Source organism: Apodemus sylvaticus, chromosome 13 (genome assembly GCF_947179515.1).
Source record: "Apodemus sylvaticus chromosome 13, mApoSyl1.1, whole genome shotgun sequence".
Lineage (NCBI taxonomy): Eukaryota > Metazoa > Chordata > Mammalia > Rodentia > Muridae > Apodemus > Apodemus sylvaticus.
In genome coordinates, this window is record NC_067484.1 from 63,410,162 (window position 1) to 63,554,340 (window position 144,179).

The window sequence follows — 144,179 nt, forward strand, 5'->3', positions numbered from 1 at the left end:
CCTGTAATCACTCAGTAGAATAAGCTAGCCTCAAACTCAGAGAAACACCTGCCTCTGCCTCTGCCTCTGTCTCTGCCTCTGTCTCCCGAGTGCTTAGGAAACATCCAGCTTGTTTTTGTTGTTGTTGTTTTGCCTAATTTTTATTTTTTTTAATTTATTGTATTTATATGAGTACACTGTAGCTGTTTCCAGATAACCAGAAGAGGGCACTAGATCCCTTTACAGATGATTGTGAGCCACTGTGTGGTTTCTGGGAATTGAACTCAGGACCTTTGGAAGAGCAGTCAGTGCTCTTAACCGTGGAGCCATCTTGCAGGCTCTTTGCTTAATTTTTAAAACCTCTGTGCATCCATAGCATTCACTCGTACAGTGCCCTCAGAAGCAGAGGCAGTGGCCATCCCTGCAATGGGAGCTGCCGTCCTGGTGGCTCTGAGTCACCTCCCTTGGGTGTTAAATGACCCCCACCCCTGGAATTGTTCTAGGGCAGCACACACCTTTCAACACTGAGCTTCTTTCTCTCCAGCCCTTTGGGTTCCTTTCAAATGAACCAACACCTCCAGCTTTGGCTTCCAATCTAATATTAGGAGATGTGACCTAGGCCAAGTGTAGGGGTGGAGGCAGAGGCTCCCAGCTACACAAGTAGCTACACAAGTTCAAGCTGACACGAGATCCTGCCTCAGGAAATAAGAAAACCAAAAGCCTTCATTTCTCACAAGAGCCCAGACACGGCACCAGCCTAGATACCCCACAGATGACTGGATAAAGCAATTGTGGTATCACACACAATGGGCCTCTCCTCAGCCAGAGGAAGAATAAAATAATGTCCCCTTTAGACAAGTGGCTGGAGCCAAATTTCAATGTCAGGTGAGGTCAGCCCAGTAGAATAGCCGGAAAGACAAATATGTCCTCCCACACGAGGAACCTAGATTTAAACATATGCCCCTATCTAGATTTAAGTTAATAAACATAAGGCATGGATGAAGAAGGGATCAAGGGTGTGTGGGGGAAGAACCTGAGAACATGGGAGGAACAGGAAAGCGAATCTGAAGAGGGAAGACAGGCAAAATATTGCAAGTTCCTCTCAAATACAAAATCTAAATTTCACCATATTAATACGTGCACGCATAAGTTTGTATGTGAAGTGAAAGCAGTGGGGGAGGGAGGGGACCTGTGAAGACAGAGAAAAGGGACTAGAGAGCGGAAGAAAATGTAAGTTAAGCACAATGATATGCACTATGAATATTATCATCTATTATTTTGTATGCTAACTGAAAGATAAAACTATCGGGAGGGACATTGGTTAAATCAAGCCCTAATTAAAATACCAAATTAAGAAGGTAAAAATGCTTCAGGCATTGTCGAGGATGTAACAATTCCCCTTTAAACCTTGAAGACAATGATGGAGTGGTTGTCTGCCAATAAATCCGGACGCTAACACTCATCGCTCACAGTTATGAAAATGGAGGCGCACGGGTTACCCAGTTTCTCACAACTGGTAGTAGGGATGAGCCCGACCCAATACTGAGTCTAGAATCCATGGGGCGAGCTCTGCTGCTGTGCTGCACCTCACATGTGAGTGCCTGAGCTGATCAAATTTGGGTTTTAAACTCGGGAGATCTGTGCGGGATCTGTCTCACAAGCTGCCTCGCTAGGCTGCTCCTCGCCCTCGAACCACAGGTGAAGATTGTACACCTCTCCTCATTGATGCTGTAATTTTTTTAAACATGTGAAAGGCATGGAAGGGATGTGGGTTTGAGGATTTTTCGGGCGATGGTGGGGCTGTGGGAATGTGGCGGTGTGAGCCACACTTCAGTCTCAGATGACTGAAGAAGCCAGCGGAGAGCTTTTGGAAGGTGATTCTTTTCCTCCGCCATGTGGGCCCCGTTTTTCAGCCCATGTGTTCATTCTCATGTTTATAAATATTCAAATATTCTCAGGCTGATTAAAAGTTATTGAATAGCTCCATTCACGTCCCATTCAGTAGTCCCTTGTGTTCTCCGGACCCCCTGCTTCTGAGCTATTCACCACACTTCAAGCTGCCTTCTTTCCCAGCTCGGCAGTAATATTTTAAATTGTCACAAGGGGGCGCCGCTCACCAATCTCAGGCTCCACTGCAGCGCTCTCTGGGATGCCGGTCGATTGCGTAATTACTTGAACACAGTAACAGTGAGTGGCAGCTGGAAAAATAAAAAGGAAAATGCTACGTGAGTCTTGCCAAGAATCTCGCCCTACTGTTTCGCCACTGCCTTTTTTTCCTCCATCTTTAGAAATGGCAGAATCATTGAGATCGTGACAAGGGGGAAAGAAAAGCTATAGCAAGCTTTTGACGCCAGGGCACTGACGTCTTAACATCATTTGCTGTTTTGGGACCAATATGGCGCTTTCTAAGAAACAATTGCTGTTTCTGCACAAGCAATATACCCAACGCTGCTGTGGATGGTTTGGCTTATATCAGGAACATGAGATGCTTAAAGAAAATACTCGTCTTCCCTGCCCACCTCTTCCTGTCCTTCAGATTTAGGAAAGAGAACACTGGTCCTTTAAAAATGTGTGTCAATATGGACAGTATAAAAAGTTACTTATACTGAGTGTGGTGCACACCTGTTGTCCCAGTGCTTGGGAGGCGATAGGAGAGTGAAGAGTTCGTTCAGGTAATCCTCAGCTATGTAGTGAGTTTTGAGGTGATGAACCACCACAGAAAGCAACTTGGAGAGGAAACAGGTTAAGCTGGCTTGCAGATCCGTGCTCACAGACCTCAGAAGGAAGCCAGGAAGGAACTCAAACTGGGCGGGAGCCTTGGAGGCAGGAGCTGATGCAGAGGCTGTGGGGGAGGGGGGGTGCTGCTCACCGGCTTACTCAGACTTTCTTATAGAATCCAGGACCACTTTCTTATAGAATCCAGGACCACCAGCCCAGGGAGGCCCTGCCCACAGTGGGCTGGGCTTTCCCCCATTAATCATTCATTTTAAGAAACTGCCGGCCTTCCAGCACTTGGAAGGCAGAGACAAGTGGATGTCAGCTGGGAAGTCAGCCTGGTCTACAGAGTGAATTCCAGGACGGCCAGGGCTACACAGGGAAACCCTGTCTGAGGATGAAGATAGATAGGTAGATAGGTAGGTAGGTAGGTAGGTAGGTAGGTAGGTAGGTAGGTAGGTAGATAGGTAGACAGATAGATAGATAGATAGATAGATAGATAGATAGATAGATAGACAGACGGACGGGCCGGCGGGCAGACGGACGGACACACAGACAGACAGACAAAGGAAAGGAAAAGAAAGAAAAGACTCCTCCAAGCCTGCCTACAGCCCAGTCTCTGGAAGCATTTTCTCAATTGGGGAACCCTTCTCAAAGATGACTCTAGCTTGTGTCAAATTGACATAAAACTAGCCAGCACAACTAACCCCCTGTCAAGTCAACCTAACATACAAACACATCATTGTGAAGTCACAACCTGCCCTCTGTTGTTCATCTTCATCATCACGTATCAATAAAGACATCATAATATAGAAATTTTACAAACGTTGTCCCAACTGGACAAAGTCAAACAGTTTAAACGTTGTCTCTTTAAAAGATACCCAGTTTCTTTTAAAATCCGGTCTCCATAAAACTCCCAAATCTCTTTTTTAAAGTTTAAAGTGTCGGAACTGTGTACTCCCGTCAAATCAAGAATACTTTCTTACTTCAAGAAAGAAGAACTAGAGCAGAGTCAAAATCCAAGCAATCCGCAGACTCATTCCCAATCTTCTGGGCTCCTGCAAGGGCTTGAATCGCTTCTCTGGCTCCAGCCCCTGCCCCACAGAGCTCGTCTTTCAGACTGTGGCAGGCTCCACTCTACCACTGCTACTGCTCTTGGTAGTTATCCCGTGGTCCTGGCATCTCCAAAATTCCTAGGGCCTTGCCGGCATCAAGCCTCAACTTTTCTCTACAGCTCCTTGAATCCTGGGCCTTCAACTTCTACTGAGGCTGCACCTTCTCCAATGGCCTCCCTCCCTGGCCTCTCCCAGTGCCAAGCCTTAGCTGCTTTCAAAATAGAAACCAACTGGGTGACTCTTACACTAGCAAGGCCATGCCAGTGCAAGGTATAGCCTTGCCCAGGTATGGAACACAGCTGTATGCCAACTCTGAGAAAATTTCCCAGACTGCACCTCAATGATGCTGGTTTCTTCTTAATTATCATTAATGCCTTAGCTCTGGCTGAGCAGCATCAATTGTCCTAGTAAAATAAAGGCTTCCCGTGAGTGTTTTTGGCCTCTTGTTAACCACAGCAGATTCATCAGCCCCAGCTAACCAGAGCCACTCACTGATTCTCAACTCAAAGTAGATAAGAGTCTTTTGTGACTCTCAAACTTCTCTCTGGAACTTCACCAGCAAGGTATTGTCCGCACTGCTCTCAGCATTCAACATTTTCCAGGTTCCCACGGGAAAGTGCACCAAACTTTAAACACTCAATGGCAATTCAAGCCCAAAGTTCCAAAGCACTTCCACAAATCTTCCCCAAACCCACATGGTCAGGTATGTCACAGCAATATCCATTATCCTGGCTCCAGTTTCGACCCTATCTCTATGCTGTGGTCTATGATGAAATACTTTGACTAAAGGCAACTCAGAGGGGGAAGGGTTTATTTGACTCACAGGGTCCATTGAGGGAAAACGAAAGAGCAGGCAGCTGGAGACAGGAGCTGACACAGAGGCCATGGAAGACTGCTGCTTACCTGCTGGCACCTCATGGCTTGCTCCGCCTGCTTACTTATACAACCCAGGACCACTGGCCCTAGGGATGGCACCACCCACAGTGGCCTGTGCCCTCCCACATTAATCACTAATTAAGAAAAATGCCTTCCAGCCTTGCTTCCAGCTGAATCTTATGGAAGCCTTTTCTCAGTTGAGGCTCCCTGGTCTCAGATGATCTTAGCTTGTGTCAAATTGACAGGAAATTAGCCATCACCAGGCCTGAATGTAAATGGCTGTGGGCAGGGCCTTGTCTCAGGTAGTTTTTCTATTTCTGCATTAAAGCATCATGACCAAAATCAAGTTTGGGAGGAAAGAGTTTAATTCATCATATAACCTGGGGTCACACTCCATCACTAAAAGAAGTCAGGACAGGAACCTGGAGGCAGGCGCTAAAGCAGAGGCCACAGAGGAGTGCGGCTTACGAGTTTGCTCCCCACAGTTTTCTCAGCCTGCTTTCTTACGCCATCAGGACCACCTGCCCAGGGGCGGCATCACCACATGGGAGAGGCCCTCCCATATCAATCATCAGTGAGTAAAGTGTACCACTAGTCTGCCCGAAAGCCAATTTAGTAGGAGCATTTTCTCCACCAAGGCTCCCTCTTCCAAAATAACACTATCCTGTGTCATGTTAGCATAAAACTAGCCAGCACAGGGCTCCCTCCTCTCCCAGCCCACAAGCGATAAGGTGACTGTTGACGGTATAGCCACCAAACGTCCCGGCTCCCTCTGATCTACAGTCTTACTTTACCGATTACGTTCATGTCTGTTGGCCTTCAGGGAGTGACATGTGACCTATTTTAGTTTCCTTAGCAACCTTCTGAAGACAACTTCAAACTCTCCAAAATGGTCTCTGTGGCCCTTGTAAAGACAGTGAGGTGCCTCTGTGAGAAGCCCACAGCCATACTCTCAGCTATGTCTTCCTTTCTCCCCCGGAGTCGCCATTTCCTGAAACCCTGGGCTTCAAAGCTCTATTTCAAAGTGTCTTTTAATAACCTTCAGATCTACTTCCTACTGGCTTGACCTGAAATTTCCTTCTGCATGGAAGCTGTGGATCTGGTTTTACCTGAGTCGGGGTCCCTGATTCAAGGAGCTCTTCCTGCTTGTGGGTGACCACCAAGCTGTGTCTGTCCTATCGCTTCCAGCAGTACATCAGAGGATCCCTTCAAAATCATATTCAAGGGTAAAATGTATTTGAAAATATGCAAATGGAGAGATCTGGAAGGCGTCATATCTGACCTTTCCCACAGAGCCTCGTCTAATAGACCCAGGTACTCTCCTGTCTCTAATAATTTAAAATTGGATTTCTTTGTATTTTATCTTTAAAACATTTCTGAGACAGGTCTTATCTAGCTCAGGCTAGAACTTCTGCCTCAGGCTTCTAAGTGCTGAGAGTCTAGGCTTGTACCACCAGACCCAGCTACTTTTCCAGAGTCTGATTCATTCAGCCCATTAGCATTTCACAGAGGGACTTCAGGGCTGCAACAATAGATGAGTGGAACTTTAAAAACGGGGACAATGGTTCCACTCACACCTGCTTCTTGTTGGCTAGAAACACACACACACACACATCTGCTTCATACTGTCTAGACCGCCCCCCACATACACCTGCTTCATGTTGTCTAGACACACACACATCTGAAAATTTTATCTGGGCAAGAAAAAAAATGTCCTCAGTTCAGCAACTAAGCAGTTTTGTAACTATAAGCAGGTCATCAGGTCTGAGGTACCTCAGCTTCCTCCTCCTTCTCTTCTTAATGCCTATTACCACCTCCTCTAATTGAAAAGTTACAAACTAAAAATTAGAGCTATTTCTATTTCTCCTGGGGGCGGGGGGGGGGGATAGAATTCTGCACACAGTAGAAGGGTGCTAGTGAAACTGACAGACTTTTGTCTGTTCCAGTGCACACCTGTATAGACAAGGCAAGGTATTTCCAAGCCTGCTTTGTTTCACTGTACTCAGCAGAAAGAATGAGTAACTCTTTGTTCCCAGGTGGAAACATTTAGCAGGAGTTTCTTCAGTTTTCCTTCTCCATCAGAGTAGCTGTTCTCTGATTTATTGCGCCCCCCCCCCAGTACATTTTATTATTGGCAGCAAGCGTTGAAAAATAATGTTACCTATGCAAACGAATACCAATTAATAAAAATAGTTCTGAAAAAATTATTGATGAGGTGGCCACGAGCAGAGACGGCAGAACCCTCCTTGAGTGTAGGGTTTAGGGCTATTTTGAGGCCCTGCAAAATCTCATCAATTGATATCCATAGTTTGCACAACACCAATGGTCTCTACACGTCATAAATGGGATGCCCACTAGAGCTTCCCTTCCTTGTCACCAAGAAACCAAGGCAGTGAACACTCAACACTTTCAGCTAGTTACGTCTAGGGATGCTGGAAATGTGTGTCAAGAAGCCATGTGCCCCACAGGGTTTTGTAACCATGGAAACGGCTCCAGTTTGTCTAAGAGATCATCACACAGGCTGGCCACTCTAGCTAGGAAGAATAGGAAAATGTAACATCTCTAAATCTGGAATTATACAATGACTGAACTCTATAACATGCAAACTATAATGCAAATGTGGCATTATATATATAATGCAAAGGAAAATGTGGCAAGTTATTATCCAACAGTCATATCAATGGGCTTTTGTGATTTCTGTGTGTGTGTGTGTGTGTGTGTGTGTGTGTGTGCATGTGTGTGTTTGAGACAAGATCTTGCTATCAGGGCTGGCAAGATGGCTCAGTACCTAAAGAAGCTACGGCCCAAGCCATAGGACTCAGTACACACCACCACGCTAAGAGTAAACACTAAAATACATTGTGAAATTTAACTTAAAAATACAAATAAAAATATTTTAAAGGGGATGGTGATAAGTCTCAGCAAGTGAAGTGCTCACAGCACAAGCCTGAAAACTTGAGTTTAATCCATAGAAGCCCCATTAATGTGAAGCGAGAGAACTCCACCAAGTTACCCTCTGAACTTCACACTTGTGCTGAGGCATGCTCAGATATCACACACACACACACACACACACACACACACACAGAGGCAATCATACACACACAATACACATCATACAACATACACATCTCACACACATACATCACACACACATATACACACACATCATACACATATCACACAACACACATCACACATGTACATGTATATCATAGAAACACATGATACACATATACATACATGCATATCATGCACACACAAAGTGAAATCCTCAGTAACAACAGAAATGGCAGGTGTGCACACGGAATGAGATCTGCATAGAGGCCTGTTGAAAGGAGCACAGGAGAGGAGCTTACCTCCCCACACCTATCCCAGACATATATAGATCTGTTATTCTTGTCCCTTTGATGATGTAACTCCTTTCAGTTACTATTTTAGCCTTAAAAGAAAAGAAAGAGTTCAGCTTTGAAAGGAGATGGTATGAGTGGGGGAAGCCAACAAAAGGACAATGTACTATGAGAAAAATATGGTTTTTATTTTAATAAATGTTGTTTAATTTTAAATTCAATGTCAGAAATAACAAGATTTCACTATCTAGCCCAAGCTAACCTTGAACTTGCAATCCTCCTGTTTCAGCCTTCAGAGTGCTAGAATTACGGATGTGTGGTACCACATTGCCCTGGAAGGGGATTCTTTTTAACAATTAGATTGATCTTCAAATGACAGAATGTGTATAAGAATACAAACACAAAAACAGGACACCTGTGTCCATGGATAAGTTTATTAGGTATAAATCAGGACCATAGAAAGATCTTGGCATTCTACTTCCTGAGAGGGTCCTATTCTCCTAGGACAAGCCCACAAGACAGACCCACCTCTTCAGTGTGGATTAACCATCTCCAAAACAGGAAGTGTTGCCAAGAGCACAGGTTTTTCATTATTTTACCACCAGTTTGTAATTTTCAAGGGTGCCTCTCAGCAACACTGAGGTAGGCCATGAGGTAGGCCACGGGTCACACAGCACCCAGCTGAGAGAATCTGGAGGTAGCATCCACAAGCTAGGACCTGAGCATGAAGTAGACATAGACAAGGCCTATTGTTAAGCCAGGCACCCTGTCTACCAACTCCCTGCCTTCCAGGTCTGTCTTCCTGCTCCTACCTCACACTGCTTCAGAATAAAAAGCACCTCCAGCCTGGGGCTGCTCAGCCATCTAAGAGCATGGAAATGTGACTTTTACCTTATCTCCACCACAATAACTGCTTTCTTAAAAATAAAAATTAAACAAGCTGGCTGTGGTGGCATACCACTTTAATCCCAGAGGCAGGCGCATCTCTGGGAGTTTCTAAACCAGCCTGGTCTACAGAGAGTTCCAGGACAGTCAAGGCTAAACAGTTTCAACAACAAGCAAAGAAACAAACAAAACAAAAAAGGAAAACAAAAGCCAAGGTATTATTCACATTTACATGTGAATAGATAAGCAAAGGCAAATTGTTACATCTAAATGCTCAGAAATCCCCACAATTTTAGAATATTTTCATTTCCGAAAGAGGGCCATTTTCCCTTACAGCTCCAAGGGTCTTTCCATCCCTAGTCCTTAGGACAAGGGCCACATCCCATCTCTAAGGGCAAGGAAGCAGAAATCAAGGCCTGGCACCGTGGCTAGCTCTCCAGACAGTTAGTGTTGAATTATCAACTCAGGTTTGGTTTATTTCCTTTTTCTTTTCTTTTTTTTTTTTAATTTATTGATTATATTTTACATTTGTGAGTGTTTACCTGCATGCTTGACTGTGACTTCCAGAGTTTTTAATGTGCCCTCCTTTTCCTTCCCTGGGAAAAACTGCGGAGTTGGTACAAGGGCCTAGAGGTGAGCCTCACCGCCCGGCCATTCTGATGGCCACACCGGAAGCATCTCATCAGTCACATTCCGGCTCCCACCTGCCGCTGACTGCCCTTTAGGCCTGGGACATTCTAGGTAAGCCACTCTCAGGATGAATAGCACCCTCTGCTGGTTATTCAAGTCTCAGTCATACTGGCTCTTCTAATCCCCTCCTGTGTCCACGCTGCCTGAGACATTTCATCTGTTTCGCCGTGTGTGTGTGTGTGTGTGTGTGTGTGTGTGTGTGTGTGTGTGTGTGTGCGTGCGCGCGTGCGCGCGCGCAGAGACATGTGTGTCACAGGACCTCTAGGGAGTCAATCTCAAGTCATCAGGGCTTGCAAAGCAACAACTTTTTATCAGCTGTGACACTTGCTGGTCTTTCAACTTCAGAGTGGTATTTTCTTTCAATTCTTAAATGTCTTCAACATAAAAATTCTGGAAAGCCTAATCTATCATTTGGCTTCATCACCACCATTCATTGAAGTCTTCTTAGTATATAAACCAGCTCAGAGTCCCAAAAGTACCTCGAGAAAATTTATAATAAACTTGAGTCATCCATATTTGGATTTAAAAATACTCTTCACTATCCAGCTTTTCTCTACCCAGCTGTCCTTGATGTCAGCCAGTTGTGGGATGTGAGAGTGAGGGTTGGGAAGAGGAATACTACTGTCTGCAGAGAGAGCACTGGGTCTTAAAAGTGTGCTCTCCCAGTAGCAGCACCCCATGAGAACTTGGAGAACACTCTTGGACCGTCTACACAGTCTGCGTTAAGCTGTGCGGAGACCCTGATGCATGTAAAAATTCAAAGGATTTGAATTAGTAGTCTACTGAATCAAACCGGTCTGTACTTAGAAATCCAGTCAAGATTTTAGAAATAACTGAAAATGATCGTCCCCTCCCTGCGGGGCGAACATCCCTGCTGACTTGTTTCTCCTCATTTATCATTTATGGGAATGTGTTATCACTTTATAGGGCTGGTACTAAGCATTTCACTTGCTAATGAGTCACATCAACACACCCCCGCCACCAGTCATTCTGTGCACTTACAGGTATGGGGGCAGGGGGGTCCAGCAAAGCAGCTCTGCAGCCAACTCCCCTGTCGGCCAATCAGCAAAGGGAGGGTCCAAAGCTGTCTTCTGTGTGGATGACGACAGAGGACTTTTTTTATGCAAAAGAGCCAGAGAGAGAGAGAGAGAGAGAGAGAGAGAGAGAGAGAGAGCAACCTAAACAAGAAGCTAACATCTGCAGGGAGGAGCTGGATGGGAAAGGCCCCGCTGGAAGCTGTGTTTGCAGACTCCAGCGACATGAATGAGTCGTTTGCTCACCTACACTTTGCAGGAGGCTACCTGCCATCTGACTCCAAGGACTGGAGGACCATCATTCCGTCTCTCTTGATGGCTGTGTGCCTGGTGGGCCTCCTGGGAAACCTGTGTGTGATTGGCATTCTCCTTCATGGTGTCTGGAAAAGAAAGCCATCCACAATCCACTCCCTGATTCTGAACCTCAGCCTGGCTGACATCTCTCTCCTGCTCTTTTCGGCCCCTGTCCGAGCTACAGCATACGCCAGAGGTGTCTGGGATCTAGGCTGGTTCGTCTGCAAGTCCTCCGACTGGTTCCTCCACGCGTGCATGGCAGCCAAGAGTTTGACCTTTGCTGTGGTAGCCAGAGCATGCTTCATGTATGCAAGGGACCCAGCCAAGCAAGTGAGTATCCGCAGCTGCACCATCTGGTCAGTGCCGGTGGCCATCTGGGTTGTAGCCAGCCTACTTCCCCTGCCGGAATGTTTTTTCAGTACCACCAGACGTCACGCAGGTGTGGAAATGTGCCTCATGGATGTGCCAGCTGTGGCAGAAGAATTCATGTCAATGTTTGGTAAGCTCTACCCTCTGCTGGTGTTTTGCCTTCCTTTACTTCTGACTGGCTTTTATTTCTGGCGAGCTTATGGCCAATGTAGGAAACGATATACGAAAACCCAAAATCTGAGACACCAGATGCGTTCAAAGCAACTCACAGTGATGCTGCTAAGTGCTGCAGTCACCTCTGCTCTCCTGGGGCTCCCGGAATGGGTGGCCTGGCTGTGGCTGTGGCATCTGAAAGCCGGCGGGCCAACACCACCACAGGGTTTCATAGCCCTGTCTCAAGTCCTCATGTTTTCCATCTCCACAGCAAACCCTCTCATTTTTCTAGTGATGTCTGAAGAGTTTAAGGCAGGCTTGAAAGGCCTATGGAAATGGATGATAACCAGAAAGCCTGCGGTTACCTCAGAGGCTCAGGAGGTACCAGCTGGAAACACAGACCCCCTTCCTGGTAGAGCTCCATCTCCAGAGACCCAAACATGCATTCCAGACACAGGCAGATGTGGCTCTGCGGACTCCAGCAAAGAGAAAACTGGTAAGGTGGTGGTTCCCACCCTCCCCGACGTGGAACAGTTTTGGCACGAGAGGGATGCTGTCCCTTTAGCACAAGACAACGACCCTGTGCCCTGGGAACATGAAGGCCAAGAGACAGAGGGCTGCAACGAACAGACTTAAGTGTCAAAGAATAGCAAATTGTGTCACTACTGTATTTACTTGTACCGCTGCTCAGCAATATCGGTGAAGTAAACCGCCATTAGAAATTGCAAAGATTTGTTTTCAAAACTATAGAATCTGGTGAGTAGAATGGCATGTAGTAAGTATGCTTCAGAATTCATCTCTGTGTAAAGAAAGCAACTCAAGTGTTATATAAAGAAAACTATTTCAAAGTGACTACAGAGCTCACAGTGACTTCCCTCCTTCCCCCGTGTATCCTTAAATCTAGTCCTGTACTGCACTGGCTGGAGTTTATCAGACTGAGCCCACATACTGTTTCCTCCTGAAACTGCTATTCTCAATGTACCAGCAAGTTATATTTCACCTAAGCATAGCTCAAAATCTACATCTCCTTTGGCTTTTTACAACTGTAAATTTCACTTGTAAATTCTTTTCACTTGCTTAATAAATGTTAATTTACTTGACAAAAAGTTCATATTATTTTCCTGAGTAAAATTTACAAAACAATGAATACTTTCTTCTAGCCTTCACTAACTTCAAAGCATAGCTATATGGGGCCCAAGGTTGAGTAAAGTCAAGTCTTACCTAACAGTATAAAAGCTGTTTGACTCTTTAAGAATCCACCTGGATGGGTTTTTTATTCACCACCTGAGAATATTAATAACCTAACATGACATTCTATATTGTAGCGGAGAACTGTCAAACTTCCCTTGTATTCCAAAATAAGAGTATTTTTCTATAAGCCAAAATGTATTCTCCTTAATCTCTGTTCTCTCAGACAGACTGTTAGTGGAAGCCAACGATACAGGAATGAACTATTGATTAAAGGCTAGCATAAAGGAGAGTGCTGGGGGCTTTTCTTGTTTCATCAAACTTGAACCCTCAACTTTAAAATACTACTGGTGTAACACAATCAAGCATAATAAAATGTGGAAAAGCACACACACAACCAAGGGAAAACCCAGCAGACAGCTAACAAAAGGTTTAGAGAAGAACAGAATAATCACAGGGACAATGCACAGCAAACAGCAATAAATAAAAGCATTTTGAGTTCCTAGATGTGGAAAATTTGATAGCAGAATGCAGCACATCCAATAAAATGTGACCACACATTTCTCTCCCCTCTGAACAAAACAAGCATTATACACACTAATGATTCTTAACTGCCTCATTAATGGTATTCTGGGAATTTCCACTGCTCAGCTAAGAAAAATGCCTGTAACAAACAGAGATTGCAGGATATTCTGTACAGTACAAAGGATTGCCACTTATAATATTCAGTCTTAGAATTATTTTACTATTAAAGATTGTGGCTTTCTATTTTTTTTAAAGCTGCCTTCTTTTTTCACTTGGTTTGCTAGAAATCACATTTAAAGATCTCACATTCAAATAAATAGTTTAGCCCGAGAATACAAAATAACTGCTTTGTTGAATCCAGTTACATGAGGGGTTCCACTGAGACTGAAAACGAGGAGGCAAGCTTTTGTTTTACACACACATTCACATACAGCAGGTACAGTGTAGGCTTCAAGTAGATGACATCTTGTAAAGAAATAAAAGCAATGCTTTACTTCTGATTAGAGACTTAATGCTGCTGTGTCTGGAATTATCTCAAAACCATCGCTCAGAACAAGAGGGCCTCATGAGGTGGCCTGAGGACAATGCCCAGACTGCGGGGTAAGCTGCAGATACTGAACAACATATTATAACGAATCGTTCAGGAAAAACATCAGAGTCCTGATCTCATTGATCTCCTTAAAAATCTGCAAGGGAAAAGTTGACTCACTCCTAAGAACAATCCCACACAGACAACTGATGTTAAAGTAGGAAAGAAATCTCAAATTTCTGCATTCTTTTCTACTATGACAGGATACAGAAAGCATGCAGACACTACCATGTGGAACTCAGAATAATAAAAGGCTTTAGGGAGGTCAGAAAGCTTCCAATTTGACTCCTAGATAAAAGTACATTTCTAAGTGGGGGTGGGAGGATAACAGAGGTTTACAACTTTCATCCTAGTCTGCTCCATTAATACCATAATACCAGTCCTTTTTTTGTTTTGTTTTGTTTTTTTGTTTTTGTTTTTTTTCAAGACAGGGTTTCTCTGTGTAGCCCTGGCTGTCCTGGAATTCACTTGGTAGACCAAGCTGGTCTCGAACTCAGAAATCCGCCTGCCTCTGCCTCCCAAGTGCTAGGATTAAAGGCGCGTGCCAACACTGCCTGGCCATTAATACCAGGCTTGCACATGTCATGTAATTTCTATTGACAGTTAATAGATTTATCTTAGTAAGTAGTATGGATATGAATGCTATACTTAACAAATACAGGTCAGTTGGTATTCCTCTTTCTAGGCTCTGTTGTCATCATAAAGGGTGGGAGACCGTGGGGAAGATCACTAACACTGGGATCTTCTCACATGCCTTATTTAGGTGGCACTTTGCTAAAGACAACCTGTGAGAACAATATAGGATTTATGCACACTCACACTCCACTCACTGGGGAGGGGTGTAAAGCCAGAAAAACTTAACTGAGCATCAGTACACCGCCTAACATATGACAGGCAGAAAGGATGTCCAAAAGGCACAAACCGTTGATATGTTAGAAAGACAGAAATAAAAAAACAAGAATTACAATATTCTTGCTAGTAGGTAACAGGTAGCATTAAAAGACTGACTATACACACAGATAAACATACACACACATACAGGATCACAAAAGAAAGGGAGAATAGGCTTTCTAAAAAATTCCTTGTCTTTTATATTAGAAATACAGTATTCTAGTCAAGCCTTTAAAAACTACATTCTAAGATTTAGTTGTCTCAAATATTACATGTTTTTTTTTAAAAAACAAAGCAAAACAAAAAGCCAATGAACCAAGCAAGCAAAGAAACAAACCAAAAAAACAAAAAAACAAAAACGGGTCTAAGAGTTTTTAAAAAATATATTGTGTAACAATAATCATTTACAATCCACATATATAAAAGGCTTGGTTTATTGTAGTTCAAATACATAAATTCAACATTCAAACATCTTAAAATTAAACTTTTTAGAAACAAAAGTTCAAACATTCAAACAGGAGTAGTTTACAGGAACACCCAGAAGGGAGTTTTGTGGTCTAATTGAGAATATTGGTAGAGATCATTCAGTGGAGAATAAAGAATGTTTAAGCCAGGGTTCCATTCTGGCCATATGTTAGTTATGAATGTGGTTCATACCTGAGAAGAAATTACTAAATACATCTTCTCCTGGGTAAACAAGACTTGGCCTATAACTCCAATGGGGAGAATCAAAGCACGTACTGAACAAACACAACTAAACTGTTCTTTAGAGACAAGGGTAAAAGTATGTCCGTTATAATATTCATAGTCTCTGGAAGAATTTAATTCAGTGTTTTCTCTTTTACCCGCTTAAAAAACAAAATCAAAAACAAACTCCAACTTCAGTTTTCCTGGAGTCTGTGGTATTTCCAAGCTCCTACCACAAATTCTCCTGTCTTGCTGAGTAACACTGCTAGTAAAAACATCACCAAGTACCTGGCTTCCACACCTTAAGGATGATTTGTAGCTTCAAGATTTTAAATTTACTAGAGACAGTCTACATTTGAGTATGTATGTCAGTCATGCCACACAAAGAAAAGCATTAAATATTTTCAAAGTGTTCTGCTCAGAGACTGCCCACAATCCTCCTTCTGTTCATCAGGTGGTTTTGCAATAGGTTGACTAATGTACATATATGTAAAAACCTGAAAATTTGGCTCATGCAAGCATTTTCAATTAACAGCGAGCCCATGGAAGGTTATTTAGAATTATTTTGTTGATCGTCTAGTGGGCTCTGATGCTGTGGGAGGTGGAGGTGGACCTCGGCGATCCAGGTCATCGACATACGCCACGATTAGTTTCCTCCTCTCCTCTGGTACACAGTCCAGTACTAGATACCGTTTGTCATTTTGCAAAATTTTTTCTACATCTTTCAGGTGCTGATCAGATTCTTGGATTAGCTTTTTGGATCTGAAATAAGAAAAAAAGCACAAGAATTACTGACTGCTGTTCGCTGGTCTTTCAGAAATGAGCTGGAAATGTCCATCTAGTTCCTAATTGTGTTTCCACTTTTTTAAAGAAAAATTTCACTGCAGCAGTCACCTTTGTAAGTCGCCTCAGCAAAGACTCCAGGGAGTGAAAGGGCCTCAGAACTGAATTACCCTCCCACCCCTACTGGCGGTCCAGTCCCTCCAGATCAGGGCTGAGGGTGGGTAGGTAAATCTTGCCCGTGCTGTACCTGTTCTGTGGATGAACAGAGGACTTCAGTCTGCGGGGCTGCCAATCCCAGCATCTTTCACAAGCTTTCACTTTCACATCTTTCACTAAATTAACTATAAAAATGTAGAAAGAAGTCTTACTTCACATCTAATTTAAAAGCCCAAGCTGATGCAAAACATTAAGGATCCTGACCAAAAAAATCCAAATGACAAAACACCTACGAAGCACACCCTCAGCACTATCTATCCTCCCGTGCACACCCTTCCTTCCTTCCTCAAAGTTGTCTTTTAAAGGAGGAAATGCTGGTGCATGAAGCCTAACTGATCTCCTGCACCAGACTGTAGGCCATGCCAAACTGGTTTCCTGATGAAGGGTTACTAGTGGTGATGGACTACTGGGTGTGCTACACCAAAACCTTCATTTAAGGGCTCTGATTTTTTAATCTTTTTAAAAAATAAGTGTATCCAGCAACTCCTTTCCTGATGGAGGAAAATTATTTTTCTGCCTTAAGAAGATGAATTTAGGCATTCATGGTCTTCAGAGGAGGCAAAGATAAGTCATAGTAAAGAATTAAAGTCTCTTTGTGAATTACAATTGAGTTGAGGGTCCTCAAAAAAGAAAAAAAAAGCAGTGAAGTAAAAATAAAAGTGTATTTTAAGAACTGGATGTACATAACACAAAATGAGAATTGACATCTGGGCCCTTTCTTTAAAAATATAAAAATAAAATAAAGTACTGTGGAATGGCCTGTATCTGCCCTTGAGGAAAGCTGGAATCTTCTGACTCCTAAAATTAACACTGTCAACATGTGTGTGAGTGAAAAGTATGCTCTGGCCATTAGAGTACAGGCTAGGAGACAACAGCTGCAGGTGGGACACCGGACTGCACCTACCTGTATGTAATGAATTTGGTCTCTTTCAGCAGTGTCCTGAAGTCAGCTTTGGCAGTGATGTATTTGTCTCTGATGTATTCTTCAAACTCCCTTTGTTTTTTCTGCAGGGATGGGAAAAAAATAAGATTAAAAGGGAAGCCCACAACCTCTAAAACAACTTCTTTATTAACGCTGCAAACCGTGAGTCCTGTAATAAAATTCAAAACAGAAAAAGACAAAGCAAGGATATGTCCTTTCTGTAAAACTTACTGTAATGTATAACAAGCAAAGGACATCTTTAAGGAAAGAGGAAGAATGAATGTGAACTGTTCTAGCTGAACATGAAAGCCTGCTCTGTGCACTCCACGCTCAGTGGGCCACAGGGTCATCTCCTTCAGGCTCCACCACGGCAAACATAAAGACAGCAGTGAGACATGAAGTATGGCCATACAAAGCAAGAGCGTACCTACTGTGGATTTAGCCTTCTGGTAAGGAGATGGCAATGACTGTGAGGTATTACCTAGACAGACAGAACTTGCTCTCAGTTCCCTAGATGCAGTCGGGTGACTCAGAAGCTGATGTGGGCCTCAGCTATCAGTCTATCACTCTTCCCCAGTCATACAGATTTTGTAGTCCACACATTAAAAACTCAACTAAGTGGAGCTAAATGAGGTCTGAGAAAGGTAGTTTTATGGGCTTTTCAATGTATATGTCCATCAGAGACAAAATAACAAGTAAAATCCAAAGGGATAGAACAGATTATAGTAAGCTATTTTTTGGTATTATTCTCCATATCAGATATTAAATAAATTTGTTTCCTACAAAGAAGTCAGAGGGTAAGAACTGGACTCTGCTTTTAATATCTCATGCGTTAAGAGTCTGCTACTCTAAAGTCTCCTCAGAGAACTTAGGACCTCTTACTGTTTTGCCAGCATGGCTTAATAGGAAGGTGCTTTGATAGCTTAGGACCAATGGCTAGTTGAAACTGACTATAATTTCATTTAACTGGTAAATTCCTTAGACACAAACCCAACCCTTAAAATTCTAAGCTTTAGATCACTACTTCCTTATTACTACAAGGAGCACAATTTTTAAAAATACATTCTTAAAAGACAGACATGGTGATGCATGCCTTTAATCACTAGAAAAGCAGAGGTAGGTAGATATCTGTACAAATCAAGTTCTAGGAAAGCCAGAGCATTTACAGAGAAACCCTATCTTGAAAAACAAAGCAAACAAATAAAATGTACTTAAAATCCTGGTTTACATTTCATATACTTTAATGTAATTCATTTAAAATGACCAGTTTCTTGGTTGGTCAAGCTACTGGTGATGATATTCTATGAATATTCATAAACTCTAAAGCACAGTAGTACACATATGTATGTACTTAGCCCTCTGTAGGCTAAGGCAGGAGGTTTGTTAGGACAGCCAAGACTACACAGTTTCATGTCTGCCTAAGCTACATAGGAAATAGGACAAATACTCTTACCCTGTCACTGGAGGAGAACTTAATGCACCGAGGATCTTCCTTAATTATTTTTTTCACTTCTTTCCATGTGGATGTTAAGGTAATCTTTGAAAAAACAAGTGAAGAAAAATCATAAATACAATTCCCTTTTATGCAGGGAGTCAAACTGCAGCACATATGGTACATAGTATTACACACTGACCTGCAATCTCTTGTAATGCCCAAGCGTAACTGGACTAGTTAGGGGCAGGGAGCAGCTTTAATGCAATTTCTTTTTGCTGGCTTGCCACAAGTTATTTTCATGGCCATACTTTCAAGGTGGCCTAAGACAATCACCTGCAAACCCTGTATTTACATGGGCAAACATCATAACTTCTGAAGAAACCATCACCAAAAAGAGGAACAAAATGAAGAGGAACAAAAGCTGGATAACAAAGCGTAGAGTGCCAGATAAGGGGCTACAGCAGCACCCTGTGAACGGGGGGCACAAACGGGGGGACAGAGGAGAGCCCACGGGCAGCACCCCACAACGGGGGACGGAGGAGAGAGAGCCCACGGGAACGCACAACCGAGGGCACTCACCAGAGAAGCAGCTGCAAAAAGCACTAAGTCCTGACTAGGGAGAACACCATGACAGGGTTAAACAGTGCGGGGAAAAAAATCAGAAGACAATGTCATAAAACCTAAGAATTCAAATAACAGGTCTCAACAAGACACTAAAAATCACGTCAGCATTTTACACCAAACTATAAATGAAGATTCTAAGAGGATGAAAGACAGGGACAACAAGAGACTCTCACCGCAGAAGTTTCATCCAGAAGTTGCCTAAAGTGCTCCCTTTTCTTTTTGGTAAGTGCTTCAATATGTTCATTAAAAAGTTTCTCTTTCTCCTCTCTTTCCAATAAGGACCCAGATTCCCAGCGGTGGTCTTTCCTGAGGGTCCTCCTAGTATCAGACCAGGACACATCTGAAGAACGTACCTAAAAAAAAAAAAAAAGGAACCAAGTGGATTTTGCATATCCCACAATAAGAAGCTAAACACTGTAGTCAGAACATAGTAACATTTAGAAACTAAAAAATATGTCCTGAAAAAAAAAAAAAGAACCCTTCGACTAGACTCCATCATAAATAAATCCTATGTTAAAAGACAAGACCACTTTAAGTATAGTTTTCAGTAAGTGAGTTTCTTCAGGACACAAGCTCACCATCAAGTTAACCAACAACTAAGCAATGTTCATTTCCAGTATCTTAAGTGAAAGGCTGTGGTAATGCCATTTTAGTTCAGAAGTTTCCTACAATCTACTTTAGAACAGAAATCTTAACTCACTTACTTGATCAGTTACTTGATGAAATAACTACTGAGGCTTGGGGAAGCTGACAAAGATGAGCAGCAGATTGATTATCTTCCATCAGTCACAACCCATAAGAGGTTTAAACTGTATTTTATATCTCTAAATACTGTGTCGTTTAAAAGTAATGTCAAGTTTGTCTTCTTCCAGCACTAAGTATCTCCTCCCCCAAACACAGCACAACAAACCTTGTTTTGCAAGATCATTCAATAAGTAAAAGGCACTTCCAGCCAGGCTCAATGACCTGATTACAGACGCAGGATCCCACATGGTAAAAGGAGAGAACGGACTCCTTAAAGTTGTCCTCTGAGGCCTACACATACTGCAAAGCCCAAGGGCAAACACGCATCCTTACACAAATAAATGGGTGAATCAAAGAAAGTAATTTTTATAAATGCAAAAGACTGGGAACGTAATTCAGTGCAGTAAAGACCAGCCATGATGAGTTAGTTCCAAAAGTGAGAAGTTGAACATTTTCTTCTATGACATGAGGTATTATGATATCCACCCTCAGTCCTCTTTCTCATCTAAACAGGGGACGGGAAGTTTAAAATGTCTCTAGTTGCTGATGGTTTGATCTTATATATAAAAAAACCCTGGACTCCACCTAAACACTATTAGAAACAATTAGTAAAGTTAAAAAGGGTATAAAAATCACCATACAAACATTAGTAAGATTTCACAAGCAGTCAAAATGTAAAGTATAAAAACAATCTTGCTAGTCAGTAATAGTATCAACACCCCCACATCAAAAGATAGTAAGAGTACATTTAAGCAAGGAGTTAATTACTTGTATGCTAAAAACTATTAAACACTGATAAAAACTGAATAAAGTACCAACAATGTGAATGATGATATTCTGTGCACACTGATTAGAGAAAGTTCTTAAATTCCTATGGAGCCACAAGATCCTAAGAGCCAAAGCAATCTAGAGCACAAAGAACAAAGACAGAAACATCACATTCTCTGATTTCAAAATAATACTAACTTTGAAAAGTAGAGCAGATCTGGGTGGCTCACTAACACCACTGATGGCAACTAAAAGTATTACAAGTTGGCACACTACAGACAATGACAGGAAATGGGAGAGAATGAAAGGACAGAGAGAAGACAGCATACAGAATTTCTTTAACATTTAGCCAACATGTAAATATGTGTTTGTCGTTTGAGCTACAAGTATTTCTTTCAGAGAGCATACTAGCAGTTTCCACAGGGCAATGTAGTAAGTGCTACAGCGCTGCAGACTGAACACCCAGGTGTGGCTGCAGTGGGAGGGGAGTTGCCACACACAGGAGTGCTCCATGTTCAACAAAACTGGACACCAAGGACAGAAGACAGCAAGGGTGGCAGAGAAACTGCACACATGGGCTGAATGGTCTTTCCTTTCTCCCAGGCGCTGAACTAGATATGATGGTGCACTCAAGGCAAGAGAATCAGCACCCGAGGCCAGCACAGTCAAAGGAAAACCACATCTCAGAGCAAACGAACAAAGGAAGTGACTTTTAATAAAATAAAAGCAGCAAAAGAGTTGAATTTGGCTAGCACACAACTGCTGGGTATATGGAAAACCTTCACCTCGTTCAAGTAAACAGGAGAGACAAAATGAGGCTTGCTATTCCCAAAAACCACTGCAACTATAATTAAAACAAAAGACTTAGGGGGAATGTCAGGAAAGAGATTTCAAATTACTGAAAATGTCCAGGATGCAGAGCCTGCCAACCCCCAAAGCAGCAGAAAGAAGTGAAAAAACATAAGAAAACCTCAAGAGTCATCTCTTGAGTACCCTCCAGTCCTGTGTCTCACGCCACCTACAGTGTAACAACTGATCATAACAATGATGACCCCAAAGCAGCTGTTTTCAACCTGTGGGTGAGAATCCACCAATATCAAGAATTCAAGTTTTAAATGCTTTAGAAATAACACGTTATGTGATAATTAATTTACAGGACTCCCGCAGCCCCAGCTTCAGAGGAAGACCGTACCATGTCAGACAGCAGAGCCTTGAAATTCTGGATAGCCTCCTCCCGCTTGTGCTGCTCCCTCTCTCGATCAATTTCTTTAGTCTGCTCAGAACGTGCCTTTTGAACCTCTCTTTCACGTTCTCGAAGGCTTGCCTCAATGCGGGCTTGCCTTTCCAGTTCTTTTTCTTTTTCTGAGTCTAAATTCTGTGAAAATAAAATTACATTATCCTCTTTACCAACTTTATTAAGGTTTCTCCCCAAGTGGCATACACCTTTAAATCCAGCACTTGGAGGTAGAGAAAACCGAGCTCAAGGCCAGCCTGACTGACAGAGTGAGTTCCAGAATAGCCAGGGCTACACAGAGAAAACCCTGGCTTGAAGACCAAAAGAAAACAATAAATTTTTATTCCATAAAATATCTTGTCAAAAGCATTCAAGTATAATTTTCCCCAGAACGATTCAAAATATGCCTTCCCAATCAACTATGAGACTCATAATTTCATCTTCTTAATCAACTGTGAGAAAATTCCAGCCCCAGCATCAAAGCACCATACACTCTTCAACAATATTAAGCACGGTAACATAGGGTGTAACAGCAGTAAGCGTAACCATTACCTTGGCTATCTTTTCTATGTACTGTTTGAACAGGTCTTCTCTCATGGATGAGCTGTCCACCGCTTTGTATCGTGGGTCGCTTTCTACTTTGTCTTTCACTTTGCTCCATCGAGATTGACTATCCAAGTGATGATTAGATAATAGTTCAAAGAAATCTGATTTAATCTAAAACAAGTGAGAACAGGATGATGCACTATGAGAAATTCTCCATGTTTTAAGTAATTAACAATCCAATAACCAACCAGGCAGTGGTGGTGCACGCTTTTAATCCCAGCATTTGGAAGGCAGAGGCAAGCGGGATTTCTGTGTTCAAGGCCAGCCTGGTCTAGAGTGAGTTCTAGGACAGCCAGGGCTATACAGAGAAACCCTCTCTCAACCCCCCCACGCCCCTCCCAAAAAGAGAGAAGAAAACCAATCCAATAACCTACTACCCTACAGCAATAACCTACTACCCTATAACAGACAATACTACTATCATAAGCATTTAGGCTGATGATAGCCACTGGGTTCATTCAAACTAAGCTACACACAGTGTCAGCAAGAGCCAGGCTTAGGAGATAACAATAAAATACTCTAATATGAAGATGTATCAATGGCTTATTTTATAAAAACTAGATGAATAATTTTTGTTCATAAAAATTAAGAGAAAATTTCAGAAATCATTGAACACATATAGCAAGTCTTTATGACTTGATGTCAAATGTCTAAAATAAAAGGATAAAAAACTTGTTTTAGCACAGTGCAGTGATCACTCACACTTTTAGCCCCAGCACTCAGGAGGCAGAGGCATGAAGATCTTTTGTGAGTTCCAGGGTAGCCTAGTTCAGAGTAAGTTCCAGGCCAGACAGAGCTACACAGAGAAACCCTATTTCAGAAACCACCCCCCCCCAAACAAAACAAAAACCAACTTACATGTGCTTTTAAAAACAATATTTATACCTACCTTCATAAGAAAACTAATAATTCTGTAATTATAGCCATTAGTGTAAAAAAGCATTTCAGTGTCTGTGATTTTTAACTAGTGAAGTATACATGCCTCCATTTATTCTGCTATAAATTCTGGGAACACATCTGTCAAGTCCTGAGTAATACTAAAGGAGACCTAGAGGCCAGGAGCAGTCTGCTCAACAGAGAGGAGATGGAGGAGCCCTTGTTCCGGGACTCTGCACTGAGCTTTCTGTTCATCATCTGAATCACTGTTACTGCTACACCAGAAGACGCCCAAAGTCAGTTCAACAAAACATGTTGGCCAAGCACCCCTTTACCACCGGGATTAAATACTTTTCCTTGCTGCCTGACCAAGGAATGAGGAGTTAGAAATAAAAGTACAATTTAAGCCGGACAGTGGTGGCGCACGCCTTTAATCCCAGCACTTGGGAGGCAGAGGCAGATGGATTTCTGAGTTCAAGGCCAGCCTGGTCTACAGAGTGAGTTCTAGGACAGCCAGGGATACACAGAGAAACCCTGTCTCAAAAAAACAAAAAAAAAGAAAGAAAAAAGAAAAAAAGAAAAAGTAGAATTTAAGATGTGTGGCCCAAGACTTGTGCTCCCTGCCTGTTTCCATTATCACTTTCTCTCAGAACTGAACTTTGCCCTCTCAGACAATCAGGGAGATTAAGTTCTTTTTGAAAATCATTTGTGAAGTGCTGAGACAAAGAATTTCAGGAACATTTTTAAAAATCAGAGAAGTTAATCAGCTACAGATTTTTCTATTATTAAACTTGAACCTTTACTTAATTTGGATTAATAAAAAATGCTCAGAAACCTAGTTTTTCGAATATTAAATTATTTGATGTAATAGGATAATTATTCTATTTACCTTGCCAACTTTGTACCTAATAAATACCAATCCTAGGTGTGTCTGATAACTGGTAGGCAAAATTTACACTAACATATGTACTCTGTGTCAAAAAGACTTGTTCTAGGCCATGACAATTTATATTAACATGAAAGTCTCTAAACATGTGAACTGCAGTCTTTCCTGTGTATGATAAACAGGCACTTGAGATACCCTCTCCCATCATGACACATGTGCTAGAGCTGCTAAGCACGAGAAGTAGTATGTGTACTATGTGAATGGTAAGTGAATAAGTGGCAAAGAAATGAAACTTACTGTGAGCTTAATTCACAGCCCTTCTGTTTTCTATCCTCACCACAGCAAAAACAATTACACTGCTTGGCATAAAATTTAAAAAGGAAAAAAAAACATGCCAATTTTCTAACAGGGTTAATTCCATTGCCCACAGCGTCAAACATGTGGTATGAAGAATGAAGTGTTCCCAGAAGAGTAAATGGCAGTAAACTAAAGTTTCAATATTGCCTTTTGCAAACAAAATGCATATAAGCCGAGTAAAAGCAAACCAGCTCTAGGGAGATGGTTTCTCACAAACTGGAAAGCTGCCCAGAAGCGAACCTTACTATTTACACAGTCCATGACCTCCTACTGCTGCCAGTCTCACCAGTAACAAGGTCACAATTATCGTTTAATTTTTTTTTAAGTCTAAGATTAGCAGAAACAATACATAGAGAATGATAACATTCTTATTAACCACATACTTCACAAAATGTGAACAAGAGATCTATTATACTTAACCCTGATAAATTCTTGTCTAATAATCAATTTTATATTCTTTAAATTAGCTCAATCTCCTGTCTTTTATAAGCCAGAGGATAAAGACATTAGTGAGAAAAGTAAGACTAGTAAGTTCTAGAACTGCAGGACGCTAAAGCAATAGCACAAGGAGGAAATTCCCTAGCACCAATGTGCACCAGTGATGAGCAGCTCTTGAAACTAAATTAGAAAAGTGCACAGACTAACCACTTATTATAAAAATAAAATCCATAAGCCAGACTGTGGTGGCGCACGCCTGTAATACCAGCACTCTGGGAGGCAGAGGCAGGTGGATTTCTGAGTTCGAGGCCAGCCTGGTCTACAGATTGAGTTCCAGGACAGCCAGGGTTATACAGAGAAACCCTGTGGGGGAGGGGGGAATAAATAAATATTCAGAAAAATAAATAAATAAAATCCGTAAGTTCACTCAAACACGGTTAGAAAGTTATGCCACATGCATAATCCATTTTGTGTAAGTGTAATGATACACTATCAAATGATCATTTACATGGTTTTCTTTAATCAAATATGAGAGGGAAAGATGGTTTAGCAGTTAAGAGCACTGGTTTCTCTTCCAAAGGACCAGCAATCAGTTCCCAGTACTCACATGCCAGCTCACATTAGTTCCAGGGCTTCTGACACTCTCACATAGACTTACATGCAGGCAAAACACCAATGCACATAAAACGAACACTAAATTATATATTAAAAAAGTTTAAGTTAAAAGCAGCTATTTATGTGATTTTTAAATGAACATATGAAATGTGACTTTTTTGTTTACATGATTTTTCTGTATGTTTAAGAAGCATAATCATTTTAAGTCATCTTAAAATAATTCTATAAAAATTTACTTTGAAGCTATCAGATAATCAGAGTTCTGCTTTTACTGTCAAAAGCTGTTTCATCTAATAATCTCATTATCTTAATTGAAAGAGGCTTCTTAACAATGAGACTTAGGATTACTTCCCTAACAAGGTTTCTTAATAGAATTCGTAACATTTTAGCTCCCCACAGTAAGCAGCAATTCTGAATGTCAGGAATGATTAGGCTCCAGAAACATTCCCCTATTACAAAGCACTCAGGAGAGCGACTGTTTTGATGGCTCACACACCACTGGTGCCATCTCCCTACTGTTCTCCCTCCACAGTGAGCGCTCAGTTCCTGACATTGCTATCAAATGACATTTCAGATTCATTAATCTTTAATAACTGACCTTTAATTCTGATAAGCAATGATTCATATAAGATACGTTTACTAAAAGAATAGAAACTTACTAAAATCATATTTTTAGACAATACAAAGATTAAGAAGTTCTTTGAAATTCAAATGTTAACATCTAAAAAGACTTCTGAAATCTTAACACACCTTAGTTATCTCAGAGCATGCAGTTATAAAACCAAGTTCCAGGTTTACAAAGCACCATATTTATCAGAATTTAGAGCAATTATAGTTTACTTACCTTCCTAAAATAATCATTATAAAAAGAAAGTGATTATAAGTGATAATAAATGTTCATCAACAATTGTACAAGTTAAAGGAAAACACACATCCAACTGCTCACTCCTACAAACAAGGCTAGGATACACTGCACTGGATCAGTCAGAACTAGCACTAAGCCACCTCACCTTCTCGCCTCGTGTCTTTGAATCTTCTTTTTCTTTCTTCCTTGCAGCTGCCACAAATTCATTAAACAATGCTTCCCTATCTTTCATCTTTTCAATTGCTTTGAATCTTGAATCTTTAGCATGTTTGGCAGCAAATTCACTAAAAGTAGCTCTGTAAGAAAATGGTCAGCATTCAAAAATTGACTATTTGTTTCTAAAAACAAGCATAAAGGAATATATACCACTTTCCTAGCCACAAGCATAAAGGAATATATACCACTTTCCTAGCCACAAGCATAAAGGAATATATACCACTTTCCTAGCCACAGACATATGGGTCCCAAATTCAAGCAGTGACCCACAGGAAGAAGTAGAAAGAGTGACTGAGAATGTGGTCGGTGACTGCATGCTATCAGCCCAGATTAGGGGATATAATAAATCACTTTTTAATAAAGGCACACCATGAATGAAGAATGTGTTGTGCATCTAGAGACTTAATAACTCATCTACTACTCAAGGGTGTAGCCAAAGCTTGCTTTGAGCACAGTGGGAAATCTTATGAGACTACTCTTCATGACTACAGGTGAAATGACAGTGAGGTACCTGAAGAAGAGAACTCCTAAGGTACACTCTACTGGAATTCACATACAATACCATGGCTACAAATTTCAAGAGTTTGGGCAGTAAAAGAGCAGAGAAAGATGTCCCCAGGGAAGCTCTGACTGAAGGATAATTCCCAATGAGGCCTCAAAGGCGACCTAACTGTTGAAAAGCATGGCATAACCATTTCTTCTGTCACCAGGTTTAGAGTAAGACCAGGGCTGAAGAAATGGCTCATCAATTAAAAGCATGAACTTACTACTTTTACCCTTCTTGCAGATGACCTCAGGTCGGTCCCCAGCACCTACCTCAGATGGCTCACAACCACCTATAAGTCCGCTTCCAGAGAAGCAAACACTTTTTACGGTCTTTGCAAATGGAACATGAGGCTTATTTAATCTCTTTTAAAATAATTTTAATTAGAAAAACTAAAATGCATTATCTCCTGTGTTAAAAATAAACAAAGGCTGTATTATTTTAAACAGAATTGAGAACCTTGCCTGAACAATGTGTGCAACCATAATAAAGTTACTGAGATATGTATCCCAGAAAAAAAAAAAATCAACCATATACAGTCAACTAAATGTTATTTTGTTCATGATACATCAAGTATTTTGTTCTATAATTTAAAACTAAAAAAATAATGTTTTAAGAATATTTTTAGTTTAAAATAAAAATTTTAAAGAATTTGAGATATTTATGACACATAAAATATCTAGTATCTTTTACTCTAATAGACTACAACAAACTTTTTTAAGCATTAGATTCCTATCAAGTTTTTGGGGTAGTGGTTTTGTTTTGTGCATAATTTATTTCTCAATTTTCAAAGGCACTATTTTAAAACAGTAGATGGGGAAAAATACTCTGGGGGAAATAGGTGGATAAATGGCAGAGAAAAGTATATTTTGGCCATAGAAAATACATTTAAAATTGTCATTATAGGAATGAAGCTTTCATTAGTTTACATACATAGATGTATTATTTATGTTTTCATTCTTTCCTACTTGGAACAACCTACAGTATTCTAGTACTGTAGAGTTTTGTTTTGTTTTTCTTATATTGGTCTTCTCTAAAATAGTTCAATAGGTAATACTCTCTTACAGTTAAGTTATTCTTGTTTTCTTCTATTTACTTGATGAAAGTGTTATAAATACCAGAGTTACATGAAGTCAATGAAGCAACACAGCGCACACACCTCAGACATCTTACCTTTCCCCCACAAAATAATCTGCAGTTTACAGAAACAAGCACTTTGACAATTCTATGTGTCCAGAATGCACACTGGAGAGACCCAAATACAGCGAGCATCTTTACCTTGTGAGCCACCTCAGCAACCACCACCAAGTTTTAGTATCATTTTACCAATCATGATACTAAATGATTTTACTGAAATATTTGAAAATATACTACAGACATAAGCTTTAACCTATGAACATGTCAGCATACAGTTCCTTAGGGTAAAGCCTGTTCTTCTGTAGTCACAACATTCCAGAGAATACTAATCTAATCTATACACATTCAAATCATCTCATGTACCCCAAAATGTCTCTTGTAAGCCAATCTAAACTATGACCTATACTATGCTCTATGAAAAAGCCTAAGCCTGTTTGTAGTATGAAATTCTAACCCCCAAATGTTATACTCTTCAGAGCTACAGATACTCATTAGTTTTCTTTTCTTCTCTTTTCTTTTTCTTTCTTTCTTTTCTTTTTTTTTTGGTTTGGTTTATTTTTAGAGACAGGGTTTCTCTGTGTAGCCCTGGCTGTCCTGCTCATTAGTTTTCTGTACTTGGTACTAGTAAACATTTCTTTTTACAATATGGACTTTAAAAAATTACATTAAATAGATTCTAATCACTCTTCCATAGAGCCGTTTGAACAACAACAAAAACAAAAAAAAAGTGCTTAACTAAAATAACCTCTACTGTAAGTGCCATTTAATCCAGAAACCCATGATCTTCTCCTCTCAGCGTGACTCCCCATGGAGCTGGAGTTTAGCTCAGGGGTGTGACGCAAGCCTGATGGGAAACTCCCCATTCTAGTCTTTTTTTTTTTTTTTAAAATGTCTGTATGCCCTTTTTTTTCCATATAATATATTCTGATAATGGTTTCCACTCTCCACTGAGTTCCAATTTTATTACCTTAAAAATTAAACAGATAAACACTTCCACAGCCAGGCATGCAGTCCAAGCCTGTGGACACAGTACTTGGGAGGCCCAGCAGTCTGAAACCATCTTAGGGAAAATAGAGACACTGTCTCAGAAACAAAAAAAGAAAATAAAAACAAACAAAAACCCCCAGGTACTGTCATTCAGAGTCACAAGCAAAACATGAGCCATGATCCTTCCTGTCTATACAATTCTGAGCAATAACAGAACGAGGAAGGCTCTTGCCACAACTACCTCATTTGCTTATGTTACTTTATCTATAAAACAGGTATAACCTGATTACCTAAATCACTCTGTCTCCTCGAGTTCAGGGAGAAATCCACACTGAGATCTGATTGCAGTAAACACATACCTTGGATTAAACTTTGCTTCTTCCATCATTTTTTTGAAATCTTCCTTGGCTTGCATTATTTTGTTTTTCTTTTCCCTGCGTTCTTCCTCTGCTCTGGTCTTGACATACTGATCAAATACCTATTTTTAAAAAAAAAAAAAAAAAAAAAAGGCAATTTGATAACTCCATCTTTTTAATAGAAAATTTCAAAATGACATCTCCATGTGTAAACTGTAATAGGACCGGTATACTCAGTAACTAGCAGTAGTAGACTATCTCAGCAAGCCTCACTGGAAAGCCTCAGCACAGTACCCAAGCACACAGCTCTCTGCTTAGCCTTCCAGGACAAAACAGAAAAGAAAAACATGGAAAAAGCCCGGGAGTTTGTGATTTTTCTCCAATTAATATAACAAAGATTTCAAATTTAGAAACAAAAGAGCTAAGCCACAGTCCTCTTGAATTCATTTCAGAAAAGTCAGTAACACAGAACCTGTAATTTAATTCTCCTTTGATATTTAAATCTATGCTACATTATGTTCCTCTACTCAGTACTGTACAGCTAAGATGATGAGTTAACTGAAATGTAAATGTCTGGTCTATAAAATCTCTGTAAAGTTTTATTTGAACAGTCATACCCATTGTCTGACTTACTGTCTATAGAGCATCTACACTAAAATAGCGATCCAGATGCAACTGACAGCATGTGGACACAAAACCCCACATATCATCTGACCCGTAAGAAGTTTTCTGATCCCTGTTAAAAGGGGCAAAACAAATACCTCATATACCATGATTTGAAGCAGTTCTAGGACTCAGTAATCTCAATTAGGCTACTCTAATCAATCCCTCACAAGGACTCCCAGAGGCTTATCTTCCTGGGTGACTGTGCATCTCTGCATAGGTCTCCAATCATGATAGCCTACACAGTGTCAAGCCGCTTTCTGGTGCTTTGCCTCTTGAGTTTCAGGATTACACACACACACACACACACACACACACACACACACACACACACACCAGAGACCAGTTTCTATCACATTTTTCTTTCAAGGTACTAGAAAGAATTAAACATGTCTTTCTTTGAGGTAGTTCAGAGCAATGCTATGAATTACTGATATGATTACTGAATTTCCGTTAATGAGAAATCTCTCCTTACTCCTGTCACACTCTCCAATATACTTGGCTAAATGTTTCCTATTTTAAGCAACCACTTTCTTTCAATTTCAATTCATGAATGCAAAAGCTACAGTAAGAGTAGATGAATTTTAAAAGCAACTCCTAGTTAAGTTCCTTTTATACACATAAGAAAAAATACATTTAGGGACTATTACCACGTAGGCCTACCTAGGTTCTGCGAGGCTAGCAATATTTCTTAAACTTGGTAACTTACATGTATACACATTCATCTTATAGTCACTCATCATTTTGCTTTTTTATATGTATCCTTTTCTTCATAAGGTTAAGTTTCTGGGGCTGAAGAGTTGGCTCCATCAATAAACTAGTACCTAAGTTCAGATTCCCAGCAACCACAGAAAAGCCAGGCACAATGGTGGGCATCTGTACCTCAGCAGTGGGGGAGGAACAGGGAGACCAAGGAATCCACAAACCCTGCTGCTCAGCCAGTCAGCCAAATCAGTCAACTCCAGCGTCAATGACAGACTCTGTCCAAAACTAAGGTGGACAGTGAGGAAGACACCCAGTGCCAGCCTCTTATGTCCACCTGCACACACACTTTACATACAAAACAGACGTGTTTACTGAAACATGAGACTAAGTGTCAAATCAACATGGTCTAAATGCATAATCTTAAACATTCATGCTGGTGCTGTGACAGTAACACTGTCTATCTTCTAAAGCTCCAAATAACACATTAAAATAAGAGACAACCCATTAAAATATCAGTAATTGTCTGGACCAGAGCCAAAAATCCTACACACAAACTGTTTGGTGAAAATACTATTTTACAACATATTTCTATTTATAACACTACTGTCATGACATATAATAAAAATTTTGTCCCTTTAGGCTACCTTTTATCCAAAACAATATTAAAGGAGACAAGTTATAAGCTAAAGCATTTGGTTAGAAACAAAGGATGTAATTTTAGGTTAAGACATTAAACAAATTGGTTTTTTAGTAATCAGTGGTTAAGAGCACCGTCTGCTCTTCCAGAGGTCCTGAGTTCAATTCCCAGCAACCACATGGTGGCTCACAACCATCTGTAATGAGATCTGATGCCCTTTTCTGGCGTGCCTGAAGATAGCTACAGTGTATAAATAAGTCTTTAAAAAAAAACTGAGATAGGAAATTATATGTGCAAATGTTTAATAATCATCTATTTGCTTTCTTAACTTCTAAATAAAAATAAAATAAAACCAAGTCCTAAAGATGTATATTTATACTTGAATGTCAAATACCAATTTCTCTTTCCTCTCAGAACGTACACTAGTTTGTTTTAATTTTAAAGGTTGATTTATTTTTATGTGCATTGATGTTTTTTGCCTGCATGCATCTCTCTGTGAGGGTGCCAAATTCCCTGGAACTGATGTTACAAACAGATGTTGAGCTGCTATGTGGGTACTGGGAATTGAACCCAGGTCTTCTGGAAGAGCTCCCGGTGCTCTTATCTGCTGAGCCATCTCTCCAGCCCCAACACTAGAGTTTAAAGATAATTTCTTTAGAAGATATAATCTCTACACAGGGGCTCTTTCTGAAACAGTATTCTCTCTGTTGTGCTGCAACTCTAAGAAGCTCAATTTCTAGCAACTGGCAATGTTCTGGAAGTTGAAGAGTTCAAAGTACAGTTCTTAGGTTTCACTCAGAAATTTCTAACAACATAAGAATGCATCGTAAAATGTTAAGCTAAAATGTTAAGTCTTCCAGAACTTTTATAATAGGGAATGATCCGGACACCACAGAACAAAACTGCTGCAGGAAAGGTAAATAACATGATAAACACTATCATTTTATTTATACTTATTTTGTGTGTGTGTGTGTGTGTGTATGTATGTTTCTGTATTTAAAGAATGTGTGTGTGCATATATGACACAGTACATGCATGGACTGCAGGGACTGGTTTTCTTCTTCTTCCATCATGTGTCTTGAGAAAAAAACCTCAAGTCAGGTATGCCGACCCACCTTGCCAGCCCCAAACTATTCATTTCAGATGAGACCTATCAGTGCTATTCAAAACCCATACCGAAAAGCAAAGAAAGTAAACACTGGCCAGGTGAAGGAAATAACAAGCACCAAATGTGCCTTTATAATAATATAATAAGTCACTTATTTAAAGGCTATTGGTGTAGCTAAAGAGAACTTTAAGAGGGATATAGAAATGACTATGTGTAAAACATTCAATGTCAAGAATCTGTTTTCTCTTAATTGAAATGGGATATACTAGACAAGTTTAAGAACAGCAACTTAATCTGATTTCTCTTAACTGGAAGTTGGAACATCCAGTTCATGGCCAGTTCATGTTTTAGACTCTAACAAATCAAACAAAACCAAGGCTGATTCACAGACTTTGACTGGGCCATTATATGACAAAATGAGATAATCACATTTGAACAATTTAAAGAAAGTATTCAATTCAAAACAAAACAGCTACAAAGCTTAAAATGAACAGGCGAATGTATTTGGAAAGCCATGTTGTTCTACTATAAGTATCAAAGCACAGACACTGCAAATATTTTCTCTCCATTAAGTTCATAAGTAGGTCTGCATGCAAAATGATAGGGTTGCTGAGAATTACTCCAATTGTTACACTATAAATAATCAAAATGAATAGCACTGCTACCAAAAGAAACTTCACAGTTCAAGTGTACTATGATGGCATGACTCGAATACTCACCATTTTACAGAAGCCACTGTGCATATGGTTCAGAGAATTTAATTATTACCTAAACTACAAGTCTACAATGCTTTAGAGCAAGAAGCAATTGCCATGAGGTGACACTATGCCAAATATCAAGGGAATGACAGCTAGCAACAAGGTGACTACTTCATGCAACTCTAGTTCAGCAGAAACCTTGAAGAGACCCCATTTCTCTATAATTATGGAACAAGGATTTTAACAAACAGTTAGTTGTTGGCATGCATGAGATACAATGCCAAGTACTACACCTCACAGTATTTATACACTTACATGCAGACAAGATAGCACACTGGTTTAAAAGCCAATAAACAGTGGTTGCTTTTCGTTTTTATAAAAACTGTATTTTGGCCCGGCAGTGGTGGTGCACGCCTCTAATCCCAGCACTCTGGGAGGCAGAGGCAGGCAGATTTCTGAGTTTGAGGCCAGCCTGGTCTACAGAGTGAGTTCCAGGAAAGCTAGGGCTATATAGAGAAACCCTGTCTCAAAACAAAACAAAACAAAAGAAAACAAAAAAAAACTGGATTTTGCTATTTTCTACTGTAAATTTTCACCATTAGCACAAATTGATAAATTCATTAGAAATAACTTTTAAATCCACCACAGAACTTCATTAACTATGAAGCACGAGGACATGTTCTTATAAAAATAACAAAAATAATCTGGTTTCTGAAGTGGGAAAGCTTCACACTGAACCACTAACTAAGCACTAAAATGCGAAAGTATGTTGTGTAAGTATTGTTATGAAATAAAGTGGAAGCAGGAAGGGGTTGATTGGGGAACAGGGTGAGGGAAGAGGGCTTATGGGACTTTCAGGGAGGGGGAGGATCCAGGAAAGGGGAAATCATTTGAAATGTAAATAAATATATCGAATAAAAAAAAAAGAAAAGAAAAGAAAGTATCAGTTCTTCTAGAAGACCTGAGTTCAATTCCAGTTATCAATACCCACATGGCAGCTCCATGTCTAACTCCAGTTCTAGAGGATCTGATATCCTCACACCAAAGTACAGTAAAAGCAAAACAAAACAAACAACCCAATAGTGGCTGAGTGTGGAGAGTGTGCGAAGAGTACAGAAGGACCGACAGGTTAGCAGCCTGGGAGTTTCTGTCTCAATATTTAAACACTATATTTCAAAATGGTAAATTTTCACTGTTATAGCGTTTACCTGTTTTCTTTCTTTAGGATTGAGAAGCAAGTACCGAGGGTCAAATACTATCTTGTGCAACTCCTTCTCCCATGTGGAAAAAGCAGACACCTTTAAAATAAAAAGAAAGCATTGCCTCATCATTAAGATACTCGACTAAAGAAAGGTCATAATTTTGCTTGAAATCTACAGGGCATCTGTTTGTAAAGGAGACATTAAAACCATAGTGAAGTTTCCATCACTAATAAATTAAAAGCAGTGGGAGGCTAGCAACAGCAAATTTCCACATTAATTGGCTCTGACCATTTCTTTGTTATAAAGAAATAACACACACTTCGTTGCTCATTAAAAATAACCACTACTGTGTGACATTTTAAACTTAGTACATCAGAAAAAGCCTTGAAGATTTGCATTTTGATTTCACATACTAACTGCAATCTTATGAGCAATATTGTGATTTTAAAATGCAACAGTTTACTTATTCAAATACATTTGTGAATACAACCAAAAAGTTTCTTTCTCAGTTAAGCTTCTAATATCGTAAGTATCAGTTATTTCACCAAAAGTTGTTCTGAAGATATTGGAAGAATCATATATACCTTACCTATCCGAAGTAGTCCGCAATTCTGTAATGTTAATACTTATATGTGTTACCAAAATTATATGACCCAACAAATGTTAAATGCTAGTTATACTTTAAAAGACAGTAAAATGTCACTTAGTTAAATGTGATATGATAAGCCAAATAAAAGGCTACTTCAAAAAGTGTACAGTAATTTAACAGGTTCCCTTATCCTTCCCACCCCATTTAATGAGCACTAACCTTAGATTTGACCTTTTAGCAAGACATATTTATATTACTTATATAAAACAGAAATATCTCCCCCAAAGATTGTTTTCTGACCCCTCTCTCTAGCAGCATGTCCTTGAACTGCTTCATTCGAGCCTCCAGAGGGACAATGGCCCTTTCGCGGGCAGCTTTGATTTCAGCTTCCATCGCAGCTTCTTTCTCTGAATCAATGTCTTTATTATCATCTCTCCTATAAAAAATAAACCATAAGGCAATATTAGTAAGCAAATACAAAACTTACCAAGTTCTTAAAATCAGTGGAATTTTCAAGGAACTAGAAGCAGCATATTTTTGACATAACAAACCATCCTGAGGATTTCAAATAAATTATACAGTACAACTTTCATTCTAATAATAATTACAATGCATTTCTAATGTTACAATGGCTACATTAGTTAAGAAAATTATATATATCATTAATGTGCACTCTCTGTCTGTCTGTCTGTCTGTCTGTCTGTCTCTCTCTCTCTCTCTCTCTCTCTCACACACACACACACACACACACACACACACACACACTCCAGTTGCTAAAGAAACTTTTAGCAGAAAAGAAAAAGCTTTTCTGGCTTGTTTACAAAACTGTTAGAATCAAATAGAACAGAATATATTTTCAGTTCTTGAAATAATATTTAAAAAATTAGCATTTCCAAAAATATTTTATCAATTCGGAAAATGTTTTAAGATACATTAAAAATTATGAAAAGGTCTTAGTGATTTCAAATATTTATTTTAAGAATAAATTAAATAACTTGAAAAAAGCATTGTGGCCAAGTATATATATATAGCATGTGAGATAAACACCTTACCTACGGGACATTCTTGCTCACTTTCTGGTGACCAGCTGATTTAAGTTGGTGGGCGGGTCTTAGAGACCATGGGCACGAGAGTGGCTAGGAGGGAGTACTAGGAACTAGGATGGCTAGTGATGACTTAGTCGTCTTCTTTATCCAAAACTACACTTCAGGGCTAAGGGCAAACCTACTGCTTGTGTGTGCACAAGGAGATGTACACAGGAAATCTTGCTATCTCTCAAAACATAGATACTATTAAAAGAAGGCCTATATTTGTATAACTAAGCCAAGAAATATACCCAATGTACTCAAATGTATTTGAACAAATCTTCCTTCTTAAGCATGATCAACAGCATAAAACTAATAAAATTGGTTTATATTCCCAACAGAAGTTACTGGAAGGTCAAAACCATGCTATATAGGTAACCCAGGAGCTACAAATGGAGCGCAGCCTAATTAAGAACGAGCAGTAACTAGCAACTGGGGAAGGCTCAAAAGAAATAGAATACACAACCCATGACCTGCAAGAACTTAGTAAGATGGTCTGTGACCTAAGACATGCACAAAATAAACAGGTAAAGCAATTTTCCAAGCAGTATACTCTCTTTCTTTACAGAAGTACCTAAATAGTTGGAGGAGAGCAAAGGCAGCTATGAAATATAATAAACAACCTTTATAGAATCATACTAAATGTCACAATACAAACTATCACTATCTATCTCAATAAAATAAATAAAAGAAAAACTTAAGCCAGGAAAACCAGGCTTGTAGCTTTGTACCTAAATAGAGAAGCTCGGGCAATCCACATAAAGGACTTCTTTGACATTCTCCTGATAAAAGCAGTTAAAAACCTTACAGAGATGTCTATAAGAACAAACAATTAAAAACAACCTAAACGTTTAACATCACAAATAGCTAAAATTATGGTACATAAACAGAATGAATACAGTCATTTACAATTAATCATTAAGACAAATGTCTTAGTCTACAATTTTTAAAAACAAAAAAGTAAATAACCACAAGTAGGGAAAATACATTTGATTAAGGAATAAAAATGTCAACTATGCAAATGAGAGCAGCTGCCTCAGTTGCGGGATGATGGTAACTCTCTTTAATAAGATCTTAATTTAACATTGTTGCCAATAAACAAACAGGTATTTAAAAGAAATCTCTCTTTACTAGAGTTGTTCTACTCATCTTCTTAGCACCATCAGGCTACAGTCTGTCCTCTTTCAATCAGGACGATTATCAACCAGTCCCTAATAATCCTCTTAAACTTTCTTACTTGCTAGAAAACGATAATCCCATTCACATACTCCCTTGACGCCAACCTTACTCCACCCTATAAAAGTGACATCACATCTTGCCCACACTGATGCTCCTAACCTCTTCCAGTGTCTCTCAGTATTTTCTAACTAGTGAGCTCAGTCCTCACCAGAGAGTAATGACCTGTCTCTAGGAACAAGCAAGTCATAAGATAAACACATATATGGAAAAGGTGCCCATTTTAATGACATCCCTTGAACGGAGTTTTTGTAGGTTGATATAAGAAAAATTTTATTTTTTAATAACCTCTAGACCTATTAAAGTCTATAGAAAATTTATCAATTAATACCTAAATTTCAAGTAGTTTCATAATATCTGTATGACCAAGTATTCCAAACTTTAATAACAAAAAGAACACCATCTCTACATTATAAAACAAAGCTAATTAATATCAGGTCCAAGAAAGCAATTATGACTGTTTCTTAATCAGACAGATACTACACATTAACTTCCAATCACAAACTGATAACTTCATCAACTCTATACTATAAATCTACCTGGAAATGCACAAACTATGTATTACTTACTTCCGCTTTTTTGCTTTAATAGGCTCATCTTCGTTCATTTCTTCCATTAATTCTTGTTCTTCTTTAACTGTAAGATAAAAATTCATTAAAACACTGAATAGAACATATGCAGGCATAGTGGATTCCCAGCCACTGATTCTTTGGCTAACCACTGCTGGGGCATTCACATCAACGCACGAAAGGCTGCCATTGACAGTCATGTCACTCACTTGCACTCATCGAGAACTGCCACTTTTGGATGGACAGCATTGTTGGAGCCGGGTGCCCTAGCAAAGACAATTCAAACACTGTTATCAACAGCAAATGCACATATTCACAAGCTTTTTAAAAAATGTAGTTTAAACAAAATATCTACCAGTTACTCTTTAATCAAACACTAAGTATGACAATTCAATATTTTTATTTATCATCCATTCAAAATGTAGTATCAATTTGGTTTCATGTTTCCTGCCCAGATCTTATCTATAAAATGGAAAACTTCCTAGTTTTAATTTTACAAATAAGAAACTCCCAATTCATAACTCATAGAACACTTTTTAGAATGAATGCTTATGTAACAAATTTTTCTCAAATATAAAGAAAATGTTCAAAAAAAGGCCAAAAGCAAATCTCATGCTTTCTTGGCACTGTTTACTCTGATATCATCTGTATCATCATCATCATCATTCATATATAGCAAATATTACTGAAGTTGGGAAAAAAAACGATGCCAGAGCACCAAACAGGCTGCAAAGTATCCTGATCTACAAAGCACTCAAAAGCACAAACGCTTTTGTGCTTTTTAGTCACTTTAAAGACTATATTAAGATTTGTTACATTAGAAATGTTATATGAGCCGGGCGGTGGTGGTGCACACCTGTTAATCCCAGCACTCTGGGAGGCAAAGGCAGGCAGATTTCTGAATTCCAGGACAGCCTGGTCTACAGAGTGAGTTCCAGGACAGCCAGCACTACACAGAGAAACCCTGTCTTGAGAAAAAAACCAACCAACCAAACAAACAAACAAAAACCAAATCCAAAAAAAAAAGATTTATTTACCATATTTTTGTATTATATGAGTTCCATTTTAAAAACTAAATAAAAAAACTGAATAAACATAATAAAAACTGAGTAAAATTGCCATCAAAAATTATACAACAAAAAAGTATACGCAAGTGTTTGTACCCCAATATTCTGAAATATTATCAGAAAAAGCAGTAGATTTTAAAATGTCTTAGAGGTTAAGGATTTCTATATTCAAGAAGAAAGTTATTATCTAGTTCAATGGATTTTTGTTTTTCTGGTTGACAAGGGTCTTACTATGTATATATAGCCTTGCTGGTCTAGAACTCATTATGAAGACCAGACTAGACTGGATTCAGAGATCAACCTTCCTCTATCTCCCAAGTGCTGAGATTACAAGTGTTTGCTACCACAGCCTACAGAATTAACTTTTTATAGTTTTATAAAATTTTGCATTTTATAGACTTTGAAACTTTAGAAAATATAAAAATATTCTGTATAGTTTGATTATTGCAAACTGTATCACTAGTACAAAGGAAGGCTGAAGGCTTGCTAAGGGATTCAGTAGCATTGATAAGCATTCTGCCAACAGCAACAGCTCCAGCATCTCAGACTAACTGAAAATAGTAGCAACAAAGTTAAAAATGTTTTACAAAATAAACCATTATCCAAATTCTTTACATTTTTATTGTATCCAAACTAGAATAGCAGTCTATTTAATTTTTTAAGATTAAATATTTCAAATGTCCTTTATACTATCAATCATTTAGTGAAAGAGGATTAAATCCAGAGGATGAATTCCTAATTTGAAACTTACTTAGCTTCTTCATGTCTTCCAATCCTTTTTTATGAGGGGGCTCTTGAATAATTTTGTCAACATCTGCCCTTCCAATCAGATCATCAGGTCGGTCCCACATAGAAAGGCGAGTGGTGGGATTGTAAAAGAAGACCCTCTCATCGCCAGTCCAAACAACACACCTAAAAATAATATAAAATACCATTTTCCTGTGTTACAAAAAACTTTGATAGCTAAGTCTTTAATGTTAAGTCTAAAAGGGCAAAAGGATAGGCAAACAGTAAGAAAATAATAGGTCCTAATTAATAATGGTTTTCATAACAGCTTTCAGAACAAAAGAGAAGCATGACTACAGATAGGCATATTCATCACTTGTAGATGGAGTTTAAAATGCCTAGGAACTGAATTCCGTACAACCAATCTGATACAGCACTAAATTTTAAGCTATTTCAAAGGCAACAAAAACACTATTAATAACTCTGTAATTTAAAAAGCAAACCGTAGTACCTACTTTGTTCTTGCTAGTTCTTAATTACATATCAAATGCAAACCTGATCTAATTATAGAATATGTAAAATATAAAGGACTACACTAGAACTCCATAAACTGAGGCAGCCCACTAGTCCTACTTTTAAAATTAGAAAACTAAAGGTATAACAAAAAAACAAGTATATTAAACTTTTAAGTTTAATGTTAAATATATAAAAGTACAGCAGACAAAGTCCAAGGAAAGCAGGTCTCTATGTCCAGACAATTAGAAATTAATCAACACTGTCAAGCTCAAAGTAACCTAGATAATGAAATGAGCAAAGGATCCTATGTTTAAATAATCAAATCCAAACCAAAAACTAAGTTTCATGAGATACCACCTCTCTCTCCTCTGTCTCTCCCCTCTCCACCCACACACACACACACACACACACACACACCTGAAAGTACTCAAAGGATAGCAGTTTCCAGAATAGAAATAGAAACAACCTAAACTTCACAAACTTAGATGGCTCTACAATTAAGAACATGGAGTGCTGCAGAGGTGCCTGGTTCAATGCCCAGTACCCACACGACAGCTCAAAGCTCTAACTGCTTTGTCAGCTAATCCAATGCTTTCTTCTTGCCTCCCTGAGCATATGGTACATAGACATACAGATAGGTAAACACTCATACCTATAAAATAAATACTTCCAAAGGCATAATAGGAAGATATATTTCTCAGTTTGCTGAGCATAGCCCAGTAAACCCCATAAAAAATAACTCCAAGAAAACCAGGCCTAGACACAAAAAGAGCAACCATGAATAAAACATAATGGGTAAAATATCCTAACAGCAACTAGGGATTAGGGAGGGGAATGGCAAAACTTATATGAGGCAACTTTATTCCTTAGTAAGAACCCCACAGGGTAAAACACAGAGAAACATCTTTAAAGTTCTGGAAAAAAAGAATTGCCAATCAGAACCTGAACTTCACATCCTGCAGAACCAAAAGGGGAGAAAGTATTTTTAGATGAAGAGAAGCTAAGAGGTTCCAATCCAGAAGACAAGTCTAGGAAGAATGTTCTCCATGCTGAAATAACTCAATAAAACCCGCATCTTTAACAATAAATAAAACACGACAAACAGTAAATATAAAAGAATTTTTCTTCTTAGGTTCTTTGAAATTCCACCTGTCTATTGGCATGTTAATGCATGTAGCACTGATGTGTAAGATAACTGTAAGATAAGTCAGTGTGCACAGCACAGGCTTAAAGGGGCCTGCCCAGCAGCAGCTCTATACATACAATAATACATTCATTCATATAAAACAAAATGGAGATTGGGTATGGATATGATCATTCCAGAAGTAACAACTGATGATAAGAGATGTCCTCAAAAAAGCCAATAAATTAAGCAGAATGTTAAAGAAATTAAATAAACCGAAATTATGATAGAATAGAGGAAAAGGCTAGCAAAGACAAAAAGTAATTATATTCCAAATCCAACATTATTAAAACTTACATTAACTATTAATAGGCTGAAACTATTAAGGTTGAAGAACATACCAATAAAACCAAAAACTGACAGAGTAAATAAAAACATTACACTATAAGCTGCTTCTAAGAAACACTTTGAATAGTAAACATAAAAATAGAGTTGGATGTGCTAGTACACACATTTAATCCCAGCACTCAGGATGTTAAATCTCAAACCCTGGGACAAATGGAGAAGGTGCAACATATCAAAGCAGACCTGGCCACCAGGTTCTCCCTGGAGCTGGGGTGCTCACTTTTCCAGCTTTGCCAACTACCTGTAACCCTCCTGGCCTCTTGCTTTGGCTCGCCTCTCTTCTCCCTTCTCCTCCTCCTAGCTCAGGGTCCTGTCCACTCTGGGATCTCCCTGATGCCCCTGCCTCAGGCTAGGCTCCCCCTTTCATGTACAGGGAAGGGAAGGGGAAGGGAGAGGAGGGAAAAGAGTGTTGATGTACACCTTTAATCCCAGTGCTAAGGAGCAGGACAGCAGAGCTCTTGTGAGTTTGAGGCCATGCTGATGTTCAGGAGTTTCTAGGACAGCCAGACCCTATCTATTTCAAAAAAAGGACTGAGAACTGGTACAGGAACAAGGCAAGGTCGCCCTATGAGAGAATCAATAACAGAGGAAACTTAATGAAACACAGAAGAAAAGCAGTTTTATTTGTAGATGACAGTTTCAAGGAATCCTAGAGGACCCTGGGAGACTTCCAAATGCATGCTATGGCACATGTGCAGGAGTAAACAGTATCATAACATCTAGGAGTATGTCCAGCAAATCATGTCCAACTCTACAGTGAACACTGTTCTGATATTAAAGGCCTAAATTGGCAATCTTTTCATAAATCATCCTCATGAATCAGGAAAGATGATAATGTTATTCTCTCCAGATTTCTTTCTATGTAGCTCAGGCTGTTCTCAAACTCGGGAACTCCTGCTTCAGCCTCTAATGTACTAAGATTATATGCAAGTAACATCACACAAAGCTTCTCTTATGCTCTTCTCTAGGGTCAAGACAGGAACCACACATATTCACCACACATATTCACAGAGAAGCTGTCAGAGAACCTCAGAATTAACCAAAAAAAACACAAGAAATTCTTCTATAGTCCTAAGAAATGATAATCAAACCGGGTGGTGGTAGCGCACACCTTTAGTCCCAGTACTTGGGAGGCAGAGGCAGGTGGATTTCTGAATTCGAGGCCAGCCTGGTCTACAGAGTGAGTTCCAGGACAGCCAGGGCTACACAGAGAAACCCTGTCTCGAAAAACAAACAAACAAACAAAAAACCAAAAAACAAACAAACAAAAAACAAAGAGTGAGGTGTACTGTAACTTCCCAAGTTTAAATAAAGATCAGTGGGCTTACAGACAGCGGGTTAAAGCAAACATGGTGACGTAAGAACTAGAGATCCTCGGGGGACACATACTCCATGTCCTCAGCAGAGAACTAGACACTCTCAGGGGTCACTTGCACACATATACTCAATGTAAAACTATAGACTCTTGATGGTCACTAAGCACATGTTGTATAAAATCAACACAGAACTACATAAACTCAATGGTCATTATGCACACACTGTATAAATTCAATATTGAAGAATTCTTGACATATTTGCAAAATTAAAACTTGTCATAACAAAGTACTGAGAATAAAAAAAAATAGAAACAAAAAGAAAACAGAAAGGCTCTATGCAACTTTTGGTAAATTTAAAAAAAAAGAAATTCAAAAAGCTTTTCTATTACATTTCTGTTTAAATGTATTTGGGGGGGGGGGGTGTTTTACATGTAAGGTCAAAGAACACCTTCTGGGAGTCAGCTCTCTCCTTCTACCATGTAGATTCCAGGGATCCAACCCAAGTCATCAAGTCTGGTAAAGATGCTTTTCCTTTATCTACAAAGTCTTTATAAGTTAAACCCACAGGAGCAGGAGTAAGGGTGGAATACTTGGGAAGTGGAAGATCAGGAAGGAACTTAAGTCTTGCTCAGCTATATAACAAGTTCAAGGTCAGCCAGACTTGAAAAAACAAAACGCCATAGACTAATACTAATAAATCATGGAAAACAAAGGCAGTCATCTTCGCCCACAATAGGATAGGACTATTAAAATAAGCTAAATTCTAATAATAAATGGAAAAGTTACAGTAAGTCTGTGACCTTAAAAATGAGCATGAGAATTTCCAAAACTCAGAACCAAAAGCTCGATGGTTCCTAGAGATTAAGAATACAGGGCTTCTAACTTGACCTTACTAGAAATAAAAAAGATAAATTAACTTGACTTCATCAAAATATTAATTCTGGGGCTGGAGGTCAGCTGTTAAAACTGTTCTTCTAGGTGACCCAAGTTCAATTTCCAGCAACCACATAGTGAAATCACAATTGTCTGTAACTCTAAATCCAAGAGATCAGAATGCGCTCTTCTGGCCTCCAGACACTAGGCAGGCACATGGTGCAGTCATACATGCAGGCAAAACACCCACTTTAAAATCAAATCAAATAAACAAAATATTAGTTCTATGGTGCTAGGGATATGACCCAGATCCTCACATACTGCTCAGCAAGAAGTCTACCACTAGATACTCCACTAATCCTAAGTATAGAATTTATACAAGATACCAGAATAAAACAGATTTAGATAAACTGGACAGATGTAAAAGAAAAAGGGTTAAATAAAATAAACAAAAAATACATTACTTTTTAAAACCAAGCACCCACCCCCAAAATTAGCAAACACTGTATAAAGGAATATAGCTAGTAAATATGAGAGCAGTTCAACTTCATCAGCACTCTGAGAAGAGTACAGTATCCCAGATAGCCGCAGTGACAGTGGCTACAATCCTAGCTCCCAAGACACTAAGACAGAAAGAACTTGAGGCTGAGGCCAACCTGAGCTACACAGGAGGGTGCCTTGTCTAAAAAACAAAAGTAAAAGTAAATACATAAACATTCCATTGTCAAATTATTAAACAGCTCATGAGCTCCGAGAAAACTGGCAGAATCCTTAAAGTCCTCCAAACTCTAGTTACCAAAATTTTAAATAGCTATTACCATTTGACTCAAGCTTTTTCACATCTAGGAATAAACACAACAAAAACAGTTGAGTATGTTCACAATCAAACCAAATAGTAACTTTTATATGCCAGGGACAAATGGGAAAAAAAAAAAAAAAAAAAAAAGGAACAAAACACAAACTGTCAAACACACAGAGAAGGAAAGGAAGGAGAGGGACGGAGGGAAGGAAAGAAAGAAAAAAGCAACCTAACCAATCCCCCTGTAGAAAAATTATGCATTGTAATACAATAAGTACTCTATGACAAAAGACTTAGATATTCTAAAACTGATTGTATCTGAGACAAATTAAGTTAAAAAACATAGAAATATATATTTTTAAATATATTAAATAATATTATTCCTCGCACACTCAGAAGATACACCAAATCCAAGAGAGTAGAAGGTCTAGGAAAGTCTGTTATATGTTCTAAACAGGTTTGCTATAGGTCAAATTCTGTAATTTTAAACTTCTTACACACTTTATTATATATGCTCTTTTTAAATGAATTGTTTTCTAATAACTTTCTGGACTGCTTGTTACATATAGTCATGAAACATGGCAGCCTTGCCCCCCCCCCCACTCTCAATTTCAAACCAAGAAGCAGAAGTGCCCCTCTGACCTACTTCAACTTTGGGTACCACACCAGCACAGGGAACATAGCAGAGCAGGGCAGTCAGCTTGAGAAATGTTGGCCTCAAGCTAAGGTAATGCTGACTATTTATAGGAGTATTGGATCCTGCTTGTAAAATAGAGTTCGATGGATACACCAAAGCTTAAAACAGGCACTCTGGCAGCAAACTAGAGCCTGCTACCATCCAGGCTTAGAGCCAGAAGAGTGTAAGAGCCAAGTGGGTAAATATCAGCCTATCTATGTTAAAGGGAACCTCAAAACAAAGGTATGGGACCAGGCAGAATAACTAAAACATATACCAAATTTTAAAAGAACAGTTGAGAGGTGTAACCTAAATAAATTAAACAATAAAAGCCCTTTAAAGGATCAAAGTGTAAAACCATAGACAGTTCATACAGTTTCATCATAAGACTTTCTAAGCTGATATTCGGGATGAAATTAATATGTTCATTAATGATACTTTAGCAACAGGGAGGCCAGAAAGGTGGTATGTAAGATATATGTTTTGAGTGGCCCAAAAAGCTGGGACTGGGAGTAAGTAGGTGAGATAGACAGACATTAGTGGCCTGTAGTGACAATCCACTTAAGGCAGAGATTCCAAGACTTCCTAATGCTGTGACCCTTTAATACAGTTCCTTACGTTAAGGTGACCTCTAACCATAACATTATTTTTGTTACTATTTCATATCTGTAATTTTGCTACTGTTATGAATCATAATGTAAATTTCTGATACACAGGATATCTGATATGCAACCCCAAGTGGTCATAGCCCACAGGCTGAGAACCACTGATTTAAGGGAGACTCTGAACAAACTGTGATGGTGGTGGGAAGCCACAGGCCCAGAGGCTTATACTTCTCGCTCGTTGCTTTGTTTTTTATTGCCCTGCTTAGGATATCAGATTGGGAAGACATCTTTAGCCCTCCTCCACTTTCAACCCATACCCCCTCCTTAAGAAAAAAAAAAATTCACTATATAACTTAAAAGACCAATGATGAAGAAAAACCTAAAGATAAAGGTCATTAAGAAGGCTCAGAGGTTAAGAGCACTGACTGTCCTTCCAGAGGTCCTGACTTCAATTCCCAGCAATCACATGGAGACTCACAATCATCTGTAATGGGATCCAATACTCTCTTCTAGTGTGTCTAAAAACAGCTACAGTGTAGACATACATTAAATGAATAAATAAAATCTTTAAAAAAATTCATAAGAAATACAATTAAGGGCTTAGAGGGAAGATTAGATCCAAATGTCTAGACATACAAATTACAACTGGTCCAGAACAGGAAAAAGAAAAAAGCAATAATTACACACACACAGTCTAAAGGAACATGAAGCTACTCTGGACAGGTCCATATGTGAAACATGAAACCCCGAACAGAATAAGGGGTGAAGCTGCTTAACAGGTTTTCATGACCACAGAGAAATCAAACTTAGGAGGAGCCTGTGTATTATTAAATACAGACTATTTCAGACACGTTTTACATAATCAATTTAATTTAAAAAAGTTTATCAAATCAGTGAAATACATTCACAGAAAACTATACCTAGGGTCTTTAAAACACATTTTTTATTACAACCCTTAGTGATATTCCCTACACATAAAAATAACTAGAGAACAGTTTAAACAGCCTTAGAATTGTATTAAAGGTAGTGTTAGTGCTGACACTGGGACCTGTGTAAGAAATGCAAATAATAATCACTGAGGAACAGTCATTTTCACAGAAAAAGCAGAAATTCAAAGATGTGAGACGATGTAGTTCAAAAGAATGGCAGTGTAAGCCTCATGGCACAAAGTAGCACGAAGTTTTACTGTCCCTATAAATGTGGTCTTCCATCTAAATCCACTATAGTCTTTTAAACTAGTAAGAATTCAATAGCAGCACTACCCCTATATTTAACATTGTGACCTATAAATGCAACTTCTCATAAAAAGGAACTACATCTCCTTGGAAAACCAACTGAGTCTCAAACTGGAAATGCACAAGACAAGCCTCACCATCTTGTCACAACAGAAAAAAACAAAAGCATGAATCATAACAAGATCAGGAATGAATCATTTGAGAGCCAGAAACAGGACAACGGGTATCAGTGAAGATAATCCCTCTTCCAGACAGAAACATAAAAACATTTAAGCCAACTATTCTGGAACTGTAAATCCTTCCTAATACAATCTGTCCCTTTAAGATGAGGATCTCTCTCCAGATATTTCAATTAATAAAGTAAAAATAGTTAATACAAAGACACAGCACTGTCAATCCTTAATAATTTATAGGATCTAGTCTAGGGATTTACAACCTTGCACTAAAAACATGTTGGGAATATAACTTCTATACTTAAGGAGATGTGCATGGTAAGGTATTGAACACAACTGCCATTTATCTATTACTACAAGCTATTAACAATTTTCAAGGGTTTTTTTTAAAAATATTTATTTATGTATATGAGTACACTGTCGCTCTCTTAGACACACCAGAAAAGGGCATTGGATCCCATTACAGGTGGATCCCATTACATGTGGTTGCTAGGAACTGAACTCAGGACCTCTGGAAAAGAAGTCAGTGCTCTTAACCACTGAGCTATCTCTCCAGCCCCCACAATCTGCAAGCTTTAACAACCAAAAATGTCTCCAACATTTTGCAGTTATCTCCACTGAGGAATAAAATTACTGCTGATTGAAAATCACTGATCTAGATATCAATAATTGATCTGACCAGCATTATCAGCTACTAACATCACTCATGTACACAAGCAAGGAAAGTCAAAAGATCAAAGTTTTACCTGATCACACCCAAGATCTGCTTGCTATTTTGTGGAAAATTCAGAAACAAAGGTACCTATTCAACATTATCTCACAAACGTGGTTTTTAAACACAGATGCAGGGCCACTACTGGAAAAAATGGGGCCTGGGGAGAGCAAAGAGGGACAAGAACAAAAGTAGCAAAACAAGGACAAAACTTCAGGAACTAACAAGTCAGTGTATGTAAGGGTTAAATAAGCAAGAGAAGTAATAGAAGAGACACTAATGTGGCAGAGGAAGAACAGAAAAACCAAGCCCAAGAAGAAATGATAAGTAGATTACTCCATAATTGAAGAAAACGTCATAGAGTTCTGTAATAATTCCAGTGAGAGGCTACATATGCATGTATATACTTGCATATAAATAAATTTACAACATCAAACAGCAAGAAACAGGTTGAAGATCTCACAGGAGTTCAAACAATTATCAAATTAATACCCAAGAGGAGCAGTACAGGACCATGAAGGGAAGAAGATTTTTGTGTGATAATTATAGAAAACACTTATGGCAACTGAATTCTAGGTCTAAACACTCCAACAAGAATCAAAATATCCAACAGTTTAAAACAATGTATCTGATCTATACTTTTAAAATATTTTTTCTTCCTACAGAAATGTCATTTAAACAATCAAGTATAAATAAAAAAATAAAATTGATCAGTTAAGTACATACCACGGAGTACCGGGAATAGGAGTAGTAGCTACTGGCTTTGCCTTCTGGGCAGCCTTTTCTTCTTCAGTCATCTCTTCTTCTTTGGGCTCCTAAGGGTAGTAATATTGTATCAAATTATTAACACAAGACAAACTATCATTAAAAATACCTCAAATGAAAACCAACCCAAGATCTCTTGTAAGAACTCCAAGAGGGGGGACTGGAGAGATGGCTCAGCAGGTAAGAGCACTGACTGCTCTTCTGAAGGTCATGAGTTTGAATCCCAGCACCCACATGGTGGCTCACAACCATCCGTAAAAAGATCTGACGCCCTCTTCTGGTGTGCTACAGTGTGCTTACATATAATAAATAAATCTTTAAAAAAAAAAAAAAAAAAGAACTCCAAGGGGAGACTTAGTCAGAATTTCTCAAAAGTCCTACATCCTTGCCCTATATTAAGAGCTGAATCACAGCTGGGCAGTGGTGGTGCACACCTGTAATCCCAGCACTCTGGGAGGCAGAGGCAGGAGGATTTCTGAGTTCAAGGCCAGACTGGTCTACAGAGTAAGTTCCAGGACAGCCAGGGCTATACAGAGAAACCCTGTCTCAAAAAAACAAATCCAAAAAAAAAAAAAAAAGAGCTAATTTACACATCAGCAGAAACAAGCAGCAACAACTGGCCCTATCTTAGACATACCAGCTATGCACTTACAACCGAAATAACAGCCAGGCAGTGGTGGCGTATGCCTTTAATCCCAGCGCTTTGGAGGCAGAGACAGGCGGATTTCTGAGTTCAAGGCCAACCTGGTCTACAGAGTGAGTTCCAAGACAGCCAGCGCTACACAGAGAAACCCTGTCTGGGGGGGGGGGGGGGGAGCAAAACAACCAAAATAACTACAGTAGAGATAATTAGAAGACCTCTTCCTTTAACGTCTTTCTTCTGCTAACTTCTGTAGTACTGAAACATAATTATCATTGTCATCTTAAGAGAATAAAAGCACCTCCCAAAAATCAGAATCAAGTGTTACAAAAGGACCATTCCATACAGAGACAGTGGAGAGGGCAGATGAAATACACTCAACTAGTAAGTTGTACTTCTAACTTAAACTCAAACTAGTCTGCACATCAAGAGTTTGAAGATTAGGTCCAACCTCTAGTCCAAGACCCTTTCTTTCAATGGACTTTGACTAAGTATAAAAAGGAAAGGGCTAAAGAGATGACTCAGCTGTAAGAGGTGTGTACTGCTCCTTTGGTGCCTGAGTTCAGTTCTTAGCTCCCATAAAAAGCAATTTATAACTACCTGTAACTAAAGCCCCAGTGGATCTGGTACTCTATTCTGGCCTCGAGGGGTACCCACGAATACTACAAATGCAATAAAAATACGCACGCACTTTAAAGTAAAAAAAATAAAATAAAAAATACACAAAAGAATTAATGAAATTTTCAAAGAAAAGTACTAAAAACAAAAACTACCTTTAAAAAATTAATGAAACTTTCACAGGAAAAACTATTAGAACTTCACACTTTCAGAGGTCAAATTGACAACTATTTTACTATAGGGCAAATACAGTTCAGTTCTATGTACACACTGCCCAGCACTCAGGCCGACCCTGCAATTTAGCAAGCCTTGGGCCTTTACCTCCTTAATCTCCTTTATAGGTTCCTCCTTAGGATCTTCCTCCTCTGTCTCCATTGGCAATGGCTCTTCAGATGCCTCCTTAATTGGTTCTTTAATCTTCTCATCTAATTTTTCTGTTAAAAAACTAAGATGATGTCATTCAAAAGTTTTTCTGTAATTTTTAAAATAATTTCTATGAAATAAGCAGTTGAGATATTCCATATGCTAACCATAAATATAAAATGCCCTTCTTGGTACTATCACTAATATTACTGAAATTCTTTAACCTGCTGACTTCAAGAGAACATATTCTCAAGTCACCTGTATCATGTGCAGCAACCATCCATAAAATACTGAACTATGTTGAAAAGCAGGGACTCACAACATAGAGCATTAAGAGTCTGCCACATACTAGGCTCCAAAGACCTAAATTTTGTTGATCGGTATCATAAACCTCCATAATGACAATATAATTATGCAGCACCTAATAACTGAAAAATGTGTTAATATACATGAATATTTTAAAACTATATTTTAGCTTATAAAGTAGGAATTTCAAATAGCATTCTACTTATTACAGTTCATACTATACATACTATGTCCTGAGTCACAAAACAACTATACCTTTTTCCTTCAGTTCTTGGGGCTTTTCCCATGTTGATTCTAGTGTTCTATTATTGTAATAGTACGTCTTCCCATCTGCTGTTTTATATTCAGTCCACTCAGAAACTGCCGTTGCTCCAGCTAAGGTAGCAGGTGAAGCTGCAATAGCAACCTGGGGGTGTATCATGGGTACTATAGGAGGGGCCATTCCTGGTAATACACCTAAAAAAATTAATAAAAAGTTAGATCTAAGTAGTAAAACATAATGTAAAATAAAACCACAAGTGAAATCTTCCTGGTAAATATTAAATAGTTGGAACAAGAATAGTATATAAAAGGTGATATAAGTATTGACTCTACTTCCCTGGGCTTTTGATTCTAAATTCAAATAGATACAAAATTGGATCCAAGAAATATCTCAAGAAGAGTCAAAAGTTTAGGTGTTCTCTATGACAATGTTTAACTACCATGATATACTAAAAACAGAAATACACTTTTAAGTTTTAAAATTCTAAAGAAATGATAACAGTCACTGAGTGTAATTCCTAACCCAAAATTAGTCCCTACTTCTAAAATAGTTAAAGGGATCAGAAAAAAAAATTCTTAGTTTTAAAGTAAAACAACTATTACCAATGCCAAATGATAAATATGTAGACTATCAAATTACCCTTTTCCTTAAAAAGGCAGATCTATTTTTAAAAGACAAGCCACAATTTTTGTTTTTTATAATGCTAAATAAATACTGTTAATCTAAGGATGGATACAAGAATCCAAACAGAAAACAAAATCCTAGAATCTAGATTCCAGGAGTTTTACTTTGGTAACTTTAAAATGCAAATGTATGCTATATACAAATATCACACACACATAGTCACTTGCATGCAAGTGTAATCACATCATTTTACACATGGAAATGACATTTTATATTTAACTTAAAAACATACATCAAAAATAAAATTAAATGTTATGAATATGAGAATGAAGTTGTTTACACTTATTACATAAATTAAGATATATAAAGTGATCTGACCTCATTTACTTTTGTGAACCAAAGACACTAATGCTACAGGAAATTGGGAAATTAAGTGTTGGCCAAATATGACAACTGCATTTAAACTGCTCATTAAAAAGAAAAATATTTTTTAAGCTCCACTCACTAGGGCAAAAATAAATAAATAAAAGGATAAACAACAACATTCACTACCATGCCAACTTACAGACAAAACAAACTAAGATGGTTTTAAAATTACCGGTCTTGGTGGTAGCGACTGTCTTTACATACGGGCAGCTGACTATTTGCATCATTGCTACACCTGTAAAATGGATAAGCAAGCATTGGTTGGAGAGCTGCCACTGTATGTCGGCTACCACTGGGATTCAGGGAAATAATGGACCACTACAAGTTACAATCTATTTCCAATGAGAATGACCAAGAATGGAATAAAATAGCTCTTTGACACTTTGTGGGAAGTAGTGCCAAAACAAGTGTTGCTATTTCTAGCTACAACACCAGTTACCTACCAGCTCTCATGTTTGAAGGAGCCTCAATTGTTTAAATTCAACAAAGGAAACCCCCTTTGTTACACACTAATAAATTCTTATGTGGGACCTTTTCCCACCAGACATCAAACCCAGCTGTGGATGCTTACACGCCAGTACGAGGCACTGCACACAGCACTGTCTGACAAGATACTTTTGCTATGCTGATGCTCATTTGAAACCAAATGCTAGGGCTGAATGGTAAGGTACAACTATGCAAAAATAAAAAGGAAAAGACGGGGCAGAGGGAATAAGAAAAAATTTAGGCATAAAATGAATTCAAATATTCCACTGCAGTAACAATTAAAAAGAAAGCACAGATGGAGAGAGCGGCTAGCATTAACTAGTGTCAAAATATCTGTTTAGTGCCTGCCACGTGGAATGGCGCCAACATGGAACACCGCAGAGGCAAGGCAATGCAACACTACACTGGTCCCCTCTGAGGCTCTCAGGCACTGTCTGTTGTCACTTAGGCTGGCTGAAGGAGCACGTGTCTGTTCTTACAGTTCTTACGTACAGTTTGAGGAGGAGGAAGACTCATCATGATGTATTAGAATGATGATAAAAGGTGAAAAGAAAAGCTGGAAAACTGAGGAAATTCAAAATTGATTGTGAATTTTAAAATGTTTCAAAAAAAAATCTGAAGAATCAAAGGAAAATAATTTTTACTGTTTTGTACCTGGAAAAAAACTCAACTTAGTTTGGTACTGCAAATTTAAAATATGTAAAATACTGTATTAAAAGTAAAACTTTCCCACTGAAGGGTGGGAAAAGAAGTCTCTCCTAGTTAAGAAAGTAAAATAAAAATTAAAACTGTGTTTTCAAATAATTTAAATGATGTTCTCACACACACACATGCGCACGCACACACACACACACACACACATCCAAAAGCACCAAATTTTGAAGTACCTTAATTTCATTACCATTTCACATAAAGACTAACACTAAACTTCCTACTAACTTTAAACCAAAATAAAATTCCCAAGTTATAAAAGCATGCTGAGTGAAGAAAGCTGTATGTATTGTTTTATTTCCCTAATGTTGAAACAAAGTAAAAGAAAAAAAAATCACTTCATAAAAGAAGTTTTCAGGCTGTAAGTTTCGTTAATATAAATCCTACCATCTACAGGATCACCAAACCTAGTAAGCAGCCGTAGGATAAAACTTTCCTCCAAAGTCTAGTTTCTTAAACTAATCTCCAAAACATTTTCATTATACAACTCTAAGTGAATCAAATATCTTCATATTCAGACATAACTGCCAATGATAAAAACCAACTGAGCCAACTTAAGTTTCTCTACATAACTATTAGCATATGTTTCTTCTCAACCTAAACAGATAAATCTAAGGCTTTCCCTGAAAATATTACAAGCATATAATGAATACTCACAAAATAACCACATACCTAAAATACTAACCTTTTTTAAAAGGGGAAGTTTTTGTCCAATTTTGCTACCAATTATGCTGTCCTCAAAATATGCTCTATTAGGAAATTAGAAAATTCCACTTAGCATTTTGGATTCTGATATCAATGACAGTAAATTTCTTAAAATTACAAGTAAGATTTCAGTTTTAGAAGGAAACACCTCTAATCCTAATCTATTCCCACCTTTTAGTTCATCTAAATCTTCTACTACTTCCCTTCATCTTAGTCATCCTTATTACAACCAGACAATGCTATTACAAATACAATTTCAAGCTGCAAAATAAATAACACAAATAAATCCTTCCAATTCACCTTAACACAGAGCTGACAGAAAGGTAGGATCTAACTATAATGACAGACAAAAATTTGGGGGGGTAAAAAATAAGTGTTTTTGCCTTTCACTAAAACACCTTGTAGAACTTAGAGAAAAGGTTAATGGAAAGAAAAAAAAAAAAAAAAACAAGTATCAAATCAGAAAGGCCTCAGTACCAACAAATATTACTCTTGCTTTCTATAAGACACCTGTCAAAGAATCCTGGTAGCTTGGACAACCCAACTGCTACCCAGTTGGAGAATTCTTGAGTTTGGAGTACAGCTCAGGAGTATTAACACTTGCCTTCCCTATACAAGTCCCTGAGTTCAAGCCCCAGAAACACACACAGGCAAGCAAGCAAGCAAACACACGCTCGCGCGCGCGCGTGCACAGACACAGACACACAGACACAGACACACACACACACACACACAGGAGGGGGGATCAGTTTTCTTCCAGTTAACCTACAAAATATCATTAGTGGCTGCCATTTTTTAAGTGTCTTTTACTGCCAAGTTTCACAAGTATCATTTTCATTTTGTGGTCACTACCATCTATTCGAAATTTTTAGAAAGTATGAAATGAGGAATTTGACAAACTTCCACTTTCCATAAATCTTTGCTAATAACACGTACCCTCTGCCTTTTTTCTCTGCTCTAGTAAAAGCATATAGAACACAGTGAACATCCTTTCAAAGGCAATGCCTTCTCTCAGTCTGTTCTCTACAAGTTAAGAGCTTGGCATCTTCACACTCTAAACCTAGAACCAGCCTTGACCCTGTCCTAACTATACAACAGAGTACCACACAAGGCTTGAAGACTAGGCAAGGGAGTTCTAGGTTAGACTGGACCACATAGCAAGACACTAAATAATAATAATAATAATAATAGTTTTTAAAAAGAAAAAGGGTTTAACATTTGTCAAACCATTCCGCACTTGTTACTTTCCTACAAAAATAAGATGCAGAATTAAGTACTCAGAATGCCTTAAATATAACTCAAGAAAAAAATCGTTAGCAGCAAACAACTTGTTTTTCTTATTTTTAAATGACTAGCAATTCTAACCTTCACATATAAGGCATTTTTTCTCTAGCACTTATCTACTATATCATTCTAGCACTATATTAATAATGTATAAAAGATTTTTTAATCCAATAAACGCCAGTTCCTTAATTTTTGGTTCTTGGAAATCTTTAACATTTAAATATATTCACTCAGACCTCTCCTTTTACACAGAACCCTGTATACTAAATGCAATAGCCTTAGGAAGTGTGAGACAGAAGCCAGGGTCCTCTTCATCCTTACCACAAGCTAGCCTTGTAAAACTTGTCTACGGTAACAGTATTTTCAGCTACAACACATAAGAAACGAATCATGGATCAAGGATTAAATACATTCATTTAACAACAAATGCACTCAAATAAGGATGCCCAACAAAACCTTTATGAGTTCCCTAATGGAAAACTTCTCCACAAATCTTTTAACTCGTTCTCTACTCTTCGTAATTCCCTGTACAATAACACACACAAATCCGCCCTAAGAAACTTTTAAATAATATAGGTTATACTCTACTTCATAAATTTTGTAAAGAAACCTTCTGATTTCTGTCTTATATCAATCTGTCCACAATTAACCGACTCACATTCTTCCTAGTACAACATGATTATTAAGAGTTTGATACCTGGATCTGGAGGACAGCAGATCAAATCCTAACACTGTCATTTAACTAAGTGACACTGGACAAAAAAATTAATTAAACCTGTCTGCAAATCTACCTGAGATGTTTACAAAACTTAAGACTGAATGCATATGATGTGTTAGAATGATATACGGTGTACATTATTTAACCTGTGCTAGATGTTATAACTTATAATTTATCAACTTCATAGATTCAATCTCTTTTTTTAAAAAAAAATCACATTTAGAACATATTTACAAACAAAAAAAATTTAATTTATTGAGGCTATTATCCAAAATAAGTGTATTTTTAAATGTGACTAATTTTAAGACATGTAAACAACAACAAAAAAGGACATTTACCAAAACTTAAGAAAAAATATTGCAGTTAGCCATGAATCCTTCAAAACCATCTCAAACAGGTGAGATTCAAGGCAATTTCAAATGCAACAGACACATGAGAACAAACTGACAATGAGAAACAGCTAGAAGATCAAGTGTGGTCTGCGTTTACCTGGAAGTGGGATCGGCATGCCAGGAAGGGGCACGCGGAACGGAGGCACCATTACTGGTGGGAAAGCAGGTATTGCGGCTGCCGGCTGAGGTACTGAGTGAGGAACTGCAGGAGGTAACGTCTGTGGGTGTGGCTGGGGTACAGTCTGCACAGGTGTGGCTGTAGGAGCAGGAGCTGAAACACTAACTGTAGGCGTGGCAACTGAGACAGCAGAACTTGGGGTCTGGTCTTGTGTTGTGGGTGCTGATGAAAGAGAAAGCAACATGCATCATTCCTCAAGACCCTTCTGGCTGTACTCTTCCCTCACTCACTCACTCACTCACTCACTCACTCACTCAGTATCTGAAGGCCCATCATCTCTTGCACTGAATGAAACTGTGTCACAAAACATTTTCAAGAAGCTTTAAAATAGTTAAACAAAAGCAAAACAGTAGGGCACAAAATGGAACCAATACCTAATCTGTTCAGATACAGGGAGGACAGAGAAATCCTTATATTGAGGTATTAAACTCATTTTTCTTATTTCATTATTATGAGAAGCATGAGTAGAGGAAAGGGTAGAGAGCAGCTGTGTTCACAAATCTAAAGTTCACACTCAAGTCTAAGACATGAAGCACACGGACAAGCCTGGAGTCAGGGTCAGCAAGTCTCCCTCTGCTGAGCAGGGAAAGGGCAATGCTTTCGCAGAGAAAACAGGGTAGGAAACTACATGTTAGTGCATATTACAGTGTGTTCTCACATTATTGGCAAGATTTTATAAATGTAAATGAAGGATGCATGTGATGAGTCAAATAGGAAAATGCACAGGAAGAGAGATCCATTGCATTTCTGGAACTGTCTAAGCTAGAAAGAACAGAGTGAGAAAAGATATGCACACAACTAACTGGATGGGAATGAACGGAACAGAAAATACCTCAATTATCTCACATCCTAAAAAAACATTACACCGGGCGTGGTGGCGCACGCCTGTAATGCCAGCACTCTGGGAGGCAGAGGCAGGCGGGTTTCTGAGTTCGAGGCCATCCTGGTCTACAGAGTGAGTTCCAGGAGAGTCAGGGCTACACAGAGAAACCCTGTCTCAAAAAAATAATAATAAATCAATAAATAAATAAAAATAAAATAAAATCTATACGTCACATTTTTAAAGGTTTTAACTCTAATAAAACATGTAATTTATAACTCACCTAGTTTCAAATAAAATCCACTATAATTTACTAGCTTTTCAGGTTTTTTTTTGTTAAACATAAAACTGTACCTGTATCAGACGAAGAGTAAAGTTGCCAAATTAGTAACATTAATCTCAATCTTTAAGCAAACTTCAATTTTTAATAAAAGCACGGGGCTGAACACAAACCTAAGTGTACTGTCCACATGCAAACAAAACTCTGTCCACCGCCATCTTCTAGCTTCTAAATGAAAACCTCACTTAGGCTGGGAGGAGGTGAGTGATTTACTTGTTAATGAGGAACTCACCTTGGCTACATAGACAGTAGGGCCAAACAAGTATCTTCAAGGCCCAGGAATGAACTGTTGGTCTAGCATAGACCCGGCTTTAGGGTACAGTATCATATTAATATAATTTATAACAGTGTGAAAAAGACAAAGTACATGCAACGTTTTGCTCAGCCCCATACATACACCATTCAGCATTTGCAGACCACTAAACTGGCTAAAGATACATTTGTTCTTCCTGATTTCCCCGAGAAGTTGACTTCATGATCAGTTCCCATAAACTTGCAAAACAAAACAAACAAAAAACAAAAAAGCTTATGCTCAACTTCAAGTAAAATAAATGGTCTGAATGTTTATTCCCATATAACCACATATCTATACTGTCATTCACAGAACTAAATTTTAAAATATTAATTGTGTTCAGATTACTAAAACTATGGTCCAAAGGACCAATGCCAGGAAAATGAGTTTATAGGAACATAAAATTTCTATTGGAAAAGATTACAACCTAGGAGATGGCAAAAAATATTCACTCAACTCACTCTTACTCTCCAAAACATGGTATTCTGCCCTTGCTTAAAGGGTAATGAATCTAAGGAGAAGGATAAAGGCAATGAAAAGACATTGGGGGTGGGGGGGAGGATATGCCAAGATAATGAGTAAGTTCCTACGAGTCCCATGTGTTCAAATGACTGCTAGAGCACGACACCACTATCCACGCTATTTAACCTAGTGTGGATTCCAAAAAGAGACCAGTGGCTATGTACAAGTGAAAAAATAGTAAAGCCAGAACCACAATACCAGAATATTCAGGCATGCAGTATAAAAACTGGTACAAAAGCAATGAAGAAAGCATGACTTTATTAAACAGCAGGAAAGAGAGGAGCACTCACTGATGAGGGTTTTAGACACAGAAATGGAGCACACAGTGCAAATGAAACAGCTACATAACCATGTATGTCCCTTAAAGTAGCACCCTACCCAAGAGAGACCTTAAGCAACAAGAGCCTGCACATGGTGCTATACTGCCTTTAAGACCCTGCTTCCATCACCACCACCACATACTCCATCAATCACTGGAAGGTTTCTGCCTTGACACTCAAGCATAAAAAACCATAAGCCCAAGACCATGATCCAGGGAGGCAGCCCAATTTTCCTTCCATTTATATCTTACACTTGCAAAACATCTAGTACTAAATATCTTAAAACTGTCTCCAGCTGGGTTCAGAGTGCTTGCCTGAAATGCATAAGACCCTGGGTTCAATCACCAGTACTGGGGTAGGAGGGAGACATACACATCTATCAGTGCACATTCATTACATATACTTTATTCAGTTGGATCTTCTATCAATAAGGTAAATTTGAATATGAATCTGTTATGACTATATTTCTTCAGTATGTATTTCTTACGCTACTGATTCCCAAATTTCTGAAGTTACCAATCATTAAAGTATAAGGAAATTCAGACAGTGCAATACATTAACAATGATCACATCAAAATAATTTCAAGATCATCAGTCAAAGTTTGCAGAGTAATACCACTGTCTTAGAGTTTGCTGTGATGGGAACACATGACCAAGGCAACTCTTTAAAGGAAAACACTTAATTGGAGCTGGCTTATAGTTCCAGAGGTTCAGTCCATCATCATGGCAAGAAGCATGTTAGCATTCAGGCCTGCACAGTACTGGAGAAGCTGAGAGTTCTACATCTTGATCAGAAGGCAGAAGGGGACTGTCTTTCACACTCAGCCAGGAAAACTGATTTCACACTGGGTCTAACTTGAACTTATATATGAGACCTCAAAGCCCACCTCTCCACAATGACACACTTCCTCCAACAAGGCCACACTTCCTAGCTGTGCCACTCCTTATTGGCCATTCTTACACATGAATCTACAGGGCCATCCCTATTCTAACCACCACATTACACTCCCTGGCCCCCATAGGCTTGTAGCCTTAACATAAGGCGAAATACATTTAGTGCAACTTCAAAATCCCCGGTCTATCACAGTCATCAAAAGGCAGATCCAATTTATCATGATATAGGACATACGTCTCCATGTCTGATATACAACTCCTTTCAGCTTTGCTGACTGCAATACAATTCTTTCTCTTGGGTTGATTGCACTCCCTGTTTGTAAATTTCCTCAGCAGGTATCCCTCAGCATCTCTAACATCTTAAGATGTTGCCAACTTCACAGCTTCTTGAGTCAATGTCTGGGATCCATACATGATCTTCTGGGCTCCTCCAAAGAACTTGGGTCACTTCAGTCCTACCTTCTGTAGCACCCTAGGCTCTGGCTGACTCCACTCCACTGCTGTTGCTGTTCTTGGCGGTCATCCAATGGTACTGGCATCTCCAATATGCTGGGGTCTTCAGCAACTAGACTTCTCCAATAGCCTCTCACAGGCTCTCTGCAAGGTGCCAAGCCTCTGCTTCTTCTCCTGGCCCTCTTCAGTCCTGGGCCTTCAATTGCCACTGAAACTGTACCTTCACCAATGGCCTTTCCTGGTCTCTTACAATGCCAAGCCTCAGAGATTCTTCATAACCCCTTCATACTTTAAAAACCAGTACCATCTAGGTGATTTCTTACACATTACCAGGCCTGGCTGCAAGTACAAGGTCTCTCTCTGGAACACAGCTTATTTGTACTCTTAGAAAACATTTCCCAGAGTTCTCCTCAGTGACACTGGCCTTTTCTTTTATTCTTTTTGGGTTTTTGGATTTGATTTTCTTTTTTCTTTCTTTTTTTTTTCTTTTTTTCTTTTCTTTTTTTTTTTTTTGAGACAGGGTTTCTCTGTGTAGCCCTGGCTGTCCTGGAACTCACTCTGTAGACCAAGCAGGCCTCGAACTCAGAAATCCGCCTGCCTCTACCTCCTAGAGTGCTGGGATTACAGGCCTGCGCCACCACCTCCCGGCCTGGCCTTTTCTTAATCACCATTAATTTCTTAGCTACAGCTAACCAGCATCAACTGGGCCAGTAACCCTTCTATTCTTGATTCTCAAGCCAGAGTTGGCAAGTTCTGCTTGCCAGGGCAAGAATGTAGCCCCCTTGAGCTATTACATCTTCACCAGCTTTCAATTTTCAATGATTTCTTTCACTGACTAAGCTTGGCTGTCCTAGAACTTGCTCTATAGACTGACTTTGAACTCAGAGATCTGACTGCCTGTCTCCTGAGTGCTGGAATTAAAGGCATGTACCACCATGCCTGGACCTGAGCTTTTCTTTAATTCCTTTTCACAAGATCTTTCTAGGTATGGCCACTATGGTATACCCTCCATTTCTGGATAGTAACTCATTTCAATTATCACAGAGCTGACAACCAAGAATAGCCATCACAATCCATCCTTTGTCAGTCTGACACACAATCATTTCTCTTTATGTCCAAATGAAAACAATAACCAAGTCAAAGTAACACATAACACGTTTTAACTATCCTTCATACAACTGCAAACTCAAACAATAAGCTTAGCTTGGTGGGATCTTGCCCCAAGGTCACCACTTCTTTAATTCCATTTAGCATCTCTGAACACATGATTTAGCTCCATTCCACTTACTGGTGTCCCTCTAACCTTTGAACCAGACATTTTATATTTTTCCTTTCTCAGTTTGCTACATCTGATCAAAAGACTCTTCATAACAGGATAGAGTCTATGCTAGATTGTTTTGAGATTTCCTTCACCAATGTAATTAATATAAATCTCTTCATCTTAGCCTCAGGCAGACTCTTCAAATGAGGGCAAATAGCAGCCACATTCTTCATCAAGATATAACAAGAATAATCTTTAGGCAACATACTAAAATTCTTCTCCTCTGAAACCTCTAGAGTCAGGCCCCAAAATTCCAATTCACCCTCAGTACAACAGTCTTCCATGTTTCTATTAGTATGGCCCATTTAGCCCAAAGTCCCCATATACACATTCCTCCAAACATAATCACAGGCCTATACCCCAGTCCCTGGTACCAACTTCTGTCTTAGTTAGGGTTTCATTGCTGCAAAGGGACAAGATCAAGGCAGCTTTTATAAAGGAAAACATTTAACTGGGGCTGGCATACATTTTCAGAGATTCAGGCCATTATCATAGGCAGACACGGTGTTGGAGGAGCTCAAAGTTCTACCATCTTGATCCAAAGGTAGCAGAAGAGGAGACTATCTTCCAGAGGCAAGCCAGGAGGAAGCTGATTCCACACTGGATTTAATTTGAGCTAAAATATATATGATCTTAAAGCCCACCTCCACAGTGACACTTCTTCCTCCAAGGCCATACCTACTCTACCAAGGCCATACCTCCTAGTAGCGCCTCTCTCTATGGACCGTGCATTCAAACACACGGATAGGAATCATCCCTATTCTAACCACCAATATACAGAAGAGATGTTTAAAAAGCAAAAACCTACTTCTCTTCAGTCCTTACATCTGGTATTTATATACTCTCACTTTTATTTTTTAAAATTCTAAGTCTTGGAACTGTGATTAGATGCTTGAAAATTCTTTCCTAGTATTTCTAATACAATACATACAGAATTTATGTATAACTTATTCTGTGTCCCACTTTCTCTAAAAGAGGTTGACAGAAAAATACAGTCTTCTGACTTCAATATACCCAGAATTATCATCTGAAGAACATTCCAAAACATCTGCCTGATTTTTAAAGCTATCCATCTCCTGGCTTGCTCTTACTCAGTCTATTGAGCAATATAAATTGTCCTGCCTCAGAACTTCCCTAACAATCCCATAAACTACATCAGTTCCCATTATTTTTGTTCAACCCTCAATTAGAAAACTCTATAAAATAGGGCCTGGCACACTGAATTTTGTAATTGCCATAGCAGTTGTCACTAGTGTTGGTCAATTAAAGTAACTGTGCTTCTACAGCTTAACTTTACAACTATCACCGGGCAGTGATGGCACATGCCTGTAATCCCAGCACTTGGGAGGCAAAGGCAGGTGGATTTCTGAGTTCGAGCCAGCCTGGTCTACATAGTGAGTTCCAGGACTGCCAGGGCTACACAGAGAAACCCTGTCTCAAAAAAAAAAAAAAAAGAAAAAAAAAAAACTTTACAACTATCTTGGGAAAATAATTTACTCATACAAATGTTTCATTTTCTCTAACTCAGAAATTTTAATGTCAAAACATTTTAAGTAACATCAAGGGTACTGCCAGATGTATCAGTCATTTTTAGAATACTGTTATTTATTTTGTTTTCACACCCCTAAATACAAACACACTAGGCCAGTACTTACTTGATACAGTCTGTGCAACTGAAGTTGCAGTTGTGGTGGTAGCTGTGGTGGAGGATGGGGTAGATGTCGGTGTTGACGTGGACACTGCAGGTGCTGGGCTACTGGTGGTAGGGGTGGGAGTGCCTACTGCTTGTGCTTGGACTTGGGCCTGAGCCTGGGCCTGAGCCTGGGCTTGGGCCTGGGCTTGTGCTTGAGCTTGGGCCTGGGCCTGGGCCTGAGCCTGAGCCTGAGCCTGGGCTTGTGCCTGAGCCTGGGCCTGGGCCTGGGCCTGAGCCTGGGCTTGAGCCTGGGCTTGAGCCTGGGCTTGTGCCTGGGCTTGGGCTTGTGCCTGGGCCTGGGCCTGGGCCTGAACCTGTGCTTGGGCTGCAAGCATAGGTGTTAGTTCTGATTGCTGAATAACCTTAACTCCATCTGGCTTGGTCCATGCAGATTCACGAGTCCGAGCATTATAATAATAAACCTGCAGAGGAAGAAAAAAATAATAATCACAAAATCTAGTATTAAAAATGTTAGTATATTTTGTCTTAAAATGTTTTAAAGAAGCCTTAGAAAAGGTTAAAAAATATAAATTATAAGCCTGTTTCTATAAACAGAAGAGAAAAATCAATGTCATATTTTGTGCAGGAAGTTAACAAAGAAGGCCTGATACTACTACCTTTATGAGAAACTCTTGCTGGCAAAATTGGCCTTTGACTAACATGTAAGAACTATACCTGAGAAGATTACCACCACCCTCTTCCAAGTTAGAATGCATACTATGCCTAAATCATGTAGACAAACAATGCCCCTTATGTTTACAGTCTGTTTTCTTTCTGGGAGTATGGAATTTTAGAATATGTTAAACAGTACTATATGACCAATCTCTAGTGAAAATCCCAGCAACATCTAGGTTCATGCTGAGTTTATTGGTAGAAAATACTTACCATGTATGGTTACCATTTCTCTCTGAAGAAATTAACCATGCAGTCTCACTCCTCCCGGGGACTCTGGGAAGCTTCAGTCTCTTTCCTTCATATTTGACTTCATGCACCTTCTCCTATGTTTTGTATCCTTCCACTATAATTTCAGCTATGAGCTCAACTATATGTTGATCCCTGCTAATGTTTCCCAAGCTTAGAGATGGTCTTGAGAATTTGTGACATCATTTAAAAGACAGACCTTCACGTGACCTTGTACCTGCAGCAGAATCTACTACAGGTCTTCCCAGAGTCATATCGCCGGCACTGCTTGAGGCACCACAATCTCAAGCTACCAAAGCTTCACTACCTTGCCACCATAAAAACAAGCTGAGTGTGTTCTGTAACTTACCTTCCCATCTGGAGTTTTATTTTCTACCCATATCTCCTCTGTGGGAGGCAGTGCTGGAGCACCAGGAGCAGTCCCCGGAGGCATTCCCGGTGGGAACATCATACCCGGAGGAGGAGGCATAGCTCCCATGGGTGGAGGCATGAAAGGTGGTCTCTGTGAAGTCAAAAAAATTATTGTCAATCATAAACTACTTTATTTCCTTCAGGTTACATTAAACTATACCTCTACACAAAAGTAAAGAACTATAAAAGCAAACAGTTATATGTTCAAATACATTGAACTACTACATAAGAAAATGATTATCTGTAATAAAAATGATTAATAGCCAGAATGTTAAAATACTGACAGGAGCTAATTTTAGGTTATACCATCATGGACAAACTTTATGTTCTTCATATTTCGTTGCATTTTTCATGCACTAGACTACTTTAAAAGAAAATTGATGTTTTTATTTTTGTAGTGATCAGGATCAAATCAGGGCCTTATACATGCCAGGCAAGGACTCTATTCCTGACCTATATCCCAACCCCTTATGCTTTAATACTAAGTGTATCTGTCAATGACTTACAACTCATCTACAGTAGGTATTAATGATAAAACAATATTCTACAAAAATCACAAGAACCCTTCACTGTTTTTCACTTCAAGCAAAAATATAGTTAAAAAGGTATTTCCCATTGTATTTTTCATGCAGTAATAATAAAGATCATCATTTTAAGTGTCAGTAAACTTCACAAATACAGAAAACAATTATCTACTACTTCTTCAGGTTTCATTTGTTCTGCTCTCATCTTAGTACTGGGGACTGAACTCAGCCCTTGCACAAGCCTGTGAGTGGAAAGCTCAGAAATCAACCAAACACAGGACACCACTCTTGTGAGTCAACAGAACCTGAAAATTCCTCCACTGTCATTCTTCAGTAACTACTAACAAGATCCCATGCCAAGCTACATATGAAGCCAGAAAAGCTGCTGCTGCTGCTGCTGTCTATGCCCGATAACGTTAAGCATAAAAAAAGACTCTTCGAGAATAAAAGAATAAGTTTAAGTAGCCATGTGTGGTGATGCACACCTTTAACCCCAGCAGGGGCATTGTGCATCTTTGTGAGTTTGTGAGTTTGAGGCCAGTCTGGTCTACAGAGTGAGTTCCAGGACAGTCAGGGCTATACAGAGAAATCCTGTCTTGAAAAAAAGAATATACTTCAGAAGTAATGAGTATTGGGACTGTCGTTTTGAACAAAGATTAATAAGATATTTTCTATAATTTGTATGTAATATAAAAATTCAATTACCCAAAAGCACCTTAAACTGGACTCCCACTTTCCTCTACGTTCTCCCTGCACTGCTCTACCCCTGCTTTGTAGAACTTGTCTCTGTCACTTCTGCAGGCTCCTATCTTTTCAGCACTCACTAACACAAACTCCATTTATAAAAGATCTACCCTAAATGTGTATGTAGTAAACTTCTTGTTACTAGCTAAAAAACTGGATCTTTCCAATCTTCAAGTAAATATAGTCATATCCCTCACAGATAAGCTTCCTCTTAAAATACAAGTTTAGTGGAGTCTAGTGGAGCATGTCAACAATCCCAGCACTGGAGGCTAAAGCAGATCTACTGCATGTTCAAGGCCACTCTGAACAGTGGACTCAAGTCCAGCCTCTGCTAAACAGCAATCCCCATCAAATTAAAGGAAAAGAAGAAAGGATGAAAGAGAAACACCTCTTTGTACATACTAAGTTTTTACTTAGAAAAATATCATAATAAATCAAATAAAATATTTGGGGGAAGAAAGAAAAGAACTATCTTCCAAACCTATTTTCAATCTCCAATTTCTACCCTAGACATCTTTTCCAGAAAGAATAATTACTGAAGAATATGTATTATATATCTGTACCTATTAAATACTTTCTAGCAATATAAACAATGAAAGATAAATATCCTCCACTTAGCACATTAAAATCTGAACGTCTTTTCCCCCCACACAGAAGACAAGTTTCAGAAGATAATTCACAAATTAAGGATAAATACAAACTAGTATATCAAAGACAGGTTTTCTGAGTACTTTTCTGTCACCTTTTAAGTTCCTGATCTGATTCCCATATTAATAACTTGGGGAACAGAACTATATGCACAAATCTCCTTAGTAAATCCAAAGTAATTAAAACTTGAATTTCTGCTGAAGTATCTCACACCTATAATCTCAGCATTTAAGAGCTAAGGCAGGAGGATCACAGTAAAGTCAAGGCCAGCCAGAACTACAGACTGAGAACTTATCTCAAAAAATTAAAAAACAGGAACTGAGTCAGTGGTTAAGGACGTTTGCTCCTCTTCTAGGGGACCCAAGTGTGGTTCCCAGTGACCATGTCCAGTGATTCAAAACTGCTTGTTAACTCCAGCAGAGGGGAGTTAAGACCCTTTCTGGCCTCTGTACGCACGCACGCAAGCACAACTTTAAAACATAAAACATTTAAAAACTGAAATAGACCTTTGCTTACCATCATCTATGCTGGGGGGGGGGGGGGTGTGTGTGCATGCCTTTAATCCCAGCACTTGGGAGGCAGAGGCGGAAGGATTTTTGAGTTGGAGGCCAGCCTGGTCTACAGAGTGAGTTCCAGGACAGCCAGGGCTACACAGAGAAACCCTGTCTCAAAAAAACAAAACAACAACAACAAAAAAAAAACAACCACCTTTAACTCCAGATCAGGGTATCAGGTGCTCTCTTCTGGCCTCAATGGATATCTGGCACACCTGCTATACAATTACGTACATGGAGGCAAAACTCATACACATAAAAACAGTGAAGAAAAATCTTTAAACACAAATAAAGAGAATCAAGATTTTTAAGGCAAAACCTGTGTATAAAATTGATGCTAATACCAACCAAGAAGTGGCAACCTCTGTAATTCTTTACCTGGAGGTGTGGTGGGCCCATGGGTGGAGGTATTCCTCCTGGAGGAGGCATTGGTGGCATATTAGGATCAAAAGGAGGCCGTCCAAAGGGGGGCCTGGGTGGTGGAGGAGGGCCTCTCATCATGCCAAAAGGAGGAGGTGGTCTCATGAGAGGTGGCGGGCCTCGCATCACGGCATTTGGTGGGGGAGCTGGGCCTCGGAACCTCAAGGCCTGCTGTTGAGCCATCCTATATGAAAAAACAGTAAATAGTCTCAAAATCACAAAAGTAGTTAATATTGAATTATAGAAATTTCCAAAGGGCCCAAATGAAAGCAAGAGTTGGAAAGCCTTATTTTGTAACCACTTGGTAAAAATGAGGTGAGAATGGAGATGAGAGAGAGAATATTTAGATGATTTTAAAATACCTTCCCACAATAGTACCTCAAGACAGAATTACAAAAAGCCACACAAATCAGAAAATGAAGCAATACCAGATTATCATAATTAATGTTGTCTACCTAAGGATAATGATTAAGTATGACTGAGAGGGACACTCCACACAGTCCAACCAAAACTATACAACCTCTAATAATGAATACAGAATGCTCCTGGAACAGTCAGGAGACTCAACAGGTAAAGGCACTTACCACCAAGCCTAGTGACCAAAGTTTTGATCCCCCAGATCCATAAGGTAAAAGGAGAACCAAGTCACCCAAGTTACCCTCTGACCTTCCTATCTGTGTGGTGGTTTATACATATATATGTACACATACACACACACACACACACACACACACACACACACTTTTAAAAGATGAATGTTCTGGAGGGGTGTTACTCAGAAATATATGTGTCATAAAGAAAAAGTTAAAAGATGACTAAAGAACCACAACCCAACGCTATCTCTGGTTTATACAAACAGAGGCAGTACTATATAAATGATAGCAGATCTACCCTTCAGTGAAGAATCAACTCTCTAAGTTGATACCCAGGCTACTTCTGTAGCCACAGAAAACAGACAGAAATATATTTAGGAGGAAATGCTCCAAATTTTTGTTTGTTTTGAAATAAGATTTCTTTGTGTAGCCTTGGCTGGCCTAGAACTAGCTCTATAAAAAAAACCAGGCTGGCCTCAAACTCAAGAGAGGTCAGCCTGACTCTGCTTCTCCTGCTGGGATAAAAGGCATGAACCACCACTGCCAAGCTCTCCCAAGGACCTTAGCCATAGCATTTCAGAATTAAAGAGATCATCCATCATGCAAATAAAGCAAGTCTCCAATTTTATAAAATTTTAAAGTCTGAAATATCTTTTTTTGTTTGTTTTTATTTTTTTAACAGGGAGTCTCTACACAGCCCTGGCTGTCCTAAAACTCACTATGTATATAGACTAGAATGGCCCTGCACTCAGATATCTCCTTGCCTCCACCTCCTCTCCACTCCCTGAGCACTGGAATTAAAAGCATGAACTGCTTTAGAAGAGGAAGAGGGCTCATTAAATTACTCAGCGGTAAAGATGCTTGCTGCCCCGACTGATCCCTGGGATCCACACAACAGAAGAACTCCTGAACATTATCCTGACTTTCGCATATGCACTAGGACACACAAAAAATATTATGTAAAAATAGAGATGTAGTCATTTCAAATATATGTCTGAAGGAGAAAGCCTTCCTTCACTGCTCTGGCCAAACATCTTACTGTATTCTCTCCATGGCATTTGACAAATAATTGTCATTAACAGTATTATATACCTTTGCCCTAAGTGATTAAAAGAATCATCCTTAAAAGTATGTGAGTGTGCCAGGGAGACTACTATGCTCTTTTCAAATACTGCTACTTAGTAACAGGTCTGAGGTGAGCACTAGTGTTAATCCCTTTACAGGAAGGAACTAGGTAGACAGAAGGAAGTGCTCTGTCCAAACGCTCAGAGCTACTTTAGTGGTAAAGCAAAAATTAAAATGTTGGTGTCCTGTAAGCCTCTTCAGAGAGGAATTTTGCTCACTCATAAATCTCCAGTACATTGTAAAGTCTAGGGCCCATGAAATAATCATAAAAGGTGTTAGAGAGGTGGCTCAGTGGTTAAGAGCAGTGACTGCTCTTAAAGAGTTCACTTTCAGGCGGGCGGTGGTGGCACACGTCTTTAATCCCAGCACTTGGGAGGCAGAGGCAGGCAGATTTCTGAGTTCGAGGCCAGCCTGGTCTACAGAGTGAGTTCCAGGACAGCCAGGGCTGCACAGAGAAACCCTGTCTCAAAAAAACCAAAAAAAAAAAAAAAAGAGCTCACTTTCCAGCACTCCATGGCAGCTCACCACTGTCTGCAACACCAGGTCTAGCAGATCTGACACCCTTGGACGCACAAGCAGGCAACACATCAACACACATAAAATAAAAATAAATATTCTTGGCCAGGCACAGCAGTGCACTCAGGAGACAAAAGCAGGCAGATATCTGTAAGTTCAAGGCCAGCCTGGTCTACATAGTGAGTGAGTTCCAGGATACCCAGAGTTACACAGAGAAACCATACCTTGAAAACAAAACAAAAATTTGTATACACTACATACTTTGGTGATGCTGCCTGTACCAAGCAAACCTACCACACAAGGACGACACAGAACCCTTCTATTATAGCTAAGCATGGTGAGTAATGGTGATGCTAGGTATTCAAAGATAAGAGGAGGCGGGGCATGGTGGAGGCAGAGGCAGGAGAATCTGTGAGTTTGAGGCCAGCCAGATCAACATAACAGCCAAACTAAACAGTAACACCAAGCAATGGTAGCACAAGCCTTTAATCCTAGCACTCAGAAGGCAGAGGTAGGAGGATCTGAGTTCAAGACCAGCCTGGTCTACAAGCAAGTTCCAGGACAGCCAGGGCTACACAGAGAAACCCTGTCTCAAACCTGAAAGAGCTACATAGCAAGACCCTGTTTGGGTGAGGGGGGGGGGGGACAGAATGATGACAGAGGCAGGAGGATCTTAAGTTTGAAGTCACTCTAGGCAACCCAAGATCCTCATCTCTAAATAAAAAAAAAAAAAAAATTTTTAAAAAGAAAATATACTTATTAAACTTCAACTTGCCAAAGTCAATTAGAGCACCTATCTAGATCTGGGAAGCTAAAATCTGCACATTACACACACAAATCACATGTCCATATTCAAAAAACTAGATTAACAATAATATTCTTATGCATATCTGAAAATAATCAGGGACTGGAGGGATGATTCGACCATTAAAGTATTTACACTTGAGTTTGTTCCCAACATGCTTATAAAAATGTCAAGCACGGTGGTGTACTTTGTGCTTCAAAGGCAAAGGAAGATTCCTAGCACTTGCTGGGCACCAATCTACTCTAAGCAGTGAGTTTGAGGCCAGTGTGTGAATCTATCTCAAAGGAGGTAGGTTGTCTTCCTGTAGATGACATGTAAGGTTATCTTCTGGCCTCCACATCAAGACAACAGGCAGACACATACACGCAAATGCCATCTCTCCCCCTCTCCCTCCCCCCCCCCTCTCTCTCACACACACACACACACACACACACACACACACACACACACACACACACACACAAATATTACAAGCTTTATTCATCATTCTGAATCTTGTGCGACTTTCCTACATTTTCCAACTCTGCTTACAATTACCCTTTATGCTCTGAAATATTTCACATCACAGTTCAACTCTGTTACCATCAAAAGAATTCCAAATTAACTAAGTAAAGTGCCTGTCAGGAGAACAAAGGACTAAAAAACTACCATACCAAGTATAGTTAACCACCAACCCTATGCTGGAAAGGTCCGAGTAGGAGTCAAAAGCAACAGCTAACTATAAGTGGGAAGATGGGTCTTCTGCCAGCCAGTATTACTTAAGGAATATCTCCTGGGGGTAGGCAAATAAGGGAGGTATTGTCAGACATATTATCGTGGAATACCTTTAAGGCAAACTTAACCAGGAAAAACATTGTTTCAGGCTTAGTTTAAAAGGTGCCTTAGCCTAGTGGTGGTGCACAGCTTTAATGCCAGCACTCAGGAGGCAGTAGCAGGCGGATCACTGAATTCCAGGCCACCTGGTCTACAGAGCAAGTTCCAGAACAGTCAAGGCTACATACAGAGAAACCTGCCTTGATGGATGGATGGATGGATGGATGGAAGGAAGGAAGGAAGGAAGGAAGGAAGGAAGGAAGGAAGGAAGGAGTACCTTAATCTTAGATATCATTTTGTTCAGTCTTCCCTTCTTCAAAAACAAAATCTATATTAGGTATTTCTTTAAAATTTCATACTTCTTGCTTCCAACTCAAAATTAAGCGTTTGGCCAGCATCTGGCCTCTAGAACCATTAAGCCAAACCAGCTCTGTTCTTATCAGGCTAGTTACATAATTTCCACATCTGAATTTCCTACCATGTAAATGAATGAAGATTTCAAATAAAAGCTACCTCAGAGTTCTGCTCAATGAGATAATCCATGTCAATTTAAGGTAATAGCCAATACACAGTAAATCATGCTATTATTTTCAATTACTCCTAATGCTTCATAGTGCTTTATCTATATAAAGCATTTAGTTAATTTTCCAGATTTCTTTTTAAAATCTGCCATTAATATCCTGCCTGCTGCCATAGCCTAACATTACTACTTTCTGATGTCAATTATATGTAGAACAAATCCTGAGGTCACACACTGCTTCCGACATTTCCTCACCAAAGTCTGCAGATAAGGCACCTGGAAGAGCAACTGGCAGAACTACTTTGTAAAGCTGTTATTACCCAGCTGTATCAGGCCTCATTTTACCTGGACGCTGCTGTGGACATTCCAGATGTCAGAATGCCTGGTCATCAACTACATCAACTGTTATGTGGTAGCCCCTGCTCGTAGCTCCCTCTGATTGGCAAGTTCTTCCCACATCTTTATATGACGGTCTACTGTTCATTATTCAGACTCAGCCCAAATGTCATCTCAACCTGTTCCTATAGCGTCTGTCTCACAGGCCCTCTGGGTCATTGCCCATTCTGAGTTTCCAAGTACACCAAATGCTCGAAACCCTCCATCACCTGCCTTCACTCATCAGTGTACAGTTCCTTTTAGTTCAGTGATACTGTACAATATTGTTTAATAATGATCATGAACCCTGGGCACTTCCTAGTTACCAGGATAGTTACACAGGCATTTTCTGTACACTTAATTCTTACAGCAACCCAAAATGAGTTTAATGTCATTTGTTTACAAAGGAAAAACAACTTATTAAGGCAGCTAATCTCTGGGATTTGTTCTGTTTTGTTTTGTTTGTTTGTTTTCTCCAGACAGGGTTTCTCAGTGTAGCCCTGGCTGTCCAGGAACTCACTCTGTAGACCAGGCTGGCCTCGAACTCAGAAATCTGCCTGCCTCTGCCTCCCAAGAGCTGCTATTAAAGGCGTGCACCACCACGGCCTGGCATGGCAGCTAATCTCTATTAATGCCAGAGTATTCTCATTCCTGTTTTCAGCAGTGCAGAAACCCAGGTCTGAAGTACCTGGCCATAGTATCAGCAGTAAACAAAAGCCATAGGAAGTAACTCCAAAAGATACTTCCTTGGCCCTCAACCTGAATTTCAAAGCACTTGACTGGAGGTCCTACATCTTACCACTTCCAACACTTCTGAGGACAAGAAGCCTTCTGAGGACAAGTCTATTTGCATGAAGAGAACTTGCCTTTTTTCCCCCCAAAAAGAAAGACCAGGAAATACAAATATATTTTCTAGAAGTAATCTATCCAGATAAGCAAACTACTTAGAGAAAAGCCTTTAGTTGAATGGACAAGAAACTAAAGATGCTACCTACATACACCCAAGAGGCAAACAATGAATCATCATGGGGGCCTAGGTTTTAGTCCAAACCCAACCAACGATCTCCACAGCTGATTTCCTCATTTGATGAGGTCGGTATAGTTTCAAATTTGGACCAATCTCAATTAAACGGGAAAGTCTTTAGGAACAAAGGACTTTCCCTTTACAACCAGGACCTACCCAGTAACTGTCACAGGCTGCATAATGAGCAGTAAGACAACAGTGACCCTGTCTCACTATTTACCACTAAACATGCTATTTTTCAGACTCTATGACAGACCCCACTGTGAAACATGGAAGGGATGCAAACGGCAAACAAAGCTCAGCTTCTGCCCCCAGAACAGCTACATACATAGCCCGTTTATCATAAACTCTCTACAATGTGCTCAGCAAGGCGCAGAGACAGAGTCACATGTAACCCATGGCCTGAAATTTACCTCCCTCCTGCCTCAGCTTTCTGAAAGCTGTGATGAGCAAATCCCACCATACAGAAGCAGCTCCTTGAGCAGCTCCTAAGCCCAGAAGCTAAGGTACAAAATACCCGCAGCAGGCCATCTAATAACTAAAGCCTTACTGGAATCACTTCTGCAATAATGTCTATAGAGTCCAGACTACCTAAGTCTACAAGAGTAGACTTGAGATCAAAACCAAAAATAAACTTTCTACTGCTAATACTGGGCGACCCTGAAAAGGTACTCCAGCCATTCACTGCACTGTGTATGGGAATGAAAACATTCAAGACTCGTCTCGGAAACAGGACAAAACCTTGGTCCTGCCAAAGAAGTAAGTTTCTGTGTGTGACTTTCTGAAGCTGAAAGCCATATTACTTTCTTCTAAGCAAGATTAATCTCCATTTCCTTAGAAAATGTCACCCCGAACTCTAGAAAACACGGAGTCCTCAAAATCAATACTGCTGTCTTCCTTTTAAACGCTGAGGAAGGGTCACAATTCAGAATGGGAACCGAATAGTATCTGAAATGGCATTTTCCCTTACAGGGAAAAAACAAAACTGCACATACATAAAATAAGTGACCTCTTTTTCTCCTCAAAAAAATAAAAAAATAATAAAAAACCACAACAACAAAGAGAGGGCATTTCCCGACCACTGTGATCCGACTTTAATCACGAACGGCAAAGGCACTGAGTGAGGAGGTTAAGGAAGAAAGGTCAGTGCCTCAGTGGGGCTGGGGCGTGGGTAGAACGGGACGAGGCTGCAGGCTGGGGACCCGGACAGATCGAGCCACTTCCTGGATCCACAACTCCAACCTTGGCTCGTTCTACGGCCTCAGCCCCTCCGAGAAGTCCCCTCGACTACTGGGTGGACGAGCGAACGGCCTGGCACCGCCTCTGGCCTGCGAAGAGCGCCTGCAACTCCTCCAAACCCGCGTTGCGAGGATCCGGGGAGGGGAGCCTTAAGAGAAAGCGGCTTCGTGGCCCTGCAAACGGTCAGAGCTTGCGAATCTTGACAAAAGAAAAACGAATCGGAAACGAGGGCCGGAGGAAAGCAGCCGGTCTGGGGAAGGTGGCGCGGGAGGCCAGGCGGCGCGAGGCCGCGGAGGGCGTGGAGGAGGCCGCGGCGGGTCGGGCAAGGCCGGGTGGCCGGGCGGGCGGCGGAGGGGAGCGGCCAGCGGGGCCCGGCCCGGCAAGGCGGGCCGCGGCCTGGAGCTGAGGCGCGCCGACCAGGGCTGCGGGCCCCGCAAGGGACGCGAATGCGCCCCACCACGCGCAGGAGGCCGCAGCCCAGCCCAGCCCCGGCCAGGCCCGGCCCGGCTCTCATTCAAGCCGCCTTCCCTTCCCCCTTTCGCCAGCCCCACGCGGTCCGGCCCCGGGCCACCGCGACTCCTGTTCCCTCCGTCCTTTGGGTTTTCGAAGCCAGCCCCAGACCATGGGGCGCCAGCACGCTTAGACGTGAGGGAAGGTGGCACCCTTTACCTCAGCTCCCCCGGGTTGAACCGCTCGCCTTCCCCTCCGTCCCCGCCACGCTCCGCCATTACAGACAGCCGAGTTCATCCACCCGCCGACCCGGCGTTCCCAATTGGTCGGAGGAATCGTCAATCCCACTCACATAAGGTGGGACTAACCGAGATCTATATGATAATTGGTGAAGCTCGACGTCAATCTTGACGTTGGGGCGGTATTTGCTTTACTATTGGGCAAAGGGCCCGCCGACTTTGAAAGCGGTATTGAGACTGGCAGTTGATTGGCCGCTTGGAGGCTTTATGGGAAATGAGACTTTGGCAAGGAGGAACAAGTGGCGCCCTCTTGCGGAAAGAAAAGCTAGGTCCTCCCAAGTTCCGCCCAGCCTAACGTAGCCACGTGTCCGCGCGCCTTCCAGGAGCCTGATGTGGAGCCATATTAGCCACTAATAGCTCAGACGGAGACCTTGTGCATTATATGAGCCAATCGAAATCGAACTGGGTCACGCCTAAACCAATTACCCGGTAGCAAGGGAAAGCGGTATTTCTCATCCTTGCATTTAACAAGAGGCTTAAATCACTATGCTATACATACTTGTTCTGAAATAATTACAAGCATACCTTCCAGCTCACCTAATGAACTGCTGGCTAAGTGTTATGTAATTTAATACATTAAAATAAGTAAATTGGAGAAGGGAAGCCTATGTAATTTACAGCTTTTCTCCTTCGGTTAGCATTTCTCCTTCAACCTCAAAATAAAGCTGTCTAAATTAACACATCCTGATACCAGAAGTGATTATAAACATACTATATTTTTAACTTAAAAAAAAAAAACCAGGCCCAGGGATTTCAATGGCATAGTGAAAATGACCACTGATATTACTGAACTCAAAATAATGATTTTACCAGACTTTATATATATATATGCTACGCCGTATTCTAAACATGGACTATGTATTCTTGTTTCTTTTATACTTTGAAACCCACTAACAAGCAAGTAATACAGATAGCCACAATTGGTGAGTGGAATTAAGAAACATGTTACATTACTTGCTCAATATATGAAGCTAGTAAATGCTTTAAACCCACGGCAGTGTGTCACCAAAGTCCCACTGTGGTCCAAAGTAATTCTACCAAGTCAAAAACTTGTACTCGAATAGCAATAAGTACCATTATTCATAATGCTAAAAAAAGGGGGGATAGCATTCCTCTGCTGGCAAATAGCTTTAAAATGGGTAGCCTTATGATGGAATATTTTTCAACTTGAAACACCCACCCCACCCCCCAAAAAATGGATGGACCTTGAAAGCAGTATATTAAGCAAAAGAAACCAGACACAAAAGGCCACTGCTATATTGTTTTATTTATGTGAACTGTCCATAATAGGCAAGTCCGGGGAAAGAGAAAGAAGATTCCAGTAAACACAAGGAAGTGAATTTGAGGAACTGAAATTTTTTTTGATGTTGAAAATGTGGGATTAAATCATGGATTTGGTTATGCAGTTTTATATTAGAACATGACAAATTTTACACTTTAAACAGTCGATTTTATTGTGTATGTATTAACATTCGGTTAAAAACACCAATGCTTTGTTGAATTGCAGTTAAATGTTCAAACTCAATTAGGGATAATAGCAACAGGAAAAAGGCTAAAGACTGAGTTTGAGGAGTTAGAGGAGGAAAGGGCCAGTGACATTGGACAAACTGTAGCTGGAAGGTAGGTTCAGTCTCCTTAACAACAGCAGCATGTCTGCTCGATACTTAACCACCTGTTCTGAAAATCACACTAATGTAATACACACACACACACACACACACACACACACACACGTACTGTTAGTTCAAAGAAACTTTTAAAGGGATGTAAAGGTTTTAATATCTGTTAGTTTTTATTATTTGTACCAAGACTTTTATAATTGCAGATATTATCCTTTAAAAAGATTTAATTTGTTCTAATTAAGTGTATATGTGTAGCTGTGTGTGGGTATGCCCACATGATCATATGTGCCCGGGAAGGCCAGAGGGGTCAGATTCCCCCCAGAAGTGTAGTTGCAGGCAGTAGCGAGCCATCCCACATGAGTGCTGGGGACTGAATCAGGTCCTGTGCAAGGAAGAGTGTTTTCTTAGTTGCTGGGCCCTCTCCCTCTCCCTGTATATCTATTTTAATAGATTAAATCTATGTGCACGTGGAACCAGTGAGATAGCTCAACAGATACATATGCTTGCTCCAAAGCCAGAATGCAATCTTGAAGTGGTCTGAATGAATATGTCCCCCACAGGCTCATATGGGGACCTGAATGCCTGGTCCCCAGGTGGTGGAATTGTTTGGAAAGAACTAGAAGGTGAGACAGTACTTTCCTAGACTGGTCATTTCATTGGCCTATAACCTAATTGTGGAGTTTAGGACAAGAAAGTCTCGCTTCCCCTTGATGGTCTCCTTCAGACTTGAGACTATGAGACAACTCAATCAACGTGTAGCAAGAACACTTCTTTGTCGTAAGATTTTGGGGTGTTTTGTGTTGGGATATGGTCTCATTCTGTTGCACAGGCTAGCCATAAATTCACTACCTTGTTTAGGCCATCCTCAGACTCTTCAGTGATCCCTCTGCCTCAGGGCTTTCGAGTGCAGAAATGATAGGCGTTAAGTACCTCAGCTGACCAGCAAGTGTCTCTTTAACAGTATAGTTAATCTGCAGGGAGCTTCTGGAACACACCCTTGTTAGGAAGAGCATGCAGCAGTTGTGTGTATGATATTCACACACATCCATCTCATACACACTCTTTTTCAGCCTGCACAAGTTGTTTCTCTGTGTAGCCCTGACTGTCCTGGAACTCACTCTGTAGACCAGGCTGGCCTCGAACTCAGAAATCCGTCTGCCTCTGCCTCCCAAGTGCTGAGATTAAAGGAGCGCACCACCACTGCCCTGGCTAGGAATCCACTCTGAGCAAGCTGTTGTGACTGCAGGAAAGAATTCCAAGTTCAAGCAAGTAGAGTATGGACCAGTGACGGAGTTGGGAATGTATGCAATCCACTGGCAGGAAGACCTGCTGCTCTGCGCTAACAGGCTCTCTCTGTGGATTTCATTGTAACACGACAGTGCCACTCAGCAATCTAAGAGCTGGGTGCTAGAAATCACAGCCTTCTGTAACTTGATGGCAAAAACAAAAACAAACAAACAAACAAAAACGGTTTCTACTCTCATTCTGTTCTTTAGAAGCCAGATGGTAAGTCCCGACCTCGAGCTCTGGGCCTCATTCATAGGCTGGAAGGAAGGAGTCACACAAAGGCTGGGTCTGTGGATACAGGAATCAATACCACGAGGCTCTCCACGGTCCAAGTTATATACCAGGGGCTCTGGGAAACACTCTCCGGAGAGAAAACCCAACCTGACACCCCAGTTATCTAGGCCTTAATATTAGCAACATGTTGGCCGAGCGGTGGTGGCACACGTCTGTAATCCGCACACACCTGTAATCCCCGCACTTAGGAGGCAGAGGCAGGCAGATTTCTGAGTTCCAGGACAGCCTGGTCTACAGAGTGAGTTCCAGAACAGCCAGAGCTGCATAGAGAAACCCTGTCTTGAAAAAAACAAAAACAAACAAACAAACAAACAAACAAACATTAGCAACATGTTACTACAGTAGCACATTGAACATTATTTAGGTGACATTTTCATATTTTAGCTTAGTTTTTACTCTGAAGTTACTTTACTTATTTACTTTGTTTTGTTGTTGTTATGTTTTGGTTTCTTTGCCTGCTGTTTTGTTTTGTTTTGTTTTTTTGGAAGAGTTTCTCTGTGTAGTCTTGGCTGTCCTAGAACTCACTCTGTAGACCAGGCTATCTTCAAACTCAGAAATCCCCCAGCTCTGCCTCCCAAGTGCTGGGATTAAAGGCATGTTCCACCACTGCCTGGCTATTTCATTGTTTTTAGTGCTGAGCTATTTTGAAGCAAATTATGGGCATCCCAACATGTTCCAGTGCGCTGGAGAGTTTTATGTCAACTAGAGTCATAGGAGAGGACAGAGCCTCAATTGAGAAAATGCTTCCATACGATCAGATTGTAGGCAAGCCTGTAGGGTATTTTCTTAGTTATTGATGTGGGAGAATCCAGTCCATTGTAGGAAGGGCCACCCTGGGCTGGTGGTCCTGGGTTATATAAGAAAGCAGTCTGAGTAAATCATGGGGAACAAACCAGTAAGCAGCACCTCTCCATGGCCTGTACATCAGCTCCAGCCTCCAGGTTCCTGCTCTACTTGAGTTCCTGGTCTGACTTCCTTTGATGATGAAAACTGATATGGAAGTGGAAATGTAAAACACTTTCCTCTCCAAGTAGCTTTTGGTCATGGTGTCTCATCGTAGCTACATTATTACCCCTAACTAAGACACCTCCTATATATTTCAATATGAATCTAAAAACACTCATCATGTTCGCTGGTCAGTGGCCGTGCACACCTTTAATCCCAGCATTTGGGAGGCAGAGGCAAGGCAGAGGCAAGCAGATATCTGAGTTTGAAGCCAGCCCGGTGTACAGAGTGAGTTCCTAGGGCAGCCAGGGCTACACAGAGAAACTCTGTCTGGAAAAACCAGAAGACCAGGTAGGCTGCCTGCGGCCCTTCTCTACTCTCTGTGTTCCCAGCTGCAGCCTGTCTGCTCCATTGGATCCTAAGACACTCCTAGCCTCACCTTCCCCCAAACTCCAACACAGTAAGTACTCGCCATCCTAACTGTCATAAAACAGGCGGCACAGAGCCAACACACTCTCTGAATATCCAGACAGGAAACAGAAACTACGGTATTAGTCATGATTCTCTAGAGCCACAGAATTTAATTTATGGAATGAATCTCTCTCTCTCTCTCTCTCTCTCTCTCTCTGTCTCTCTGTCTCTCTCTCTGTCTCTCTCTCTCTGTCTCTGTCTCTCTCTCTCTCTCTCTCCTTCTCTCCTCATAAAGGGAATTTGTTGTAATAACTTAGAGGCTGTAATCCAGATAATCCAACAATGGGTAGCTGTGTATGGAAAGTCCAATAGTTTCTCAGTCCCACAAGGCTGGGCATCTCAGCTGGTCTTCTTTCTATGCTGGAATGGCAGAAGCAGGCTGCAGCGCCAGTGAAGGAACAGATGTACTAGCAAGACTAGAATAAGCAGGCAAAGAGCAAAAGCTCCCACACACAGGCTTCCAGCAGAAAGTATGGCCCAGGCTAAAGCTGTGTCTTCCCGCCTCAACACCAGGACCAAAGGTGTGTCTTCCTACTCAAAGGTACAGACTAGAAATGGATCCACTCACTTCAAACCAAGCAGAGAAATCTCACAGGTGCGCCCTCCGCTTCTGAATTGTAGTCCCTTGCAGATTTGGTCAAGCTGACAACCAAGAATAGCTATCACAGAAACCAAGGAACAAAATAATAAATAAATAAACACAAGTAGCAGCTCATGCTGGTGAGGATGTGGAGCAAGGGGAACATTCCTTTGTTGCTGGTAGAAATGCAAATTTATACAACCGCTATATTAGTCAGGGTTCTCTAGAGTCACAGAACTTAAGGAATGTCTCACTATATTGAGGGAATTTATTGAGATGACTTACAGTCTGCATTCTGACTAACCTAACAATGGGCAGCTGTGGATGGGAAGTCCAAGAATCTAGTAGTTGCTCAGTCCTACAAGGCTAGTTGTTTCAGCTGGTCTTCTGTAGAAGTAGGTTCCAACAGATGTGCTGGCAAGTAAGTGCAAGTGGCGAAGATGAGATTATCATCCTTCCAAGGTCCTTATGTTATTACTCAGCTGTTAAAAAAAAATGACATCATGAGTTTGCAGGAAAAAGGGATCATCCTAAGTGAGGTAACCCAGACCCAGAAAGACAAATATGGTACGTATTCACTTATAAGTGGATATTAGCTGTTAAGTAAATGATAATCAAGCTATAGTCCACAAGCCCAGAGAGTTTAGGTAAGGAGGAGATGGGGAGAGGAATAATGGAACTCCCTAGAAAGGAGAAATAGAATAGATGTTTCAGGTGGACAATGGGTGGGTGGGGGGTGGGAACAGGAGGGAGCAGGGGTGTATGTATGGGGTGGGGGAATAGGAGAGAAAGTGGGGAGAAATGAGTGGCATTGGGTGGCAACTAGGAGATAGCATGGAGACCTAGTGCAGTGGAAACTTCCTGGAACCTGTGAGGGTGATACTAGTGAGGACTCGTAGTAACGCAGAGGATGGAGTCTGAACTGGCCATCTTTTGTTCCCAGGCAAAACTGGTGTTGTGCCTGGTTGTACTCAAACTGGTGGCCAAGAGGGTCCTGTTGAGATCCCCAAACAACCCAGGTTGATGCTAGGGCAGAGAGTTTGTAGTGGTTTCAGTAGGTTTGACCTCCATAGACTCTAGTGTGTTTGAATGCTTGGCCCATGGGGAGTGGCACTATTAGGAGGTGTGGCCTTTTGGGAGGAAGTGTATCCCTGTGGGCTGGGCTTGAGGTCTCCTCCTATGCTCAGGCTCCACCCAGTGCAAATGATAGTCTACTCCTGACTACATTCAGATCAAGATGTAGAACTCTTGTCTCCTCCAGCACCAAGTCTGCCTGCACCCCACCATGATGATAATGGACTGAACCTCTAAAACTGTAAGCCAGCCCCAGTTGAATGTTTACCTTTAGAATAGTTGCCTTTGGCTTGGTATTTTTTGACAGCGATGAAACCCTAAGACAGGGCCACTCTCTACAAACTGACTACAGGACCTCGTTGCCGAGGACAACATCCACGCAGTTCATTGAGCATATACAGGTTGAGCTGGCGCTGGCATAGAGCCTTCACCCCTACCTTCTAGTCTCTGTGGTGATGGAAGGTACTCTGCAGACTACTGAACTGAAACCTGAACACCAACCCAGCCACAAAACCTTCAACCTACACTTCTGTCCTACACTCTGGGCTACAGTAGCACAGGATTTGTGGGAGTGGCCAATCAATGTCTGGTTTAACTTGAGAGGGAGCCCATGATTTCTAATGACATTGGCTCATACTCTTAGATAAGTGCCTTGTCCTGTCATCATCGGAGAGGCTTCCTCTGGCAGCAGAGAGGAGCAGGTGCAGAGACCCACAGCCAGGCATTATTCAGAGACAGAATCTAAATTGGAGGTCTCGATTGGGTCCCTCTCCTCCAAGCTCGGGGAACCCTGGGGAAGAAGGGGCAGAAAGTCAGCGGGAATGGAGGATACCAGGAGACCATGGCCCACTGACTTAAGTAAGCAGGTCTCACATGGGCTGACAGAGACTGAGGTAGAAAACGTGGGGCCTGTATGGGTCTGCACTAGATCCTCTGTATATGCGTTCTGGCTGTTATCTTGGTGTGAGACTTGTGGGAACAGGTGTGCCTCTGACTCTTCTGCCTGTTCTTGGGGGTCTTTTTCTCCTACTGGGTCTGATATTAGTCTTGACAGGAGGGCTTTTGCCGTGTCTTATCATATCTTGCTTTGTAGGTTGTTGTCTCTTGGAAATCTGCTCCTTTCTGGAAGGAAACAGAGGGGAAGTAGATTTGGGGGAGAGGGAAGTGAGGGAGAGTTGGGAGGAGTGGAGGGGGGGACCTGTGGTCAGGATGAGAGAAGAATCCATTTTTTTAAAAAACTCATAGATTTTTTTTCTACAGAGTAAAAAGAAATTATACCCAACAATGATCAGTAATACCAAATCCGACTGATTTCCATGACTGCCTCCAAAAGGTTCCTCCCAGCTGCTTTGCCCCAATCAGGATTCAGTTTAGAACCAAAGACTAGGTCTGGCTGCCATGTCTCCTAAAAGACACTTGTAACCTAGAACAGTCCTTTTATTCTCATGCTGACTCGGTGAAGACCGGACCAGTTTTACTTCTGGATCTGTCTGATTGCTCCCTCCAAAAATTGGATCTTGTTATTTGTTAGGTAGTATTCTGAAAGCGACTTTTCTATGAGCCCAAGTGGGCCACAGATTCTTTTAGCTCCTCTGCCTCAGATCCTGAGTGAGGGGATTACAGGTATGTGTGTACGCCGCTGCATCAGATTCATACTGAACATTTTAGGTGGGGGTTGGGAGTGGAGGGAGGGGCAGGTACATGTCTTTAATCCCAGCACTCAGAAGGCAGAGGCAGGTGGCTTTCTCTGAGTTTGAGGCCAGCCTGGGCTACAGAGTAAGTTCTAGGACAGCCAGGACTACAGACAAAGGAACCCGTCTTTAAAAAAAAAACCAATATAATAATAATAATAATAAATCAAACATCCTATTAGTGTAGCTCATTGATTATTGTGTATTTCTTTGTGTCACAGGAAGAGCCAAATATCTGGTTGCTCCATCCTTTGCGATACCAAGATTGACATCAGTGGAAAGTGATGGCAACTTGACCTTCCATCGTAACTAAATTGTTCCCTACATATTAACTTGGCCCCATTCAAATGCTTTTGTTTTTGATTATGAGTAGTTTGCACACACTCATGTATTTAAGCATTTGCTCTCCCCACCCACACCCCCAGCCTCCTCTCCACCACCCCCCCTTCCCCAACTGTTGAAACTGAATGTGAAGTCTTTAGTTGGCTGTGGAACCTCTGAGAGGTGGAGCTCTCGCCACAGGAAGTGAGTCTCTGGCTGTAGTCTCTGAGGGTTAGAACCCAGACTGTTTTCAACTGACTTTTCTCCATCCTTGTCCACTGAGATGTAAATAATTTTCCCCACACAACGATGCACACAAAGCCAAGCCTCTAATCCTTCTGGGCCATGATAAACTGTAGCCCCTACAAGTCTGAGTCAAAATAAACCCTTCCTCACTGTCTTAGTCAAGGTTTCTATTCCTGCACAAAACATCATGACCAAGAAGCAAGTTGGGGAGGAAAGGGTTTATTCACCTTAAACTTCCAAATTACTGTTTATCACCAAAAGAGGTCAGGACTGGAACTCAAGCAGGTCAGGAAGCAGGAGTTGATGCAGAAGCCATGGAGGGATGTTTCTTACTGGCTTGTTTCCCCTGGCTTGCTCAGCCTACTCTCTTATAGAACCCAAGACTACCAGCCTAGGGATGGCACCACCCACAAGGGGCCCTCTGCCCTTGATCACTTATTGAGAAAATGCCCCACAGTCGGATCTCACGGAGGCATTTTCTCAAGGGAGGCTCCTTTCTCTGTGATAACTCCAGTCTGTGTCAAGTTGACACACAAAACCAGCCAGTACACTCACTCACTGGTTTCTGTCAGGTGTTCTATCACTCTGAGAAGAAAGAGATCTAAAACCCCTTTCAATATAACAGTCCTATAACTTGTCACACAAGCTTCACCTTGGAAGGGAAGTGGGTATAATCACATGTGGACAGCAGTCATCAACTGGGACCATCCCAGGCAAAATGAGATGGATGTCCTGCCTAAATGTCACCCATCTTATACTTCAGTGAATAGGTACTGTCCTTAGGAGCAAAACAAAACAAACAAACAAAAACCAAAATCAAACGAGCAAACAAACAAACAGCAACAACCCTCCCCCCATGGTTTTCTAATTTTGCATAACCTGAACTTAGTGGGCAGTCTTCTGTAATCGAATGTTTCTTTTAACAACAGGAGCTGTTTAGTGACCCTAAGACAGTTTCTATTTAAAAAGTAAATAAAGGCCTAATTCTTCCCCTTTGTCAATTTTTCAAATGAAATAATGAAATAATGGTTTGACAACAAATGTCAACTAGTTAGTGTTGTAACTTCCTTCTCCTTTAGGTACTAGTATAAATACAGAGTTGCTTTTCAGTAATTAACAGGGTGTATTTAACTGTAATAAATCATTTTGAAGATCAAATCTCTCCACATTACCCAATTACTCTTTATAACAACCATATGTGATATCACAATCGTGCCTTTTTACTTACTTGTGATGAAACTAAGACAGAGATCAATTAAGCTACTGAGAGCTACAACCCTAAGAAGGTCAGTAACTTAGGTCACTCAGCCAGTAACTCCAACCAGCAGCAGCAGGATACATTCGGAGAGTAGGGAGCAAGTTTATGGTTTTGTAATTCCTGTTTCTCCCCTGAACCAGTGCAAGGCAACTGTTCAACAAGCAAATCAATAAGGGTTTCTAGCTGACACAAAATCACTTAGACGATGGGGCTGGAAAGACGGATCAGCGGTTAAGAGCAACATTCCCCTCCTTTCTTTCTAAATAACAGACTCTTTCTCTAACATCAATAGACTATATACTATATGGTAAAAATTACATTTACAGTGCCCAGTCCATTTGCATTTGGCAACCTTAAAGAAAGTACTCTATCCTATTGTAGTGAGTCCAAAGTTCTGTACCTAAATCACTTTCTGTTATAACTTAAATTTGTTGACCTAAAAACATCTGTTAGGATGGTAAAAAAAATTTTTTTTAAATTCTAAAAAACCGTGAGACCATACCTTTTTAGTCTTCAATCCCACTGAGACCTGAGAAAGATAAATATTACCTGAATAAACAGGACGTGCAGAGCAAGCATCTTCCAAAACTGTAGAAATGACAGAGAGTTCTTGCCACCTAGACAGCCACCCTACGCAATATTGAGCATTCATCTCTTTGGCTTACTGGCCCAAAATATTTGACATACTTTTCTGTGAAACAGGGATGATGAAGGACTTTTCTACCTTGTGCTGGCAGAGTTGGCAGTAGACTTTTCTTCGTGTCCTTCTTGTCCACAGCGTGGGTAGCAGACTGTTAGCAGCTGAGGCAAGGGCAGTTCTTGCCCTGTGACAGCTTGCCACGTTTGAAGCAAACTCCCTAAGAAAGTTCTTCAATGCTCCTCATCTTCTCGGAGGGAGAGTGGGGATGTTGCCAGGACCTGACAAGTCTCGTTGTCAAAAAGTCTTAAACTAATAAAACATTTTTAAATGCCATACTCGGAAGTATGAGTTTTTTGAAGACTACCTATCTATCTCAGTATATTTGAATAGGCAATGCTATGTTCTACCTAGCCAGGTAGAAAACTTTGAGTTTTTTGAAGACCTATCTATCTACCTATCTATCTCAGTATATTTGAATAGGCAAATGATGCTCGCCTCTAGCTTCTTCCTATCTGATTGACTTAGAAAACACCTGTGATTAACTAAACTAGTATCTGACAAAACCGTGATAATCTTATCACTTCTGCCAAGTTTTCCACAACTTGCATTTCTAAATTATCCTAAACAATTTGAAACAGTAGCTTTCAAAGGACTAGACTATACCGTTACATTTTTAAGAATTACATAGGTACCATACCTTAAAAAGAGTTGATACATACTCTGTAGTAAATAAACTAAAATATAAACTTAAGTTTGTATCAATTTACAATTAACCAAATATAACCTTAATTTGTATCAATATACAAAGATCTATAAGAGTAGATTCAATAATCTACTTTTCTTATTCCCATATCATTTCTATATCCCCACCCCCTTTTTTCTAAGTAAAAAGGAAAGATTTTAACCATAACACAGTAAAACTAATTACAACCATGAAGCTATTTCTGCCAAGTTTTCCACAATGCCTAGCTTGGTTGTCTTTGGCAGTTTTAGGATTAAGTATTTTTTAGTTCAAAATTCTGTACAATGTTTGTGTCAGTCTTGCATGAACTCAGCAATTTGAATATCCTGAGCAGTTTATAATCCAAAGCTGAACTGTTTGTCATCTTAGTGGCAATCCTGGCTAGGTGGAACACAGCAGCCAACCCAAAAAGTGTCCACTGTTGGCACAGGACTGAGGCAGAAGAAGCCAGGGGCAGTTTTTCCCAGTGGTTAGTCTTACCAGAATTCAGGTGAATTTGCATTGTGAAGCCCCATCATCTTGAAGACCTAAGAGGTTACGGTTAGGATGGATAGAAAACCTAAACGTTTTAAATGCCATATTCAGCAAATCTCAGAAATGCCTGAGGACCACAATCTATTAAGTACTTCCGAGGTACACAAACTTCATTCCTAGTTACTCGTTTCAGACTCAACCCTGTAAACACACACAGTAAACCAGATGAAGCTTATTTCTAGAATTAGAATTATTCTCTCTGATGACTAGTATCAAGACATAATGCTTATAAATTCATAATAATCATATACATTTTGAGATAATAGTCATACCTTTAAAAAGTTTTAGAAGCCGGGCAGTGGTGGCGCACGCCTATAATCCCAGCACTCTGGGAGGCAGAGGCAGGCGGATTTCTGAGTTCGAGGCCAGCCTGGTCTACAGAGTGAGTTCCAGGACAGTCAGGGCTATACAGAGAAACCCTGTCTCGAAAAAACCAAATCCAAAAAACCAACCAACCAACCAAACAAAAAAGTTTTAGAGATTCAAATGAAAACCAAAGGATTATGCGTTTAGTGGCAATAGAATAGTTCCTTATTTTTTGTATTTCTCTGTCCCATACCAGGTTGTTCTTGTGATATGAGACAGAGTTTTTTGGATTTTCCTTTAACCAGCATGAGTGGGTTTAGAGGTGGAGAGAGCTGCGCTCCAACCCCAAAGCCAGCTTTAATTTTCAATTGAATTGGGACTACTTAAAAACCATTTGCCACTTAGGCCTGTAGAGGGCAGTGATACTATTTGGCCAATTTATTCTTTTTCTTGGGACATTTTCTCTTGATGATCCAACCTTACTCTAAAGATGTTTACTTGTCTGGTCTCCAACTTCATTAGTTGGATGCTTTTATTCTCCTGGAAAGATAAACAAAACAAGACAAAACTCTGCCCTAACTCTAATTCTGGGGGGGAATCCCCTTTTTTGACAGATTAACTCTTTCCTAGGGCAAAATGATTTTTGGTAAAGAAAAAGTATTATCCTTCAGCTGAAATTTTAAGAATTTTCTTTTGAAAGTTTGAAACTAAGTATACCTTAGTGGATAAACACACCTATTTTGCCATATATGTATATGTATGTGTATGTGTGTATATGTATATGTATGTGTGTATATGTATGTGTGTGTATATATATATATATATATATATATATATATATATATATATATATATAATTCAAGGTTTAAGTATATTTATTTTCAGATCACAAAGGACGTTCACTTTGAATTTCAACCTGCCTTTTGCAAGCAGCTTTTAAATTTAAATCATTGTAATTCCTGTATGCCTGCCTCTGCCTTCCAAGGATTGGGATTAAAGGTGTGAACCACCACCACCTTGTTCAGTGTAATTCCAGAATTTAGAAAGCAAATAATTTATAGAGATCTGCCAAAGCTGGAGTTCCAAGATAGTGCACACTGTGTGGCAATCTATAGTCTAACATTCTAACATGGAATTAAGACAAGAGTTTAAGAAATCCCATGTTTCACTTCATGCCATTAAGGCAAGTGTGCTTTGGTAAATTGTCATTCAAAAATATTTTTATTTATTTTGTCATGGCTAATTAACCATTTTAAAGGTAGGACAATTGGTACCTTTGAAAGACCAACACCTGTCGTGTCCTGCTATGGACAACACAGACAGTCTGTGACTGTTCTTGATAATACTTTTTAATATTTTTCTTAGAAGCATTCTTTATTTTATGGTTTGTTTCTGACTTTGGAGGAATGTTAATCTGCGTTTTCCATTGCTGCAACAAATCAGGTCCCCATGAACTCTTGGCTCTATTAGCCACATGCAGCTTTAATTTTCCTATTTGTCCTTCTGACCCATCTTGTTCTTTTGTTTTACCAGAGATAAAGTTTCAATCTCTAGAATCTGGGTATTTCCCTCCTGAAGAGGCCAATCCAGATGCCAAGATTTTAGTGAAATGACTGTCACATCTGCTCCTGTGTCAACGAAACTTTCAATTGCAATGCCTTTTATTTGTATTTTCAGCCTTGGTCTCTGATCATTTATAGCAGTTTGCCAAAAACACTTGTTTTCTCCTCACTCTTAAATTTTTTGTTTTATCTATTGAAGCAGGTCTGACCTTGATGACATCTAGAGCTCTATTGTTTTTAACATCAGGCATTAAATCTTTTAATTGCTTCATGGCAGAGTTTCTCTGGTGGTGACCAGGAATGACCGAATCTAATTTGATGGAGGGGGTGGGGCTTGGGAGTCCCTTAGGCCATTTCCCTACTGCAAAGGGTAGCCTTGCCTATCTCTGGTTGACCTGCATTCACTAGCACAATAGTGGTTTTTTTCACCCCTTCTGCACACTCCAGAAGGCTGGGGCCTTCTTTTTGGATTATGTCTAGAAAAAAAAAACATTGCCTCTGGGAACATTGCCCTGCCCACAATCCCTTTTCAAATGATGTTGCTTACCACAATTAAAAGATCTGCCATTTTTATTTTTCTTAAGATTTTTAGAAATTGCTTCTCCTACCAGAGAAGCATCCCAAGCAGGAGATCAGATATCAGTCATATCTTTAGTCCATTCCTCTATTGGAACTGACCTTGCCTGTCATAGTCTAACCATCCTTTTGCAGTCTCAATTAGCATTTTCAAAAGCCAAAAATTCAATTAGTATTTTTCTGACTTCTGAATCTGATATTATTACACTTAGAGCTGATATCAATCTTTGTATAATTTTAGTACTTGACTGGGACCTCTTTCCTGATTCTCCAACCTTATCCCAAGCATTTAAAGCTGCTAACTGACACAGTGCCAAGGTATGAGCATCAAATTCAAGCTGGCTTTATAACAGCATATCGGCCTTCACCTAGCAATGGATCCTGGAAATATCAATGCTTCTAGCCTGATTTTGTTGTTCTATGGCCCTGGTTTCCTCTTTCTACCCTGTTCACCATTGTAACTGAGGACCAGCTTCTTTTTTTTTTTTTTTTTTTTTTTTTTTTTTTTTGAGACAGGGTTTTTCTGGCTGTCCTGGAACTCACTCTGTAGACCAGGTTGGCCTCAAACTCAGAAATCTGCCTGCCTCTGCCTCCCAAGTGCTGGGATTATAGGCGTGCACCACCACTGCCCGGTTTGAGGACCTGCTTCTAAGATTGCTGTTGCCAGATCTTTTCAGTCTTAGGGATAATTCTGTTCTGAGTTGCCCATGAATTTAACATCTGCTTCACATAGCATGTGAGAGGCCATTTCTTTTAAGTTCAGACTCCATTTTAGAGAACCTGACTTAAGTTTAAACTCAGGTAAACTAACAGACTAGTACATAACATTAGTTTCCAAGATGTTCTCCCAACAAAACCCGAGCCTAGCTCCAGTCTCTAGGCTAATCCCCAACAAGACCAGACTCTCCAGGTTATTCCCCCAACAAACCTAGACTCCAGGTTACAAGCCCACCCCCCTGCCTAATGGCCACCAATGCAGAGGGGAGCAGAAATTAAGTTTATGATATGACTCCCAACACCAGCCAATTAAAGGCCACAGTAGCTTTCCAATTAGATGCTTATACACTTACCCCTTGTTTGCTACTTACTATAAAGTCTTGCCCCATAGATATTTGGGGCTCCCCTACCACCAAAACTGTCCTGTGTGATGGTGGTGTGTTGGAGGGGCCTGAGCTAGCTCAAATAAAACAAAGACCCTGCTGTGAGTCACATCAAGATGGACCCCTAACTGTTTGTTTGTTTGGGTTTTTTTTGGAGAATCAAACACTTCCTTGGCACTTACTGGTGAATGTATACCATAGGAAACGATTGCTTCCTTAAATCTCCTCAAATCTAAATGTCTATAGGATTTCATTTTATCTCTATAACCTTGGGGGTACTTACTGTCTGCTGGCATGGCTTGTAGAGTGACTGGATAAACTAAGGTTAGTTTTCTAACAATCTTGGGCTTTCCCCTTTCAGTTTCACTCTGTGGTGTCTGGTAGCCTTTCATCTAAATTCCTCTGTCTTGTATCTGAGTATTTTTTCTTAGGTCTTTCTAAGGCTTGTCTTAAATTCTTCCATCTGTGTCTGAGTATTTTTCTTATTCTCATTTATAAATATCTCTAATTTCCTTCTAAGGCTTGTATCCTATCAATCTAATTTTTCTTTGAACAAGAGCAGAAAGCCATTATATTATGGCTGTTAAGAATAAAGTATACGTCGGGTGGTGGCGCAAGCCTTTAATCCCAGCACTTGGGAGGCAGAGGCAGGCGGATTTCTGAGTTCCAGGCCAGTCTGGTCTACAGAGTGAGTTCCAGGACAGCCAGGACTACACAGAGAAACCCTGTCTTAAAAAAAAAAAAAACAAATAAATAAATAAATAAATAAAGTATAAAATACCAAAATGATAATAATTATAATCAGTATTGAGCCAAGTATAGTTAAGTCATTTAGCCTTTCATTTCCTGCTTCTGTTTACGAGCTGTCTAGAGTAGCTCTACACAGGGACCTAAAGCTTTCTCTATCTTGGCACTTCTCATCCTTAACTCTCCGTGAGGCCTTCCCAGAGACTTAACCAGTCTGATGGCTTCTCGGTTTGTCAGCAGCTGGAGTGATCTCTCTGTCTGTGGGCATCTTGCCACAAGTTGGAGTGTCAAAATATTGTCTTAAAAACCAAACATCCCAGCCATTTGATTTTACCAGTGAAGACTTGGAATCCAGATGCTGGGGTGAAAACCTGATAGCTCGGAGAGGCAGAGAAAGCATCCAAATGACCTTTCTCCTCAACTGACATCCCAGAAGGAAAAAGCTCCTTCTCCTTCTCCCTGTGGTCTCAAATACCCTTCAACTCAAAAGACCCTCCTTTCTCTTTCATATGTTCATTTCCTGTCAACTGGTCAACTTGCTCCATCTCTTGGCCTATCCATCATTGGCTTTATTTAGCTCCTGTTTACAAAAAGCTCTAGAGGTAAAGGTGTGTGCTAGGGTTGAGGCCTACCATAACTACTTATTTAAACAGAAAGCTCTTAGATAAAAGGTTGAGCCACACCACTGCAAGGTTTTTCCAGTTCACAATCTTGGGTTCACAAAGTGATCAAATGCCCAGCAGCAAAAGATAATGGACTAAACCTCTAAAATAGTAAACAAGCCCCAACTAAATCTTTCTTTCTTTTTTCTTTCTTTTTTCTTTCTTTCTTTCTTTCTTTCTTTCTTTCTTTCTTTCTTTCTTTCTTTCTTTCTTTCTTTCTTTCTTTCTTTCTTCCTTCCTTCCTTCCTTCCTTCCTTCCTTCCTTCCTTCCTTCCTTCCTTTCTTTCTTTCTTTCTTTCTTTCTTTCTTTCTTTCTTTCTTTCTTTCTTTCTTTCTTTCTTTCTTTCAATAAGAGTTACCATGGTCATGGTGTCTCTTCATGGCAATCGAACACAGAGTAAGACACTGGAACAGGGAAACAGCCTACATTTCCATCAACTGGTCCCTGAATAATGAAAATGTAATACCTACGTACAATGGAGGTTTCATTCAGCTGTAAAGAAAAACTAAATTAACTTTACAGGTTAATGGATAGAGCCCAGAAAACATTCCACTGTGTGAAGTAACCCCAACCCCAAAAGGTGAACATTTAGAGCATTGATATCTGAGTGTTGAGCTTGGAGGACCTGTAGAAATCAGAAAGGGAGGGTTCGTGGGAGGAGGAAGTATGTTCTCACAGGACTGGGTAAAGAACAAAGATGGTGTGAAGGGAGGGAAGAGATTTATGGAGAGAGTCATTTAAGTGTGGAGCAGAATGGGAGGGAAGACAGAATGAGTGACTAATCATATATAACAATTTTATTTATGTTCTCCCCCACACAGTGATTATGTTCCTCCAGAACCAGTGTGTTGTCAGATTAAAAGCCCAGTTCCAGATGTGGGATACTTGCCCTTGAGTTGCTGATTAAAGCTATCCCAGAGAGCACCCCAAAACTATACAGACTATTATCACTGATATAGGGTGCCCACCATAACTTACTGGTAAAACAGTATTGCTAAAGAAACCATACCTATTGGTCACAGGACATGGAGAAATCAAGTTAGTGCTGACCAGGACACCATTGGCTAGATCAAGCAACAGACAACAGCTGGTGAATTCATGAGGTGACAGGGCCCTCAGTATGATTTCATAGACCACCTGAGATCTCTGAGCCACAGTTTATATTGCTGGAGAACGACTACCTGTTTGCTTCCTTAATTATTATTCTTAGTAAGACACCACATGGTTGTTTAGGTTTCCCCTTATTAAATCAAATGATGAGCACACTCTGTAAACAGAGTTTGTGGTTTCCCTGTGATAATTAACCACACACTTATAATCCCTTGGATTATTAACAATAGATGGCTACACCAGAGTCGATCATGTATGCATTTTCCTAGTTTACTCTCAGAAACTTTAAATTTGTCCTAATGAACAACACATTTGTAGCCTGAGAGTTTATTGACGGAAACACTTCGTCTAATCCACCATGTAGTCAGTACTAATTCTTCAATGGAATGCCATGAGGAAAGGGCGTGTCATTCTCATTCTCCTGTAACCAACAGCAGCCTCTTTATCCTCCCTTCTAGTTCTAAAATCACAGTTAAATTCTTGTTTCTCAGGCTGGAGAGATGGCTCAAAGGTTAAGAGCAGTGACTGCTCTTCTAGAGGTACTGAGTTCAAATTCCAGCAACTATATGGTGGCTCACAACCATCTGTAATGGGGTCTGGTGCCCTCTTCTAGTGTGTCTGAAGAGAGCAATGGTAGTATGCTCATATGTATAAAATAAATAAATACATCTTTGGGGATAGGGAGATGGCTCAGTGGTTAAGAGCACTGACTGCTCTTTCGAAGGTCCTGAGTTCAATTCCCAGCAACCACATGGTGGCTCACAACCATCCGTAATGAGATCTGACCTCCCTCTTCTGGGGTGTCTGAAGCAGCTACAGTGTACTCATATACAATCACTCTTTTAAACAACAACAACAGATCCCAAAACAAGCAAGCAAACAAACAAACAAATGATGTGGTAGCCATAGATCCTGGGTCCTCTGAACCAAGACCCTAGTTTGTGTTTTTACAAGATGGTCGGTGAAATTAGAATAAGTAGACTTGGGGCTGGAGAGATGGCTCAGTGGTTAAGAGCACTGATTGTTCTTCTAGAGGTCCTGAGTTCAATTCCCAGCAACCACATGGTGGCCCCCAACCATCTGTAATAAAATCCAATGCCCTCTTGTGGTGTCTGAAGACAGAGACAGTGTACTTACATATATAAAACAAATATTTAAAAAAAAAAAAAAAGAATAAGTAGACTTGGCAAACACTGACCCTTTCCAGAGGTTGGGAATTTAAACACAGTCAAAAGAATGATCTATGGTGAGCAATGCTTTGGGGAACTGTGGGAAGAGGCACCAGGAAAAAAGGCAGAAGGCCTTTTACCTCAGGTGCCTCTTGTTCCCTGGATTGTTCCTGGATATGATTTCATGGCTCCTATGACAAACATGCACATGTTTCTTATTCTTGTTGGATGTCGGAACACAGCTATAGACCCCAATGCAGTGAAAGGGCATGCTGAGTGCTGCCCCCAGTTCTGTCCTGTTCCTGTGCATTCTCAGATATAATCTATCCCACATGGCAGGTACTGTGTTTAAATTGTCTGTCCCAAGAAGCTTCCAGGAAATGGCTGCTCCACTAAAGTTTACTATGTGCTTACTGACATTTATTTACATGGTTTTTTTTTTCTGAGACAGGGTTTCTCTGTGTAGCCCTGGCTGTCCTGGAACTCACTCTGTAGACCAGGCAGGCCACGAACTCAGAAATCCGCCTGCCTCTGCCTCCCACAGTGCTGGGATTACAGGCGTGCGCCACCACTGCCTGGTTACATGGATTTGTTTTGTTTTGTTTTGTTTTTTTAACTCAACCACTTTCCTTGGATCATCGCTTTCTCTGTTGCCTTCATGTATAAAAGTTCACTAAAGCTAACCTAAAGTTGTCCACAGCATTCGACTGCAGTCCACCCCTTTCTTTTCAGGTCCTTGGACTCCAGACCTTGAAGACACAGATCTGTATAGGTTGGCGAAAGTCAACAGGGTAGTCAGGTAGCTGTAGGTCTTGGAGATGGCTATTGAAGGTGGCCTTGTCAAAGTTGTCCAGGGTGGCAGTGCGGCCCCTGGCCGGTGGGTAGCAGTCATCTTTATGGGTCAGCAGCAGCAGCTGCTTGGGCACAGGAGCAGAGATGATGTTCCTTGTGGGAGGGAGGAGATACATCAGCACAGGACCACACGGGCCTGCCACCTTGCATGGAACAGTGTGAGGCCTGCCAATCTTGTTTCCCGAGTTCCTTCACACTAGGACAACGGCAGTGGCTATCTCCTTGGAGACACTCAACTTCAAGATCAACATGACCACTGTAGTCCCTAATACTGACAAAATCCTTGAACCTGGTTTGCCAGGCAGCCAAGTCTGGGTCTGCCCTGGAATGGTCCTCACCCTTAGGGGTGTTCTTAGGAAAAAGTCAATTATCATGGATTCCTTATTGGGCAAGGAGAAAAGTAAATCCTTATATCTCCTCCAGGGATTTCGTCTTCATGTCCTTGACCAGGTGTCACATCTTGGTGACAGGGATCCACTGTTTGTCCTCAGCTTTGCCTCCATAAGCCCTGTAGCCCTGACCACAGCCACAAATGATTGACACCTGCCCCTTTTCCACAGAAGCTAGTGCTGTCTACTGTGGTGGTTTACATATGCTTGGCCCAATTGGAGTGGCACTATTAGGAGGTATGGCCTTGTTGGAGTAGGTGTGGCTTTGTTGGTGGAAGTGCGTCATTATGGGGGTGGGCTTTAAGAGACCCCTCTCCCCAGCTGCCTAGAAGTCAGTTTTCCCTTAGCTATCTTTTGAACAAGATGTAGAACTCTCAGCTCCTCCAGCCCCATGCCTGCCTAGATGCTGGCATGTTCCCACCTTGATGATAATGGACTGAACCTCTGAATCTATAAGCCAGCCCCAAGTAAATGTTGTCCCTTATAAGGGCTGCTTTGGTCATGGTATCGCTTCACAGCAATGAAACCCTAACTAAGACATTCACCATTTGGAGTCTTCCCAATGAATGAGTTTAACTTTCTAATGATCAACTAATGGCAGAGAATGAACTAGAACCCAGATCTTTACAACTCCTCAACTGAATTAGACTGCAAGCTCAATTATAATTATTTCTTACTGCTTACCAAGTTCAGTGCCTGTACTGTGTCATCAGGAGCCACTCCAGACTCAGGACATGAGGTGAAATGATAATTCTTTATTGTTATAGAATAACTCATTTTATAAATTTTCCTAACTCTTCTACATAAACCAAATGTGTTATCAGCTGTTCCACATGTGTCATCAGAAGATAATCTGCCATCCATTCGTTTGTCAATTTGTCAATTTTGTACTGTTGTTTATGCTTCAGTAAACCTCGTGCCTGCTAAAGGCAGAGTCTTGAAGCCCAGTCCAGCAGAAGGAGACAAATGACCCAAATATTGGCCAAGACTAAAGATTAGTATTCACTAAATGGCTAGCATATACAAGCATCTTATGACAATAATGCATGATTACTACTTGTAACCATTTCAAAGATGAGGAAAAGGAAGCTTGGGAAGTTTAAGCAGAATTCAGGTTACTATAGTCAGGCAATCGTGTACTGCTATGTTTTTCTCTGGATCCCAGTGTGACACAGACACAGGGGCTGCATGGAGAGGACTCTTCCTATGGAAAACCAGGAGACAAAAGGATAACTGAAGGATTCCTTAGAGACAGCATGTTGGAAGTAATTTTAGGAATAATAACTGTCACAAACGCACTGAGGTACAGGGTGGCAGCAGGGCAGCGGTGGCTAGAGCTGTACTTTATTCTGAGTGGTAGAACAGCAGTATTTAAGTGTTTCTGGGTGAGGACAGATCAGGCGAGTGTGAGCACAGCGAGGATGGAGATTTAGAGCAGAGCGAGCTTACGTTAGAAAGCTGGCACAAAGCTCTTGAAACTGAGCTTGATGAGATGGCAGACTGCCAGCAAGGAGGGGAAGACTTAGGAGTTATTTCAATAAAACAAGGTGATTGGTTGGATGGCTCAGGAGTTACGAGCACCAGCTGCCCTTCAGGAGGACCTCGATTTGATTCCCAGCACCCACAAGGCAATTTGAAACCATCTGTAACTCCAGACCCAGGGAGCCTAACACCCTCTTCCAGCTTCCTCTAACACCACATACCTGTTGTGCCCAGGCATACATGCAGGCAGTATATACACTCATACCCTTTTAAAAATCCATAAAACTGTGTAGAATGCTTTAAAAGATTTCAATAAGTAGAGCTAACTTATCCAGTATACAGACCAAGCACAGCTGCATTCTAGTAAAATCCTGCTTGAGGCTGTGTTGCACGAACCTCCTCTCAGCAGTTCCTGTCTGATTTTTTTTTAGCACAAAACAGAAAGTGAAGGATGTGAAAACCAAATTATTCACCCACATCCCAGTCTTATCAGCACATAAAAACTCCATTATCTTTGAATAAGAAGTTCCCAGAACCTCCTACAAAAGAGCACACGTCATTTTGTACAGAATGATCCCAGTAACATACAAATGACAAATAGCATGCTTACCTGCCACGTTGGAAGCTCTAGGTTCAAGTCCCAGTATCGCCTCAAAACAAAACACAAGCAGAGGCCGGGGAGTGCGGCAGTTGGTAGACTGAGCGTTCGTAGAAGGCTCACTTAGCATTGGTGAGGCTCTGGGTTTGATCCCCAGCATCATATAAATCCAGTGTGATGACATACATGGCCCTGTGATTCCAGCAGGAGGAATTTCAAGATCAGCTTCAGACCTGCAGTGAGTTTGAGGCCAGTCTGGACAACATGAGACCCTGCCCCAAACACATATCCACCCAAGGCTGTATTGTTGAGATTCTCCAAGAGAAGTGGAGTTATTCAATATTTTCATTACCTTTCCATTTCAGACTATTTTTTAGATTTATTTATTTTTAATTTTTTAAACATTTTATTTATTTATTATATATTTAAGTATACTTTAGCTGGATAGATGGTTGTGAGCCACCATGTGGTTGCTGGGATTTGAACTCAGGACCCCTGGAAGAGCAGTCAGTGCTCTTTCCCGCTGAGCCATCTCTCCAGCCCTCTGTTTCAGTCTTACAGTAAGAAATGAAGGCAGTGGTGCCTAGACCCAGTTCTGCCAAGGAGCTTGTAGTTTAATGAGGAATACCAAGAAATGAAAGAAACTAGAGGTGTGGCTTATAATTCCACCAGCTTGGGTGCTAGGAGCCAACCAAAGGACTGGGGCCCAGATCAGTGGGCAGTGCGCCCTCCTCACCAGCGTCAGGCTAAATCCCCAAGAAGAGGCTTCGGACTATGTCACAGACAGTGTCAGAGAGCAAGTCGGGGGGCTCCCAAAGAGTGTTCTTTGTGTTTTGTTTTGTTTTGTTTCAACATATTTTTATTTATTATTTGGGAATTTCACATTACACACTCTCACTCACCTCTCAGGGCCACCTCCCCCCACCCCCATAGAAGAAGAAAATTAAAAACAAAAATAAAACCAATTCCAGTCTCTGGTGCTCATATCCTCCCTGGAGCATGGTCAAACGCCCAGTGGCCAACCCCTTAAGGAAAAGGGAACCCTTCCCCATCTGAATCCCCACCAGAAGCCCTCAACTGTGGAGAGCTACACTTTGGCATCCTTATTACAATCTTTTTTAAAAAAATTTAATTATTATGTATACAGTGTTCTGCCTGCATGTACGCCTGCAGGCCAGAAGGGGGCACCAGATCTCATTATAGATGTCTGTGAACCACCATGTGATTGCTGGGAATTGAGCTCAGGACCTTTGGAAGAGCAGCCTTTGCTCTTAACAAAAATTGTAACAAGGGGGTTGGAGCCATCTCTCTAACCCCCTTGTTACAATTTTTTAAAGTTCTCTCCGATGGTGTCCTGTCTAGGCTGCTACTTTTGAGGGATGGGGGTAGAGTTGTCACAGAAGCCTTCTCTGTCCCTCTTTCAGTATCGAGAACTAGGGAGTCATGAACAGGAACAGCGGCAGCCCCTGATCCCAGCTTTCCTAAGTTTGGATCCTGGATCTGCCTCTTACTATGTAATTTGGGGCAGTTTATTCCTAGCATTACCACATCTTAAAACAGAAATAACCGTATCTTCACAAAAAAGTTGTTGTGAAGGTTAAGCGAATATAAACCCATTTGGGCTGGGCAGTGGTGGCACAGTCTGTAATCCCAGCACTTGGGAGGCAGAGGCAGGTGGATTTCTGAGTTCGAGGCCAGCCTGGCCTACAGAGTGAGTTCCAGGACAGTCAGGGCTACACAGAGAAACCCTGTCTCGAAAAACAACAACTATATATATACATAAACCCATTTGGGGTGTGTCTTAGTTAGGTTTTATTGCTGTGAACAGACACTTGTATTAAGGACAATGTTACTTGGAACTGGCTTACAGTTCCAGAGGTTTAGTCTGTTATCATCATGCCAGGAAACACGGCAGCATGTAGGCAGACATGGTGCTGAAGAAGGAGCTGAGAGTTCTACATCTTGATCCGCAGGCAGCTAAAGAGGACTGTGTCCCACACTGGGCGTAGCTTGGACATAAGACCTCAAAGCCCACCTCCACAGTGACACACTTCCTCCAACAAGGCCACACCTACTCCAATAAAGCCACATCTAGTAGTGCTACTCCCTATGGGCCAAGCCTTCAAACACATGAGGAAAATATCTATGGGGGGGGGGGGCGCATACCTATTCAAACCACCGCAGGGTGTTTAGAGCAAGCTCGTACGTAGTAAGTCCGAATAAACATCAACAGCATCACTATAAATGCCATCTCTATTCTTATTTTTTTTTTTTTGATGTCCTCATTCTTCTGCTGTTTTGAGACAGGGTCTGACTGTGTGGCTGAAGCTGGCCTCTCTTTTGTGATCCTTCCTCTCCGCCCTCTGAAAGATGGAATCACACCTCCAGTCCACCGTGGCAGGGAAGGCAGCAGGAACTTGAAGCTGGCCGTATTGCACCTGCAATCAAATATCAGAGGACGGACTGGAAAGATGGCTCAGCAGGTAAACGCATTTGCTGACTGAGCTCAATCCCTGGAAGCCACGGAAGAATCTGGATGCGACAGTGTGTGCAATCCCCATACTTCTATGTTGCGAGCTCACTGTGCCATCTAGCGGAAAGTATGCAGTGAAGCACCGGAAGTAAGAGACCCCGATTCAACAAAACCGATGAGGACAATTGGCCCCTAAAAGTTGTCCTCTGACCTCCACGCGTACAGCATGGCATACACGCCTATAAACTAAAGTTTCAGAATAATAAAAAAAAAAGAGAGAGAGAAAAGACCAATCAAGGAAAACTAGTGCTCGGCTAGCTTTCTGCATAGTCTATTACCCAGGATCCCCCGCCCAGGGAATATTCCAGTCCACAGTCAAGATGGCTCCTCCCACATCAGTTACAGTTATCAAGATAATCCTCCGCAGGCATGGCCAAAGGCCCTTCTTCCAGGTGGATAGACATCTGGTCACGCTGACAGTTGACACTAGCCATCTCATAGAACATCTTCTTTATCTCTCCATGCCTGAGTCCAAGTCTCTGATCTTCTAGCACTCTCTGTGGCCCAGGATGCCCTCAATATTCTCAGTGCTTTAGCTAAGCAATAGATATGAACTCTCAGTCTGAGGCCCTATTCATAATGGATATTGCTGGCAACGCTAACACAAATTAAAACTTAAAATGACTATGACTGTACACAGCAGAATGTAGTATTGATTAAAGGGGGAAAATAAATTTACCCTGGAAAGTTGCATCTGATATAGATGACAGTCCTCAAAGAGGCATCATGCCCAGAGACAATTCAAATTGGTCAATTCTGATCTACACAGAACTCTTGGGTGATTAATTTTACACTGTAATTTTTTTTAAAGATGTATTTATTTTATGTGAGTGCTCTCTTCAGACACACCAGAAGAGGGCATCGTATCCCTTTACAGATGGTTGTGAGCCACCATGTGGTTGCTGGGAATTGAACTCTGGAAGAGCAGTCATTGTTCTTAACTGGTGAGCCATCTCTTCAGCCCTCACTCTAGATTTTAAAGGAGAGGATTTGGGAGTGTAGCTCATTGGCAGAGCAAGTGCTTAGCGTGGGCAAGGCCCTGGGTAGGATCTTCAGCGTGAATCAGACTTGAATGAAAAACTGCTTCTGCCAGATATAACATGGCCAAGCAGGAAGGGCAGCCATATTAATCACTTTACATGGCTTTTCAAACAGTGTTTCTCTGTATAACAAGCCTGGATCATCTGGAATTTATTTGACTGACCTCCAACTCAAAGATCTGCCTGCCTCTCCCTCCCCAGTGCTGGGACCAAAGGCCTGTGACACCACCATCACCCCCAGCAATTCTAGGTACTTTGAAGTTGGCAATTGGTGTTCCCCATTATACTAGCACACTTGTATGATCCCTAGCACTTGGGAAGCTGAGGCTGGAGGCTCATGAGTTAGAGGGCAGACTGAGGTACATAACAAGACCCTATCTCAGAATAGAACAAGACAGAAGGCCCAGCAACCACAAAGCAAAACCAACAAAAAGACGTGAACTCAATTCATGATTGTAAAGAGCAAATTTTTAAATATAGGATATAAAACTGATCAATACATGTACCTGTATATATTAAGATTTATTATTTATTGAGTTGACATTTACTAGGACTGGTGTTCACATCTAAGATGTTCTATAAGCATGCAGCAATGCTTATATAATTTTGATTCATTATCAAATTATTACTAGGGTGCAAAGGATTGGGTTCAGAATTGGGGTGTGGATCAGATTGAGGGCGCATGTACACAGAAGAGATGTTGGAGGAAAGAGAGGGCAGAGTGTCATCAGAATGCGCGTCCTGCAGACCCCCGCCCTCCATGCTATCAGGGGTCCTATATTGTTTATCACGGATGGTACACCAAAGAGAACAGTGTACAAACATCAGGGTCCAGCTTTTAGAGTGCTTGCATCATCTAGCTGTGACACCCTGAAGACGACCCCATTTCCCCAAGTTCCAGCCTCCTCTTCTGAAATGGAATGGCTGCAGGCTTTGCTCATCTCCCCAGCTAAGGAGCACAGAGACAACGCCCCTGACAGGCAGGCCTGCCAGGCTCCCAGCCTCAGGTAGCCGTGAGCCACGGCGACTCTTAACTGTATGTAAGTTCACTAAGTTGCATAGACTCTGTGTCTGGCTACTTCTGGTGTGTTATATTTTTATATATTTGCAATTTTTTAAATAATAAAGTTTGTTTTTAAAACAGCTACTATTCGGGAGCTGGAGAGATGTCTCCGTGGTTAAGAACACTCACTGACTGTTCTTCCAGAGGTCCTGAGCTCAATTCCCAGCAACCACATGGTGGCTCACAACTATCTGTAATGGGATCCCTCTTCTAGTGTGTCTCAAGAGAGTGACAGTGTACTCATATACATAAAATAAGTAAATCTTTAAAAGAAATAACTGCTATTCTATGTCATTAGTTCCTATTCTATAAAATACTTCAAATTTCCTCTGTGTGTGCTTGTGTGTGTGTATGTGTGTGTGTGCGTGCGCGCGCGAGAAGTTACTCACATAGCTGGCTGCAAGTTCTTTTGAGGTAGGCTCTTCAGATCACATTTCTCCCCCCTTCCCTCCCCCGTACTAGTTCCAGGGCCCAGCACAATGCCATGCTTAACATCAGATCCTCCTGATTTTTAGTTGGTGGTTGCATGCAAAAGAGAAAGCAAAATTAAAAGGGGGGAAAGAAAGGGGCTAGGGCTGTTAGACATGTGGGGTGCATCAAAAGCCAACTGGACAGATGGTTAGCAGGGGATCGGATCAAGGCAGGGAGAACACCTGGGCTCCCTACTAATGAGCTGACAGGTGGGTCAAGAATTGGAAAAGGTAGGACAGTGGATGTTGCTTTTTCCCTAGAATCTGAGGCTGCCTGAGGCAGGGTACATTACTACCGTTTCTCCTTCTCATGGCTGAGTTAGTACAAGTTCAAAATATGCCCCACTTCACCTTGAAGCAGTGCTGAGCAGAAGGCAAGCGTGACTGACAGGTTGATAACTGGGCCTTTCACAGAAGGCTCCGAGCCAGCAGCTAACTCTCTGCTTCCTCTCATCACGTCTCCCTGCAACTAAAATACAGCTCAGAAAGACAGCTCGGTGCCCTCCTGTCGCTGTGGCTTCCTCAAGCCACAACACGCTTTCTCTTTTATGAGCCTGCGGGGCACTAATTCTCCTCGCTTGACATTTATGGCCCCTCCATGTTAGCAAGAGGCTTCACGGCCATTTTTATGAGAACCGCTTGCCAAGCCTGCTAGGGTTAATCACCCAAGCTGATCGGGGACAGAGCAAAGGGCCCACACTGCCTCCAAAGGAGCCAGGAACAGGGTCTTCAGACATCACTGCTCCTCAGATGTCACTGCTCCTCAGATGTGTGGGGCATAAAGAGCAGAGCAGACTCATTACCCCCTGCAGCCTCAGCATCTGCGTCTAGCTCTGGTCTCCATATCCATCCAGCAGCCGGTCTTGAAGCCAAGACCCAAAGGACTCCTAAACCTTGCATGTCTGTCACCCTGCAGCCTACCCCACTCCACTCCACTCCCGGCACTGCTTGCTTCATCTCCTGCCACTGCCGATCACCTTTCATGCACCCAGGGGACAACTGTCGCCTCCACCTCTACTTACTGCGTGGACCCAGGTTTTTGTTGCTTTGTTTTTGTTTTTCAAGACAGCATCCCCGTGTAGCTCCTGGAGGGCCTGAAACTTGCTCTGTAGATCAGCCTGGCCTTGAACTCAAAGATCTGTGTGCCACTGCTTCCTGAGTGCCGGGGTTAAAGACACGTGCCGCCATGCTGGGCTTTGTAGACAGTTTTTACACTTTCTGACATTTGGGGGTGGGAGGGGATGGTCATGGACATCCTGTAGTCAACATAGTGTGTGTGTGTGTGTGTGTGTGTGTGTGTGTGTGTGTGTGTGTGTGTGATATGCATGCTCACTCCAAGCGGAGCACCCCAGTCGTCCTTCTTCAGGTACTCTCCACTTTGGGTTTTGAGGTAGGCTCTCTCGTTGGCTTATAGCTTGCTAAGTAAGCTAGCCTGGCTGGTGAGCAAGCTCTAGAGGCCCCGCCTGTCTTCATCTTCGCAGCGCTGGAAATACTAGTTCCAGGTGTGTAATACTAGTCCTTTTAAAGATGAGTTCTGAGAAGCCAACCCCGGCCTTCTGCTTACGGAGCAAGCACATTATTCACCAGCCTTCCTCCCTAGACCATATGTAGTGTTCTTTTACACGCTTCGGAGCCTTTTTTCTTTTTTCTTTTCTTTTCTTTTTTTCTTTTGTTCTTTTTTCTTTTTTAGAAGCTTTTGGCTTTTCAGGCTGAGGAGTTGGCTCAGTTGGTAAAGTGCTTACTGTACAAGCACAAGGATCTGAATTTGGATCCTTAGCATGCATGTGAAACAGTGAGTGGGTGGTGCGATTCCAGGGCGAGCGCATAGGCTTGTTGGTCAGCCAGCCTAGCCAGTGGGCGAGTTCTCCAGGGTCAGGCTATGACAAACCATAACATAGAGTCATGGAAGGAGAAATCCAACACTGACCTCTGGCCACCACATGAATATCTATACTATCTATGTATGCGTGCACGCGCAACACACACACACACACACACACACACATATATATATATAAAACAATTCTTTTTAAAAAATGAAGATAGCACTAGTCTTTAAAGGATCTCTGTGAGTTCAAGGCCAGCCTGGTCTACAGAGTGAATTTCAGGACAGCCACGGTTACACAGAGAAACTCTGTCTGAAAAAACAAAACAAAACAAAAAAAAAAAAGAATTGAAAATATAGCAACCATTTGAAAGCTGTTTCTGAATAAAAGAAATATATCCAGGATAAAATTCATGTGCAGTGGGCTTCTGGGACCCTGCTCACCTCTCCCTGGTTTTTCTTTCTTACCCTTGGCTCCTGTTTCGACTTCAGGGACTGCTATGTGCTTTTCTGCCTCTGGATTCCCCGTGGACTAAGCTCTAACTCCTGGAAGGTTCTTGACCCAAGTTCAGAACACGGAACTTTGTCTGTCCTTCTATCTCAGTCCGCAGATCCACCATGAGAAGCCCTATTCCCACTTCAGAGTATTCTAAACACCGTTAAAACATCTCCCGCCTGCCTCCTGAGGAAGCTTCACCTGTACAGAGACACCGTGCACAGTTTCAGCCTGTGGGCCCTGCCTCCCACACTACAAGGCATAATAATAAGCTCTGTAGAAAAGCCAACCCGGCTTCTAGCAAACCACCTGCCATTTTCATTTCTCTCAGTAGGGGGCAGCAAAGACTCTAAATTGTCTAACTTCTGGTATTCGCTCTTAAAACTTTTCTAAATTGTTAAATCCTGCTCTTTGTCAAAGAGAAAGCTGGAGTTCATCAGGAATTTAAGGAACATATTCGTCCATACAGACTCTTCCCGCTCCCTTATTCATGGAGCATTCTTCGCTCTGAACCGCTTACAAGGCATTTTTGTTTGTTTTCAGATTTCAAGCTGCCAACGGACCCTTAAGAAACAATGGCAGATGTTATATAGCCTAAGCCAAAAGGAGCCCAAAGGTTTGAAGCCTGTACCTGCCTGCCTAACAGGCCGGGAGGGAGAGGAGATGCGCACTTCACAGTGCACAGATGTTGGGATTTAGGGATTTACAGCTCTCCCTTATGGCGTGCGGGGGGCGGGGGGGGGGGAGCAGGTCCCAGCAAGGCTGCTGCAGTTGGCGCTTCAGTTCCAGGAAGAACAAGCTGTGTGTCTGCTTTGGGTCTCTTCTCTGCATCTGTCTCTATTTACGCCACCTTCTCTCTCTCTCTCTCTCTCTCTCTCTCTCTCTCTCTCTCTCTCTCTCTCTTCTCTCTCTCTCTTTCTAATTAACATCTTGAACACCCGGCCCCTCAGGGCAAGAATTTCAAGGTCTATGACCCCTGCCTTTGTGGCCTGCGGGGACACTTTCACTGACTTCACACTGAACCTGGATCATCAGACACAGAATGTTTCTGATACCTGCTGTGCCTTCATTTACCTAACTCATCCTTCCATCCTTATAGGCCTCAGACGTGGGTCGGTGTTCTGTGTTTAGCTGCTACGTTTGATTGGAAAAGCAATAAGTATAATCAAAAGGGCCATAAAGAGCCAGGCTTTCTAGCTCAGTCTCATAATCCCAGCAAGTGGAGAGGCTGATGCAGGAGGATCCAAAATTCAAAGCCTGCTTGAGCTATGGTTAAGTCAAGACCAAGCTGGAAAACTTGGTGAGATCCTGTCTCAAAAAGAAAAATACAATAAGAAGTGGTGCTGCGGCTCGGCATCAGGGCACTTGCCTAGCCCAGGGTCCTGGGTTCAATCCTTAGTACTGCTGGTAAAGAGTGGGCTGTGGGGATTGTCAACCTGGGCACTGCTGACATTTTGGGCTGGACTGTTCTTTCCCACACAATAATACAGAATTCTAAATTGCTCGTGACATCCTGGTTTCCACTAACAGTGTCTTAGTTAGTTACTATTGCTGTGATGAAACACCATGACCAAAAGCAAGTTGGGGAGAAAAGGGGTTTTTTTTTTGGCTTACACTTCCACAGCGCACAGTGAGTTCAGCATCGAAGGACGTGAGGACAGGAACTCAAACCGGGTGAGAACCTACAGACAGGAGCTGATGCAGAGGCCATGGAGGGGTGCTGCTTACTTACTGGCTTGTTCCCAGTGGCTTGCTCGACCTGCTTCCTTATAGACCCTCAGCCTGGAGGGTACCACCTACAATGGGCTGGGTCTTCTCTCATCTATCATTAATTAAGAAAATGACCTAAATAAGATAATTATTTAAGAAAATCTTATGGAGACATTCTTCTCTCTGGAAACTCTAGCTTGTTTCAAGTTCACATAAAACTGTCTAGTTCAGACAGGCTTCCATAGCCACAATGTCTCCAGATGTTGCCAACTATCCCCTGGAAGAAAGTTTGTCTCCAAACCTTTGAAGGGCGACTTTAAGGAGACTGTGGTGGAGCACTGGGGATACTGTTGCAGCCTGGCATCCGGATCCCTGTCTAGTTACATATACTCTCCTGACTTCACGTGTATCTCTTGTCACTCGAAGCCTCTGGACTTGGTGGACTGACACCTGACCTGACCTCACCTCTCAGTTTCCCTCCCCTTGGGAATCTGAAACTCAACCACCACACGGGGTCCTAGTGGAAGTCAAAACGTTAATGCAAATTCAGGAGCTGGGAGGTGGCAGCAGGGGCATGAAGATGGAGTCTCCCTCATGCAGTTATAAAAATTAAGAAAGAGGCAAGAGGCACAAGAGGTGAGCTCCATCTGCCTCCAGTACTTCTAGAGCACAACTACACTTCAGACTTTGGTGTTTTAAGACATTCCTGTGCATTTATAACTACTGCCTCTTTTGTGAGAGGATGATGGTTTGTTAAGTATTTTCTGTTATGAGCCAGAAAATGTGGGGTTCTACTAGGTACATTCTCTATGTGACTTGAACTGAAATTGTAAGCAGACAACATCAGGGCACAAGTAGCTGATAGAGCCGATTCTTGGCTTTTGCCTGACCTGGCCTTGTCGTAGCCTCTTATCACTGACTCAGAGCCAGCTTACCTGCTGACAGCAATGGCCACTTGGGTTTCTCCCTGTAGATTCCTGAGCAGGTGAATCTGATCCGCTCATGTGCAAAATCATGGCCTGCTGTTCTCCCAACAACCAACCATCACTAGTTTTGTATTGGTGAGTATTCCCAGGTGGGGAGTGATAATTAAACTGCATGGGCAACGAAGTGTGAGAGGAATCGTAGGGGCACGAGGCTTACGCTGAAGAATATCATCTATGAAACAAGAGGACCAACTGGAGAGGGTTCGCCCCCGTGCCTTTCCGATCTGCTTTGGGTAGGTCATGTGAGGACCCGCTACATGAAGCTTGCAACAGAGATAAAGCTGAGAGAAATACAGAAAAGGTGACAGAGGAGGGCTTTCTATCCCGGAGCTGGTGGGTCAACACTCCAGGAGCCCTCGGCCTTTGGACTTCTCATTACATCAGGTGTCCTTGCGACTCAGATGTCTTGTTACTTGAAGCCCAGGCGATCCTGACCAATGCAGGGCAGCTCATCGTTCCAGGCCAGGTCTCTTAGGTCCGAGAAGAGACTCTGGCCGGCATGTCTGTAAATAGAGGAAATTAGAGATGCGGTGAAGCCTCACTGTGGAACTCTTTACTCTCATCTCCTAAGAAACAAGGGCATCCTTTTATAGAATGAATTATTATTATCATCACTACTACTACTGCTGCTGCTGCTGCTGCTGCTGCTATTATTATAGATTTAATACTGATTATGCTATCATATAATACAAAAATCTTAAACTCCAATTGTCAGGCTAGGGAGATAACTCAGTTCTGTGCTGTTTTGTAAGCACAAGGACATGAGTGTGACCCCCAGAACATAAGCAGTCAGGATTGAGCATACAGTCTTGTAATCTCAGTCCAGGGGAAGAAGAGATGGATTCCTGGGATTCACTGCCTGGCTAGCCTAACATAACAGGCAAGCGCCAGGCCAATGAAAGACACTGTCTCCAAAACCAAAGTAGATTATTCTCTCAAAAACTAAAACCTTAGCTTGTTCTCTGGCTTTCACACCCATACAAAAGCACTCGTGAGTGTGGGTGTGCCTGCATGCTCATATACAAAGCAGCCTAGGGAGGTGGCCACTGGAGGAAGAGAAAAAAACAAAGGAAAGGCAACTTGGCAGGCATCATAGACCATCTTGGCAGCATGCAGGAGGCAAATGAGAAAGATGTAGTTACTTACACCTTTTGAGCTAGGGTCAGCAGTGGAGGTCTACACGCTGGTATGGAGAAAAGGAGAGAGGGAGGGTCTTCAGAGAAAAGAGTGGAAAAAGCCCAGAGTATTGGCAAGAATACTCAGTTGGCGCTGGGTAGATATCCAAAGAGGAGTTAGAAAGGGGAAGGGGAAGGTTCGCTTGAGTTAGAACTCAGGAGAGCTTGCAGGCTTGGTCTTGCAAACCGGCGAGCAGCTGCCTGGAATTCTTTTCAGTCTTCATTTTGTCTGATGGCTGGCATGCTTTCCTTTACCATCTCTTTATATTAACTTTTCCTTATTTTAAGTCCTTCTCTGCTGTGTCTATTCCCACTTTTGTTCTTTCGCTTTGAGTCTTCACTTCTAAAATGATTACATCAACTTGAATTGTGAGTCTTACCTTCTGAGGTTTCTAATTCTAACTTGAATCATCCACTTTTTCCTAGTGATCTTCTGCTAGGTCATCTTGAAATAGCAAATTACATTTGTTCTCAGTTTTTGTAAGCATTTCATTCTGGTTTATCTTCATTTTTTGGAATGCTATTCTGACCAGGGCTTCCTTTTCTTCTTATAGCAAGTTACTTAAAGGCTCTTTTGTCATTTTTATACAAACTTCAATTTTCCTTTAAGATGAAAGATGGGTCAGAATAGCTTCTCTTACAACTCCCTCACCTCCTCTTTGGGTGTCCTTACAAGAGCTTTATGGTGTGTAATCCCTCACCTTTAACCTGGGTCTATTTCCTTTTACACTGCAGGTTCCTGTCTTAGAATTTGCTCTCTACGCAGAGGCTGCCTTTGGTGTGAAAGTTTTAATGTAAAGGAGCCTTTTAGTTTTGAAAGGTCACAAAGCCAAGACTGCCTCTTCTTCTGGCCTTCCCTCTGACACACCTACTCATCCACTGCAGTGTTCAGTCGTGTTTGCAGACTGCCCTCCGCTGCTCTTCAGTGATGACTTATTTCCATGGATGAGTTCTGTCTTAGTTCTGCCACCCACCTGCCTCCTTGTTCTCTTCAGGGCACACTGACACACTGTGCATCTTTCTTTATCCTTGTTGGCTTTCTTAGGCCTGTTCTGATTTGGGAGTTTGGGGGATGTCTTATCCATTGAGATAGCTTTAGGCTGTTAACATGACCACGGACACTGCTGTGTAATCTGTCCTTTAAATCTATATTTATTTCATTTTATGTGTCACCAACCAGGTGGATATCAGAATGGAACCTGGCCCTCTGGAAGAACAAATGCCTCTGAGCCATCTCCCAAGCCCCTAATCTCTCTCTCTCTTTTTTTTTTTAAATGGGAAAAGAGGATTTGGAAGGACTTACAACTTACAAGCCTTGCTGCTACTGTTACTATATTTTCCCATTGGCTTATTTGTTGACTCATTGTTTAAACACAAATTTTGAGGCCTGAATTGGAGCAGTTGGGCTTCCTCAGGTTCTCTTGGTGCCATTAACTTTCAGAGTCTAGCTGATGGTTCAGCCCCAACTGCCACTGTAAGTAAGTCATGTAGGCCCATACAAAACTGCTATCTGAACTGACCATTCCCTTCCAGAACACTTCTTCCAACTGCCTTTGTGGGCCCTGATAGACAGCCTGTGTTTTACAAGCTTTTATACACTATGATAATCTGCAACATTGTATAATAAATGCTGTTAGATGGGAAAAACTATAGATTACAATATAACCATGATACAATATAATCATGATTACAATATAACCATGCTACAATATAACCATGATACAATATAATCATAATATAATACAACCATGATACAATATAACCATGATACAACATAACTATGATTACAATATAACCATGATTACAATATAACCATGATACAATTAACCATGATACAATATAACCATGATACAATATAACCATGATTACAATGTAACCATGATTACAATATAACCATGATACAATATAACCATGATTCAATATAACCATGATTACAATATAACCATGATTACAATATAACCATGATACAATATAACCATGATACAATATAACCATGATTACAATATAACCATGATTACAATATAACCATGATACAATATAACCATGATTACAATACAACCATGATTACAATATAACCATGATACAAGCTACAGCTTATGACTTCATTTATAACTAGTCTTTTTAGGTATAACATTAAGGAGTTTGAGCAAATATATCCAGATATATAATCATTAACATAACCATCATGTAAAAATTTTCCTTTTACTTAGGATCGTATAACCCGGCAGCTCTCAACCTTCTAATGTTTTAATCCATTAATACATCTCCTCATGTTGTGGTGATCCCAACTCCAGCATAAAATTATTTTGTTGCTACTTTATAGTTGTAATTTTGCTACTTTTATGAATCATAATATAAACATTGCAACCCCTGAAGGGTCATGGCCCACAGGTTGAGAACCACTGAAAACAGTATCATATAACATAATAACTCTTTGTTAAGGCATCTTCCACCCAGCATAAGTGACTCAGCCATGTTGTAACACATATCAGAAGTTTGTTAGTGTTTTTTAAACAATGTATTGTTTTCCTGCAAGATTGTACCACAACTTATGTATGTGGTTCCTTATAAGTGTACAAATTGATAGCTTTTAGATTTTAGAGATAAGTGCATTAACAAGTCCGTGATGAACATCTGTCTGTTTACTGATTTTTCTGAAGACATAAGTTTTCTTTTTCCATATGTAAGCAAGTAAGGATGGGTTGCTGGGTTATGTGTTAAATGTTTGCTTAACTCCATAAGCAAGTACCAAGCCATTTCAAAAGAGGTTATGGCATTTCATACTCCAACTATATAAAAGATTATTTTTTATTCATTTTTAAGATTTCACAAGTATAACATAAATCCATTTTTTAGTATTTAAATAAGTTAAGAAATACAGAAATGTTAAAAGCTTCCATTACCTTTTTCTTTAGTTCCTCTATATCCCTTAAGTGAGACTGCTGTGATTTTTGATGTATTTGCAGATTTGGTCCTATATTCAGATGACCCTTGAGGCATCACTGAGTTCTTTTTTTTTTTAAAGATTTATTTATTTATTATATGTAAATACACTGTAGCTATCTTCAGACACACCAGAAGAGGGCATCAGATCTCATTACAGATGGTTGTGAGCCACCATGTAGTTGCTGGGACTTGAACTCAGGACCTTTGGAAGAGCAGACAGTGCTCTTAACCACTGAGCCATCTCTCCAGCCCCATCACTGAGTTCTAATCTTACGTAGACTATATGGGTTAGGGGCATTGGGGTAGGCCAAACCTGAATCTTCATCCTAGATTGGCTTCAATTTCCAAAGCCTGAAAACAGCAACATGCATACTTTGCACATATATATTTCCAATCTTAAGTATGTCTATATGGATTATATATGTAAGCATGTTTATATAGTATAAAGATATATTTATCTGTCTCAATATATAACATACTTGAAATATTTATGTATATAAATATATATTTCCATGTGATAGCTCTGGCAATCTGAATTTATAGATACTTTGGTAGTTAACATTTTTTCCCTTTGGTAGTTAGTATTCATCTACTTTGGGTATTAGACAGATTACCCTAATGTAAAGTTTTCATTTATAACTTAATTGTTCATAAAATTCTTCAGAAGATGAAAATTATGAGTAAAAACTAAGCAATTTTACAACATATATATGCTGTATATGTTTATATGTGCACATATCTATATATGTACACATATGTACATATGTACATAAATATATACATTCTTATATATATTTAGGTCCTTACATTTATGAATTATTTAAAATTGACCAAAAGCAGCTAGGAGCTTAAACACAGAGAAAATCAGGTCACCTCCAAAGATAGTTGTCATATTACTTTTATAATGATAAACCTGAAGAAAAATGTCAATCAAGAAGGAATCTTACAATTTTACTGATAAGATAGAGTCAACAAATTTTTAGTAGCAATATGGAAAGTATTATAAAATGTTTTAAATGGAAGTGAAGTTCATCAAAGCTTTTATATAGCAATCTTCCTTGTTTATTTATAACATACACAAACACAGGAACACATAAACACATAAACACCCAAACACACAAACACACATAAGCTGGGCAGATGCAGGGAGATCCTTGAGTTTGAGGCCAGCCTGGTCTACAAAGCAAGTTCTAGGACAGCCAGGCCTCAGAGAGAAACCTTGTCTTGGAAAAAAAATATAATAATAAATATATAAAATAATGTGTAAATAAAAGCATAAAATAATGTGTACATGTTAGTATAATTTTTATAGAAAAACAAACATTAAAATGTCTTTATCATAATTGATTCAGGTACTTGTGGGTTGGTTCCCTTTCTACCCTCCACCTGGGGGTTATCCTGTTGATGGGCTGGGATTTATATCAAGCTTGGGACAGCCCTTAGACTGGACAGGAAGCTCCTTCCTGAACATTCTTCCTAGAGTCCAGCATCACAAACTCACAATGAAAGGTGGGTTTACTAAATCGCGCAGGTGCCCACTGCGTGATGCAGCTACGGCCCTCCGCACACCCTGTTCAGGTTCAGGCTGCCTCAAACGCTCTTGCCTTCTTCCTTTTGCTTTCTTGCCTTTCGTCCTGGAAGCAGAAGGTGACTTTCTACAAATGTCATGAAGGCTGTGGCTTGTGCTGCTGCCAAGGCCACAGAAGGACAGTCCTAAGGAGGAGAATTTGAGCTGTGGCAGCATTTAGGTAGGAGAAAAGGCAAATTAATTAACCTGTCAAATCCTTTCTCTCAGATGTCACGAACGCTATAGATTCCTGCATAATAAAGTATATTGTTTCCTATGGGTGATGAACATCCACTTTCTTGCTTCTCCCAATTCCAGTTTGTGGACCCGTAGGCAGTCACAGAGTAATGCAGTGTCTGCAACAGCTGCACAAGGTAGCCAAAAAACATTTTGCAGTATTGAACATTTCCTCTTAGTCTTTAGAGACAGAATAAACACAGCCTGTTGGGAGCATGAAGTGTATCTGTTGTAGTTTGCTTCCCATAACTGTGATTAAACACTTTGACGGGAGCAACTTGAGGAAGACAGAGTTTATTTCAGCTTACAACTTAGAGTTCATCAAGGGAGTCAGAGCAGGGACTCAAGGCAGGAACCGGGAAGCAGAAACTGAAGCAGAGGGCGGGGAAGAACTCTGCTCACTGGCTAGATCTTTGTGGTTTGCTCAGCCTGCTTTCCTATACCGCCCAGGACGACCTGCCCACAGTGGGCTGGGTTCTTTCATGTGAATCATTAATCAAGAAAATGCCCCATACTTTTGTCAACTGGCAGACCAGAGGGTAGAGGCATGTGGTGACTTGAACTAGAATGGACCTGGTAGGTTCATAGAGTTGAATGCTTGCTCTAAAGTTGCTAGACCTCTCTGGGAAGGTTTATGAGGTGTAGCTTTGGAGGAAGTGGGTCATTGGTAGACATGGGCCTTGAGATTTCAAAAGTGCACACCATTTCCAGTTAATGATTCTCTCTGTATCTCTTCATGTGTGTCTCTCCCCCTCCCTCATGGCAGTATCACAAGATGAAGCTCCCTGGCATGATGGTCATGGACTCACCTTCTGAAGCTATAAGCCCCCAATAAACTCTCTCTTCTACAAGGTTCCTTGGTCATAGGATCTTAGCACAGCAATAATAAATGTGAAGTGGGTAGTTTTTCAACTGAGGTAGGTTCCCTCTTTCCAGATGACCCTAGCTGACAAAAAGCTAGCCAGCACAATGACATTACCTTTTTTTTTATATATTAATTAGCAACTGAAGTGTTTTGAGCATAACAACTGCAAATAATCTATATTTAAAAAATATTTACTAAAATTTTATTTAGAACTAAATAATTACTTTTACTTAAAATTCTAATTTATGTGAACATTCATTCCTATTTGTATTTTGCTATTATATACTAATTGAGAATTTTAGATGTTTTAGAAGAAAAATAACCTTGACATTCTACTTAATGAAGATATGTTTAGTCGGCTTCCCGCCAGTCAGGAGAGGCTCACCTCCATCTTGATTTCGGACTCCTAAGATCGGACAGACTGAGGTACACAAACATAATCCGAGGCCCAACACCGCAGGGGTCTGAGCCCGACGGGTGTTGGCCTGCACCCAGGCCCTGGGCTGTGCGGGTGGCCATCGGGGCGCCAACCCAGCCAGGAGGTCTTTTTGCCCTGGCCGGCGCACGCGCCGCCATTTTGCTTACAGGACCCAGAGTGCTCGGGAGGGCAGAGACGGCTAACAAGCGTAGCCTGAGGCTAACAAAACGGGGGTCTAGGCCCCAAAAGGCACAGGACTGACCCCAAGAACTGGGCGGCTTGGTGGGCCATCTGTGTGTCAATCCGCCCAGGAGATTGTTAGCACAACAGACTCTCCCGGTGCTTTCGGGGAGCGCGGAAGCGCACGCCGGCCATCCGGGTCACCTGGCGGACCCAATTAACAGTCATAGCCCTAGGGGAACTTTGCTCGGACCTTGGCCCCCCAGGCTTTTGCCTGGACTCAGGGCCTGGGCGACCAGGCTAACCTTGTGTGCGCCAGCCCGGTTGAGGAATCGGCTGCCCAGCGGAGTGAGCAGAACACAGGGGAGGTCACAGCAGCATACACCTTCGGCGCTCCCTGGGGGTGCACACGGGCTCCATCTGGTCCACAGACACAATCTGGGGCAAGGCCTCAGGCAGAAGCCCTCAGCTAAACTCTTTCCGCTTCAGATCAGCCTGGGCGGCCGCACCACATCTCCAGGTCCCTCAAGAGGCTAGCGGGGGCTTCCAGGCGGCCAGCTGGGAGAAATCGGTGTGCTCCGGTGGATCCTGCGGGCCCCAGCAGGAGCCTTCCGGTGCCTGCTTCGGGATCTGAACAGCCTGGACAGCAGCACCCTGTCTACAGGCAGTGCAGGGTGTAAGCTGTGCACCAGAGGCCAACGGGGAGGGGGGCAGCTTGCACTGGTGAGTCCAGCACTGACAAGACCAAGTAACACCAGTGAGAGCTAGATGGCAAAAGGCAAACGCAGGAACGTCACTAACAGAAATCAAGGCAATATGGAAACATCTGAACCCAATTCTCCTCTACCAGCATGTCCTGGATACCCCATCACACCAGTAAAACAAGATTTGGATTTAAAATCACTGGTCATGATGCTGGTACAGGAACACATGAAGGACAGGAGAAAATGGATCAAAAGTTAGAAGCCCTTGCAAGGGAAACACAAAAATCATTGAAAGAAATCCAGGAGAATACAAAAGCCAACAAGGAAGAAATGCAAAAAACACTTAAAGAAATACAGGAGAACTTTGGTCAACAGGCTGAGGTCATGAAAGACGAAACACAAAAATCTCTTAAAGAAATACAGGAGAACTTTGGTCAACAGGCTGAGGTCATGAAAGAGAAAACACAAAAATCTCTTAAAGAATTACAGGAAAGCACAGACAAGCAAGTGAAGGAGCTAAGCAAAACCATCCAGGATCTAAAATCAGAAGTAGAAACAACTAAGAAAACTCAAAAGGAGACAACTTTGGAGATAGAAAGCCTTGGGAAGAAATCAGGGGACAGAGATGCAAATATCAACAACAGAATACAAGAAATAGAAGAACGAATCTCAGATGCTGAAGATTCCATAGAAACCATGGACTCAACAGTTAAAGAAAATGCAAAATGCAAAAAGCTTGCAACCCAAAATATCCAGGAAATCCAGGACACAATGAGAAGACCAAACCTAAGGATTATAGGCATAGATGAGAGTGAAGATTTACAACTTAAAGGGCCAGCAAATATCTTCAATAAAATTATGGAAGAAAACTTCCCTAACCTAAAGAGAGAGATGCCCATGAATATACAAGAAGCCTACAGAACTCCAAACAGACTAGACCAGAACAGAAATACTTCCCGTCACATAATAATCAAAACACCAAATGTTCTAAACAAAGAAAGAATATTAAAGGCAGTAAGAGAAAAAGGCCAAGTAACATATAAAGGAAGACCTATCAGAATCACAGCAGACTTTTCACCTGAGACTATGAAGGCTAGAAGGTCCTGGGCAGATCTCATGCAGACTCTAAGAGAACACAAATGCCAACCAAAACTACTATATCCAGCAAAACTCTCAATCACCATAGATGGAGAAACTAAGATATTTCACGACAAAACCAAGTTTACCCAATATCTATCCACAAACCCAGTCCTAAAAAGGATACTAGGAGGACAACACCAATACAAGGAGGGAAACTTCACCCTGGAAAAAGCAAGATAGTAACCTTTCATCAAACCCAAAAGAAGTTAAGCAATCAAATTTAAAAAATAACGTCAAAAATGATAGGAAGTAACAATCACTATTCCTTAATATCTCTTAACATCAATGGACTTAATGCCCCAATAAAAAGACACAGACTAACTGAATGAATACGTAAACAGGACCCTACATTTTGCTGCTTACAGGAAACACACCTCAGGGTCAAAGACAAACACTACCTTAGAGTAAAAGGCTGGAAGACAATTTTACAAGCAAATGGTCTCAGGAAACAAGCTGGAGTAGCTATTTTAATATCAGATAAAATTGACTTTCAACCCAAAGTCATCAAAAGAGACTCTGAGGGACACTTCTTGCTGGTCAAAGGAAAAATACAACAAGAAGAACTCTCAATCCTGAACATCTATGCTCCAAATGCAAGGGCACCCTCTTTCATAAAAGAAACTTTATTAAAACTCAAAGCACACATGGCACCTAACACAATAATTGTGGGTGACTTCAACACTGCACTTTCCTCAATGGACCGATCAGGAAAACAGAAACTAAACAAGGACACAATGAAACTAATTGAAGCTTTGGACCAATTAGATTTAACTGATATATATAGAACATTCTATCCTAAAACAAAAGAATATACCTTTTTTTCAGCACCCCATGGTACCTTCTCCAAAATCGACCATATAATTGGTCACAAGACAGACCTCAACAAATATAAGAAGATCGAACTAATCCCATGCCTCCTATCTGATCACTATGGAGTAAAAGTGGTCTTCAATAGCAACAGAAACAATAGAAAACCCACATACACGTGGAAATTGAACAATACTCTACTCAATGATACCTTGGTCAAGGAAGAAATAAAGGAAGAAATTAAAGACTTTTTAGAACACAATGAAAATGAAAACACAACATACCCAAATCTATGGGACACAATGAAAGCAGTGCTAAGAGGAAAACTCATAGCCCTGAGTGCCTCCAAAATGAAAATGTAGAGAGCATACATTACCAGCTTAATGACACACCTGAAAGCCCTAGAACAAAAAGAAGCTATTTCACCCAGGAGGAGGAGAAGGCAGGAAATCATCAAACTCAGGGCCGAAATCAATCAAGTAGAAACAAAGAGAACCATACAAAAAATCAACAAAACCAGGAGCTGGTTCTTTGAGAAAATCAACAAGATAGATAAACCCTTAGCCAGACTGACCAAAGGGCACAGAGAAAGTATCCAAATTAACAAACTTAGAAATGAAAAGGGAGATATAACAACGGAAACTGAGGAAATCCAAAAAATCATCAGATCCTACTACAAGAGCCTGTACTCAACACAACTGGAGAATCTGGAGGAAATGGACAATTTCCTTGACAGATACCAAATACCAAAATTAAATCAGGACCAACTAGACCATCTAAACAGTCCCATAATGCCTAAAGAAATAGAAGGAGTCATAGAAAGTCTTCCAACCAAAAAAAGCACAGGACCAGATGGTTTCAGTGCAGAATTCTACCAGACCTTCAAAGAAGAGTTAACACCAATACTCTTCAAACTATTCCACAAAATAGAAACAGAAGGAACACTACCCAATTCCTTCTACAAAGCCACAATTACGCTGATACCAAAGCCACACAAAGATCCAACAAAGAAAGAGAACTTCAGACCAATTTCCCTTATGAACATCGATGCAAAAATACTCAATAAAATTCTTGCCAACTGAATCCAAGAACACATCAAAACGATCATCCACCATGATCAAGTAGGCTTTATCCCGGGAATGCAGGGTTGGTTCAATATACGGAAATCCATCAATACAATCCACTACATAAACAAACTCAAAGAAAAAAACCACATGGTCATTTCATTGGATGCTGAAAAAGCATTTGACAAAATTCAGCATCCTTTCATGCTTAAAGTCTTGGAGAGAACAGGAATTCAAGGCCCATACCTAAACATAGTAAAAGCAATATACAGCAAACCGGTAGCCAGCATCAAACTAAATGGAGAGAAACTTGAAGCAATCCCACTGAAATCAGGGACCAGACAAGGCTGCCCCCTTTCTCCTTATCTTTTCAATATTGTACTTGAGGTACTAGCTCGGGCAATTCGACAACATAAGGAGGTCAAAGGGATACAAATTGGAAAGGAGGAAGTCAAACTATCATTATTTGCAGACGACATGATATTCTACCTAAGTGACCCAAAAAACTCCACTAGAGAGCTCCTACAGCTGATAAACAACTTCAGCAAAGTGGCAGGTTATAAAATCAACTCAAGCAAATCAGTGGCCTTCCTATACTCAAAGGATAAGCAGGCTGAGAAAGAAATTAGGGAAATGACCCCCTTCACAATAGCCACAAACAGTATAAAGTATCTTGGAGTGACTCTTACCAAACATGCAAAAGATCTGTATGACAAGAACTTCAAGACTCTGAAGAAGGAAATGGAAGAAGACCTCAAAAAATGGGAAAACCTCCCATGCTCATGGATCGGTAGAATCAATATAGTTAAAACGGCCATTTTGCCAAAAGCAATATACAGATTCAATGCAATACCCATCAAAATCCCAACTCAATTCTTCACAGAGTTAGAAAAAGCAATTATCAAATTCATCTGGAACAACAAAAAACCCAGGATAGCTAAAACTATTCTCAGCAACAAAAGAAAATCTGGGGGAATCAGTATCCCTGACCTCAAGCAATACTACAGAGCAATAGTGTTAAAAACTGCATGATATTGGTACAGTGACAGGCAGGAGGATCAATGGAACAGGATTGAAGATCCAGAAATGAACCCACACACCTATGGCCACTTGATCCTCGACAAAGAGGCTGAAAACATCCAATGGAAAAAAGATAGCCTTTTCAACAAATGGTGCTGGTTCAACTGGAGGGCAGCATGCAGAAGAATGCGAATTGATCCATCCTTGTCTCCTTGTACTAAGCTCAAATCCAAATGGATCAAGGACCTCCACATAAAGCCAGACACTCTGAAGCTAATAGAAAAGAAACTGGGGAAGACCCTTGAGGACATCGGTACAGGGAGAAAGTTTCTGAACAGAACACCAATAGCGTATGCTCTAAGAGCAAGAATTGACAATTGGGACCTCATAAGGTTACAGAGTTTCTGTAAGGCAAAGGACACCATCAAGAGGACAGATCGGCAACCAACAAATTGGGAAAAGATCTTCACCAATCCTACATCAGATAGAGGGCTAATATCCAATATATATAAAGAACTCAAGAAGTTAGACTCCAGAAAACCGAACAACCCTATTAAAAAATGGGGTACAGAGTTAAACAAAGAATTCTCACCTGAAGAACTTCGGATGGCGGAGAAGCATCTTAAAAAATGCTCAACTTCATTAGTCATTAGGGAAATGCAAATCAAAACAACCCTAAGATTTCATCTTACACCAGTCAGAATGGCTAAGATTAAAAATTCAGGAGACAGCAGGTGTTGGAGAGGGTGTGGTGAAAGAGGAACACTCCTCCACTGCTGGTGGGGTTGCAAATTGGTACAACCACTCTGGAAATCAGTCTGGCGGTTCCTCCGAAAACTGGGCACCTCACTTCCAGAAGATCCTGCTATACCACTCCTGGGCATATACCCAGAGGATTCCCCACCATGTAATAAGGATACATGCTCTACTATGTTCATAGCAGCCCTATTTATAATTGCCAGATGCTGGAAAGAACCCAGGTATCCCTCAACAGAAGAGTGGATGCAAAAAATGTGGTATATCTACACAATGGAGTACTATTCAGCCATTAGAAACAATGAATTCATGAAATTCTTAGGCAAATGGATGGAGCTAGAGAACATCATACTAAGTGAGGTAACCCAGATCAAAAGGTGAATCATGGTATGCACTCACTAATAAGTGGTTATTAACCTAGAAAACTGGAATACCCAAAACATAATCCACACATCAAATGAGATACAAGAAGAAAGGAGGAGTGGCCCCTGGTTCTGGAAAGACTCAGTGAAACAGTATTCGGCAAAACCAGAACGGGGAACTGGGAAGGGGTGGGAGGGAGGACAGGGGAAGAGAAGGGGGCTTATGGGACTTTCGGAGAGTGGGGGGGGGGGGCTAGAAAAGGGGAAATCACTTGAAATGTAAATAAATTATATCGAATAAAAAAATTTAAAAAAAAAGATATGTTTAATTTTCCAATATCTCATTATTTACTTTAAATATATTTTTAGTGGGGTATACTCAGCTTAGGGCCCTTTGAATGTTATCTTTTTTGTTTGTTCGTTTTTTTTTTTTTTTTTTTTTTTTTTTTTGAGACAGAGTTTCTCTATCTGGAACTCAGTCTGTAGACCAGGCTGGCCATGAACTCAGAAATCTGCCTGCCTCTGTCTCCCAAGTGCTCGGATTAAAGATATGTGCCACCACTGCTGGGCTGAATGTCATCTTTTAATTGTGTGCGAATGTATGTGTGTATGTGTGAATGCACATGTGTATGTGTGTATGCATGTGTGTATATGTTTGTGTGTGTGCATGTGTGTGTGTGCATGTGTGTGTGTGTGTGTGTGTGTGTGCATGTGTGTGTGTGGTTGCATACATCATGCATCCACACATGCTCAGAAGCCAGAGAAGGACACTGGGTACCTTCACTCTTTTTTATTCCCTTGAGGTCTGTCACTTGGTCTGGAACTTGGGCAGCAAGCCCCATGGACTCTTCTGTCTCTCCCTCCCACAGGTCTGGGTTGTAGCCACATGCACATTTTTATGTGTGTCCTGGGATTTGAACTCAGGTCCTCATGCATTCACTGCAAGCACTGTTACCACTTAGCTATCTCCTCAGCACCTCTTTTATTGCTTTCTATCATTGAGAATAAAAACAAAATGAGACATGGGGCAGAATTACAAACCCAGAAAGTAGAGCTCAAAATAAGGGCAGGAAAAAAAAAAAGACAAAAAACGAAACAGGGCATGCTCAGAAATGTAGATGTGGCCTATGTAGAGAGCAGCCTTCGCTGAACATCGCCTACATAAAATTCACAAGGAAGCCTTATATACTTTTCATTTAATGAAGATTTAGTCATTGAGCAGTCATTAAAATAAGAGCAAATCCACAGGACAGATGAATCCCTGCTCGCTTTATATTCTTTTCTAATGAATGTTTTTCTTCTGATCCAAACTAGATTTAAAAACAAACAAACAAATAAAAAAAACAAAAAAAAATTAGCATGTTTTCTTTGGATCTAATTCACAACTCAGAAGAAACAGATTCCAGATAGATCCACTACCCAAAGATAAATTGCAAGGAAACTGGCGAATCTGGGAAGGAGGAGGAAAGCTCTCAGGCGTTGTAAGTCCTCATGGGGCGGGAGAGCCTGGAGACACATGGCAAACGCCTTCTGAACCCGGGAGCATGTTCCCAGGAGAGAGAGCTGAATTCAAATCATTCATTATTGATTTTTTTCATTGTAAAAACTGGCAGAAAAATTAGCATTTCCTATCACGGTAAAACATTTTCAAAGGAGAAATTGTAGAAACGTTCTCGTCATCTGAAGTGGGAAGCATAGCTGCTGTGGTTCTGCTGCTATTGCTGTTGCTGACACTGCACCATCCTCCATCCATCTTCACAGTGATTTCACCCCAACGATGGCGTTCATGGCCAGAAATACTTAGGTTTCTAATTAAAAGACGTGAAATTGTTAGTTGCACTAAGGGGGGGGGGGCAAGAGACAAACACTAGGACTGAAGTTTGAAATAGTAGCAAACAATCAGAGGCATCCAACAAGGAAACAGATACATTTAAGGTCACTGCTGCCTAACAATAAGGGCCTCACAAAAATTCCATTAGGTTATCCACATTTACCCCAGTCTTGTGTGATACCAATAGCACAATATTCATAGAAGATGATGGAAACTATCTAGTTTCTAGTAATGCAAACTTCATGCCAAAATGGCAAAGCATGTAAGAGTCATAAAGACTAATGTAGAAAATAACATTTTAAAGGTTTATTTTATTTTTAAGTAAGAGTGTGTGTGTGTGTGTGTGTGTGTAAGTGTGCACATATATTAGGGTGCTTCATAGCTGGAGTTGCAATTGATTGTGAGCTGCCAATGTGTGTGTGGTTGCTGGGAACTGAACCCAGGTCCTTCTGACAAAGATATCTTTCTTACAGAAACATTATATTTTTAAGGGGTCTTTTTTATTTAATTTTTAGACTTATTTATTTTTATTTATGTGAATACACTGTAGCTGTCTTCAGACACACCAGAAGAGGGCATCAGATCCCATTATTACAGATGGTTGTGAGCCACCAAGTGGTTGCTGGGAATTGAACTCAGGACTTCTGGAAAAGCAGTCAGTGTGCTCTTAACCATTGAGCCATCTCTCTAGCCCAAAAAACATTTTTTTTAATTATTTACTTAGTGGAGATGTAAAACACTAATTGTAGATTAATGAAGTACTGAGAAGTATCTCATACACGTATACTTAGTGTCAACAGATCAAACACAACATCTTTATTTCTTTACGCCAGAAACATTCAGACTCCATTCTTCTAGCTTCTTGAGGCTACAGCACACAGTCATTATGTAGAGTCACCCTCCTGTGTAGCTGCATATCACAGCGGGGGGGGGGGGGGGGGGGCTTTGTAAAATGGTTTGTTTATTTTTATATGCGTGAGGGTTTTTCACTCGTATATGTCTGTGTGCCGTGTGTTTGCTTGATATCAGCAAAGACCAGAAGATGGTATCAGATCTCCTGGGACTGGAGTTGCATATAGTTGTGAGTTGCCTTGTGGGTGCTAGGAGGTAAACCCTGGTCTCCTAGAAGAGCAGCCAATGTTCTTAACTACAGAGCCATTTCTCCCTACTCCTCTCCCCCAGCTTCTTATTCAAATCCAATTGCAACATAGTATCCATGGGATCCTAGTTACCACTCACCCTACCTATTATCCTTCTCTTCTGGTTTTTTTTTTTTTTTTTTTTTTTTTTTAAGGATTTCTCCTCTGTGTAGTCCTAGCTGTTCTAGAATGGGCCTTAACCCAGTCTCAAAAGAACACACATGGCATGCACTAACTGATAAGCAGATATTTGCCTAGAAGCTTGGAATACCTAAGACACAATTCACATATCAAATGATGCCCAAGAAGAAGGAAGGAGAGGCCCCTGGTCCTGGAAAGGCTCAGTGCAGCAGTGTAGGGCAATACCAGAACAGGGAAGTGGGAAGGGTTGGATTGGGGAACAGGGGGAGGCAAGAGGGCTTATGGGACTTTCAGGGAGGAGGGTTCCAGGAAAGGGGAAATCATTTGAAATGTAAATAAAGAATATATGAAATAAAAAAAACAAGAAAAAAAAAAAAAGAGCACTGACTGCTCTTTCGAAGGTCCTGAGTTCAAATCCCAGCAACCACATGGTGGCTCACAACCATCTGTAACAAGATCTGACGCTCTCTTCTGGAGTGTCTGAAGACAGCTACAGTGTACTTATATAATATATATATAATCTTTAAAAAAAAAAAAAGAAAAGAAGAGGCTGGCCTTGAACTCAGAGATCTGAATGAATGCCTCTACCTCCCAAGAGCTGGGATAGTTCATATACAGCTTCTCTTTGTGTGACTTACTTGACTTAACTTCATAGTCTGCATTTCTTCCATGTCATTAAGAAGGACAGGATTTCATTCTTCTTAGGACAGAATAGTTTTCCATCACTGTGTGTGTGTGTGTGTGTGTGTTTGTGTGTGCATATATATGTATGATGAGACACACACCCTGCATTTAAGATTAAAACCAGCTTACACTTCATTTTGCTCCCTCCCTCTACATCTGTCCATCAACTAAATATTTAGGAACAACTGTGTTGCTTTTTCTAGGCTCAGCCATCTCCACCGAGACAGAGAGGGGAAATGGTCCATCTAGTTGTCTAAATCCTGTACCAGATATGGGGACCAGACTGCAAATTTACCATGCAGATCTTAAGCTTCCTCATAATAAATATTCACAGCTGATTAACTGAGGGGAAGATGGCAGGAGTGGGGTTGGGGGGGATGTCACACTGTATTTGCTCCTTGGCTGTAAACACAAAGAAAAAAATGTGCTCCTATAGGGGAGAGCATGTTCCTCTGTACAGTGGTGGCTGTGGTCCTCACGGTGTAGAAAGCAGGGCCAATAATTCAGTCCACAAAATTGCCAATGGGAAAAAAAACCCACCAAAGCCTTTGAAGTAGTTAATGAATCCACTCTTTTTAACTTACTCCGGTCGGTCTCGTTGCTGAGAGCTGTGCAGTTTTTGCTCCTGGGCAGAAGTTTCGCTAATGTAGGGATGTTGACTGGCCACAGCATCAAATATTTATCAAGTCACAGATGGGAATCTACAAAGAGTTTGCAGAGAGGTTTCGTGTCTCCCTTTGGTTCTAGGGGAAGCACGTCAGCACAGCAAAAAGCAAGGCCACAAACACACACTTTTAAGGCGACGAGGAGGGTGGTTGACCCATTTAAACAGGTTAAATGGGGCCAGCTTCAAGACGCCGCTTTTTTCCTCCTTAAAGTAAAAGTGTACGCTTTCAGCATAGACATTTTAGAAAATACCCTTGTAGTCAAAGAAGAAAACTCACCCTTTATCTTAGCACCAGTTTTACTATGTACTGTATCAGCTTTTAAATAAAAATCAAGTCATACTGTATTGAGTGTTTATCCTTGTTTATCTCTTTAGCTCTTCTGTGCTTTTCTTATTTAGGTGGTTTTTTTTTTGTTTTTGGAGACAGGGTTTCTCTGTGTAGCCCTGGCTGTCCTGGAACTCACTCTGTAGACCATACAGACCTCGAACTCAGAAATCTGCCTGCCTCTGCCTCCCAAGTGCTGGGATTAAAGGTGTGGTTCACCACTGCCTGGTGCTTTTCTCATTTAGCAATTCTCTTTTCAAACATTATTTTAATAATGTGTGTGTGTGTGTGTGTACACAACTACACATGCTCGTGTGTACCACAGCCTAGAGGCTCAGGGCAATCTTTCAGATTTCTCTCTGACTACTATGAGCGACAGGATTGCCAGCTTCCATGGAGACAGTCAGGGTGCCTGTCCAGGAGACGAGGCATCTAATAGAGTGGCTGGGCTTTGCTCAGGTTCTTATGGGAAAATCCCTACTGAAGCTGGTTTAATTAATGGCTTTGATAAGTAGATGGCTATCCAATGAGCCAACCTGCTGACCTTAACAATATGTTTTTTTTCTCTAGAAAAAGGAATATTTTATTTGACTCTTTTGCAACAGCTTAATGAGAGGTTTACAGTAATTTTGGTAAATAACTCAAAACTCAAACTCAGTGAACAAAATGCCCCCTGTGGACTCCTTTTATGTAACCTTTTAAGATTATGATTGCATGATCTTCCCTTCCATTTTAAGAATATATTTTTACATACTTGGTAATATTGGTACTTGGTAATTTCTGCAATACTTTTCATATGTTCTGTCTCTCATTCTGTCTCTCTGTCTCTGTGTCTGTCATCTCTCTTGCTATGTTTTTTTCTCACAGGGTTTCTTTGTATAGTGTTGACTTCCCAGTAACTCTCTCTGTGTGCCAGACTGTCCTTGAACTCAGAGATCTGCCTGCCTCTGCCTCCCAATTCCTGGGATTAAAGGCATGCACCACTATTACCTGGTTAGATTTGCTCTCTTGCATGAAAAAGCCACATACAGTTTGCATAGCCAGTCCTTTGGCTATATCTACTACCTTTTCTGCAAATTAAGTGGTATTTTTTTTTTAAATTTAAGGTTTATTTATTTTATGTATATGAATACACAGTCGATGTCTTCAGACACACCAGAAGAGGGCGTCAGATCCCATTACAGATGGTTGTGAGCCACCATGTGGTTGCTGGGAATGGAACTCAGGACCTCTGGAAGAACAGCCTATGCTCTTAACCACTGAGCCATCTCTCCAGCCCCTAAGTGGCATTTTGAATGGGCATCCTTACAACTATCACTTATACCCTCGTTCATTTTCTATGGATAGAATAGGAGAGGAGCAGAGCTGTAACTTTGATGAGCTGTCTACTTCCTGATCTTCAGAAGGATAGGCTGCAAAGGCACATCTTGGCTGTAGGGGTTTGAGACTGCTGGTTGGTGTGTTTGTTTCTGCAACAGCCTCTCTGTAACTTGAACGGTTTTCGTCTTTAATTTAACAGCTATCATGTTTCACTTATCTCCCATCTATTTAGTTACACTGCAGAGGAAGAAGGATCCCTTTGATGGTAAACAGCCCAGCCTGAGCTCATGAGGATTTATGGCTTGCTGCTTTGCATTGCTAGTGACCACAATTCTAATGTGGGCTCTATCAATATCTCTTTCCTCTAGCAATAGAATGTGAGCTGTTTCCTGCAATTGAAGTCTCCGGGCACAGAGGTCCAATGGTATATGGAATAAAACACAGAAGAGGGCATTGGTAAGACAAGGTCGCTGGCTCTTAGGTTTGGCAGATAGACAATAGTCATCCACTGCCATCCGCTAGACACGGAAGAGTGGGCCTGTAACACACACGAACTCATGCAAAATAACAAAGAATGAGAGTAATAACAATGCACTAGCCTTACCTAAGGAAGAATAATTGACAAGTCCGCATACTCTCTGTAGTCCTCCCCCTCACAAGGGATTGAATTGGGAGACATCCTGTTGTTTGGTTTGAAGACCAGCATCTTAGATGATTTCGACTGTGTCTGTCACACAGACAGGATCTAAGCCAATTTTCTTCTTCCCTAGACAAAAAAAGAAATGAGAACATTCCTCCATGTTCCCTCCCAGGCTCCTATTCCTGCTGGCTTTGTTGATGAGCCCCTCATAGACTGCAGGGAGTGTGGGTACCATTTTCACAGTTGTGCATAGCCACATGTGACCTACAGTATCAGTGAGTCAGGAGTCCATGTGTGTCTGTGGGGATATGGGGTGCTGCTTGTAGCTTTTCTTTTGTTTCGGGACTAGGGGTCAAGGTGATGGATCGCCTTGCACATAGAAGGCAGGGATCTACCCCTGAACTATATCCCTAACCTTAACATTTATTTGAAATCGACACTTTTAAAACATCAACAAATAAATTTAGTTCAAAGAAGACAACACTGGAGCATAAGTGGGCCACTAACGTGCTTGTCATAAATGAATGAAAACGATTATATTGGATTCTAGCGTTTGACTTACGCCTGCCATGGGTCCTGCCTGAGATCGGTGCTTGGCTGGTTTTTAAAAACAGAAAGAGGGAATGACATCAGCGGTGAGAGCTGTTGAAGATAACGGTGGTGGGTGAGGTGCAGGTGAGTGAGTGGTAGAGCTCCTGCCTTGTGTGGAAAGGCCCCGAGTCCAAGCCCTGGAGCTGAGAAATAAAAGATTAAGTACAGGTGAGATGTTGCCCTTGACAGAACCAGCGCTTCAAGGAGCTTTAAGGGAACCGTGAGTGGGGGGGGGGGGGGGGACACACTCCTTGCTTCGGGTTGCTGGCTAGCCAGTGAACTCCAAAGGGGTAGGGGGGTGGGGGAGGGGAGAGAGAGAGAGAGAGAGAGAGAGAGAGAGAGAGAGAGAGAGAGAGAGAGAGACTATACTAAAGTCCACCTGTGTGTGTGCACACACTTGCTCAGAAACCCACACTGTTGTCTGAGATATCTCCGCAGGGCAGATGTTTGAGAGACGGCACATGCAGATGCAGGATGAAGTCTCTACGCCTCTCCTGAGCCCCCAAACAGGGCTGCCTGTGCTTGAAAGAGGCCCTGCAAGATCTCTGACTGACATCGGTCAGCGGATTTTGTCTTTGCTTCCAGCAGAGCACACGGGGCTTCTGAGACTTTCATCATTGCGATGGAAGCACCCGAGGCAGCCTACGCCCCGGGCACACTGGCCACCTTGGCAGATTTCCCTTTAAGCTTCGTGTCGGCCTGTCAGCCTCATCATTGCGGGCAAGTTAAGCAAACAATCTGTTAGACTCCCAACCCCTCTGGACACTGTGACTTTTATTTAAGGGAGTATTTCTGATTTTTACGTTTTTTTCAGCCGCACCCTAATTATTTCCTTTCCAGAGGAGAGAGGGTGCCTCTTACGGCTTGAATAAGAAGTGTATTATATGGATGTGGACATGTGGTCTGTATGCCAATTATGAATATTCATAGGCTCTCTTAGATACATCACATCCAATCTGTGTGCCCGCCTAAGTGTTTCACTCTAAAATCAAAGCTGAATGGGATGCTTTTAAATTCTCATTCGGTTTTTATTATAAATGAATATATTTATGATAAATTTGTATTCCAATTAGATATAATTCACAAATACATAATTAGATAACTTGCTTTCTTCCCTTAGTGGTATTTCTCACAGATCTTTTTTATGATCGTCTAATTTTGAGTCTTTTGAAGCAGATACGGACAGACACGTTGGAGTTCGCAGTACATTGCTGCCTGCTCCATTTTCAAGGGGCCATTTAATATTCTGTAACAACTAAAAGCGACTTCGTTTCCCTCTCTTGGGTCTTTTTCAGTCTTTCATCGGGAAAATTGGGATTTCATTGTCCATTTAATTTTGTTTACTCAAGTCTTAGAATTCACCTTTTACTCTGGTAAAGTTCCATTCTTATTGTTTGTCATAAGAAACCAAGAAGGGCTACCAACAGCAGCCATCATTTGCCGAGTGCACACTGCTCTGTGTGCAGACTCACGTCAGAGAAAACACTGTGTTCTGCCTCTCGATAACAAACTCAGAAAGTCCAGGAACCCTTGATAAAAAGGAAAGGAAGCCCCGTTATCAACTGAGTGCTGGATTAACCTTAAACACATGCAACCTTCCTCCAACCCACAAATACACACCAAGCCTATTCTTGGGTGCAGACACTGCAGAGATGGGGGCAGCAGGCAGGCAAAGTCCCAGCTCCCAGAAAGTTCCCAGCCTGCTTAGTCTCCCCACTAGTACCAAAGGACAAACAGTGATGGCCATGGAAGGGTGTGTGTGTGTGTGTGTGTGTGTGTGTGTGTGAGCATACCTGGGTACCCTCCTTGCTAGTTTGAAACTATTGCTGTGACCAGGCTGGCCTCAAACTCACAGAAATCTATCTGCCTCTGCTTCCCGAGTACTGGGATTAAAGGCGTGTGCCACTACTGCCCAGCACTGCCCAGCAGTTGAGCAATTCGTTGACTAGTAAGTACGTTAACTGGTTTTCTTTAAGGGTTTTGTGTATGTGTGTGTATGTGTGTGGGTTTTTTTTTTTTGTTTTATTTTGGTGGTTTTTTGTTTTTTGTTTTTTGTTTTTTGTTTTTTGAGACAGGGTTTTTCTATGTATCCCTGGCTGTCCTGGAACTTACTCTGTAGACCAGGCTGGACTTGAACTCAGAAATCTGCCTGCCTCTGTCTCCTGAGTGCAGGGATTAAAGGCATGTGCTACCAATGCCCAGCTTCTTTAAAGTTTTTAATAAATACTTGTCATTTATTGTTGTTGCTTTTCTTTTTTTATTTAGGCCTCCAAAAGAGGACAAGATGGAGTTGCTTCAAATGAATAATATCTCATTTACATCACCCTTTTAAAAGTGGTCCAGGAACAAAGGATAGTTCAGAGGCTAAAAGAGCTTGCTAGATAAGGCAGACAACCTCAATCTTTGCCCCAGAACCCAGAGAAAGAACAGTCCAGAGTTCTTTTCTGATCTCCACACAAATATTGTGGCTTGTGTGCACTTACACATGCACAGACACACACAATACAAGCATACTTAATTCATTATTTTTAAAAAAAATAGTTTTTCAGGTACAGCCTAGCTTCGTATAGCAGACTATAATTCCAGCTACCTGGGAGACTGAGGTAGAAGGATCGAAAGTTCAAACCCAGCTGTGCTACAGTGACCTCAAGGCCAGCCTGAATAAATTCGTGAGACCCTGTCTCCAAGTGTGCATGTATCTATCTATGTCTCTCAGAGTCGTGACAAGGTGGCCTGGGGACATGGAGAGTACTTGCCTAGCATGTGCAAGGGTCTGGGTTTGATTGCTACTGCCAGGGCAAAAAAGGAAAAAGAAAAAAAGAAAAGGTTCAGGTTTGACCTGAATTTGCTCTCCTGACACACGTGCCAGGCCCAGTTCTGAAGATGGCTGAGGAGAGCCTGCCGTTTCACACTGCACTCGGGCATTTCTACCCCTCCCCGCTTTTAAACCTTGGACCAAGGACTAGGGAGAGACCCATTATCACCTGCTCCCACTTCTGCAGGTTGCCAGTCAGGGAGTTAGGCTGTGGCAGCCCAAATGGATTTCCAGTTCCCACTCTTGGCTGTCTTAGGAGCCAGGCGCGGTGGTATACACCTATAATCTTAGCACTCAGGAGGCAGAAAGATTGTGAGTCCTGGGCCAGCCTGAGCCACAGGGGGAAAAAAGGCAAAAGCTGGGCAGAGACTCTAAGGAGACATACATACAGATAGACATGCACACTGTGTGTTGTATACGGGCGTGAGGACCGGAGCTCAGAGTCCACGCCCATCCGAAAGGCGAAGAAGGGCAGCACCTGCCTAGGATCCCTACACCGGGGAAGCAGGGACAGGCGACTTCCTGAAGCTCTCTGTCTAGCCAGGCTAGACAAGTGAATGAGCACGGGTTCGAGGAATATCTGTCCAAGAGAATGAAACAGAGAGCAGTTGAGGAAGCTATTCAGTGTGACCGCGGGCCTCCACATACGCATGCGCATATACGTAGGAACGTGAATGCACATGCATGGGCAACACACACACACACCAAACCACCAACAGGGGAGCTCTGTGACTGCTGCCAGACTCACAGCACCTGCCTCTCATCAACAAAAGCACAAAACCATCTCTCCGACCTCCTTGCAGCTTTCGAGGTTTACAGTGGACACTGATAGCTGTGTACAGCCCTCTGGAGAAAGCCACCTTCCCATGGCTTTTGACCATCGTTCTTGGAAAGTTGAAAGCCCTCTATTGTCTTGCCCTTGGCTAAAGCTTTTTCAAAGATCAGAGTTTTATTGTTGTACATCTCAACTGCTGTGGGAAAAAAAACCAACCCGAGCCTAATTAGTTGGAAGAGCTGTATTAGTTTAACAGTTTGTCTCCTGATGACACCCTGTAACACAAACTAAGCACCCTTGTTTGCTGCCTCTGACCTCAACCACTACACTAAAGCTTGTTTGTTTTGTTTTGGTTTGGTTTTGGTTTTTCCGAGACAGGGTTTCTCTGTATAGCCCTAGCTGTCTTAGAACTCACTCTGTAGACCAGGCTGGCCTCAAACTCAGAAATCCAACTGCCTCTGCCTCCCAAGTGCTGGGATTAAAGACGTGTGCCACCACCGCCCGGTACACTAAAACTAGTTTGGAAGAGTCTGGCTTTTCCTCTTTGAAGAGAGTCAATGCCTTACCCTGTCAGTTTAACAAGGAATGTCTGAGTCTAATTAATTAATTAATTAATTAACTAACTAAATTTTAATTATATATTTATTTTATATGTTATATTATATATTATGTAATTACATATAAAATAATACATAATGTGTTATATGTTATTTAACTATATATAAGTATATAATATAGTACATATTTTACATGTTTATATAATATATAAAAATAAAATGTGATTTATTGTTATGTAATATATAATATTTATTATATTCATTATAAATGTCACTTATTTATTATATTTGTTACAATATATTTTATTATAAATATATTATTTATTTTATTTGTTACATTTATTAGAGATATTACAATAAAACATTAATAAACAAAGAAATAAAAAAAGTTTAACAACAAACAGTAGCACTTATTATGATACATATACCATTGGGTCTACATGCTGGGAAACGGGTACCTCCATGTTGTTTTGCATAATTTTTTTAAACAAAATCTCCCCCCCCCTCTTTTTTAAAGATTTACTTATTATATGTAAGTACACTGTAGCTCTCTTCAGACACACCAGAAGAGGGCATCAGATCTTGTTACGGATGGTTGTAAGCCACCATGTGCTTGCTGGGATTTGGAAGGGCAGTCGGTGCTCTTACCCGCTGAGCCATCTCTCCAGCCCCTTGTCTCTTATCTCCCCCCCCACACACACACACCAAATTATCATCCTTTTTGTTAAATAAGTATATCTTGTCTTAGGAAGTGTACAGTTTACTTTCTACCTCCTCTGTCCATTGTCTTTGAGACAGGGTCCCATGTCTGGCCTCACTACTGACATGCTCTAGCAGTTCTAGTTTGTGTGGAACTGGAGACCAAACACAGTGCTTCATGCACGCCGAACACTTGCTTTACTCATGCTTTTCTGTGGAAAGCATTCTCCTGCTACGGGAAGGATATATATGACTTCTTTGTTTGAGGTTAGCTAATTTTCATTCATTTTAACTCATACAACATCTGCTCAGTTTGGGAATTAAGATATCCAGTCACCATATAATAAAAAATATATCCATATGGATGGATGACTCAGACATGGGTTCAAGCCAATAGAAAGTCTTTATTAGTGTACTGGTGACTACATTGGTGCACAGGACCCCCATGCGGTCCTGAGCTTTTCTCAAGGTGAGCTTTTAAGGATTAAAAACCACATCCTGGGTTGACACACTTCAGTTAATAAGAACAGTTAGCTAGAAGTTGAACTACAGAAGCCAACAAACAAGGCTCGTATGCGTAGAGACTTCCCCATGTGGACTTTGATGGATGGGGTCTTCTTATTCTCATTTTGGGAGGTGTTGGCACCTAAGTGCTCCAATCCAAGGCCTCAGTGGTACTTCCGTCATGGCATCTGATGTGCTAAGGTTAAGGTCTGATGTGCCTGTAAAGGCCTGAGGGCCTCTAACAAAATGTTCATTTTCCCCCCTTTCTGACTTTAGACCTGGAGGTGAAGAGTGAGCTGTCTATATTTCCTTAAATACTGTTCATTCTTCAGCCGAATCCTTTTTTTAAATTAGATATTTGCTTTATTTACATTTCAAATGGTATCCCCATTCCACGTTACCCCTCCAAAAACCCCTCATCCCATCCTTCCTCTCCCTGCTCCCCTGCCCCCTCCCCAATTTCTTGAATGCATTCACCCTATTCTGGGGAATCGAGTCTTCATAGGACCAATGGCCTCTCCTCTCACTGATGTCTGAAATGGTCATCTTCTGCTACATATGTAGCTGGGTCCCTCCATGTGTACTCTTTGGTTGGTGGTTTAGTCCCTGGGAGCTCTGGGTGTACTGGTTGGTACATAGTATTGTTTCTCCTGCAGGGCCATCTCCCCTCCCACTGCTTCTATGAAGATGGTGCCCCATCTACCCACGCCTTCCTACTTCACTGGCCTAGCTTTTCCCTATACTGGGTAATTGAGTCTTCACAAGACCAAGGGCCTACTCTCTCAATGATGTCAGATAAGGTCATCCTCTGCTAGGTATGCACCTGGAGCAATTGTTCCCTCCATGTGTAAACTTTGGTTGGTATTTAGTCCCTGGGAGCTCACTCTTCAGAAGCAAGGCAGGGCTCAGAGGCAGCAGTAACGTTCTCACCTCCTCGGTAGTGACCACCACTCTGAGCTGGGCAGAAACACAAAGACCCTTCTTTCATGGCTCTCATGACATAGCATAGGGTGCTGGCTTCAGGTTCCCTGCCACAGCTAGGTGAGTTCTGACTCTAGCTGACTGCTGTTGGCTCCACGGTTCCCCCAAGCATCTTAGACTCTACTTCCAGTTTCCCACTCCTGAGCTCCACTTGCTTTAGGATGGCCCTCCAAGGCAACATCTAAGCCAGCGCACATTGATTTGCCCTTGCATGTAGACCCCATCCAGCGCAGAGACGCTCTCCTGTAGTGTTTGCTTTGTTAAACTCCAGGACAGCAGCCATTTCCAGAGTGCTAGCTCCCATCCAGGGACCAGAGTCTTTCCACTAGGCGCTCACTCCTTGGCTGTCTAGAAATAGCTCCCACTGTTTGTGGTGTGTATGCCACTCACGCCAATGGACTCACCTCATGGAGTCACTTTCCTTAGGCTTGAGATGAACCGCTGCCCTTGTACTTCCCTCTGGTGTGAAGAAATCCTCATCAAAAGTCCTTGGATTTCCAACCCGTAGCTCTTATAAAATGCTCTAGAGGTAAGCGAGGGGTTTCTCAGCCATCCACTCTGAGAGTGTTTGTGTTTTACTCTAGTGTATCCCTTTACAGCTCGAGTCTGCCAAAATTCCCCCTTTAATGCTCTGTTATACTCAGAACTCAATGAATGAGCTAATGACTCGTTCTCCCTGGTGGCCAGTGGGAAGGCGCCCTTAAACAGCCATTACCAGCTCTTGGTCCTCCTCCTGACCTCAGCCCAATTTCTCCAAGTGACCTTGAGGCAGCCCTCATTGTTCCGGGGCTTCCAGTGAACTGAAAACCAGAGCTCTGTTCTGGCCCTCTCTCTCCTGGGAAGTATTATGAGGAATGATAAGGCAGTGCCTATAAAGTGGCCTAAGTACTTCGGGGAAAGACGTTGGCTAAATACCAAATGATAATAATAACACGGCCATCATCATCCACGTTATTATTCATGGGTGAGAGGAGAGAGCAGTTGCTGATGGTGTCTTAGCTCTGTGGGAAGGAGGACGCCCAGCCCCAGAATGTTCTATCAATAAGTCAAAACCAATAAACACTGAGCACTGGTAGGGAACGCTACCCAGTCATAAAGGCTGGATGTTCGCGCCCATTTGTATTTGAAATGACAGCAACCGACTCTGTTTCTCGTTTTCTATTTTTATAGCTAGTTCTCAGAGCTGCTAGGATTGGGGGAGAGCCTTTTCTAGGCAATAGGTAGTAAAGGGGTTCTTTCTAACCTCTTGGATTTTATTACTGTTTACTTGCTTCTTAGTGTGCCTCTTTTCTACGCTCCTATGTTCCCTCCCTCTCCTCTCTACACCACTGATTTCCATGTTAGGATTCCGATGAGCAGATGGGATGTTGTCAGTCTGGTGGGAGATGAGAAGCTGAGGGTTTGAGAGTTGAGATCTAGACTTGGAACCTAATAAAGGGAAAGGAGCCCCTCCCCCCTCTGACACTCCAGCCCAAACTCCCGTTTTCTCATCATAAAGAGAGAAGCCCGTCACATTGCATCCCCACACTAGGATCCAGAGGTAGGTGGCTAAACAACAAACAGCCCTCTTTAAGATCCTGCATGATCTTTGTTGTAAGACAAGTGACACAGAACATCTGTTGAGAGGGTGAGTCTTTTACTTGGCAGGGGCAATTAACCACAAATGATTTCAGAATGTATGGTTCTGGTTCTGGAGAAAACTTTTCCCCACACCCATACAGCGTCTCCATGTGCTGTGGACTTTTAAGTCTTCAGATGAGGTTGCCGTCCAAACACACTACTTTGATTTCTCTGGGTCTATTTCTTTATGTGAAAACTGAAAATAAAAACAGCAGTTCCCTAAGCTTTCCAGAGATGCTTGAGGGGTTAAAGATGATGAGCTCAGTGGTAGAATGTGAGGTTATTCGTTTGGAAGTTGTGAGCTATTGACCCCACTTGGGGTCAAACTTTCACTTGGTGAAATATAGCTGGATCTCCCTGAACGACAGCTGGAGAGCTGAGCTTCTTCGGCAGGTCAGGGCTTCACGATTTCAGTTGTAGGAGTTAATTGGGTAATGAAGGAATAGGAAGCTAGTTTTCTTACCTTCATCATCATCATCATCATCATCATCATCATCATCATCATCGGGTTTTTCAAGACAAGGTTTCTCAGTGCAGCTGTGGCTATTCTGGAACTCACTCTGTAGACCAGGCTGGCCTCAAACTTAAGATCTGTCTGTCTCTGCCTCCCTAGTTCTGGGACTAAAGGTGTGCACCACTACTGGCCAGCTACCTTTTTTTTATTTCAAGTTTTGTATACATACTCTTTTCCAGTTACAAAAATGTGTGATCATTGCAAAAAAAAATTTAGACAATGATGAAAAATAAAATTTGAGCCTTTCAGAGGTGCATCCACACACATTCCTTGCCCACAGTGTCATTGGAAATACAGGGATTTATAGCCTACCTTTCGGAGTTAAGAATATCCATGGGCCATCTTTCCACCCGCCTTTGCTTTTTGTTATTGCACTCTCTGGCTGGGTCTGAAGGTCTCCTTTTGAGATGCAGCATCCCCTGTTAGCTCTCACAGCTTCCTTTAGGGTCTCTTTGATGGGGCACGGTCATTCCCAGCGGCCACTAAAGGACAAGAAACTTCCCCAGCTCAAAGACACCCAGACTGTGCGTTTACAAACCCCACTTGCTGGGTTCTGAGACATTGACATCTTGTCATTTCTCCCCCTCTTTTTAAAATTTCAAGCTGAAGTTTGATGTTGAATTTAAAACGTTGCCAGGGGCTGCCTGCAGGGCCCTCAGGCTAAAACAGTGGCAGCATCTGCCAGGGGAGACCCACAGGTCCTTCTTCGGACCATGGCAACGTACAGCTGGCAACTCAGCCCAGGAAAGAGGGGAGATGTGTGTACATAATGGGAAGTCCAGGACCAGGACTTTTTAAAACAGAGATTGAGAAGCGCCCCTCGGCGAGTGTTGTCCATTTTATTTGGGTCTTATTACCAAATGCCCACGGGACCCTTTGTGTTCAGAGCTTTCTGAGAGGATACAGGGAGAGCAGCAACTTGTGGGCAAAGTGCCAGGACTCATTAAACATCTAGGGACCCGGGATGAGTGATGGAAAGTGGGCAAGTCTAGAGCTGATCAACACATTTCTTTCATGCAGGTGGAGTTTTGCTCTGAGAATCAGAAGAGAAGGGAAGAGGCAGGTGGATGTGCTCTGGGAACAGGCAGGGCTTCAACAGCCAAAGTTCTAAATTTACTATGTGCCTGAGTTCATGTGTGTGTGTGTGTGTGTGTGTGTGTGTGTGTGTGTGTGTGTGCGTGCAGAAGCCAGAGGTCAACCTTATTGAACCTCATACTTCAGGTGCCATCTACCTAGTTTTTTGAGACAGGGTTTCTCGCTGGGACTGGAGATTTGTTAATTTCACCAGCCTAGGTGGTCAACAAGCCCCAGAGATCTGTCTACATGTCCCCACAACCATCGTGTCCAGCTTCTTCGTATGGGCTCTAGGGATCAAACACCAGTTATCGTGCTTGCAGGCCAAGCATTTTACCAACTCGCTAGCCCCCCAGTCCCTCACTATGTTTTCCTATCCACACAGGACTGGAGGGACTCATGGAGCTGGAGACAGCAGACAGCTGGTAAATGGGAGAGCGGGCCTGACTGGCCTTTCGCTCTAGATCTGTTAGTCAGTTCTGCATCTTGTGCCATGTGGTGCCTTTTTCTTCTGACAAAAAACAAACAGCAACTTTATTTCTTAGCTCAAAGGAATTTTGGATCCACCCCTTTCAGCCCCCCACCTCACCCCAACCCACGTGCACCTTGGGAAATGACTCCTTGGTGAGGATAGCCTTTCCTTACCCTCAAATCATGCCAAAGCCTCCAAATTCACATAGAGCAGCAATGGCAGCCTTGTTCTTTTCCACAGAGCATTGTTTAATGATTGTGTTGGGGGGAGGGAGCTGGGTAGTATGTTAATGTTTGAACCCAAGACCTCCCAGGTGCTAAGGACATGCTGTACCACTAAACCATAACCCTTGTCTTAATCATTATTCTATATGGTTTGATTTGTTACATACTTTCTGATTGTGCTAATAGAACCCTGATGGCCTCATGTGGCATACACTGCTTCCAGTGAACAAGATGGGCTTTTGCATAACCTTTCGATTGTTACTGTATAGCTTATATGGTAGTCATTATATATAAATAATATTAAGAATATCAGACTTATTGTTGTATTGTTTGAGCACACCCTCTATCTAGCTGTGCTGCCTTACACACTTATCAGCTTTATCACTCAAGACAACTTACTTAACCAAATAGTGTAAGAAATACCCTTCTTATTTAAATGTTATTTTTCTTACTACTGTCCTTGGAGAGAACCGAGTATTGAAAACTGAACCCAACCCACAGGTACTTTGAAAGGGAATGATGGAATGGAAGCAATTTGGAAGAACAGCTGTGCCACAGCTGGTGCAGCTGGGTCCTGGAAACCTGACTAGGAGCAAGGAGGGATAAAGAAAGAGATGCAAGAAACATGAAGCAGGGATCAGGTGGGATAGAGACACACCAGCACCTGGGGTGCTCAGCCATGACTTACACACAGCACGAACACGGAGGCAGGTGAGCTGATCTCAGTAGAAGGATCTTTGTAGGGAGCAGTCTTGGGGTGACATTATCTTGAAGCCATCCCTGACAAGGAGCAAAAGTGCCATTTAAATAAGAACAATATTGCTTACACTATTTGGTTAAATAATTTGTCTTAAGCCGGGCATGGCGGCACATGCCTTTAATTCCAGAGCTTCCATGTACTGTTTTTAGCTAAATGTCAGGATCCAAGCAAGGACTGGGGAAGGCCTGGGCTGCTCCTGAACTTGACTTGGGGAAGACATTGCCATTCCCATGTGTCTCAGACACTGGAGTGCTTGACATATCTGTGGTCATGCTGTGACAGCTCATTGATACAGGGGTAACTCACTCCCAACGTAGTTGTTGTCGGGGCCTAAAAATATGGTTGAACAAACCCACATAAGTCTTAGAAGAGAGGCCTTTCTAAGCAGCCTTTCAGTATGGCTTTATCTTATCACTTAACTTTTTATCTTTACTGCCCTTATTTTTATGCCTTCCATGCCTCGTGCTATCATCACAGAGAAAGCCTGTACAGCCCCTGAGAGCCTGTGACCTCCTCCTTTTCTAGGTTGAAAGGTGTGCCTGGTGGTGACTGAGCTAAATTATGAATGCTGGGAGACTGCAGAAGACATAAATGTGCCTATGAACTGCTCATTCTACTTTCTTCTAAGAAATAATTATTAAATGTCTACTTGTGTCAAGTGCTCTTCTAAAACAGTTATTTTCAACTGAAAACTACTTGCATCCATAGGGTGCATTGAGCAAAGCCCAAAAATATTTTTTTTATGTCACAACTATGACACTAAACATTCTACAACACAAATCAGGACCCACCACAAGGAATTATGCGGGCTAAAGGTCAGTAGTGCCAAAGATGAGAAAGGTTATTCTAGAGACTTGGAGAATTTGTATCCCACATACAGGAAGACCCCACCTGTTGTAGAATTGGAATCCTATAAGAAATCAAAGGTAGACTGTGAAAATAATGAGTATATTAGACAGGGGTGGGTTCTCTCTCTCTCTCTCTCTCTCTTTATGGAAAAGTTGAGCAATGTATGCAATCAGCAATCTAGATCATGCAGGATCAGATGGGTTACTGGAAAGACTTCAGTATTTAAAACTAGGTATGCCTGTGTATGTCTGCAATCTCAGCACTTGGCAGGCAGAAGGATTCTAAATTTCAGAACAATCTGAGACACATAGGGGAGACCGTATCTCTGTTGGGGAGGAGCTTCAGGATTTACCCTAAGACCTAGTTCTGAGCATAAAGACAACACAAGCTGGCTTCCTTTAGCTGCCTTACTGTGAACCAGCCAAAGAGGGTCACGGCAGAATCCTGAGACCCTATTACAAGTGGGGAGAAGTGGGTGGGCATGCTTGAAAGGAAAAGCTAACAGGATTTATGATGGTTGAAGTATGATTTTAAAGTTTTGTGTCCAAGGAGTTATCATGATTGATAAGACACCAGAATGGAGGAGGATGGCTGGCCAAAGGTGGCTTTCATGATAAATAGTGGGTCAGTCTTTGACCTAAGTTGTGTCTGTTAGAAGTCTGAATGGAGCACTCGTGTCAGCAGTTAGATATACAACACCATGAGTTCCAGAGAGAGAAGTCTGCTGTGAAAGTGTGTGAGCCTGTTAACGACACCAAGGAGAGCATTGAGATGGCTAACAGATTGCAGATGGAAGGGGGGAGGACAAAGGGAGAGCCAGGGATGAGGGAGATCCTGGGATGAGGGAGAACCTGGGATGGGGGAGAGCCTGGGATGGGGGGAGAGCCTGGGATGGGGGAGAGCCTGGGATGAGGGAGAGCCTGGGATGGGGGAGAGTCTGGGATGGGGGGAGAGCCTGGGATGAGGAGAGCCTGGGATGGGGGAGAGCCTGGGATGGGGGAGAGTCTGGGATGGGGGGAGAGCCTGGGATGAGGAGAGCCTGGGATGGGGGAGAGCCTGGGATGGGGGAGAGTCTGGGATGGGGGGAGAGCCTGGGATGGGGGAGAGCCTGGGATGGGGGAGAGCCTGGGATGGGGGAGAGTCTGGGATGAGGGAGAGCCTGGGATGGGGGAGAGCCTGGGATGAGGGAGAGCCTGGGATGAGGGAGAGCCTGGGATGGGGGAGAGCCTGGGATGGGGGAGAGCCTGGGATGGGGGAGAGCCTGGGATGGGGGAGAGCCTGAGATGCAGGAGAGCCAGGGATGCAGGAGAGCCAGGGATGAGGGAGAGCCTGGGATGGGGGAGAGCCTGGGATGGGGGAGAGCCTGGGATGGGGGAGAGTCTGGGATGAGGGAGAGCCTGGGATGGGGGAGAGCCTGGGATGGGGGAGAGCCTGGGATGGGGGAGAGTCTGGGATGAGGGAGAGCCTGGGATGGGGGAGAGCCTGGGATGAGGGAGAGCCTGGGATGAGGGAGAGCCTGGGATGGGGGAGAGCCTGGGATGGGGGAGAGCCTGGGATGGGGGAGAGCCTGGGATGGGGGAGAGCCTGAGATGCAGGAGAGCCAGGGATGCAGGAGAGCCAGGGATGAGGGAGAGCCTGGGATGGGGGAGAGCCTGGGATGGGGGAGAGCCTAGGATGGGGCAGAGCCAAGGATGCAGGAGAGCCAGGGATACAGGAGAGCCAGGGATGCTATACTCAGCACAGCTTGGAGAGAAAGGGAGAGACCAACAGGAGACTGTAAAGGCAGAATCAGAGACAAAGGAGAGAAATAGGAGAACATGCCATCACAAGCAAACCAGAGGCCAGGCTAGGTGGCCTATACCTTTAATCCCAGTACTTGGGAGGGAAAGGTGAGTTGATCTCTGTGAGTTCAAGGCCAGCTTGTTCTACATACTGAGTTATAGGCCATCCAGGACTACATAATGAGACTCTGTCTAAAAGGGAAAATAATAACAATAGTGAGCATGCTAGAAGACGGCTCAGCTCTTGCAGCGATCCTGGGTTCAGTTCCCAGGACCCACAGGGCTCACAATCAATTCTGCTTCCAAGGGGATCTCATGCCTTCTTATGACTCCTTGGACACCAAAGACACACATACATATATGCAGGGAAAACACACTTACACATGATTGTGTGGTAGCGTGAGGAAGCTTCCATCATCCTTTTAAAGGGAGGTCTGCCAGAATTGGTGTGAAAGCTCCCCCAGCACTCTCAGCTGTGTGGATCCAGATCAGACTAAGTGGTTAGACTGAGCCATAACTCTCACGGAGTGTGACAAAATGAGGGAAGGACCGTGTCCTTGAATACACGTGCAAAGGAATAGTTATAACTACTGCCCAAACGTAATCACTCATCTTTCCATAGTGTGCATTTTTACTATCCAGACACTCTTGCGCAAGAGAACCAAAAGCACGCTGCTGAGTGCTTTTGACCACGCTACAAACTAGGCAAAGTTGGCACGGATCCGTAGGCCAGCATAGGTCTACAGACTTCTCCTTGTCTCTTCCGCAAGTGAGATTCTCATATTTAACATCTCCCAAGAGATGTTGTAACTCCACAGAGACTGGCTTCCCAATATTTACTAACCAAAACACAGAAATGCTTCTCAGATAGCTTAATCAAATTCCCCATGCCCTAACTTAAGTATTTCCTCTTTGAATTCCTGATAAGAATAAAGAGCAATTTGCCAAGTTTTTAACGTGCTTTTATGTTAGTGACTAATATGATATGCACATAAACACCTCAGGACCAGATATACAACAGTGGCCACGCTCTTTTTTCTCCCTACCTTTACAGTCACGTGGTTTCAATGTGTTATAATAAAGGCTATGCTTGAATGTCTTGCGACACAGAACAGAGACAATAAAACATCTGAGGATGAGAAATGTGCATGAATAATTTCAGAAGGAGGAGAGACAGAAGATGAGGAGACATTTGAGGGATGTGTTCCCAGCAGTGAGGACGCATGTGAAAGCCTGCTAGAGAGAGGAGTGTGCAAGGAGGTGATAATTCTTAGAGTACAAGAGGCAAAGAACCAACATGGGACTTCAGAGGCCAGCAAGGGAACGTTAGGAAGGCTCAGCCAGTCTAAGAACGAAGGTGTCACTTCAAAGGCACTAGCACCTTCAGCTTGTGCCTTGTAAGGTTCACTCTGGCTCCTGGCATAGATAAAGAATTGGAAGAAGGCAGCACACTAGAGGTTGAAAATGAGTTAAAAGTTAGGGGCAGTCACTGGGGGGAGACAATAGCATCCTGAAGTAGGCATGGACTGTGGAGATAAATGGATGGTCTCAAAGATGGTTGGGATAGTTGAACTGATAGGTCTTTGTGGTTTACTGGTTTGAAAAGGTCAAGGAAAGGCAGATATCTACAGGGATGTAATCAGAGGCATCACTGGTAGTGAGAGTGGGGGTATTTGATCTGAAGTGCTGTGACATATCCAGAGGAATATTCTGGATTTGGTTTTTCGAGACAGGGTTTCTCTGTATAGCCCTGGCTGTCCTGGAACTCACTCTGTAGACCAGGCTGGCCTCGAACTCAGAAATCTGCCTGCC

At 41.4% G+C, this 144,179-nt stretch overlaps 2 protein-coding genes across 7 annotated transcripts; one reads left to right on the forward strand and one right to left on the reverse strand.

The window, feature by feature from the left end:
- Positions 1-10,824: 10,824 nt before the first annotated feature.
- Positions 10,825-12,158, forward strand: Gpr151 (G protein-coupled receptor 151). The gene has a single exon (XM_052155803.1). It carries the CDS (start codon positions 10,825-10,827, stop codon positions 12,094-12,096), a length of 1,272 nt encoding a protein of 423 aa, XP_052011763.1. The 3' UTR covers positions 12,097-12,158.
- A 2,911-nt stretch (positions 12,159-15,069) lies between these two features.
- On the reverse strand, positions 15,070-75,804 carry Tcerg1 (transcription elongation regulator 1). Of its 6 annotated transcripts, XR_007980684.1 has the most exons (24): positions 75,702-75,804; positions 67,981-68,206; positions 65,071-65,223; positions 63,763-64,222; positions 57,065-57,307; positions 52,844-52,906; positions 51,615-51,815; positions 51,012-51,124; positions 49,394-49,482; positions 40,260-40,420; positions 38,651-38,707; positions 38,442-38,508; positions 37,368-37,418; positions 35,852-35,987; positions 34,969-35,058; positions 29,953-30,071; positions 26,855-27,005; positions 22,619-22,783; positions 22,025-22,207; positions 19,494-19,673; positions 18,715-18,798; positions 17,244-17,344; positions 16,371-16,464; positions 16,004-16,102 (listed from the first exon to the last, which is right to left on the reverse strand). XR_007980684.1 is itself a non-coding variant. In XM_052201401.1 (23 exons), the coding sequence occupies exons 1-23, from the start codon at positions 75,758-75,760 to the stop codon at positions 15,901-15,903; spliced, it is 3,354 nt and encodes a 1,117-aa protein (XP_052057361.1). In that variant the 5' UTR covers positions 75,761-75,804; the 3' UTR covers positions 15,070-15,900. The 6 variants fall into 6 exon arrangements, 5 of the variants coding, with proteins under 5 accessions (XP_052057361.1, XP_052057363.1, XP_052057362.1 ...); XM_052201401.1 differs by lacking the exon at positions 16,371-16,464 and having other exon boundaries at positions 15,070-16,102; XM_052201403.1 differs by lacking the exons at positions 16,371-16,464; positions 52,844-52,906 and having other exon boundaries at positions 15,070-16,102.
- Between the last annotated feature and the right edge of the window lie 68,375 nt (positions 75,805-144,179).

Coding starts and splice junctions, on each gene's coding strand:
- Tcerg1 (XM_052201401.1), bottom strand. CDS start 75,760: ATGGCGGAGCGTGGCGGGGACGGAGGGGAAGGCGAGCGGTTCAACCCG. Junction 35,988..37,367: donor GCCCGAGCTTCTCTATTTAG/GTACAAAGCTAC, acceptor TATTTTTTATAG/GAGAGATGATAATAAAGACA. Junction 16,103..17,243: donor ACCAAATTCATTACATACAG/GTAGGTGCAGTC, acceptor TTCTTATTTCAG/ATCCAAAAAGCTAATCCAAG.
- Gpr151 (XM_052155803.1), top strand. CDS start 10,825: ATGGGAAAGGCCCCGCTGGAAGCTGTGTTTGCAGACTCCAGCGACATG.